The sequence below is a fragment of the Notechis scutatus genome, chromosome 6 (assembly GCF_049901735.1).
Source record: "Notechis scutatus isolate UNSWTSFEM ecotype Mainland chromosome 6, rNotScu1.2, whole genome shotgun sequence".
In the NCBI taxonomy this organism is placed as follows: domain Eukaryota; kingdom Metazoa; phylum Chordata; class Lepidosauria; order Squamata; family Elapidae; genus Notechis; species Notechis scutatus.
In genome coordinates, this window is record NC_142014.1 from 75,505,252 (window position 1) to 75,649,430 (window position 144,179).

The window sequence follows — 144,179 nt, forward strand, 5'->3', positions numbered from 1 at the left end:
TACAAGAGACGGATGGGGAGGATATTGTGTGGTTTGCTGACCGAGGCAAGAACTGTGAATACCCTTGAGGTGTACCACTGCTTTTGTCCTGCAGGTTGTTGTTTACACAACCTCTGGCTACACCAGGTTTTCATAAAGCCATTAAGAATGGACTCTTTTAGTGTGCTTTTAAGGATCTAATATATTCCAGCATGAAAAAAGTTAACAATATGTGTAATTGGGCTGTTCTTGTAGTGTTGTGGTGTTTATTTCACCTGGCTTTATTCATTGGCATCCATCTTATGATGGTTTTCTGGTCAGCTCGGCATTGGTTTTGTATTGGAACAGCATAAAAGCTTAATAAATAAGCCAATAAATGATATAGAGACAGGAAAGATAATTCGACTCTCATGCCTGCTTGCAGCAAAACTCGCTCAACAACTGCCTTGCTTAGCAACAGAAATTTTGGGCTCCATTGTGTCAGAATAACAGAGTGGGAAGGAACCTTGAAGGTCTTCTAGTCCCACCCCCTGGTCAAGCAGAAAATCCTATATACCATTTCAGCAGTTGTGGATGCTCCAATTCTTTCTTCCTCTCCTCCATTCCCTTCCCTTCCCTTCCCTTCCCTTCCCTTCCCTTCATCCTTCCTCTCCTCTCCTGTCCTCTCCCCTCCATTCCATTCCATTCCATTCTTTCTTCCTCTCCTCCCTTCCCTTCCCTTCCCTTCCCTTCCCTTCCCTTCATCCTTCCTCTCCTCTCCTGTCCTCTCCCCTCCATTCCATTCCATTCTTTCTTCCTCTCCTCCCTTCCCTTCCCTTCCCTTCATCCTTCCCTCTCCTCTCCTGTCCTCTCCCCTCCATTCCATTCCATTCCATTCCATTCTTCCTTCCTTCTTTCCTTCCTCTCCTCTCCTCTCCTCTCCTCTCCTCTCCTCTCCCCTCCACCCTTCCATTCCATTCCATTCCATTCCATTCTATTCCATTCTTCCTTTCTTTCTTTCCTCTCCTTTCTCCTCCTTTCCCTCCCTTTCATTCCATCCTTCCTCTCCTCTCCTCTCCTCTCCCCTCCATCCCATCCCATTCTTTTGTATTTGGTTTAGTTGAGGACTACTGTAATGCAGAAATGAAACCCAATGATTTTTGGGGGAAAGTAGGAATCGAGAAGAAACCGAATTATGTTTGAAGTTTCAGTTTGCATGCAGGTTTTTCCTTTCTTTATGAAGCAGCTTTAAACATTGTGATTGTTTTCAATTTGAAACGGTATGGTTAAGTTTACCATTTTCCCCTCCTAGCATGAAATTCTACCGCAAATGAAGATGAAACTCCAGATATGTTGATTTGCAGAGCCCCATCATTTCTACATAATGCATTTGTTCAACAAATCAGCCATTATTTCCATTTCTTTTTGTTATCGTTGGCCAGCTTTTCTGCCGCCTTAGAAATGGTTAGATATGCTATCATCAAGAATATCCCACTGCCTTCGGATGCCTTCAGAAATCTTTGAAAACAGATTTAGGCTTTATAATATGTACATGCGAAGTAATATTCAATTACCGGAGAGATTTATCATGGCAAAAGTTAAGGTTAATTAACATTTCTCCTTTCAGTCCACACATACATTTCCAGATCACACAAAAAAAGAAAACTGATACCAATTAAGTTAATTTGACTTGTATCCAGTTTCAAATGAATTATTTATAATTGATTTAAGAAAAGATGGAAGTCTCAAAGATCATCCAAATGGCAATAAATTTTACTCTTCTAACAAGCTTCCAACACCCTGTGGTTTTTAAGCCTCTTTGTTTTAATTGAAACTTAAAGTGCTTCAATTACACATTATAATTAAAAAGTTTCTGGATCGAATGATCAATCTTTGAAAATGGAATGGAGCCAGGATCAAATAAAAAATGAAAGGGTGGGGTAATCTCCATGTGTCCTCTGAAATTTCTTTGTAGATAAAAAGGTACGTTTGTTTTACATATACCAAATTGCAATTCCTTAAGCGATAAGCCAGCTTTTCTTCTAAGGGACAAGTTGGATAAGTTTCAGTAATGTGTGAGAATGGGCATATTTAAACCTGAGAATATGCCAGTTATTATTTTGTGCATTTTCTTTATCCCTTACAGCTAATGATTTTTCTGATCTCAGATTTCCTCATTCTATGACAATTCTAAATGATTGTCCCGAAGCTGCTTTGATTCCAAAAGCAACAGGAATTTCTTGGTATTTCTATTTGAAAAGAAGAGGAAGAGGAGGAGGTGGGAGGGGAGGAGGAGGAGGAGGAGAGGGAGAGGAAGAAGAAAGAGGAAGAAAGGAGGAGGAGGAGGAGGAGGAGGGAGGAGGAGGAGGAGGAGGAGGAGGAGGAGGAGGAGGAAAAGAGTAAAAGGAAAAAGAAGGAGGAGGAGGAGGAGGAGGAAGAGGAGAGGAGGACGAAGAGGAGGAGGAGGAGAAGGAGAAGAAGAAGAAGAAGAAGAAGAAGAAGAAGAAGAAGAAGAAGAAGAAGAAGAAGAAGAAGAAGAAGAAGAAGAAGAAGAAGAAGAAGAAGAAGAAGAAGAAGAAGAAGAAGAAGAAGAAGAAGAAAGAAGAAGAAGAAGAAGAAGAAGAAGAAGAAGAAGAAGAAGAAGAAGAAGCTTATTGGTTGAGAAGCGAAACATTTTCAAGGAGGAGGAGGAGGAAAAGAGTAAAAGGAAAAGGAAGGAGGAGGAGGAGGAGGAAGAGGAGGAGGAGGAGGAGGAAGAGGAGGAGGAAGAGGAGGAAGAAGAGGAAGAGGAAACAAAAACAGTGAAACATTTTCAAAGCGAAAAACCAAGGAAGTTTTTTTGGAGGAAAGAAATGCCTTTGGAACTACTATGACCTGGATGATTGAGACAATCTCCATAGACAATTCTAGATGGTGATGCACAAGGAATACTTCATTAAGGACAACTCATGCTAATTGCATTCCACCATTTATCTCGAGGGGGCTCTACGAAGCAGTTCATTTATGAGAGTTGAGCCTGAGAGAGGCATGACTGCTCAGTGGAGCTCATGTTCAAATAAAGACTTGAGCCCAGGTCTCCTGGTCCTTTCCTAATGCTTTAATCAATCAATGAATTGGATCCAGTCATCCAAAACCACTGGTGGGTTGTTTTTCAAAGAAATAAAATAGATTTAATGTATTGATTTTATTTTTAATACACACACACACACACAGAGTGAGAGACAGAGAGACAAGAGAGAGAGAGACAGAGAGAGGCAGAGGCAGACAGACAGGCCGAGTGATTAAGGCCCCATTTAGAAACCAGGAGACCCTGAATTCTAGTTCCACCTTAACCATTAAGCCAATTTTTATGGTTGGGTTAGTCACTCTCTCTCCGCCCAAGCCACCTCACAGGGTTGTTGTTGTGGGGGAAATAGGAGCAGGAAGGCAGATTAGATTTGTTCTCCATCTAGTTTTGTTTATAAAAAAATAATGGCAGGAAATGAACAAACAAACAAATAATAAATAAATAAATATTATCTACAAAGATTAAGAAAGAGATTCTCCATAAAGTTCTCTCCGTTTAGTATTTTTTTCACTTGAGAAGTAAAGAAGACTAATTATTTAACACAAAGAAAAAAAATTTAAGGGTTTTAGAAGCAAGACCCTTTTCAGATGCCCCAATTTTATTTATTTATTTATTTATTTCATTTCCTGCTGCATTTGCAAACTGGAAAGCTTTCAAGAAAGACTGTGAAGATAAGTCAGCATCCTCAGTTGAGGAAGGAGACTGAATTTTGCTCTACTCTTTTCAGTTTATTTCTGGGAATAGAAGAGAATTGTGATCTGTATCATGTTGTCCTTTTCAAGAATAACTTTATTTTAACCTGCCTGCCTGCCTGCCTGCCTGCCTGCCTGCCTGCCTGCCTGCCTGCCTGCCTGCCTGCCTGCCAGCCTGCATATCTATCTATCTATCTATCTATCTATCTATCTATCTATCTATCTATCTATCTATCTATCTATCTATCTATCTATCTATCTATCTATCTATCTATCTATCTATCTATCTCTGCCTGCCTGTCAGCCTTCCTGCCTGCTTGCCTGCCTGCCTATCTTTCCCCCCATCCGTCCATCCATCCATCTACCATATGTATCTATCTATAATCTATCTATCTTCATCATTATCATCATTATCTATTCTCTCTCTCTCTCTCTCTCTCTTTTACAGGATTCAGAGAAGCCAATTGAGCAACAATTCCATGTTAAGTCATAATACACAGTAGTAAACTTTATGGAGTATTGATTATCTGTATGTTCTTGTTAGAGGGGTGTATAGTTATTCACAGGAGCTCATGGGGAAAACGTTAAAACATAAGACATTAGCCTCTCGCTCTCTCTGTTTTCCCAAAATACATATTTAAAGGAACTACAGAAGCTGCAGAAATTTTTCCTGGAGCGAAATCTAAAGTATTTTCAGGAGTTCTTCTTTCTGAGAATAGAGTTCTAATTCAGATAGGTGAGAATGAATACTGGATATCCTTAGTGGATTAATTTCAGTTCAAACAATTATTGCTGCTGTATTAAATAATATTTGTATAACCAACATGCGTTTAGGGTGAAAGAAAACAAAACTAGTTCCAATAATATTAGGTCCTTTGGGTGTAATTAAAACATCTGGAACACCATTGGAACATCATTAGCATTGACCAAATCACCATCGGTCAATTGCAAAAGGCAGCATTGACCACCCTGGGCGGGATGTCGCATCCCTAAGTTCTATACCTGTATTCAAATTGTTTTTGCTTTGTGCAGGTCACCTTCAGGAAGTGAGGGGAGCCGAATGTCAACTCGTAAAGCAGACTGCTCTTGAGTTGCCATAGACAGGAGAGGGGAGAACTAATGGAGAAGCCCAATTGCTATGACCAGAAGCACATTCCACGCATACCTTTCTCCAGATTGTACCCCAGGTTACTAGAGCAAGCCGGAGAGGCGTGTTTTCTACATCCCACAAAAATGGTCTGTTGGAGAATGTGATTTATGACACACCCTATGAGGAGGAGGGAAACAGGGTCATAGGTGGGCAGTAAATTACGTGGGGCAGAGCTGACTGCACTTGGGAAAGTGCCGACATGTTGCTCCTAATAAATAATTGGATTTCTTTTGAAACTTGGCTCGAGGTTCATGAATTAATTAGGGCATCTATAGACACTTGTTAAGGAGCGAGGAGCACAATTCAAATTTATTTCTGAATAAACACACCCTTTGCTCCAAAAATGTATACAGGCACTCCTTGATTTACAACAGTTTGTTTAGTGATGGTTCGAAGTTACAAAGGGACTGAAAAAAGTGACCATTTTTCACAGTTAAGTTCATTGCAGCATTCCCATGGTCACATGATCAAAATTCAGATGGTTGGCAACCAACTCATATTTATGACGTTTGCAGTGTCCCCAGGGGTCACGTGATCCCCTTTTGCGACCTTCTGACAAGCGAAGTCAATGGGGGAACCAGATTCACTTAACAACTGTGTGACTAACTCAGGGGTCCTGTGGCTCTGGAGCCACATGCGGCTCTTTTGGCCCTCTTCTGTGGCTCCCTATCGGCTGATCCCACCATTGGCTGACCCCATCCCTGTCACTCCTCGCCTGGCCTGAGAAGGTAAGGGTGACAGTGGGGGATGGAGACTTGCCCCATATTCCAGAGCAGGAGGTGACTGGGTGGGAGTGAGTGACATAGAGTTGGCCACGCCCACCCAGTCACACCGGTTGTTAAATTATTGGTGCTTGGTGTTTTCTTTCCTGTGGGAAACGGGTCCAAGTGGCTCTTTGAGTGTTTAAGGTTGCAGACCCCTGGGCTAACTTAACACCTACTGTGATTCACTTAACAACTGTGGCAAGAAAGGTCGTAAAACGGGGCAAAACTCACATAACAAATGTCTCACTTAGCAACAGAAATGTTGGGCTCAATTGTGATTGTTAAGTCAAGGAATTATACCTGTACACATATATTTGCTGTTAAATTTTAACCCGTTTTCTCTCTCTCTCTCTCTCTCTCTCTCTCTCTCTCTCTCTGTGTGTGTGTGTGTGTGTGTGTATCTCTCTGGAAAATCCTAACCCTTCTTCTCCAGTTAATGTTCTTGCAGTAAGAGGCTTAGATTTTTTTTTCTTTTTAAAAAAAGTATTTACATGATTTCCACCTAACCAACCCTCTCAAATAGATTTAATATAAACTGCCAAGACACGAAGTGCAAAAACATGGCCAGGGATCAAGATTCAAAGGGCTAATATCCACAGGGGGGAAAAAAAATCATTAGATTTTTATATTGCATTTAAACAAGGGGACAAATAGACCCCTTCAAAACACGTTGGGAGTGGCAAGGATGTGAAAGGCAAAGAGGGAAGAAACCATGGCGTAATTCTTTTATTCTTTTATAATCGAAAATGAGAGGTGCATTAATTTTTTAAATGGGCTATTTCAAAATCTTTTTTTTTTTTAATTTTCCCTCCTTGCAAAAGACAATAAGGCAAAATGCGGTGTCAAATGTTAACTGTTCTTCAGCACAGAGAGAGAGAAAGAGAGGTTTTAAGAGAATTCATTACAGGGTGAATGGAAAAATGTTGGAAGGTAAATTAAATCTCTTACAATTTAGGAATCGGGGGCGATTGTGAGCGAGTGAGTGAGCAAGGGGTGTCTGTGTGTAGAAGGTGGAGTGTCATACATGACACGTGTAATAAGGGCAAAGTTTTAATTTTTTAATGTATTGATTTATTTATTCATTGCACAGGTAGTTCTTGACTTACAACAGTCCGTTTGGTGACCGAAGTGATAACGGTACTGAAAAAAGTGACTTGGGACAATGTTAAGCCTGAATTTGGTTAGGTGGTGGATTCATATGAATTCAGTTTGACACACTTGAGACTGGAAGGGGGAAGAACTGAGGTGGATGGAGTTCCAGCCAAAACAACATAGCTGTTCTGTCCTAGACCTCCCCAAAAAGCACTAAGTCAATTCTAAATCTCTCGTGACTGTGGGGATGCTGCAACAGTCGTAAGTGTGAAAAACAGTCATAAGTCACTTTTTTCAGTGCCATTGTAACTTTGAATAGTCACTCCACCCAAGCAAAGTACCAGCAAAGGAGGAAAAAAAAAACCTCCAGAGAAGTTCTTGAGACAGGAAGCCTAGTCCTGCCAAGAATCTAATAAAGGTTAACGGAGAGGCAGTTTCTGTAAGCAACACCAGAATGTTTCCTTCCTGCCTTCCTTACAGGATTAGGCCAGTAATTTCTTCTCACAACCGGTTCTCCGAACTGCTTAGAATGTTAACTGGTTCTAGCGAATAGATGCGAACTGGTAGAATCCCACCCCTGCTTACCATCGATCCGAGGAATTCCAGAAGGGAATCAATGTTGAAAGGTTGTACATGGCATTTCTCTCCATACAGGTGCCTGAACATTAATGAGCTGTTGGGAGTTGAGCCAGTTTCTCAGCTGACCCTTGGGGTAATTATGGCTCGTAAAAGCTGCCCACAAAAAAAAAAAAAAGACATGCGTGGGGCATATGCTGGGTTGTAATTAAAGCCACAAGCCTTCATGTTAGCAAGGAGACCAGCTGCACAAAGCATTTCAAACCCCTCTCATGCCTTGAATTAAAAATAGACACACAGAGAGGGAGAATTGTGAATCTTACATTATGCCTTTATTGGTCTGACAGTCTGGGAGAATGGGGTTGTTTTTTGTGGGTTTTTTTTCTTTTCATTATCTCAAAAATCAGAGATTTGGCGGTCAGTGTTATCGTGACCCAAATGTTACAGAAAACATTTTCTAGGGAGGGGAGAAATATAAATATATAGACATAGGAAGAGAAGGATAATTACCAATTAAGAATCGTGGCCATCAGCATGGAATGCCGATATGGGTCAAGACAGAGCATTTGTAAATCTATTGCATGGCGTTGCAACATTCAATATGAAAAAGACCAGCTTATGAAAATAGGAATACCAGCCAGTTTTAGAATTAATAATGAAAATATTGAAGGATCAATCATCAACCATCAATGGTAAGGAACAAGCAGCCAAGAAATACACAGCAGATTAGCACTTGGTTGAACAGCCACGAAAGCCTTAGAAAATACATTCAGATGCCATGATGTCTCTATAGCTAACATGCAAGCAATAATATTCCTTGTGCCTCTTTATGGAAGTGAAAGTTTGAAGAAGCAGGACAGGAAGAATATTGATGCCTTTGAAGGTTTTCTATTTCTGTTTCTATTCTATTCTATTCTATTCTATTCTATTCTATTCTATTCTATTCTATTCTATTCTATTCTATTCTATTCTATTCTATTCTATTCTATTCTATTCTGTTCCAATTAAAGATTCTATATTTCTATTTCCTATTTCCTATTTCTATATCTATATTTCTGTTTCTTATTCTATTCTATTCTATTCTATTCTATTCTATTCTATTCTATTCTATTCTATTCTATTCTATTCTATTCTATTCTGTTCCAATTAAAGATTCTATATTTCTATTTCCTATTTCTATTTCTATATCTATTTCTGTTTCTTATTCTATTCTATTCTATTCTATTCTATTCTATTCTATTCTATTCTATTCTATTCTATTCTATTCTATTCTATTCTATTCTATTCTATTCTATTCCATTCCATTCCATTCCATTCCATTCCATTCCATTCAGAGGTGGCATTCAGCAGGTTCTGACCAGTTCTGGAGAACCGATAGTGGAAATTTTGAGTAGTTTGGAGAATCGGCAACACCCACCAAGCCACGCCCACAGAACTGGTAGTAAAAAATTTTGAATCCCACCACTGATTCCATTCCATTCCATTCCATCCATTCCAAATAAAGATTCTATATTTCTATTCTATTCTATTCTATTCTGTTCTATTCTGTTCTGTTCTGTTCTGTTCTGTTCTGTTCTGTTCTGTTCTGTTCTGTTCTGTTCCGTTCCGTTCCATTCCATTACAAATAAAGATTCTATTCTATTCTATTCTATTCTACTCTATTCTATTCTATTCTACTCTACTCTATTCTACTCTACTCTACTCTACTCTACTCTACTCTACTCTACTCTACTCTACTCCATTCCATTCCATTCCATTCTCTCTCTAAAGTCCAGCATACCTATTATGATGCATAATATTTTAAAATTTCCTAGACTACCTATGAGAACATAACAGTATTGTCTGAACTGGCCAGGTTCTCCTGAATGCTTCAGGAAGCCCGGTGTTTTAGTAGCTCATAGCATTTAAGTTTTTTTTTTTTCAAAGACCTTAGGAGAGACATGAAGATTACACCAACTTTCAGAATTAATTTAGTTTGTCTTCCTAAAAGTTGCTCGTGTCAAGAAATTCCTCTAAACTTGTCTCAAGTTTAGATTTGAAAATTTTTTGAAAGGCGGGGTGGGGTGGGCGAATGAGCTAACATGGACCTTCTCCAGCATATAGCATGCATGCATCAGGGTCCCATACCCCATTCTTGCCACATTTACATGCTAGGGCTAGTATACCAACATTTTCCCAGTGTCATATTGATGGATTGGAACAATGTTGTTTTATTCTGACTTGCATTGTTTACTCTATTCTTTGATTCTTTGATTGTGATGCATTGTGGAAAGATGGCTGCAAAGAACCAAACAGACAGACACCTCTAAATGTAAAAGTTAGGGGGAGACTAGATTTGCCACAGTTATCAGTGTACAATTTTACTCGTTTTATATTCTAATTCTCCCAGCCAAAAAAAGGACACTTAATTCAGTTTTTTACAACTACTTGAACTGTGTACATATTATGGAGGATGGAGGAGGAGAAGAAGAAGAAGAAGAAGAAGAAGAAGAAGAAGAAGAAGAAGAAGAAGAAGAAGAAGAAGAAGAAGAAGAAGAAGAAGAAGAAGAAGAGGAGGAGGAGGAGGAGGAGGAGGAGGAGGAGGAGGAGGAGGAGGAGGAGGAGGAGGAGGAGGAGGAGGAGGAGGAGGAGGAGGAGGAGGAGGAGGAGGAGGAGGAGGAGGAGGAGGAAATGATGATGATGATGGCAATCATATCCTCAGGGATAGTATGTAGATATATTTTCGGTCTCCCTAAAAATTTCTATATGGTTAGGCAGCATCATACATATTGAACTCTACAATCAACGCAATGAAATATACTTCACAGATTTGATTACTATGAATTGATTTATCTCCAAGATATGAATAAAGAAACTAAATGGCAGCTTCTGTGCAAAGAATTTCATTTAAGAGTCATTGAATTGAAAAGCTCAAGCCAACTCAATGTTGCCAACTTCCTAGCACGGAGCAGAAAATCTACCTGACAGTTGCCATGGGAACACAAACAGGAAGAGCTAACCACGGGGCTATAAATCCACAGAGCAAACTCCCTTAATTGGACGGCCTTTAACCCTCACATTTTTCTCATTGCTGTGGAGCTTATTTCTAAAGAGATTATTAAATTCCTTGATTGACTTATGAGGGATGCTTCCCACTATATTATCATGCACTTGTTTCCTCATTTTTTTAAATGTCTACTTCCGAAATTTACAAAGCCTGGCAGAGCTGGTAAAAGTTAATGTAGATGTTTCAGTGAAAAATTCAAAAGATCGACTCAAAACCAGTTCCAGGATGTTGCATTCAGGAGAAAGGGAAAAGTGGGGGTGGGAGAGAGGGTGAGAAGAGAAGAGAAGAGAAGAGAAGAGAAGAGAGAGAGAGGGAAAGAAGAGAAAGAGAGGGGCGAGAAAGAGAGACAGAGAGAAGAGAGGGAAAGAGAAGAGAAAAAGAGAGAGAAAGAGTGTTAGAGAGATGGTGGGAGGGAGGAAGAGAAGAGAAAGAGAGGGAAAAGAAAAAGAGAGAAAGAAAAAGAGAGAGAGAAAAAAAGAGAAAGAAGAGAGAGGGAAAAAGAAAGAGAGAACACACAGAGAGAAAGACAAGTGAAAGAGAAAGAGAAAAAGAGAGAGTGTGTGAGAGAGAGAAGGGGGAGGAAGAGAAGAGAAAGAGAGAGAGAAGAGAAAGTGAGAGAGGGAGGGAGAGAAGAGAAAGAGAGAAAGAGAAGAGGAAAAAAGAGACACACAGAGAAGAAAGAGACAGAAAAGAGAAAGAGACAGGGGGAGAGAAAGAGAAAGAGAAGAGAAAGTGAGAGAGGAAGAGTGAGAGTGAGAGATGGTGGAAGGGAGAGAGAGAAGAGAAAGAGAGAGGCGGGAGGAGGAAAGTCAGAAAAAAGGGGTTGCAGTGGAGAGCAGCAGATTCCATCTCCAAGAGCTGAAAAGGGTTAAAAGAGATCAGAGACTTCACTAGTCATCTCCTCAAATTTATTTTATTTATTCATTTTATTTATTTTTACTTGTCAATTGCTCACAAGATAATAGGTATAAGTAAAAACATAGTTATGAATACATGGATACATATAAGAAAAATAAAAGAAACAATAGGATAGGGACAGTAGGCACGTTAGTGCGCTTATGCATGCCCCCTAAGACCTCTTAGGAAAGTGGGGAGGTCAATAGTAGACAGTCTAAGGTTAAAGTTTTTGGGGTTTGGGGAAGAAACCACAGAGTCAAGTAGAGTATTCCAGACATTGACCACTCTGTTGCTCAAGTCGTATTTCTTGCAATCAAGTTTGGTGCGATTAGCCTTGAGTTTGTATCTATTGTGTGCTCTTGTATTGTTATGGTTGAAGCTGAAGTATTCATTGACTGGTAGGACATTGCAATGTATGATTTTATATACTATACTTAGATCAGACTGAAGGCGGCGTAGTTCTAGTTTTTCTAGGTCTAGAATTTCGAGTCTGGTGGCATAAGGTATTCTGCAACGAGTAGAGGAGTGGAGAACTCTTCTTGTGAAATATTTCTGGACTTTCTCAACTGTGTTAGTATCAGATATGTAATGTGGGTTCCAGACTGATGAGCTGTATTCAAGTATTGGTCTAGCAAATGTTTTGTATGCCTCGAAGCTTTGAAAGGGAGAATAAAACCAGAAATCTAAAGACGTGAAGTTTGGGCTCCATTAAATTGCTGTTTCATATCTGGATTGGTACCAAAAAAGAAAAGAAAAAAAAGTGGGGGAAGAAATAATAATGGGAATATCTTCCTCTTCCTTGGCAGGCATTAGCTGACAACTACAGGTAGTCCTTGACTTACAACCATCTCTTCAGTGACCATTATTAGTTACAACAGCGGTGAAAAAAAGTAACTTATGATCATTTTTCACACTTACGACCCACTGCAGCATTCCCGTGGTCACGTGATCGAAATTCAGATGCTTGGCAACTGGTTCATATTTACGACGGTTGGGTGTGTCCCGTGATCCCCTTTTGTGAATGTCAGTGGGGAAGCCAGATTCACTTAAGAACTGTAGTCCTAACTTCACAACCTCCATGACTCACTTAATGAATGTGGCGACAAAGGTCGTAAAATGGGCCAAGATTCAGCTAATGAATGTTTCACTTAGCAATAGAAATTTGCTGTACAAACTGTGGTTATAAGTTGAGGAATACCCGCAGCGGTGGGATTCCAAATTGTTTGCTACCGGTTCTGTGGGTGTGGCTTGGCAGGTTTGGTGTGATAAGTGTGGAGTGGTGGGCGTGGCAGGGGAAGGATATTGTAAAATCTCCATTCCCTCCCCACCCCACTAACCTGCTTTCCAGCTCCGTTCTCCTGTGCAGGGCAACCAAAGAAGACCCAGCCAATCAGCTGGGACTCAATGGGAGGCAGAGAATAGGTGGGGGCGGGGCCAGTCAGAGGTGGGATTTGCTGGTTCTCCGAACTACTCAAAATGTCCACTACCAGTTCTCCAGAACCTGTCAAAACCGACTGAATATTACCTCTGACTACCCGTATTTAGGTATGTGTGCTCCAACTCCCAGAATTCTCATTTATAGCCGGGGTAGTAGTTATTCAGGTTGTAAAATTCTGGAGTTTGAAGTCTACATACCTGGAAATCATCAGCGCTGGGAAATGTTCTTCAGTATTATACATCATATGTAGGAAAGCACTTGTGTGTTGCTGAACTCCTGCCAAATCTTGGTCTCTTGCTCTAGGTACTTCTTACTACCTCAGTCCTTCTATTGTACAAGGCAAAACCGAACCAAGACAACAATAACAACAAAAGCCCTTTCACATTTTGACGAAAGATGCTTGTTTCAAAACACAAAGCAAAGGAAAGGAAAAGGAAAAAAAGGAAAAGACACAAAGCGGTCTGAACTTGGTTGTTTGCTTGCAGACATTTCATTACTGACAAGGTAACACCACCATGCTACTGAGTGTCAGTGCTCTGTATTTATAAGTGCTAGCTTGCCCTCCCAGTGTTAGTGGAATTATAGTTTCTCCTTCGTAGTTGCCTGATTAGGGTATTGTTTTCTATTTGATTGCCTCCTTAACAGTGCCTTGATTAAGATATTGTTTTCTGCTTGATTGTTTGTCTGGTATTAATCCCTGTTTATCTGGATGTTGGCTGCTGGTTAGGATGTTTTCTGTTTTTTTTTTTTTTTGTTTGTTTCCTTCTTAGTTTTTTATTGTCTCTTTTGAAAGACATGTAAATTTGTCCAAGTACCAAACTTCCAGGATTTCCCTAGATTAAGATTAGATTAAGATCACCTTTATTCTCATTTATTACTGTGAGTAAACTGGCACACATTAAAAATGAAATTCTGTTGCCTATTGTCAAAAGAAAATATATATCTACACAGACACACAGACACTTGTGTGTGTGTGTGTGTATATCACTGTCCATTTTGAATACATAGCAGAAAGAGGAAACTTGAGAGTTCACAAGGTTGATACTATATGGAACAAAACTGTGGCTGAATCTGGATGTCCTGCTTTGGATACCACGAAGCCCCTTCCTACAAGGTAACGAGGAAAAGAAGTTGTGAAGAGGATGTGTAGTGTCCCAAAATAATCCTACGGACCCTGCTCAAGCATCGCTTATATGCTATGTCCTGGATAAAAGGAACTACCAATACTCTTTTCTGCTGTCCTCACCACTCTTTACACTACCTTCCTGTCCGAAGCAGTAATGCTTCCAAACTAGACAATATGATAGGATGCTCTCAATTATCCCTCTATAGAAAGTGGAAAGGAAGATGTACATTTCTCATGTGACACAGAAAATGCAGGTGGTGCTGTGCCTGCTTCACCAGTGTCTCATTGTTGAGCGACCAAGCTAGCCTACTTGTCAGCTGCACAACCAGAAACTTGAAGCTGCTAACCACCTCCACGGGTGAATACACAGAGGTGTGTGGCTGTGCTGGCCTTTTCTGAAATCAACAGAGTTTAGTTTAGTTTAGAGTTTTTGGATTCAGCTCGGCCTAGCATCCTCACAACCAGAAACTTGAAGCTGCTAACCACCTCCACAGGTGAATAATTGATACACAGAGGTGTGTGGCTGTGCTGGCCTTTTCTGAAATCAACAGAGTTTAGTTTAGTTTAGAGTTTTGGATTCAGCTCGGCCTAGCATCCTCACAACCAGAAACTTGAAGCTGCTAACCACCTCCATGGGTGAATAATTGATACACAGAGGTGTGTGGCTGTGCTGGCCTTTTCTGAAATCAACAGAGTCTAGTTTAGTTTAGAGTTTTTGGATTCAGCTCGGCCTAGCATTCTCACAGTTTCCCAGTGTGAAACCCTGTGCTAAGTGTACTCCTTTCTGTTGGAAAAAAAAAGATTTTTGGAAATTGTAATGCTCCAAGCAGACCACAAGATGGTGATGGTCTTCTCCAAATAGGCTTTTATCTGGCAGAATCTCAAAAGAGACTGCTGAGGGCATTTCAATTTATTAAGGATCACAAGCTAAAAAAAATCAACAGAAATAATAACCTCAAACCTGGCTTGAAGAATAGATAAAGTCCAGAAGTATAGAGAATTCACTAATTTGTTGTGAGAAATAAAATAATAATTAAGAATAAAGTTAGTACCAGGTAGGGAGAAGGAGAAAAGAGAAAAGGGAAGGGGAGAAAGGAAGAGGAAAAAGAAAGAAAGAAAGAAAGAAAGAAAGAAAGAAAGAAAGAAAGAAAGAAAGAAAGAAAGAAAGAAAGAAAGAAAGAAAGAAAGAGGGCAGGAGGGAGGGAGGGAGGGAGAGAAAGAAAGAGAGATAGAGAGAGAAAGGAAGGAAGGAAGGAAGGAAGGAAGGAAGGAAGGAAGGAAGGAAGGAAGGAAGGAAGGAAGGAAGGAAGGAAGGAAGGAAGAAAGGAAGGAAAGTTCTTGATAATCCTGTCCTTGCTCCAGCTCCTGCCCAACCTAGCAGTTTGAAAGCATGCAAATGCAAGTAGATAAATAGGTACCACTTTGGTGGGAAGATAACAGCATTCCATGATGTCATGCTGGCCACATGACCACAGAAATGTCTTCAGACAGCGCTTGCTCAATGGCCTTGAAACTTAGATGAGTGCTTTCCCCTAAAACCAGCACTGACTAGCAGAATAAAATCTGCAGGGAACTCCCTTTTCAACATTTGCAAGGCAGCTTATGCCTGTAAACATCCCATCCCTTCTTGGCTACCATGTTATAAACATCGCATTAAAGTAGGAAAAGTTTAATTAGCCACACAATCCGTTTCTTCTTTCAAGGCCACTGTTTGGGATTCGAGAGAACAATGAGGAAACCTTTCTGAGAGAGAAAAAGCCATTCAGGCAGCCAAGGTTTTGCGCAACTGAGCGACAAAGGCGGAACGCATGCATTAAAATTCCCTCTTTAAAATGAAAATAAAATCTTTGGGGGCAGAACTTTGCTTAACATCAAAACAAGGTCCTTATAGAGGGAGAGATTTTTAAAAAGTGACAATAGAGCTGTTTGGGAGATTGGGGACAATGACAACAATAAAATAAAAGTATTAATATTCCATACAAGCGCAGGCATGTACACATACTCAATACCTCTTACTCCCCCCCCCCCTTTATTGGTCGCTTTCAATTCAGTCAAAAGAAATGGCTTCGGAGCTCTTTTCAAAGGAGAAGAGCATTGTAGCAAATATTCATGGATGGAATGCTGTCTGTTCCATCTATGAGAGATCTAACCTAGAATTAAGAACTAGGGAGACATTTCCTGAACAATTAACCAGTGGAATGGATGGCCTTCAGAAGTTGCGGGTACTCCATCCCTGGACGTTTTTAAGAAGAGACTGGGCAGCTATTGGTTTGGAGCGGCATAGGGTCTCCTGCTTGTGCAGGGAGTTGGACTAGAAGACCTCCAAGATCCCTTCCAGCCAGAGGTGGGTATTCAGCCGATTCTGACCAGTTCTGGAGAACCGGTAGCAGAAATTTTGAGTAGTTCGGAGAACTGGCAAATGCCACCTCTGACTGGCCCTGCCCACATCTATTCTCTGCCTCCCGAGTCCCAGCTGATTGGCTGGGTCTTCTTTGGTTGGCCTGTACAGGAGAACGGAGCTGGAAAGCAGGTTAGTGGGGTGGGGAGGGAATGGGGATTTTACAGTATCCTTCCCCTACCACGCCCACCAAGCCACGTCTCGCCCACCAAGCCACACCACACCCACCAAGCTACTCCACACCCACCAAACCATGCCCACCGAACCGGTAGTAAAATATTTTTGAATTCCACCCCTAGTCTAAAAATGTTTCCGTGGTCATGTGGCTGGCATGACTTTACACCAAGGGGCATGGAACACCGTTACCTTCCCACCAATGACCTGGGACAAGGCAGGAAGGTCACACAGCCAGCTGAGAGTTCAAATTTCCCATTAATGCTCCTAATTTCCCCTTAAATGCTTCCACGTTCTTGGCAAGTCCCAGAACAAAGCATGTGTGCATGTCAGATTATTCATGACCTGGAATAGAGCTTCGTAACAAGGTCAGCCAATGAGAGCTGAGTTGGGGGCTGAAACTTTAAGAGAGTATCAGGCGTGGGCGTGGGCGTGGTTTATCTCTGTTCTGTGCTCAGCTCTAAAGTGAAAGAGAAACTAACTTGCTTGCTTGTCTGCTGAAGTTGAGTTGCTGTTCTGTTCTGAACCTGTAACATGTCTGCTTCTCTTTCAATTTGCTCCATGTTGGAGAAATCTATACCTGGTATTGTAAAATTAACTTAATATGTTTATAAAGAAGTTAAATGAAGCCTCAGCCAACTGTGTTTACTTTTCTGGTGCTGAATTTGCACTACAATACTCTGAACAGTGCACACACACACACACACACACACACACACACACTCACATGGAAACCTCTTGCTTCACCCAGTCCAGCAAAACAAAGAAACAGGGAAAGGAGTCCACAAACCAAGAAACAAACAATGAGTCCATGAAGTCATGAAGAAGGCACCTAGTTCACAAGTAAGGAAGAAGCAAGCAGTCCTGCAAACTCCAAATGTCTGTAGCAGCACACCAAACTCTACTAATTCAGCATTTGTTCCTGACAAACGCCCCTCCCCACAGTGTCTCCTTAAATCCCAGTCCCCAGGTGTGCCTTGTGAAGAGGGATGGAGCCAGGGGTGGAATTCAAATTTTTAACAACTGGTTCTGTGGGTGTGGCTAAGTTGGTGGGCGTGGCTTGGTGGTCATGTTATTGGTTGGGCATGGCCAACTCAATATCACTCACATCGAGGCACGCATCTCCTCGCCTGGCCTCTCGTGACTGTGGGGATGGTGCAACAGTCGTAAGTGTGAAAAACGGTCATAAGTCACTTTTTTTCAGTGCCATTGTAACTTTGAATGGTCACTCCACACAAGCAAAGTACCAGCAAAGGAGGGGGAAAAAAAACCTCAAGAGAAGTTCCTGAGACAGGAAGTCCAGTCCTGCCAAGAATGTAATAAGGGTTAACGGAGAGGCAGTTTCTGTAAGCAACACCAGAATGTTTCCTTCCTGCCGTCCTTACAGGATTAGGCCAGTAATTTCTTCTAACAACTGGTTCTCCGAACTGCTTAGAATGTTAACAACTGGTTCTAGTGAATAGGTGTGAACTGGTAGAATCCAACCCCTGGGTGGGGCGCTCTCCTCCCAAGTTGTCGGGTTGGCCTGTGCTGTTCCCACCTTCTCTCCACTCTCCATGCTAGGGGATCAGGAGGGGGCCATCCTTGCTCATCGTCTGAACTCTGTCGCTCCTAATGTCCACTGCTTGCTCTCTCTCAGTCATCCTGCCCTCATTCCTCCCTGCTAACAAACTGTCCCAATCCTGAGAGGCTCTACACTGACTCTACCTGCTCCACCCCACATTCCCCCGAAGCCAATGAGGCTGCCCCCTCGATCTTTGTCCGCTCCAGTTCCAGCTCATCTTCCTCTGCAGATTCAGGCTCTGACCGGAGTATAACAGTGGTGCCTATTTATCTATTTGCATGTTTCAAACTGCTAGGTAAGCAGGAGCTGTGGCAAGGACTGGACGCTCACCCCATCATGTGGTGCTTGGGTCTCAAACCAGCTGACAAGTTCAGTGTATTTAACCACAGAGTCATGGTGGCTCCTATGGAAGTAGGAGAAGCCAACAAGTCTGCAGAATGCTGGAGAAAGTTGTGTACAAGTGCCAGATAGGAAATTCAACTTTAATATACATTTTCTGCATTGCATTTTCTCTCTGTGTGTCATTGTTGTTGATGTTGTTTTTCTGGAGAAGGAAGAATTCATTTCAAACATTAAAACACTTGATGGTTTGAGCCATTGACTCAATTCTAAGCCAAAAGGGTCCTTGAAAAATGCTCAGACAAAGCAGGCTAGAAAATGGAGGGACGCATATTCATTTCGACAAAAGTGAGCGGTGCTGACACAATTTGCTCAGCCAAAGTGAAGAGGCCGACTGATTAGATTGATGAAAGCAACATCTGAGTGGTCCAGAATTGTTTTGAGACGTTGCTATGGAAAAGGGCTTTTAAGAGCTCTTCTCCAGGGATGCTGCCCAAAGAACTTATAAGCAATGATTTGGCTTTCAGATTCGTGTGGATGACCCGAGGTGGCTCCTGCAGCTTTGCCAAAACTGTCCTCTCTGGATGCATTTTTAACCAGTTCTGCAGAAACAGAACAACAAGTTGGCAAGGACCTTGGAAGTCTTCTAGTGATAGTCCAACCTCCTGCTCAAGTAGGCGGCCCTATATCTGTGATGGCGAACCTATGGCACTTCTGGTTTCTGGAGTGCACGTGTGCACTGGCCAGCTGGTCTTTGCAGCCACTGGAGCACCAGAAAATGCCCCCAAAATGTCCCCAAACCAGGCTATTTTTTGGGCCATTTTGGAGCTGTTTTGGGGGCGTTTTGGGGCCAATTTTGGGGTGTTTTGGGGCCTTTTGGAGGCATTTTGAGCCATTTTGGGGCCATTTTGGGGCTGTTTTGGGGTGATTTGGGGCCATTTTGGGGGTGTTTGGGGCCATTTGGGGCCATTTTTGGAGTTCTTTGGGGCTGTTTGGGGGGCATTTTGGGGCCGTTTTGGGGCTGTTTTGGGGCCATTTGGGGGGTTTGGGGGGCCATTTTGGGGGCATTTTTGGAGCGTTTTGGGGAACATTTTTAGGTTATTTTCCAGTTTCCAGTCTGTTTTCAGGCTCAAAATGCCCCCCAAATGGCCTGAAAACAGCCTGAAAACAACCTGAAAACACTCCCCAAACAGGCAAAAACGGGCAAAAAAAACCCTGCATGGGTGCACCGGCCAGCTGGTCTTCAGGTTTCCGGTGCTTCAGCATGTGCACATGCATGCATGCGCATGCATGCATGCTCTGGTTTGGACACTCTGTGCCGAAAAGGTTTGCCATCACTGCCCTATACCATTCCAGACTATTGACTGTCCAGTCTCTTCTTAAAATCCTCCCGTGTTGGAGCAACCGCAACTTCTGAAGGCCGGCCATTCCACTGGTCAATTGTTCCCACGGTCAGGAAATTTCTCCTTAGTTCTAGGTCAGGGTTGTCAAACTCAAGGCCCCTGGACCGGATCTGCCCCATGATGTGCTTGGATCTGGCCTGTGGGCCCATCCTGGAAAAATGCAAGGGACTGGCCCACGTCGCTTCGGCCCAGTCTACCCATTGTGAAGAGGAAACATGCCAGCAGTTTTGGGGAGCGGCCTGCCATTCCCACCCAGTCAGTCACGCCCAGTGAGTAGTATCAAGCTGGCCATGCCCACCCTGTCAGCCATGCTCGCCTGGTCCCCCGAGGTCAACCATAGCCCCGATGAAGCCCTCAACGAAATTGTGTTTGACACCCTTGTTTCTAGGTTGCTTCTCTTCTCGATCAGTTTCCATCCGTTGTTTCTTATCCTGCTTTATGGTGCGTGGAAGAATAGGTTGTTCCCCCTCTTCTTTGGGGCAGTTCCTCAAATCCTAAAACACTGCTATCATGTCCCCCCAGTTCTTACTTTCACTAGGCTAGACTTACCCAATTCTTGCAGTGGTGGGATTCATCTTTTTTTTACTACCGGTTCTGTAGGCATGGCTTGGTGGTCATGCAATGGCTTGGTGGATGTGGCTTGGTGGGCATGGCAGCGGAAGGATACTGCAAAATCTCTATTCCCACCCGACTCCAGGGGAAGATTACTGTAAAATCCCCATTGTTTCCCCACCCCATTAACCTGCTTTCCAGCTCCGTTCTCCTATGAAGGGCAACAAAAGAAAACCCCGCCAATCAGCTGGGACTCGGGAGGCAGAGAAGAGATGGGGGCAGGGCCAGTCAGAGGTGGGATTTGGAACTACTCAAAATTTCCATTACCGGTTCTCCAGAACTGGTCAGAACCTGCTGAATACCAACCTCTGAATTCTTGTAACCATTCTTCATTTTCTAGCATCCAGCGCCTTAATAATCTTTGTTGCTCCTTTCTGCACTCTTTCTGAATGTGCCTAAAACAGAGAAGCAGCCACAAAATTATTCCCTTTATATATCTCTTCTCCCCCTTCATCTATCTATCTATCTATCTATCTCCTCCTCCTCCTCTTTTTCCTCCTCCTCCTTCTCCTCGGACCCATGGACTCAAATACGAACTGGAAACCCTTCCTTCTTTTCCAGACAAACTTTGATTTTCTAACATTTCTTGTGAATTTCAATTCATCTGGATCTCTTCCATGTTACTTCACTAGTTTTGGGAATGTCTGAAGTTATCTACTTGAGCTAATCAATCACTATCGACAGGCTAAGTAATTACATTTACAAGCTTAGACACCATAACCTGCAGCCACTCGCTTAAGCTGTTATGAGCTTCCTAAACCGCTTTGTTACTGATCACCATATCTATGACTTAAGTCAGATATGCTGATATCTGCTAGAGACTTGCCAAAATGTCGGCAAATAGGATGAAGTTTTCTCCTTGCCTCCAATTCCTAAGAGCTTATATCAACAGTCAAGGACCAAAAAGTCATTAATAGCACTGTATTATCTTTTTTTTTAGTCTTTATCAAGCCGGCCTTCTTTTGATTTGGGATGTGACATCTTTGACAGAAAATCTCTAACTGGGGACTTCGAGAGAAAACAACCAAACAAAAAAACCTACCACGTTTTGAGTGAGCTTAGAAAGCTTTCGATTTTGATATTCAGCTTGATACTGAGAAATCAAGATTTCACTGGAGCCCTTGTGGCTTTGCTGCTAAAGAACGCAAGTAAATATTAGATGGGATATCTGACAAGGTTAAAATCATGGCAACTGGACCGAAGTTTAATTAAAACTGAGATGTTTCGTTATTCATCCAAGCAACTTCTTCAGTCAAAGACAATTTTGGGAGTCAGAGAGTCGTTGGAAAGAACCAACTCTTGCCATACTGACTGCAGGGGTTTCCCCCAAAATGAAAAGCAACATGTAAATGGAAGTTCAATCATCCATGACAAAAGTATATGAAAAGATTAAATCATGGCAACAGGACCAACGTCTATTAAATAAATATTTAATTGTTATTAAAGTTCATTTACATGTTGCTTTTCATATATATATATATATATATATATATATATATATATATATATATATATATATATATATGTGTGTGTGTGTGTGTGTGTGTGTATGTGTGTGTGTGTGTGTGTGTGTGTTCAGGTCTTTTCCCGTATAAGATTAAGAGTATCTTGGCGACGTTTCGGCGAGGTCCCACTGCCATCCTCAGGCTGGTGCTTTCAGCTTCGTGCCAGTGCAAGCAGTGTGTGATCGGAGCTGCCATCTCTCTATAAATACTGGTGGTGGGGGCTGGTGTGCTGGGTTGGTTGGCTGTGCTGCTGCCTCTTGATTGGTTGATGGAGTTGATGTTGGTATAATGGGCTGTGTGATGGCCTTGTGAGTTTTGTTGTGGAGATATCCTGGATCTTGTGCTGTAATCTGCTGGGTCGTTTGTTTTGTAGTGATCTTTTTTCCATTAGCCTCTCGTGTTTTAACGGCTTGGGTAATGGGTTGTGTGATGGGCTTGTGAGTTCTTTTGTTGTGGTATCCTGGGTCCTGCGTTGTAATCTCCTGGGTCGTTTGTGTTTTGATCTCTTTTCCATTAGCCTCCTGTGTAGTAACGGCTTGGGTAATGGGTTGTGTGATGACCTTGTGAGATTTATTGCTGTGGTATCCTTGGTCTTGTACTGTGACATCCTGGGTTATTTGCTGTGTTGCAACTTCTTGAGTTCTTGTGGTGTAATTTCCTGAGTTTTCTGATGTGATGTCCTGAGCGGGTGGCTGTAATGTAGCATTCTGAGTTTTGGTCTGGTTTCGAGTTTGGGGTCTGGGTCTGTGTTCTTGGCATGTGTCATTTTGTTTGGTTTTGAGGTCGGGGCGTGTGACAGCTGGCGAAGCAGGCGTGGTCTGTTTTCTGGATGGTGGTTGTCCTTCGTTTATAGGATGGGGTTGGGCCTAGGTCTGATGAGGGGGATTGGCGGTGGTGTCCCATGTGGTTTTGGGTCTGGTGTTGGTTTTCGTGGCTGGGACTCTTTGTTGGTGAGGGCTAGCTTCCAGATGTCTGGTAGGCGGGAGGTATCGTCCCACCTATTCATATATATATATTTTCTGAGGTTTTCGCGGGTATTTGTATGTGGATCTTTGGTTATTCGGGTTTTATCCCACGTAAGATTGGAAGTATCTAGGCGATGTTTCGATGAAGTCTCATTCATCATCTTCAGGCTTGTGTCTTTGGCTTTGTGCTTCTCGGCACAAAGCTCACATTAGCTCACATTCTCGCAAACTCACATTACTCTGAGAAGCACAAAGCCGAAGACACAAGCCTGAAGATGTTGAATGAGACTTCATCGAAACGTCGCCTAGATACTTCCAATTTTATGTGGGATAAAACCCGAATAACCAAAGATCCATATATATATATATACCAGAAGCCTGATGATGGCAGATGAGATTGTGCCAAAACGTTGCTACAACTTTAAAAGCACAACTACAATGACGTGGGAAAATACCCGAACAAAGCTGAATAACATACATGTAAGTACCCGTGAAAACTTAAGAAAAAAAAAACACACACACACACACACACACAAATGCACATATATGGCATTTTATACTTCATTATGCATTTTTTTTAAAGGCTAAAGCAATGCAGCTTTATTTTGCAAGAGAAATCTCTCTGTCTCACAGGTTTCAGCTAGATTTTCGGTGCAAGGAAACTTGGCAAGGTCCCTTCTAAACTGTGTGGGAAGGAATTGCATACATGGAGAAGCTAATTTTGGGAACAGAACACTCTGTTGCTCTGCAGTTTCCAGATAGCTGGTGAAGAAATGACGTTCATGAACTGATGAAAGTATTTATGCAGTGATACCTGCTTGAAGAACCCATAATCCTTATGTTACACAAGAACAAAATAATTAGGGTGAAAAAATCATTCCTGTACATACATCCTCAGAAATAGCACAGCTCCTAATCCCTCCGATAAAATGGATGGAAAGAGATCAAATGTAGTGTTAGAAGAGACCCTTGCCTAAAAATGCCTTGTAATAAAAGATCTTGATTTTATCCCTCTATGCACCCTAGAACTGTGTTGGCTTTTTTATCAGCTGCTGCACACTGCTGGCTCATATTTAAGTGGTTGTCCACTAGGACTGCAGGATCCCTCTCACAGTTACTACTATTGAGCAAGATACCACCTATACTGTACGTGTACATTTGATTTTTCTTGCCTAGAGGTGGAACCTTACTTTTTTCACCACTGAATTTCACTTTAGATAGTGCCCAGTGTTCAAGTCTGTCAAGATCTTTCTGTATCTTAAGCCTATCTTCTGGAGTGTTGGCTATTCCTGCTAGCTTGGTGTCATTCTAGAATTAATTAACAGCCCAGACCACATATAAGCCATGCTGGACGTCTGCTGGACCATGACCTATTTTAAATACAAAGAAGATTTCTGCCGACAAAAACAAGGCTGTGACATGTGTTCAGGCTGTGTCCCCCATAGTGGCCAATCTTTTCATGGAAGAGGTAGAAACCAAACTAAATTCCTAAACTCTTTTATAGGAATTCCACCCACTCTTTTATAGGAATTCTACCCACTTGCTGCTGTAAGTATGTGGATGATTTTGGGGTGAAAATTAAAACACAGGAAGTAGGAGCCTTCACCAATCCCATCAACTCTGCGAACACAGATATATTAAATTCACATGGGAAGATGTTAAGGAAAACAGCCTGGCTTTCCTGGATTGTGCAGGGCACATTAAAAAAGGCACTGAAACGCAGGTAGTCCTTGACTTATGACCACAACTCAGCCCAAAATCTCTGTTGCTAAGTGAATCCTTTGTTAAGTGAACTTTGCCCCATTTTACAACCTTTCTTACCACAGTTGTTAAGTGAATTTCTGTTAGCTGGCTGAGGAACTCTGGGAGTTGAAGTCCACAAGTCTTAAAGTGGCCAAGGTTGGAGACCCCTGCATTAGCGCACAACATGGGAGTTACCCGAACCTTACATTGCTGGGCTGAAGGCTTGCCTAACCAGTAAAGAGGAAAAAGAAAAAAGAAGTATTTGAAGGGCAAATATTTGAGGGGCTGCCACAGCGAGGAGGGGGTCAAGCTATTTTCCAAAGCACCTGAAGGCCAGACGAAGAATAATGGATGGAAACTGAACAAGGAGAGATTCAACCTGGAAATAAGGAAAAACTTTCTGAAAGTGAGTGCAATCAACCCATGGAACAGCTTTGCCTTCAGAAGTTGTGGGAGCTTCATCACTGGAGGCTTTCAAGAAGAGACTGGGCTGCCATTTATCAGAAATGGTATTAGAGTCTCCTGCTTGGATGGGGGGGTTGGACTAGATGACCTACAAGGTCCCCTCCAACTAAGTAAATTCAGTAAGTAAAACACATCAAGGAAGCCCTCAGAACTTGTTGCTGTTCCAACTGGGTCTTCCTCAAATCCAGAAAAAGATTCAACAGGAGCTCTTCCATAACAGACAAAGAAGAGAACAACAATGAAGTCATCATTTCAGAAAACCACAAATGTGTTTTTAAGAGCTTTACCTGCATGGACTAATTTATCTCCTTCATTTTTCCCCCCTCTGTCTACCTGCCTGCCTTCCTCCCTCTTCTGAAGACTTTGTAAAATCTGACCTCAGCAGAATCTTCCCAACATCTGAAGCAGATGATTGGAAAGCTCATAAATGCAAAAAAAATAGTTGAACCAGCAGCAAAGTTGATGGAGTTCGCGTTAGAACGCTATTTGTATTTCTCCATTTTTCCCCCCACTAACAATTTCCAAAGCGAAAAAGCACTTCCAATATTGAGTGTGCTGCTAATTGGACCTGAAATTGACACGGCAAGAGAGATCAAAGATCTTTCTTTCTGCTGTGTCCTTCTCCTTCTGTAGCTAACAAATCGAAAAAAAATGCCATCATCCAGCTCTAATAAACAAGAGAAATCACCCTTTCCAAGCCAGAATCACTGACAAACACCCCTTGTAGGCTATTTTACTGGGAGGGTAAATATTTCTGGTCAGTCGTGAATAGCAAAAAATGCCATTAGTGTACATTGTCTCACCCTGTTTAACAAAGCAACCTTAATTAAGAACTCCAGAAGGATGCCTACGGGCTAGCTAAATATGGAGAATTATAGATAGGTTTGAAATGATTATGGACAAATGCAATTTTTAAACATGTAATACTCTCTCCCGAGGAACAAGCCACGTTGTTAAAGAGCCAATTAAATTACAAGCTGGGGTTTTCTCTCTCCCCTATTTTAAAAGTGAACGTTTAGTTCTTAAAGTCTGTCTTGAAAGAGATGTCAAATTAACAATAAGAAAACCGCAAGATTCATTTCATATTCTGCTCCCTGCTCTAAATAGCACTTAGAGCTCAATTTTGAGTTCCTTTTTCTTAATAAAATAAAAATGAGGCTTTTCATTTCCAAGGAAGTTTTGTCTGCTTAAATAGCATTGTGCAAAGGAAGAGAAATGTGTTAGGCTTTCTAAACAAATATTTAAACACTTCAAAAGTGCTAACCTAAAAGTCCCCCCCCCCTTTAATACTGTATTTTTTCCTTTAGTAGACATTAGAATCTTCATAGCGAATAGGAAAACAAAGCAATGAAAAAAAGCATAAATTGACATCTCCCACTGTTTTTTTTCTTCAATATAGCAAAATCTGGTTCTATTGCAGTTTTATCTAATGTATTTTTTTTATTCCAGAAGGATCTCCATAAGTAACGGCCATGAGTGGTTTATTGTCCACAGGCAAAACATGAAAACATTTACCTCAGTATTGGTTAAACTTGGTTTTTTTAACCTGCTATCATAAAAATTGAGGAAAAAGATGTTTAAAGAAAGGGAATCACAGGTAGTCCTTGACTTACAACAGTTTGTTTAGTGACCGTCTGAAGTTACGGCATTGACAAAAATGACTTATGACCATTTTGACTGTTGCAACATCCCCGTTGTCACATGATCAAAATTCAAATGCTTGGCAATGGATTCATACTTATGACCATTGCAGTGTCACGTGATCCCCTTTTGAGACCTTCCGATGAGCAAAGTCAATGGGGAAGCCAGGTTCACTTAACAACCGTATTACTAACTTAATAACTGCAGTGATTCACTTAACAACAGTGGCCAGAAAGGTCATAAATGGGGCAAAACTCACTTGACAACTGTCTTGCTTAGCAACAGAAATTTAGGGTCAGTTGTGGTCATATGTTGAGGATCAGTGGTGGTATTCTATCAGTTCGGCCTGGTTCGAGTGAACCAGTAGCAAAAAATGCTGCCGTTCAGCTGAACCGGTATTTTTTTTCTTCCCGACAATCAGCTGTTCCAACGATCAGCTGTGCTGGGATCCCCCTCACTTTCTTACTGCTTCACCCAGGAGGCTTCCTTGAGGCCCAGGAGGCAAAAATGGGCACGGGGGTGTGTGTTTGCTGCACAGCCCCTTCCCTATGCTCTGTTTTTTGCCTCCTGGGCCTCAGGGAAGCCTCCTGGGAGCCCATTTTTTTGGGAGGGAGAGGAACAAAATAATAATAATCAGGAATTCAGTGGACAGATTTCAAACCTTCAGATCGTTTGTGGAGGATTTATTCACATGTTTTTCCGTTATAGAAAATCTACCTCAGATTTTTGGTTATAAGACTTCACCTCACTGGCCCAGCAGATTTATGCCTGCTGATATGGGGAAAAGTTTAATTTTGTATAAACATGGGTTTAATTTTGTGTAAACATGGATAGGAACAGCTAACACTGCAGCTTTTCTTCAGGAATGGAACAGAGAGAGAGAGACCAAGGGTGTCCACAGGGGATGGACATAAAAAGCGAGTGGTGTTTTGATCGCCCCAATGGCTGCCATCTTGAATTTTACCACACCTTGTGGACCTTCCTCAAAACAACATCAATGTAGGGGTAGAGTCCAGAGAGTAATCAGCCTGGAATCCTTACATACCCATCAGAATGGCCGAAAAATCTTCTTCAGGTTGTAGGTCACCTGAATCCTGGGCCGTGAGGAGACCATCAAAGCCATCTCCATGGTTTGCCTTGAACAGCCTTTGGTGGCAACTTTGCTCTCATCCTTTCTGGTGTGTTTCCTTTTCTCCACACTCATGAATTTGGATGCCTACGAATTAGCATCCTTATGCTGCCATTTGACAGCCTGTGCCACATGGCAAAGCTGCTGCCACTTTCCTTTTGTTCCTTTGTTCTCTGCCACCCCCTCTAATTGTGTTATAATTACAAGAATCAGAGGGGAAAGTCAAGGCTTCAGGAAAATTCTCTTCTCCCCTCTCCTCTCTGCCCTACTTAACATTTTCTTTCCTGTCACCCTGGCAGAGTGGGTTATTAAGAAAAAGGAAACCATATAAATCCAGAGGAGCTAAATAGATGCAAGTTTGAAAAGGCACTCCTCCGTAAAAAATGAACAAATAGTCCCACAAAATAGTCCATTCTCCATAAGCCACTAAAAGCATGGTAGAAAGAAATGTATTAAATCAAAACAAGCTAGGAATCATCGTCAAAATCTGTTTCCCCAAAAATATGACCTACCCTGAAAGTAGGTCCTAGCTTGATTTTTACACATGCGCCCAATATAAATCCTAGCCCCAAAATAAGCCCTAATTAAAATCCCACCCACTCCAGAATACACGGGTAAAAATTAAGCTATGGTGGGGATGGTGTGGGGGTGGAGCTGCCCTACTACTTACCTTTGGACTGTTGTATCCAGGCCTCGCACATCCCAACACCTGCCTTGCTAGCCCATTTCTTCTGCAGCCAGCAAGGCTGGCAAGGCTTTCCTCTGAAGGCCTCTGTAGCTGAGAACAAAGCTCCGGATCGATCGGTCAGTCAGAGGTGGTATTTGCCGATTTTCCAAACTACTCAAATTTTCCTCTACTGGTTCTCCATAAGTGGTCAAAACCTGCTGAAAACCACCTCTGGTGCAATCCCAAAACATTTGGAGCAACACTTGAACACCATTGGCATTGACAAAATCACTATCGGTCAATTTCAAAAGGCAGTTTTACTGATAAACACCATCAAAAATCCACATCTACCTATTTGGGGTCCTTGGGAATAATGACTCAATGGACGGATAAAAATGCAAAATTCCAGTCTAAATATCAGGCTGACGGTGTGATGAACCATAAAAAAAATCAAATGCCAAACAGGAGGTTATTACAAACTAAGACCACATTAACAAAGAGTACTTTAAGTACATATCTAATTTTCTCATCGTGCTTTCGGATATTTGTGCTGTTCCTGGGGAGTTTGCCCAAGAAAGAACCCCACTGACTTTGTCCCTTCCTTCCCACACGCTAACCGCTTTGGTCTCTCGCTCACGTTGTTTTAAGAGTTTTGCAAAAAAAAAAAAAAACCAATCCCTTCCCATCCTGGAAATAAATTGCTTACAATTTTTCAGAGCTGCGGAAGGGGGAATTTCCTTTTGGTTCTGTGGTAGTTCATGGGATATATCCCAACACACAATAATATATATATATATATAAATAAATGTATCGGGGAAAGGATTATTCTGATGTGGAAGAATTGGGTTCTGGAACTGTCCAGCTTGCTGAACGGCACGATAGTTATTTAGTGAAAGCATGAAAAAACATATGAGTTTGGTAACAAAATAGTTAAATCTACACTTCACACTTGGCCTGGTTATTTGATTAACATGACATTGAAACTCCCATTGTTGAATTTATATAAAATGCCAGGTTATAAAGACCTAAACTGAGCTTTGCTGTGTTGGCACCGTGATTAGAATGCCATATTCCACTACGTATTCAAAATGGACAGTGATACACACATACATACATACATACATATATACATACATACATGTGTGTGTGTGGTGTAGGTTTATGTATGTATATGTATATAGTATGTGTATTTGTGTGTTGTGTATGTGTTTGGGTAGATATATATTTTCTCTTGAGAGCAGGCAACAGGATTTCATTTTTAATGTGGGCTGGTATGTTTGCATTAAAAAAAATGACAATAAAGTTATCTTATCTATCTTTATTCTCACTGTCAGGAGTTCGATCCTCATCGACTCAAGGTTGACTCAGCCTTCCATCCTTCCAAGATTGGTAAAATGAGGACCCAGATTGCTGGGGGCAATAGGCTGACTTTGTAAACTGGTTAGAGAGGGCTGTAAATCACTGTGAAGTGGTATATACATCTAAATGCTATTGTGATGATAGATAGATGATAGATAGAGATAGATAGATAGATAGATAGATAGATAGATAGATAGATAGATAGAAGATAGGTAGATAGATAGATAGATAGATAGATAGATAGATAGATAGATAGATAGATAGATAGATGATAGCTGGATGGATGGGTGGGTGGGTGGATGGATGGATAGATAGATAGATAGATAGATAGATAGATAGATAGATAGATAGATAGAAGATAGATAGATGATAGATGGATGGGTGGATGATGGGTGGGTGGATGGATGGATGGATAGATAGATAGGTAGGTAGGTAGGTAGGTAGGTAGATAGATAGATAGATAGATAGATAGATAGATAGATAGGTAGATAGGTAGATAGGTAGATAGGTAGATAGGTAGATAGGTAGATAGGTAGATAGATAGATAGATAGATAGATAGATAGATAGATAGATAGATAGATAGATAGATAGATAGATAGAACCGTAGTAGCTCAGTGGTTAGAATGCAGTATTGCAGGATAATTCTGCTGACTGCCAGTGGTTTGATACTGACTGGCTCAGGGTTGACTCTGCCTTCCATCCTTCCAAGGTTGGTAAAATGTGGACCCAGATTGTTGGGATCTAACAGGCTAACTCTGTAAACTGTTTAGAGAGGGCTGTAAAGCAGTATGATGCAGCATATAAATCTAAATGCTATTGCTCTGTTGTGTGAATGAAGCTGCTTGTCAGACCTGCCAGGTCAACCAGGCAGGAAACAGGACTAGGTGAACTAATTCTACTTAACTGTAAGGCTACATGAATAGAATCTTATAAATCTGAAAGTAAAGGTTTCCCAATGTTTATCTGTGTCCCTTGGGCCTATTTTGCAAACCCTTGCAAATTAGTTCATCCCAAAGCAGAATAAAACCTTTGTACTTTTTTTTTTTTTGCAAGAGTTTAAGATGGGAAGAGATTTTTTTTTTTTTTTTTTAAAAAAGAGGCAACAGGATAAAGTAACTTTGGCAGGTAATCAGTTGGAAAGGATAATGAAAAGAAAATTTTTTTTAAATTATTATGGCATTGATATTATGAAAGATTTAGACCAAACTGAGGTGGGTTTCCAGAAATCAGTGAAAGCAGAGTTGTTCCAGAATCCTTTTGACAATGGAATGTTTTTATCTACAGATAGCCCTTGACTTATGACTACAATTGAGTCCAAAAATTTATGTTGCTAAGCAAGACAATTGTTGAGTTTTGCCCCATTTTATAACCTTTCTTGCCGCACTTGTTAAGTGAAAGCACTGCAGTTGTTAAGTTAGTACCACGCTTGTAAAATGAATCTAGCCCACCCATTGATTTTGCTTCTCAGGAGATCCACAAAAGAGGATCACCTGACCCAGGGACCCTGCAACCGTCATAAATATGAATCATTTGTCAAGCACCAGAATTTTGCTCTCATGGGGATGCTTGCAATGGTTGTAAGTGTGGAAAACAGCCATAAGTCACTTTTTTTCAGTGCTGTTTTTTTTTTCAATACACAACTTTGAACAGTCACTAAATGAACTTTTGTAAGTCAAGGACTACTTATATGTGGCTTTAAAAGTTTTGCTATCAGTATTGTGGAAGGGCTGTTTACCCTGAATGTAACAGGATAAAGAGCAGATATTAAAGCAAAGGTGAGATAAGAGAGGCTTGAGCCCAGACCAAGAAAGTAACTTTTTAACTCACCAATTGTCCAGTGATGGCTCTAGCTCAGGAGTGTCAAACTCAATTTCATTGAGGGCCGTATCAGGGTTGTGGTTGCCCTCAGATAACAGATAACAGATAACCAGAGTTAGAAGGGACCTTGTAGGTCATCTAGTCCAACCCTCTGCCCAAGCAGGAAACCATACACAATTTCTGACAGATGGGAGTCCAATATCTTCTTGAATGTCTCAAGTGATGACGCTCCTACAACTGTAATTGATTGTTCTCACTATCAGAAAATTTCTCCTTATTTCCAGGTTGAATCTCTCCTTGGTCAGTTTCCATCCATTATTCTTTGTCTGGCCTACAGGTGCCTTGCTTGACCCCTTCCTCCTCTCTGTGGCAGCCCCTCAACTATTGGAAGACTGCTATTCTGTCTCCCCTGCTCTTTCTCTTTACTAGATTAGCCAGGCCCAGTTCCTGCAACCGTTCTTCATATGCTTTAGCCTCCAGTCCCCTAATCATCCTGGTTGCTCTTATTTATTTATTTATTTATTTATTTGATTTGCCAATTGTTTACAAGATAATAAGTATAAGCGTATACATAGTTGTGAATACATGAAATGGGTACATATAAGAAAAATAAAAGAATAAGAGAAACAATAGGACAGGGACGGTAGGCACGTTGGTGCGCTTATGCACCAACTCTTCTCTGTACTTTTTCTAGAGTCTCAACATCTTTTTTACAGTGTGGTGACCAAAACTGGATGCAGTACTCTAGGTGTGGTCTTTACTAAGGCTTTATAGAGTGGTATTAGTACCTCACTTGATCTTGACTATATCCCTGTGTTAATGCAATTTAGGATTGCATTAGGTTTTTTGATGCCACTCCCCAAACTGCTGGCATGTTTCCTTTTCACATTGGGTAGACTGGGCCAAAGCGACATGGGCTGGCCTCTTATATTTTCCAGGACAGCCCCACAGGCTGAATCTAACCACATCATGATCCAGCCTGCGGGCCTTATGGTTGACACCCCTGCTCTAGCTGGTTCTTCTATATTCTGAGCTGGCATCTGCTTGAAGGTGATGGAGAACCAAAGCAATGAGACACTAGCTCTGTCTTCAAGGAACAATAATTCCTCTCCATCCTCCATTCTTAAGAAGACTCCTAAGTGAGGCATCATATGCAGAATAACAAAGTTGGAAGGCCCCTTGGAGGTCTTCTAGTCCAACCCCCTGCTTAGGCAGGAAACCCTACACCATTTCAGACAAATGGTTATCCAATCTCTTCTTAAAAACTACCAGTGTTGGAGCATTCACAACTTCTGGAGGCAAATTGTTCCACTGATTAATTGTTCTCACTATAAGAAAATGTCTCCTTAGTTCTAGGTTGCTTCTCTCCTTGATTCCTTGTCTCTACCCATTGCTTCTTGTCCTGCCCTCAGGTGCTTTGGAGAATAGCTTGTCTCCCTCTTCTTTGGGGCAGCTTCTCAAATATTCAAACACTGCTATCATGTCACCCCCTCGTCCTTTTAATTAAACTAGACATAGCCAATCTGAGCAACCGTTCTTTATATGTTTTATCGTCCAGTCCCCTAATCATCTTTGTTGTTCTTCTCTGGATTCTTTCTAGAGTCTCAACATCTTTTTTTTTTTTTTTGGTATCGTGGCAACCCACACTGAATGTTGCATGTTCAAGTATGGTTTTACCAAGGCATTCTAAAGCGGTAAGAAGTGACAAAAAAGGATCTCCAGCAGCGTTAGATAACAACATGTTTATAAATCAATTACCTCCCCCATTTAGGCCAGGGCCCCTCATCTGCAGGCATCGCAAATAGTTTGTAAGGGACAAAATGACATTTATCACATTCTGATGGAAAGACGGTTGGCTCGGGAAAACAGCAATCAATTTGTGCATATGAAACGGATCGCCCTAAATGAAATGACAGGCGTGCAGAGGCCAAGTCACAGGCTGTTCAGACTTCCTCTGGCATGTAAACAATGCAAAGGATGAAATAGGGTCCTTCTTTTCTTCAGTCTCAGGCCTTATCTGTTCCAGATCAACAATTCCAGGAGATGTCACCTGGATGACAGAGGTGGGGGCCATGGTGAGGAAATGCTTGGGGCTGTGACAGCTTTCGAGTAATCACATTTGCTATGGCTAACAGCAACAGGGGAACCAGGTAGAGGCTGTCAAAACACCCAAGACATGGGCTTGCAGGCTATACCTTGAAAGAGAATTGAGTGAGGACAAGGATCATGGTGATATGAGTTCCTGTTAGAAGACACCCTGACAAGAATTACCACACTGAAAGGGGGAGGGGGCAGAGCAGAGGTGGTATTCAGCCAGGAAGAACAAACAGCAGGAAGAACCTGGGAGGTGGAGTTATGTTAGTCATCAGCCTAGAGTCATTACGTTCCCACAAAACAGTCTAAGGTCAACCCTGTCAGCATTTAAAGCTCTAAATTAGTGGTTCCCAACCTTTTTTTCACCCCGCACCCCTAAAGAAATTTAACTCGAACCTTGCACCCTCTGAAATTTAGACTTTAGGAACTACTGAATGCATTAAATATATGGTAGGATTGAATCTTTTCAGCTATGTATGTAACAGCCACTAAATAACGATACTTAACTCTAAAATGAAAACAAAGTTAATCCATTGCATAATAAATAAAAATGCCAACATATAGCCAATATCCTATTATTTACCTGGACTTTTCTCGCACCCCCTAGAATATCGTCTCGCACCCCCAGGGGTGCGAGACCCCCTGCTCTAAATGGAAATGATCCTTGGCTCCATTGGTTGTTTCTCTCACCATGTACAAACTAGACTGTATTGTTTCACTGTGTCATATAATATATGTGGGTATAGCAGAGGTTCTGACCCGTTCTGGAGAACCAGTAGCGGAAACTTTGAGTTGTTTGGAGAACCAGCAAATCCCACCTCTGACTGCCCCTGCCCACATCTATTCTCTGCCTCCTAAGTCCCAGCTGGATCTTCTTTTATTGCCCTGTGCAGGAGAACAGAGCTGGAAAGCAGGTTCGTGGGGTGGGGAGGGAATGGGGATTTTGCAGTATAGCCTTCCCCTGGAGTGGGATCGAAATGGGGATTTTACAGTATCCTTCCCTTTGCCATGCCCACCAAGCCACACCCACCAAGCCATGCCCACAGAACCGGTAGCAAAAAAAAATGAATACCACCACTGGGGCAAAGGCTTGCTGAAGGAGTGAGGTTGATGGAATTAATTGCAACATGATGGGGATGACAAGATTGCTAAACGAGAATGGGTATGTGTGTTTATGTGTGTGTGTGTATATATGTGTATGTGAATATGTATTTGTTGTTATTGTTAGTTGCAAAGTTGTGTCCACCCATCGTGACTCCATGGACAACGTTCCTCCAGGCCTTCCTGTCCTCAACCATCCTCTGGAGTCCATTTAAGTTCACACTGACTGCTTCAGTGACGCCATCCAGCCACCTCATTCTCTGCCTTACATTCCAAGTTCCTATGGAGTATTTTTCTACTTGCATGCAAAAATGCAAGTAGAAAAATAGGGACCACTTTGATGGGAAGGTAACAGTGTTCCGTGCGCCTTCGGTGTTTAATCATGCTGGCCACATGACCACAGAGATGTCTTTAGACAGCGCTGGCTCTTGGCTTTGTAAAGGAGATGAGAACTGGCCCCTAGAGCCAGAAACTACTAGCACGGATGTGCAAGGGGATCCTTTACCTTTAATGGAGTATAGATCTTTACAGCATCGGGCTTTCCTTTCACAGATACATCCACAGCTGAGTGTCCTTTCGGGTTAGACCCAGTTGCTTCATTCTTTCTGGCACTACTAATACTAGCCCTCTGCTCTTCCCCAGTAGCACGTTGGGTGTCAGCCTTGGAAGCCATATTACTTGGAAGCGTCTAGGCTGCCACATTTAGTGCCTGGGAATTTGGGAGAGGGGATTTCTTAGTGAGCAGAAGATCAGACTCAACAACATTCTTTCTTAGAAGTCAAGGACAAGTCACCCTGCACCTGGAGAGGAGTGCCTGGAGGAATGGCTCCAGTTGGGATGACATTGGATTGGGCCATGTGATGGACTGGTGGATGCAGGGGATGGATTTTAGATTTCTATTGGAGAAGGGAAAACCTGGAACTCTTAGGTTTGAGTTTCCCCCAGATGTGCCAATACAATAACTCTAATAAAATGGAACTTTGAGAAAATGCTGGTCTTGGAGTTTATTGGTTTGGAGTTTTATTAGTTGGAACACTAACATCGGACAACTTCCAACCTGAGGGGCTCATCTTCCAGCGTCATATCTTTTTGTCTTTTGGTACTGTCCATGGGGTTTTTATGGCAAAGATTTTGGAGTGGGTTGCCATTCCCTTCTCCAGTGGATCACATTTTGTCAGAACTCTCTGCTATGACCTCTCTATCTTGGGTGGCCCTGCATGGCATAGCTCATAGTTTCATTGAGTTACAAGCCCCTTCACCACAACAAAGCAGTGATACATAACGAGGCAGTGAGCCGTGGTGGCACAGTGGTTAGAGTGTAGTACTGCAGGCTACTTTGGCTGACTGCCAGCTGCCAGCAGTTCGGCAGTTCGATTCTCACCAGGCTCAAGGTTGACTCAGCCTTCCATCCTTTCGAGGTGGATAAAATGAGGACCCAGATTGTTGGGGTCAATATGCTGACTCTGTAAACCACCTAGAGAGGGCTGTAAAGCACTGTGAAGTGATATATAAATCTAAGTGCTATTGCTATATGTATATGAAAATTATTGGGTAAAATAATTTTTCATATACATTCTGGAGAAATAGAAGAAAGGGCAACATTGCACAAATTTTGTGGTTAGCCTTGACTGCCATTCCTGTGAGGTTCTGGTTAATTATGCATACATACCCTAGCAACCATTTTGCGAGAGTGTGCGCAACACACTTTTTATATTCCAAATCTTCCCCCAATATAATCCCAAAATATAACTCTATTTTAGGAATAAAGTAACATCCATGCAGTCACATGAAGAAACTAGCGCTTTCTCAACAGCCTAAATTGTACCATCTAAACCAGTGTTCCTCAACTTTGGTGTCTTTAAGATCGGTGGACTTCAACTCCCAGAATTCTCCAGCCTCAATTGTATGTTGTAAATCAAGGACTACCCTGCTGTTCGTCACAGTACCAGGCTTCTAACAAGTCAAGTACATCCTTTCACTTGCCCTGCCTTGAGATCTTTCCCTAATATAGTCACCCCATCTTCTGTTCTTTGGCTGTTCTTGAATCAGTAGCATGAGTAGGCAGCCTAATGGCTGGAGAATTCTGGGAATTGAAGTCCACCGATCTTAAAGTTGCCAAGGTGGAGGAACACTGGGGTAGAAGCTCTCCCAAGGCCCTTCTGGCCCTATGCCTCTATGATTCTGGCCCAAGAAGTATCTGCCATTTTCACAAGCTCACCAATTGGAGTGAATTCCAAGACTGGGAAAAGTTTCTTTAGTACTGAATGACGAATTCTGGAAGTTGTAGTCCATGCATCCTATCAAGTTTGAGAAACATTGATCAAAATTGTTTGGTAAGTTAAAACAATTAATTAGTGGAAGGACTTACCTCCAGGGGTTGTGGATGCTCCAACATTTGAGGGTTTTAAGAAGAGATTGGACAAACATTTATGTGAAATGGTGTAGGGTTTTCTCCTGATCAGGGGCCTGGACTAGAAGACCTCCAAGGTCCCTTCCGATTCTGTTATTGTTTTTCTGGTGGTGGCTATAAGCTTAGAGAACCATCATGTTTTCTTGCCAACAATCAGCCTCATTCAAGATGGAGAGACAGAGCTGTATCCTAAACCCCCATGATGACAAAACCTGTCATTTTTAAGGCTGAATTCAACACAACTGTTTCCAGCTTGGAGTTTTCTAGTAGGTCTGGGAAGTACTTCAAATGCTTTTAGAGCCTGTGGGGATACTGATGTAACACCTGTTGGCAACTCCTTAAAGCAGCTCTTATCCTATGTGTAAGCTTCACACAGTTATCTGTTTGGCCTCGGAGTCGGAACAGCATGCTGAAATAAACAACTCTTAAGTCTTCTCCACCAAAGAACTGGATTTATCACCGAGTTGGAAAACGTCCACAGGAAAGATCTAAAATAATTCTTCAGAACGTGAAACAAAACTGGTTAAATCATTCATGAGAGGTGCCAGTCCAGCTTCTACATAAAAGCTCCAGAGATGTAGAAGCTACAACTCCACAGGTAGGTTGTAGATCTTATTTGCAGTCTAAATGAAATACAGATAGTTGCAACTTCTATCTATTATTTCTAACTAGCTGATAACCCAGCATTGATCGGGTATTTATTTATCCCAATCCTGTATTAGACAGGAAAATCCTGTAGTCGGGACTCACTCTGTTGTACTGCCTCTTGTGCAGTGTCGTAAGTCTTCTATTCCTCTCCTCAGGAGTTTCTTGTCTATGCTGATGTTTCATTTTTTTGATTGCACTTGGCCAATCGCCTGACGTTTCCTTGGTGGGATGAGAGGGAGCTCCCTTGTGGAGTACTGGAGTACTGTGAAGTCATTAACATGGCAAGTCCACTGTGCTGTACGGTAGAAGCCATTTTAAGGCACACATTTTAAGGCATACAGTAGAAGCCATTTTAAGGGATATTAGGGGTATCTTACCCCCACAGTATTGGTTTCTAGAGGGTAAGTCACACACACACACACACACACACACACACACACACACACACACACACACACAAAAGATACTTTTGAAACTGTGGAAAAGAACTCTTATCTATGATAGCCTTGGATAACTCTGAATGCTGAAATCCAATTTAAGATCATTATTCTTTTCCCCAGACTGAATATCTCAAGTTCCTTCTGCCTGTCCTGTGCTGATACAGCACGTCTTCAAATTGTGGGATCCAATTTGGATCAGTCCCAAGGATCAGAAGTTTTGTCTTCCAAGCTTTTGGACTCATGCTTGAAGCTCATCTTCATGGAACTTCTCTCTGGAAATCCCCTGAAGATGGGCTCCAGCACGAGTCCATAAGTTTGGAAGGCAAGAACCTCTGGTCCTGGGGACTGATCCAGATTGGGTCAGATCAGAACAGAATAGAAAAGCAGAATTGGGAGGGACCTTGGAGGTCTTCCAGTCCAATCTCCTACTCAGGCTGGAAACTATAGGCCTATACCAGTGGTGTCAAACTCAATTTCATTGAAGGCTGCATCATCAGGACTGTGGTTGACCTTGGAGGCTGGGCGGGCATGGATGACTGGGTGGGCATGGCCAACTTAATGCCACTCCCCAAACTGCTGACATGTTTCCTCTTTGCACTGGGTAGACCGGTCTGAAGCCACACTGGCCCGATGTTTCCTCTTTGCATTGGATAGACTCATGGATGAAACCCCTCCCCTGGAGTTTCACAGGGGTTCAGGAGAGCCCCTAGCTAAGATTCTGTGCAGTTTGGAGAACCCCCAAATCCTGGCTGGTCCCGCCCACCCCACCCCTCCCAGGAGTCCCCATGTGGCCTTTTTGGAGGCAGGTGAGAGCAGGGTGTGCATGGAGGCTTGGGGAGGGTGAAAAACAAGCCTCCGGTAAGGCCAGAAATGGGCCCATTTCCAGATTCCAGACAGCTTCCGGAGCCTGGGGAGGCCATTTTCTCCCTCCTGAAGGCTCAAGGAAAGTCTCCGGAGCCCGGGGGGGGGCACAAACGCCTCCCCTAGTGGCGCAGGAGGCCAACTAAGCCACACCCACCCAGCAACCAAGCAGAGAACCCATTGCTAAAATTTTTGAAGCCCACCGCTGGGTAGACTGGGCGGAAGCAATGCGGGCTGGCTCCTTACATTTTCCAGGGTGGCCCCGTGGGCTGCATCCAACCACATCTCGGGCTGGATCCAGCCTGTGGGCCTTGAGTTTGACACGCCTGGCCTATACCATTTCAGACAACTAGTTGCCCAGTCTCTTCTTAAAAGCTTCCAGTGTTGGAGCATTCACAACTTCTGGAAGCAAATTGTTCCACTGATTCATTGTTCTCACTCCTTATGTTCTATTGCTTGTGTTTGCCCGTTATGTTGGATTGTTATCCCAGTTGTGATTTCCCTCACCTGTACAATACAATTCCTGCAAACAATGCCTTCCTCCTTCCACAAAGGTCAACGTTTTCTTGTTTTGAAAGAATCAGGAATGAAGAGAATCAAGGCTGAAACCATCAATTCACTAGTAGGAATATAGATTAGATTTTTTAAAAAAAGTTTTCTTGAGAGCAGTGTGGAAGGAATACTCTCCTTTGGAGAGAAAAAAAACGGGATTTACCGTTTGGAAGGTGCAGGCCTTTGTAATAATAAAATGAATAAAATTACTTTTGAAGCAAGCATTAAAACCCCTTGCTTAGAAAAGCTTGAATATATATATATATATATATATATATATATATATATATATATATATATATATATATATATATATATATATTGAGAGTGCTTGCTTGTAAACACTAGATATTTGCATTCATTCCTTCTTCTTCTTTTTCTAAAGGATTTGAGCAGGGTTTTATTCTGTTGTATTTAAGATAGAACAGGATTAAACATAAAGTAACTCCCGGCTATGGATTGCAAAGGATTCTAAAATCCAGTTTACCATTCTGCCAAATCCTTCTCTAGGAATAACTTTACATATCAAAATGCCAGAATAAATTCCTTTAACTTTTTTCAAAGGGCTACAAAAGGAGATTTCTGAAACACGCTGCTGCTATCTCTTTCCCTCTTAAATTAACCTGCACCCCTCAAAACTTTTTGTGAGGAATCAAAAAAGTAAGAAGACACCACAAAGCTTTCTGGGTGCTATTCAAGACAGTGGGAAAATTTTGATGAGATTTTATAAACGGAGCTTTACAATAGATTAGAATGAGCTTATCTGGTCATGTTTCATAAAATATTCTTCTCTTAGGATTCAATCTGGGTTGGTTACTGGAACCAGAGATTTAGTCTTCCAAGTTTTTGGCTTTGCATCCTCGGGAAACCTCTCTCTCACCAGAATCTGTGCTGTTCTATGCGTAGCATTTTTTGTGGTGCCTGATTGTGTGTGGCTTTTTAGTTGTTGACTGGAGTGTTGATGGTCAGCTATTAAGTCTTTGGCTGTTTCCTTGTGCTGCCAAGTCCTCAGCTTCTGAGAACCTGATAAGCTAGTGGTAAATCAGCACTCCTGTCGACTAACAAGGGTTCCATTTCTCAGGCTGTTTTTGTACCTGCTTGGCCGACAATCTTAGTAGCTGAAAAATTGAATGTATGTCTTTGTTCAATGAGTTTTGAGTTTCATCGTCTGATCGCTCCTTAATTCTTCTCTTAATTTCATCTGAAAGATAGTGAATTATCTTGTAGAAGGTAGTAAAAACAACGTGAATGCAGGTAGTTCTCAACTTACCATGACAACCGGGACCAGAATTTCGGTTGCCAATGGTGATCACATGCTCCCAGGATGCTGCAACCTTTATAAATACTGTACACGCTTGGTGACTAAGCCCCTGGACTTTGATCATATGGCTGTGGGAACATTGGGATGGTCGTAAGTGTGAAGACTGGTTGTAAATAATTGTTTTCAGAGCCGTAACTTTGAACAGTCACTAAACAAATGATCTTAAGCCGAGGACTAGCTGTAGCCTTATATTTAAAATTGGCAACATTAAAATATGGGGATTTCATATCTTCAGGCTGGCTGAGGAATTTAGGGAGCTTGAGAAATGCTGCTTTTACAGGATCCCACAACAGGTTTTATCACAAGATATTCTATCCAGAGGATTGTCATGTTTTGGTCTGGATTTTATCCTGACAAGTTTGAATTTCCGCAAGTTGTTTCCAAAACCTTAAAGCAGAAGCATCACTTCAAAGCCCTCCCTTTCCATCTCTCCCTCCCACTCCTTCTCCCTCTCCCTCCTCCTCTCCCGCTTCCCCTCCCTCTCCCCCTCTCTCTCTCTCCATCTATGGCCTGAAGAATATCTTCCAAAGATCAAGCATGTTTGGAAATAGGCTGGCTCTCCTAACTTATCTCCTCAGTCCAAACTCCAATTGCTCACCTAAGTTCCTACTCTCGTCTGATTGGCCACCCCTCTTACTAACCACTTCAAGCAAAACTATTTCTGAAGTACCCATTAATCTATTCAAAATGAAATTACCACTTTGGAAACAGTATTGAAGACAAACTGAAAGGTGAACTGGCAATTTAATTTGATTTTTCAAAACAATGCACTTACTGCTCTTCAGGTGGATAGGAAGCAATAACAATAGGATAACAATAGAAAAGCAATTTTTTTTTCTAATGCTGAGAGCATTCATGGAGGAGGGACCAGAAGAAAGATATAGAAATATTTATATCTGCCTTTGCACATTTCCTTTGGCACATCATAATTATGCTTGTATAACACAGAAGAAAACAAATAGAAAAAAAAAATACCAGGAAGGTTTTATCAAACTTTCTTACAGTTTCTGGATATATGTAGGTTAAAATATCATAGGTGGCAAAATTCTAAGTCGACTGGTGTTTCTCTATAAGAGAACATCAATTCAAACAATCATTTGGAATTTGTAGAACAGCAGGAAGAACCTGAGAGGTGGAGTCATGTGAGTCATCAACCTAGAGTCATTACGTTCCCACAAAACAGCCTAAGGTCAACCCTGTAGGACTTGCCAGCACTTAAAGCCCTAAATGGAAATGATCCTTGGCTCTATTGGTTGTTTCTCTCACCATGTACAAGCATACATCCAAACTAGACTGTATTGTTTCACCGTGTCATATAATATATGTGGGTATGTATGTATGTATGTATGTATGTATGTATGTATGTGTTTCTTTTGTCATGTTTATGTAGTATATATTAGAGGCGGAGACCCTTTGAGAGCTGTATGCAATGAAATTTCATTTTAATGGACATTGATTAGTGTACATTCAAAGTGGCAATAAAGCGATTCTAAGTCTAAAGGTATAATTTTATTAGAAGCTAAGTGTGCTTGAAGTAATGCATAGCCAGAACTGAGAATCGTGCATGCCAAAATTTCTAAGTTCAGTTTCCCCCCTCCTTTAACTGCCTCCCATTGCTGACCTCCCCCCCCCCCCAAGACAATCAGGTTCAAGCAAGATAACAGATAACAGGCGATCAGAGTTGGAAGGCACCTTGTAGGTCATCTAGTCCAACCCCCTGCCCAAGCAGAAGACCCTACACCATTTCTGACAGATGGGAGTCTAATCTCTTCTTGAAAGCTTCCAGTGATGAAGCTCCCACCACTTCTGAGAGCAAGATGTTTTCAAAACAATCACTTCAAGCATAGGCAGGCATGCAGTTGCCTTCTTCTCCCAGTCGGGTGATCTTGAAGCAGTGTCTCAGGGAAATACAGAACTTACTTTCACTTTCCCCCAAGCATTTCCTCCTCCCATCCACCCTCCCTGGAGTTCATGGTGCATTGTCACCACATGATAATGAAGCACACAAGCAAATGTAAGGTGGCAGTGGCCTGATTATCTTTTAGGAGTTTAGTTAGTTTATCCATCTCGGCACATTCTTATTGATTATCCTGTTTTCTGAAGGGGTCGTAGGCAATTTCCAATTCTGAGCCAAACTTATTCTAGCTGCCGTTATAATATGCAGAATCAAGTGTTGGTGCTTCTTTTCCATATTTGGTTCTAACATGCCTAATAAAAAACTTTCCAGTTTGAATTTTACTTTCTTCTTTTGTTATTTCCTCTATCCAAATTCAAATTTTTTTTGCCAAAATTTTTGTGCATGAGGGCAAGACCACCACATGTGGAAATAAGTTCCCTGATTGTAATTACATTTCCAACATGGGATATCTGGTACGACTGGCTAAAGAAAAGGTGATATCTGATGACCTGGTAACATTTTGAAAATAAGGCTGACGTGTAAATAAATGTAAATAAACTATATGTATGCATACATAGAGTGTAAAATGACTAAGGAGTTATTATGACAATGTATAACACGTGATCAGAAGGAAAGTACAAGTGTATCTGTTGCTCAAACAATGCTATAAAATGTATATACATGTTTTTAATTTTAAAAAGATTGAATAAATATATTATTTAAATAGAACATAAGGTGGCAGCTGATAAACCCCTTTCATGCCTTTGATTATTATCTCCTGCCAATTTAGTGCTGACCGTTAGTTGACTAGATTCTGATGCATAGGCATGAGCAATAAATCATCTTCACTGGACTTAATGTGTGGTCCCAATTGTTCATGCCTGACAGAATCCAATAAAAGCCTTTTTTTTTTTCAGAGGATTGCAACCTACTAATATGGGAATAATGCAATCAAATGACTAAGCACAGGTAGTCCTCAACAGTTCATTTTGTGACTGTTCAAAGTTTACAATGGCGCGGAAAAAAGCGATCCAAAGCTTTGTTCTCAGCTACAGAGGCCTTCAGGAAAGCCTTGCCAGCCTTGTTGACTGCAGAAGAATTGGCCCGGAAAGGCAGGTGTCGGGGTGTGCGAGGCCTGGCTACAACTGTCCAAAGGTAAGTAGTACGGCAGCTCCACCCCCCACCCATCCCTACCCTAGCTTAATTTTTACCTGTGCACTCTGGGCAGGGTCTTAATTAGGGCTTGTTTTGGGGGTAGGACTTACATTGGGCGCACGTGTAAAAATCAAGCTAGGACTTGCTTTCAGGGTAGGTCGTATTTTTGGGGAAACAGGGTATTTCTGAACTCCAAGCAACATTGCAAAATGCTTACACACTGGAGCTTATTTACTGCATTTATACAGTTGAACCGAATGAAAACTTTTCCTCTCTAGGCAGAGTGTAACAGCAAAAGACAACCAAATAAAAAGAACATGTTTGAATTAAACCCCAACAATGATTAAAAGGCAACTCAGCTCGTACTGTGAGCCTAGTCCAGAACAGACTTCTCTTCTTTTAAAGTAATCCATTAATATTTGTTGCCCACAGCGTCTCTTGTCAGTATTATATTTAAGTATCTTTGAGCTGTGGGGGATCAATTAACCTTGGAATAATATACTTACAGCAGCAGGAATGCCACGGTTTGAAAAGGCTTTCCTCCGCCTTTTCTATCCCAAAACCAGAATGTAGAATTTTAGAATCACAATGCTTACAAAATACTTGATAATTAATGGGTAACTAGCATGCTCTTCCAGGGCTTATTAAGCTAATCAAACCATCTTCCTGCTACCTTAGACTCATTCTAATCAAATTGCTTGATTGGTACCTTGGGCTGGTTCTCGGCCCCTCTTTTTGTGTGCCTCACCTGCTCTGCCAATGCAAAACCAACGCAGCGTTGGCCTAACAAATACACTCTGCCTCGTTTTATTGGTTTATTGGTTTCCTGGATTTTAAACTTGGTTTCTTGGTTTTTTGTAATGCTGAATCGTAAACTAGGGTCGGGTGATTTTGGAGGTTTTAGAAGGTGCCCCCAAATGCATATAGCTCCTGTCTGCAGATCTTGAATGGAATGGAATGGAATGGAATGGAATAGAATAGAATGGAATGGAATGGAATGGAATGGAATAGAATAGAATAGAATAGAATAGAATAGAATAGAATAGAATAGAATAGAATAGAATAGAATGGTCATTGCGGAGCAGCTCCTCCACCTGGGTGCACTGGCCTGCTGTGGAGGAACTGTTTTGGGATGACCAAAGAGCCAGTCCTGTGACTACGACAGCTCTGGAATTTGGGGCCGACTTTCCCACCACTTAAATAATTTTGTTGCAATTAAAACTTTAAAGATTTTGTTATGATTAGATACGCATTTGTGATTTTGATATAATTAAATAAGCATTTATAATTTTGTTACATTAAATAGTTGCATTTCACATTAATAAAATGGAAGTTCTCTGATCATTATTTTACAAATGTATTTATCTTTTTTTTTTTAAAAAAATCATATTAGTGGTCCGTGGGATTTAAAATTATGAGTTTGGTGGTCCCTGAGATCCAAAAGGTTGGCGACTCCTGGACTAGATGACCTCCAAGGTCCCTTCCAACTCTGCCATTCTGTTAAAAAGTTGCAACCTTCTGTTTGAAAGGTGTTGTGTTTTTTTTAAATGGGAATTAAATTATTTCACTTTATTTCCCGGCTGCAGGGCAAACGCGCCCTTCCTTCTTCGGCTCTTGCCATCTGCTTCACAAACAAACTAAAAAAAGGGATCATGGGAATATATCAAGAATAAAATAAAATAAATAAAATAAACAAATAAAAGTGCCGGGATGTGGTAGCATTTCCCCCCCATTTTTCTGTCGCCTCCTTGTCCAAGTATAGCTGGGAACCACCCCCCGCCATTGTTCTCCTGTCAGAGCCAAAGTTCCTGCAACCAAAGTGAACAGTCGGCGTTGCAATCTGCTTCTGCCATCCACAGGGCTGGTTAATCAGCCCCTTTTATGCTTCAAAGAGCTGTGCTGATGTGCCTCTTAAATTTTTAGCACCAACGCACCTGCCGTCTGGCACCGTGCAATTAACCCAGTTGTTCTCCGAGGCCAAAAAACGCGGCGCTAAGTCTGTCTTGCGTGGGGCGAAGTGGGGGGGGGGAGGGAGGACATTTGTGGAGGGGCCTGGCTTTTAAGAGACCAGCCGGGGTTTTTCATATATTTAGCCCCTTTGGCGGCGGGGGTGAGGCTTTTGATGGCTGCCACATACGCAGGCATTAATTTGTGCATTTCTTCACAGGACAAAGGAAAAATGGCTTCACCTCTACAATAGTCACAACTTCCTGCTGGGAGAACACGGAAGGGGTAGGGGGTTGAAAAGAAGGTAGCCTGTTTTTTCCTTCCTCCTCCAAAGTTTAAATAACCCTCCTGGCACAATGTTCTGTTGGAAGAAATATCCTTCTGGGTTCAGTTCCAAGAGGGGAAGGAAGGCACTAGAAGCATGGAAGCCGCTTGGAAAGATGGTTTATTGATGAACAGGATGGGTTCCTGGGCAGAAAAAAAAGGGGAGAGATGCTGAGACACCCTGGGTTTTATGTCCTCTTGTTGGGCTTTGAATTTTGAGCTTGTGTTCTGATTGGTTGTCAGACTCCCATGGGGCCCTGCAGGGGCAACTCGGTAGGCTGTCCTGAGTCCCAGGCTTGGTTGAGCCTTGAGGGATGATAACGTCATGAAAAGGGCTTTGGGCAATTCCTATTATGGCTCTGTCTGAAGGAGAAATAGTGGGATAGTGGGAAAAATAGCACCACCACTCGATGGACTCGCAACTGGCTGGCAAACCATACTCAACGAGTAGTCCTTAATGTGTCTAAGTCAGGGGTGGGCAACTATGGCCCTTTTATGAATTAGGGACTTCAACTCCCAGAATTCCTGAGCAAGCTTGCTCAGGAATTCTGGGAGTTGAAGTCCATAATTCATAAAAGGGCCATAGCTGCCACCCCTGGTCTAAGTCTACATGGAGGGAAGTAAGCAGTGGGGTGCCACAAGATTCTGTCTTAGGCCCAGTACTCTTCCATATCTGTCTACTATTGACCCAGCACATTGGTTCACTCTAATGTTTGGACAAGGCCAAAAGTATTCTGGTGATGCCACTTGATTGATTGATTTAGCACATGGCATACATGGCCGGAGATTGGAGGGGTGCAGTGGCCTAGAGTTTGTAGCTCTCACCTCAAAATCAGGAGGCTGTGAGTTTGATCCTAGGTAGGGGCTGATATTTCTCCCACTGGGCACAATGATTATATATCTGCTGAACAAAACTGCATTGGTGACAGGAAAGGCATCTGGTCAGTAAACACTCTGCTCGCTCCATTCAGTTGCCCAGACTCCACCCTGCAACGGATTATGGAGTCATTAAAAGAAGATGATGATACGTGGCTAGAGAGTCTACAATGTTTACACATCATAGAAGTTCTGACAGCTGCCAATTGCTAATCCCTTTTTTGGCACACCACAGGTGGATGAATTAGCTTCAGCACAAGCTGGCCAGCAATATTCCTCTACTTATTTTTCACCAATCGCATCCCAACAGGTCCAGCACTGGCTCCTGCTCCCCACACAAAATGCAGCTAGCTTTTCTCATCAACAAAATGGTGTTACCTATTTATCTACTCGCAGATGGCATCTTCTTGAATTGCTAGGAAGGCAGGAGCGAGGGGACAAGTGTCAGGAGCTGAACCGAATGTTTAACTCTTAGATTCATTTTAAAAGAAAACAAATATTCATATTTAAATGTGTTTCTTTTTCAGTCTGGGTGAAATGTTAACATAGGTTGCAAATCCATGTATGGTGTGCCGTAGGCTAAATAAATAAATATAAGCCATTTAGAGTCAGCTCTAGGCGAGATGGGTGGAAGACAAGTTTAATAAATAAATGAATATATTTAGCCAATTTGTACTGCACACCAGTAGATTTAAAGCTGCCTTCCAAGCATTGCGCCTCATTTTAATTCAGCCTCTTGAATGGATCTAAACCTCACCAGATGCTCCCAAATGTGAGTCAAATGCTGGCTTTCCTTAGACCAGACGCCTCACAATTGCTGCTGTGCTCAACAGATGTGTTGAGTCACTGGACATTTTCTTTGCATGCTTTTCCCTTCTTCAAAATAAATAAATAAATAAAATTCAAGGAGAAAAAAACACCCCCCTTGCTTCCTGTCTCCAATTCTGACATTTTGAGTTATCACCTGGGAAAGCTGAAGACTTGATCTGACGCCAATGTCACAGCTTTCCATTTTTACATGAAAGCATCGATTACCACCCATTGACAGCTTATTCCAAAATGGAGACACCAACTGACAGGCCCTAATAGATTTGTTAGTCCAAGCAGGGACATAGACAGTTCTCTCTTTCCTTCCCCCTCTCTGCTTCTCTTTCTCTCTGTCTCTCTCTCTCCTTCCCTCCCTCCCTCCCTCTCCTATTTTGTTTCCTTATTCTAGTCTGTCAAGATCCAGATGGATCTTGACAGACTAGAACACTGGGCCATATCTAATAAAATGAAATTCAATATAGAGAAAAATAAAGTCCTACACTTAGGCAAGAAAAACCAAAAGGACACATATAGATTGGGTAAAACCAGGCTCAATAGCAGTAACTGTGAGAGGGATCTTGGAGTCTTAGTGGACAACCAGCTAAATATGAGCCAGGAGTGTGCAGAAGCAGCCAAAAAATCCTAAGTTGTATTAATAGAGGGATACAATCAAGATCAATAGAGGGATACAGTCAAGATCAAGTAGTAATACCACTCTATAAAGCCTTAGTAAGACCACGCCTAGAGTACTGCATTCAGTTTTGTTCACCACATTATAAAAAAGATGTTGAGACTCTTGAAAAAGTACAGAGAAGAGCAACCAGGATGATTAGGGGACTGGAGGCTAAAACATACAACGAACAGTTGCAGGAACTGGGCTTGGCTACTCTAGTAAAGAGAAGGACCAGGGGAGACATAATAGTGGTCTTCCAATATTTGAGGGGCTGCCACAGGGAGGAGGGGGTCAAGCCATTTTCTAAAGCACCTGTAGGCCAGACAAAGAATAATGGATGGAAACTGAACAAGGAGAGATTTAACCTGGAAACAAGGAGAAACTTTCTGACAGTGAGAACAATCAACCAATGGAACAGCTTGCCCTCGGAAGTTGTGGGAGTGCTATCACTGGAGGCTTTCAAGAAGAGGTTGGACTGCCATTTGTCTGAAATGGGGTAGGGTCTCCTGCTTCAGCAGGGGGTTAGATTAGAAGACCTCTAAGGTATTTTCCAACTGTGTTGTTGTTTTATTCTGTTGATTATTAATTTCACTCATCTACAAAACCTGGATAATATCAGATAGATGCTACCATCAGCTAAGTCAATAATTTTTCTTTTGCATTAAATTCAGTACCTGATAAAGGGCATTCAATTGTTTCCAGCCCACACATAAGAAAGGAAGGTCCCATTTAAAATGTAGTTCAATATTTGAAATGAGCAGCTGGCATGATTTTTTTTTATCCAGGCAATAATGAATCCGATAAAATATAATTTAAGGAGATTATTCAGTGTTTGGTCTTTCTCCACATACTTCCATATACCAATGTTCTTCAAAACAATGGGGAAAATAATTGCATTGATAAAAGTTGCAATGAAAAGAACCATTCTCGGTATAATGAAAAGCGAATGGTTTGCATTCCACTAAAGCAAATACATGTTTAATTGGCCCTTTCCTTATAAGGCAGAAAGCTAAACAAATTTGGATCCAGAAGAGAAAGGCAGCAGATAGAACAAAGATGAGGAAGAATAAGGGGGAAAATATAATTGATATCCATAAAAGAAACGGAAGCATTGGTAGGGCTTAATGGCCATCGCTTTATAATTAACTATAGAGGATAAATTTTGTTAATGTACCTCTTAAAAGAAATAACTTCCATTCTGTCTGTTCAGGCGATGATCTTGTTCAATAGGTTTTAAAAACAATTAGCAGTGAAATGAACAAACTTCATAATCAACTGTTGATCTGCAGAGTAAAATAGTAGAGAGAATATACGAACCTCTTCCTATCACCTGGGATAAGTGTAAAGCACTGTGAAGCAATATATAAGTCTAAGTGTTAGTGCTATTACTAAACAGTGTGTTTTCTTTCTTTTTTAATGGGGCCGTGATGACTCAGTGGTTAAAGTTGTTGAGCTTGTCAAAGCTGACAGTCCAGGCTCAAGAATCAAGTGCCATGCAATGGAGTGAGATCCCACTAGTTGCCCTGGCTCTTGCCCACCTAGCAGTGTAAAAGCGTGCAAATATGTGATGACCCTGGGCATGGCACAAAGGCAACACAGTCAAATAAGCCATAAGACTCCCTTTATTATCTCCAACATTGCCCCCAATGTCCAGGTTATCTTTGGCTGGAGAAAAACTCTCCCAGGAACAGCCTTTAACTGTAGAAAATTCAGTCCAAAACAAGGTACACACAAACTGTAACCAAAAGTCCAAACAAACCAAACTGAAGTAATTAACTTGACAGAGCAGGAGAAGGAATTTCAAAATTGAAAGCAAGGCAAAACTCACACAGCTGGGAAGATGCCAGGAACACAAATAAGCCATGATGATACAAAATAAATTCATGTTTGCTCCCAACAACTTGCTGTGCACAGTTTCCTCTTTTATACACTGTGTTCCCAGCTGTAGCTAATGAAGGGAATCAGGGCCCCTTCCTCCCCTGTAAGCTACACAACTCATGTTGCTCCCTTCTCTGTTCCTCCCTGCATGCCCTAGGATGAAGAGGAGGTGGAGCTGGGTCTTTCTCTGAATTCCCTCTCCCTTGCTCTACCTCTCCCCTGCTCTGCCCAGCTGGACTTTGCCCTTCCCCAGTTTCTTCCCCAGCCAATGGAGCCGCACTCCCACTACCTGTCTGCTGTTCAGCTTCCTCCTCTGAGTCAGATTCCGACAGGGGCATGACAAAATGTGAGTAGAAAAATAAGTACCACTTTAGTGGGAACGTAACAGTGTTTCAAGCACCTCGACCATGGAAATGTCTGTGTACGATGCTGGGTCCCTTGGCCCAGAAATGGAGAAGAGCAGTGCCCCCTACAGACGGACACAAAATAGACAGGGGGAAACTTTTATCTTTTACCTTTAAGGTTCTAGAAGGCAGTATTTTCAACCCTTACAGAGGGGCTGTAAAGCACTATGAAGTGATATATAAGTCTAAGTGCTATTGCTATCTGAATTTATTTATTTTTTTGTAAATTTTATTTGAGTTTTCACAAAAAGAAACACAATTAAAACATCTTTTTTGAAAGCAGCATAATCCCGGGTTATATTTCTTCGTGTAGACACAAATTCAGGTTCATGCTCATTTTTATATTCTATTCCATATCTTATTACAATTTTACATTTTCTACATAGCTTCTCCCCTCTTTTAATTTCCTCAATTTTATTGTATTTATTTCATCTCAATTCAAATCATTATATTTATATTTTTTGTCTGTCCTGTTTCAATTGTCTATTATCTTTTCTCATTAAACAAAATTTCTCCTGTAGTTACTGATTGGAGTATGACGTCTTTATATCTTTCCCCTAAAGTTATAACACTCAATATAACACATAGCTTCCATTTGGGTTCTGTTTGGTACATTCTTAAACTACACACAGTATTCTTAAAATAAAAGAAAAAATTATAAATGTATATAATTAAAACAACATTCCATTCCAATTCAATTCTATCATTAATATTAATATTCATTAAAGTCTTAAGATTTTTCATGTTACTTTTCAATTAAATATCATACTTCTATGGGAACAATTATAAACTTTCCATAATCAATTCCCACCCTCTTCACTTATATTTTATAAAACATTGACTAATTAAAGTGTTCCCATTCCTTCCTAATTCAATTTTCTCATTTATTTTATTTCATTTACTTTGTTCACCAACATTTCACTAAGTTACACTAACCATTCTATCCCTCATTCTAATCATATGTTGTTTCCAATTTTCTAAAATTATTTCTATTTCAAATATAACAACACAATCTCATGTACCTTTACAGAATCCCCCTTTCAATTAGATTTTCACCCATTATCTCTAAATAGGTCCTGTTTCTTTATATCTTGCTCCGGACCTTTGTAACTTCTTTTCCTTTCCTTCTTCCCTCTCTTCTTCTCCCTCCCCTTTTTACCCCTTTGTCTCTCTACCTCTCCTTCCCTCTTCTGTATTCCCCTTTTCTGTTGCTTTCCAGTATTATACTTATTTTTCAAATTATTTTTCTTTTCTTTGGTTGTTTTTTTAAGTCTTAAATTCTCCATCTTCTTTTTTCCCCCCTTTCCTTTTTCTTCCCCACATAGAGTTACTTGTTCATTAAAGATGGCTTCTTCTTTGTCGCAGTCTTCTTGTTTTGCAGTCTTTTCTTGTTGTTTCTCATAGTTCCAAATCTCCATTTCTAAGAATTGAAAAAATGAAGCCAAAGGAACCCTTCCCTTCTTGTGCATCTTCTTTGTACTTTTAAAGTTCCATTTTCAATTCATCCAAGAGTAATGCCATTGTAGAAATGTTTAAACAACCACCCGATTGATTTTAGTCATTCAAATATAATAGCCAAAAATCCAAGAGTCACCAAGTAATCCAAATACACACAAACTGTTTCTTTTTGCTCTTTCTTTTTTATCCCCCACGTTCTCTTCCTGGGGTTACTATTTAGTTACAAAGTTTCAGTTAAAATGTATCTTTTAGAAGTCTTGTTGAAATTTTACTTTAGATTCTTTTAAAGTCCAGGCAGTCTCCTCCCTCTGCCAGATCCTGCCCTTATTCTTTTTCTCTCCCTTCCTGCTTATAGAAGAAAAATATTTTAATGTCCAGAAATCTTTATTGTCCCTTTGGCATTTAGTTATATTTTCAGCTTAATTGCCTATTGATGCCAAAGCGGATTTTTCCAATTTCTTATTCTTAATTGTCATTATAAGGAAGGAGAGAGAAGAAAAAAAAAAGCCAAACCTTTCCCTTTTCACTTTCTTTCGCTGCTTCCGACTCTTCTTTGGGAGCGATGTTATTTCTTGTAAAATTTAAATTCCAGGGTACCTTGGTTATTGCTTTTTCAACTTAGCCCAGCCAGCCAAAACTTTCACTTCTTATCTTCCTCCTGCACGTTCTTTTCCGGTTGAGTACTTCTTTGAGGTGGCCATTTCTGACCACCCCTACTACCGCCTTCGGGAAAGGGAGTTTGACCAGCTGAGGAGGAGTGATGCGGCTCCCCTCGAACCTGCTGGCAGTCTCCCCCTTCTTCACCACCTCTACGGGGTGGCTTAGCCCCAAAATCAGCCGGCGAGCCCAGGCAGAAACCACGCACGATTGTGAATTCCTGTCTGTCACCGAAGCCCTTCAAACCGGAAGTCTATTGCTATCTGAATCTTGATCATGGAGATGCTGAAATGGTTGTAAATGTAAAAAAAATGGTTGTAAGTCATTTTTTCACATTGTATCTTTGTATAGTCACTAAATGAATGGTAATAAGTCGAGGTTTGACTAGTTTGGAGAAAAGAAAGACCAGGGGTGACATGATAGCAGTATTTCAGTATTTGAGGGGCTGCCCCAAAGAAGAGGGAGTCAACCTACAAAGCTCCTGAAGGTAGGACAAGAAACAATGGATAAAAAAACTAATCAAGGAGAGAAGCAACCTGGAATTAAGGAGAAACTTCTTAACAGTGAGAACAATTAACCAGTGGAACAGCTTGCCACAAGAAGTTGTGGGTGATCCAACACTGGAGGTTTTGAAGAAGAGACTGGACAGCCACCTAGACACCAGGTAAAGGTTTGAGTCCTGTTTGAGCTGGACTAGAAGACCTCCAAGGTCCCTTCCACCTGTATAGGTTCCATGGAATAAACTCACAATGCTTTTGAACTCAATCCTGGTTTCCTGTATCTGGCAGTCTGCAGTCCTAAATCAACTGATTCAAAGAAGGAAGGAAGATAATGATGGTTTACTGCTCCCCAACAAGCTAACACATTCATTTTACATGAAAAAAGAATGCCTGTGTTTTTAAATTGGAGAGGGGATTAAAGCTAAACCACTCTCCCTTGAGTAGTGTTGGTTAAAAAAAAATGCAGTTAAACAAGGAAAAGATGTGTATGTACTCCGGGTCGGTTCTTCCATTCTCCAATTATCTCCTAGCAATTCACATTCTCATCCATTTTTATTTTTTATTTTTGCCGCAGATGGCTGATCATGAGATGTACCAGCGTAAAAGGTCAGACAGCTTTAGCTTTGGATCTCAGCAGAGTTGGGCCTGAAATTAAAACAGGAGTAAATTATTGCTGTTAGGAAAGCAAAATGTGTGCAAAATTATCTCACTTCCATTCCATTGTCCTCGGTTCCTTTGTGAGTGGAAGCTAATTCTCCCTTTGGTGAATTACTGTTTCCCTTAAAACCTGCATTCAGTAATAATCAGAAAGTGTTTCAATACACCAGGCATTAAAAATCCCCCTGCAAATTTTTCTCCCCCTTTGGCATATTGGCTGAAACATTTATCAGACTGACAGATATGGATATAATATATAGATTTCCAAGGAAACAAACAAGGGACGCTCATAAATATAGCTCTGAGCCAGTTGGAGGTCTTGCAGATCTGCCAATGGGAAAGATAAGTTTTGATATACTTGTGAAAGGAATTGATGTCTTCTTTTGCCTAGCTGATTTGACAAAGGCTTCCAGCTTTTATGTCTAATGTTCCTGCTCGACTCTGCAAACGAAAGGCGGCTGGGGAAAAAAGCAGGGAAATATGATCAACAGCATCTGTTTCGCCCGAGCGTAAAGATGGCTCGGAAGTAAGAGCGAGCGTGGAAAAATGCAGGGGAAACATGGCTACAAATAAGGATGACAAAGTGAGATCAGAAAGGGCCCATCAATGAAAAAACTGTTCTACTAGCAAAGGGGATTTTTTTATTTTTGTCAATTGCTTACAAGATAATAGATATAAGTAAAAACATAGTTATGAATACGTGGATACATATAAGAAAGATAAAAAATATATAAAAGAAACAATAGGACAGGGATGGTAGGCACGATTGGTGCGCTTATGCACGCCCCCTACAGACCTCTTAGGAAAAGGGTGAGGTCAATAGTAGCCAGTCTAAGGTTAAAGTTTTTGGGGTTTGGGGAAGAAACCACAGAGTTAGGTAGAGTATTCCAGACATTGACCACTCTGTTGCTGAAGTCGTATTTTCTGCAGTCAAGTTTGGTGCGATTAACCGTGAGTTTGTGTCTATTGTTTGGTCTTGTGTTGTTATGGTTGAAGCTGAAGTATTCATTGACAGGTAGGACATTGCAATGTATGATTTTATATACTAGACTTAGATCAGACCGAAGGCGGTGTAGTTCTAGTTTTTCTAGGTCTAGAATTTCGAGTCTGGTGGCATAAGGTATTCTGCAACGAGTAGAGGAGTGGAGAACTCTTCTTGTGAAATATTTCTGGATTTTCTCAACTGTGTTAATATCTGATACGTAATGTGGGTTCCAGACTGATGAGCTGTATGCGAGTATTGGTCTAGCAAATGTTTTGTATGCTTTAGTTATTAGTGTAATATTACCAGAGAAAAAGCTACGTAAGATTAGGTTAACAACTCTTAATGCCTTTTTGGCTATGTAGTTACAGTGGACTCTAACGCTTAGGTCATTAGAGATGAGTACTCCAAGATCCTTGACAGAGTTTGGATAATCAAATATAAGATAAGACAGAAATAAACATCTACAGTGGAAAAAAATTGGGATTAATGGCTACTTGTTCCAAATTTCCTCCTTCTGTTTGGAATCTGCTATGGTGTGGTTGGAAGGTTGCCTAATTCAGATTAACAGAGTTGGAAGGGACCTGGTAGGTCATTTAGTCCAACCCACTGCCCAAGCAGGAGATCCTACACCACCTCTGATAAATGGCAGTCCAATTTCTTCTTGAAAGCCTCCAGTGATGAAGCTCCCATAACTTCCAAAGGCAAAGCCGTTCTATCAGTATATTGTTCTCACTGTCAGAAAATTTCTCCTTATTTCTAGGTGGAATCTCTCTCCTTGATCAGGTTCCATCCATTATTCCTTGTCTGGCCTTTGGGTGCTTTGGAAAATAGCTTACTCTCTGTGACAGCCCTGAGGTTTCCATGGAGGATCTTCTTCCAACTTTGAGTGAGATGTTATTTATTTAGATATTTATTTCATTAAGAAAAATTATACAGCCTCCCAACTCACACACGGTGAGTTCAGGTGGCTTACAGAAGTAAAACCCCAAATAGAAAATTCAAGAGGCCCTCACACCTCCTTGATGATCACTGTCAAGCAAACCACGATCAGCTGGCAAATCCTTGGCTCCAGGTCCTTTCAAAAGAGTACAACAGTGGAGGGCCAGTCTTATTTCTGCAGGGATGATATTCCACAGGGAAGGAGCCACCACAGGGAAGGTCCTTCTTCTTGGTCTCACCAGACGGACTTCCTTAAGGGAGGGGACAGTTCTCACTGTCAGAAAATTTCTTCTAGGTTGCATATCTAACAAGCTTCCAACTCATGACTTCTTGTCCTGCCCTCTGATGCTTTGGAAACTTTCTAGGGTCTCAACATCATTTTTGTATCAGTTTCAGATAATCAGAGTTGGAAGGGACCTTGTAGGTCATCTTGTCCACCACCACCACCTACGCAGGAGACCCTACACAATTTCTGACAAATGGCAGTCCAATCTCTTCTTGAAAGCCTCAAGTGATGATGCTCCCACAACTTCTGAGGGCAAGCTGTGTATCATGCTGACCAGAACTGTATGCGCTATTCCAAGTGTGGCCTCACTAGTCCAGTATAAAGTGGTTTTACCACTTCTCATGGTCTTGATATCATCCCTAGAGATTTAACAGAAGCACAAGAAGTTAGGAGTCTACCAAACCATGAAAGACACCACCAATGCTCAAAACAACAGTTATGGGTTTCCAAATGGTCATTTTGCCCAGATAGGTCAAGATTTTGATCATCTCGTTGCTCTCACCATTCTGAAGTCAGTAATTTAATTTTAATTCAAGGTATTCAATTCAGTAAAATGAAGCCAGTAGCCTTGTTACTTTCAGATTCTGGAGAGATACAGCTATTTAATTTACATAACCAAGGTAATTAATCCACTAACTCTGTGAAAACTTCACTGTTTTTTTCCCCCCTCTCTTCCTCTTTGGAAAAGCAAAGTATGAAAACAATTTCCTTGTGGATTTATTTTTTTTTGTCAGTCTGAATGAAAACATTATTTAAAAAAAAATATGATAATTTTAACCCAGCACTTTACAGTCATATGGAAAATCTGACCTCTTTCCATATTCCAATGATCAAATCTGGTGGAGAAAAAGATTCTTTTTCAATGCAGCAATGATGCTCATGTTCCTGTTATATTTGTGGGCTCCCAGAGGGTTTGGAGGCTAAACCATAAGATGAAGGATTGTAGGCAACTAGGTATGTCTATCTTAATGAAGAGGTGGATAGGGTGATATGATAGCTGTCTTCCAGTGCTCGAGGGGTGGCCATGGAGAAGAGGGGATCAACTTATTCTCCAAAACATCTGAAAGCAGGACAAAAAGTAATGAGTTGACAATCATTAAAGAGAAATCCAACCTAAAACTAGAATTAGAATTATTTTATTGGCCAAGTGTGATTGGACACACAAGGAATTTTTCTTGGTGCATATGCTCTCAGTGTATATAAAAGAAAAGATATATTTGTCAAGAGTCAAGAATCATAAGATACAATTCTTAATAATAGTCATAGGGTACAATAAGCAATCGAATCATATTAGGAAACAGTCAATATAAATCATTAGGATTAAAGCAATAAGGTAGTCATACAGTCACAAGTGGGAGGGGATGGGTGATAAGGAGTGATGAGAAGATTAATGGTAATAGTAGTGCAGACTTTGTAAATAGTTGAACAGTGTTGAGGGAATTATTTCTTTAGCAGAGTGATGGCGTTTGGGAAAAAACTCTCCTTGTTTCTAGTTGTTCTGGTGTGCAGTGCTCTATAGCGTCGTTTTGAGGGAAGGAGTTGAAACAGTTTATGTCTGGGTTGTGAGGGGTCTGTAAATATTTTCCAAATGCAAAACACAAGCAGAGAAGAGGAGTTTCAGCTTCAGTTTTAGTTTCACAGCAACAAGCAGCTTTAGTATAGAACAGATGAGCTAAGCCATGTCCAGGGTCCTTGCTGTCTCCTTCTTGCTCACACAGCAAATACTGTTTCAGTTTCCAAACAGCCCTCAACTCTCTCACACACTGACAGGACACTAGCCAGATGAATACCGATGGATGCTGGTAGGCAGAGGCAGAATCCCCGCCCCCTGATTTTCCTCCCCCCAAAATAAGCCCGATCACATAGTTTCAGAGCGAAGCACAGGTATCGAGTTAGTATCATATAAAAATATGGCAAGCTTGATATATATAAGTATAGCTAACACACTGAGGAAAGACCTCGACACACACTTCTGATTAAGCTTCAGGTCCTATATTGAGAAAAAGGCCCTTTGAAACGGAGGGATAGAAGTTTGGTTGCTAGGCAACCATCACAAAGTGTTAAGGTAACACAGGTTTTCCTTCTAAATGCAGAAATGCTAATTAGTGTGCTTGCTTAACTGATAATGAAGAGAGTTATCCAAGGTCCATCAAAGCTTGGAGGGAAATGTTTTCTTTTCTTTCTTTCTTTCTCTTTTCTTTCTTTCTTTCTTTCTTTCTTTCTTTCTTTCTTTCTTTCTTTCTTTCTTTCTTTCTTTCTTTCTTTCTTTTTTTCTCTCTCTTTCTTCTCTTTCTTTCTTTCTTTCTTTCTTTCTTTCTTTCTTTCTTTCTTTCTTTCTTTCTTTCTTTCTTTCTTTCTTTCTTTTTTAATAATACATACCGAGCCAGAAGTGATACTCTTTCAGGGGAAAAACCCACCAAATTTCGTCTTATGAAATGAAAGAGCTTTAAGTCAGTCTAGTTAATTGCTGGTGATTAATCTCCATGGAAAAAAGGATGACCTTCCAGCATAGTCTAATTAAAAAAAAAAAAGATTCTGGGTATTGACAGCTTCAAGATATGAGAATTTTTGTTCTGTGTAGATATTTCTACTATTAGAGAATGTAAAGGTCGAGGAACAGACAATGGCTAAAAATCAGGCCTGGGTTTTTTAGAATCAGAGGCTCAAAGTAGTCAGGATAGGCTTGTGATGAGGTGAGTGAAACCCTACCCTTTTGTATAGAGTGCAGAGAAGGGCAACAAAGACGATTACGGGACTAGAGGCTAAGAGACATAAAGAATGGTGGCTGGAATTGAGTACATCTAGTCTAATGAAAAGAAGGACTAAGGGTGACATGATAGCAGTTTTCCAATATCTCAGGGGCTGCCCCAAAGAAGAGGGAGTCAAGCTATTCTCCAAAGCACCTGAGGGCAGGACAAGAAGCAATAGATGGAAACTAATTAAGGAGACAAGCAGCCTAGAACTCAGGAGAAATTTCCTGATAGTGAAAGCAGAAGGACTGGCTTCCAGAAGTTGTCAATGTTCCAACACTGGAAGTTTTTAAGAAGAGATTGGACAACCATTTGTTTGGAATGCTATAGTTTCCTGCCTGAGCAGATACAGATAGTCAGAGTTGGAAGGGACCTTGTAGGTCATCCTGTCCAACCCCCTCCCCCCCAAACAGGAGACCCTACACCATTTCTGACAAATGGCAGTCCAATCTCTTCTTGAAAGTCTCAACTGATGGTACTCCCACAACTTCCGAGGGCAAGCTGTTCCATTTGTTGACTGTTCTCACTGTCAGAAAGTTTCTCCTTGTTTCCAGGTTAAATCTCTCCTTGTTCAGTTTCCATCCATTATTCCTTGTCTGGCCTACAGGAGCTTTAGAAAATAGCTTGACCCCTTCATCCTCTCTGTGGCAGCCCCTCAAATATTGGAAGACCGCTATCATGTCTCCCCTGGTCCTTCTCTTCATTAGCCTAGCCAAGCCCAGTTCCTGCAACCGTTCGTTGTGTTTTAGCCTCTAGTCCTCTAATCATCCTGGTTGCTCTTCTCTGTACTTTTTCTGGAGCCTCAACATCTTTTTTATAATGTGGTGACCAAAACTGGATGCAGTACTCTAGGTGTGGTCTTACTAAGGCTTTACAGAGTGGTATTAGTACTTCCCTGGATTTTGACTGTATCCCTCTGTTAATACAATTTAGAATTGCATTAGCTTTTTTGGCTGCTGCTGCACACTGCTGGCTCATATTTAGCTGGTTGTCCACTAAGACTCCAAGATCCCTCTCCCAGTTACAGCTATTGAGCCTGGTTTCACCCAGTCTATATGTGTCCTTTTGATTTTTCTTGCCTAAGTGTAGGACTTTACTTTTCTCTATACTGAATTTCATTTTATTAGATATGGCCCAGTGTTCTAGTCTGTCAAGATCCATCTGGATCTCGAGCCTATCTTCTTGGGTGTTAGCTATTCCTGCCAGCTTCGTATCATCTGCAAATTTGGTAAGTTCCCCTTCTATTCCCTCATCTAAGTCGTTAATGAAGTTATTGAGGAGTACTGGGCCTAAGACGGAACCTTGTGGCACCCCACTGCTTACTTCCCTCCATGTAGACTAAGACCCATTAAGGACTACTCGTTGAGTACGGTTTGCCAGCCAGTTGCGAATCCATCTAGTGGTGGTGCTATCTATTCCACTTTTTTTCTAGCTTACTAAGAAGTAGGTTGTGGTCTACTTTATCGAATGCCTTGCAGGGTGGTTGCACCTACAAGATCCCTTTCTATTCTATTCTATTCTATTCTATTCTATTCTATTCTATTCTATTCTATTCTATTCTATTCTATTCTATTCTATTCTATTCTATTTAAGAAAATCTACATGGATGCTCATCATGAGATTACTCATGGTGACTCCAAGCAGTTTAAATGAAAACCTCATCATGCTGACTGGGGAATTGTGGATGCTGAAGTCGAGACATCTTAAAGTCACCATGGTTGGGAGACAATGCACTAAGGCAAGGGTCTTCAAACTTGGCAAGTTTAAGACTTGTGGACTTCAACTCCCAGAATTCTTGAGCTAACATGACTGGATGAGGAATTCTGGGAGTTGAAATCCACGAGTCTTAAAGCTGTCAAGTTTGAGGGCCCCTGCACTAAGGGCTACATTGGTCTTGCCAAGCCTTGGCATAGAGTTCTGTAATAGAGAGGATTTTTTTTTCCAGATGCTCTAGATCTTCCACTCTTTTTCTTGGAAGACTAAATTGGCCAAATGGAATGACTAACTAGGTTTATATGTTCTTTGGGCCAGGTAGCCAGGAGGAGTTAGTTGAATGTTCTGAATAAATAGGCCTAAATAAAATTTTATCCACTGGGATTTAATGGAATGAGTCCATTAAGAAAAGATAGTGGAATAGCGCCAATTAATCCTCTTTTTTTTGTCCTAAAATGTTCTACAATATGCTATTCCCTGCGGTGACCCAGTTAAGTAAAATGTGAGAAGAAATTCAGTTTGTTCCTTTGGGGGATCCTGGAGAAATCAACCATAAGTTTAAGAAGCAGTTTTAATTCAACATGTTCTTCATCTAAAGTTTGAGCGAAAGTTTTAACCAGTTTTTGGGTCTTCTTTCAAGTCTGCATTTCAAAATGGTTATTGCTGCTTTCCTTAGATAAGTTGTATTTTATTTATTTTTATTGCATTTGCAGAATAGATCTACTGCCTGAGGTCTAATGGACTCTACCTGATTTATAGATATTGAAGTAATAGTAATAATTAATGCATTACATTGATTCATTTAAGCTACCAGAGGAAGGATATAACAATTGTATTAAAAAAAATAGCATTCCAACTAATTTAGAGAAGTGCTACTGCTATCAACAACAGCAATTTAGTGAGATTTATTGAGAGCCAGTTTGGTCTAGCAATTAAGTCACCAGGCTAGAAAGCAGGAGATTGTGAGTTCAAGTTCCGCCTTAGCCATAAAAGCCGGCTGGGTTAGACAAGATGACCTCCAAGGTCCCTTCCAACTCTGTTACTGTTAGAAGGAGTCAAATCCTGGTGCTTAACCTGGTAATAATCTTGATAATCTTGACAACCTTAATTTCTCTGCATTTCTCATCGTAGGGACTAGTGGTGGGATTCAAAGCATTTTACTACTGGTTCTATGGGTGTGGCTTGGTGGATGTGGTGTGGCTTGGTGGGCGTGACAGGGGAAGGTTACTGCAAAATCCCCATTCCTTCCCCACCCCACTAACCTGCTTTCCAGCTCCGTTGTCCTGTGCAGGGCAACCAAAGAAGACCCAGCCAATCAGCTGGGACACAATGGGAGGCGGAGAATAGATGGGGGAGGGGCCAGTCAGAGGTGGGATTTGCCGGTTCTCCGAACGACTCAAAATTTCCGCTACTCGTTTTCCAGAACTGGTCAGGACCTACTGAATACCACCTCTAATGGGGATTGTGAATTCATTGCTTAAGAAATCTGACAAAATATTCCAGAATATTATTCATTTGTACGCATTTATATTCCACAGTACTATTCATTTGTACACTATTTTTGCACACTTTTCTTCCAATCATAGCCAAATGTATTGTTGTATATGTTTCTCTAGCATGTGTAATTTCCAGGCACAGGTAAAACACACACAGATTCACATACACACACACACACACACACACACACACACACACACAGAGTTCCTTCAGCCCCAGAAGTGGGAAAAAATTGTAAGGATTGCAACAGCTCTTATGTACATAGGACAAATAGGCAGAATGTTAGCACAGCACATCAATGAACACCAATGAGCAATCAGAGGACACGATGAAAACTCCTTAATTTCACAACACAAGGACAGATGCAACCATAATTTCAACTGGGGAACTGTGAGCATCGTAGAACAAGCCAAGTCCCAAAACACCAGATAATTCCTAGAATTCAGACAAATCAGCCATCAACAGACACATAGAGGTAAACAACCTCTACACAGCATTCAAAAGAGGCAATCAAAAATCCCAAAGTGAAATTAAAAAACCAAAAACATCTCCTCCCTATATAATCACACCCATATAAGCAGAAATTAATGCCAAGGTTAACACTACACCGATAATCAAGTAAACAATAACCCAATCAAGGAGCTACCAATTCAGACAAACAACCACCAATAACAGTCCCACCAATGCTGACAGGACAAACCACTAGTATATAAAAATAAGAGCAAACACCACTCCCTTTTAGTACTGATGATGTTACCTAGTTTGGTATTGAAATGTGTGTAAGAAAACCACCAGGCGTAGAGAGCCCCACAGAGTTCCTTTTTTATATTCAGAGGTCTAAATATTCCAGTGGACTAAATTATGTGTTTATCCAAAGCCTCTAGCTTCATTCTGTGACATTTAAGCTAGGCCTGTCCTTAAATGTGAACTTTCACAAATGCCAATTCTGCCATTTAGTCCCCGACTGAAATAAATAAATAAATACAAAATCATAGGAAGGAGAAAACCAGAAGTCTGTTTCAACGGCATTCTTGTTAAATTCCCAGAATCAATACACCGAGCATAGTACCCTTGGAGCAATTAGTAAAATGTGTTTTTCTCAGTCTTAAAAAAAAAACAACGGACAAAGTTATTTAAAAAAAAGATCACAAGGGCTTCATTCAAAGGCTTTGACATGATTAAAAGCCTGTATGGAAATTTTAATTGTGGGTCTAAATATAAGCTGCAAAATAAGGAGCGTACCGATTTTCCTTCGGTAGTTGAAAGTCGGAGATAATGTGCTGTTTGCCATATTATTGTTACTATTCAATACAGCAGAAGGAGAAAAAAAAGGCCAACAACTGCAGAATGTTGTGGAATTGACAGCCTAGTCATTTAAAACTACAGGTTGTCACAAGGATGACAATGGCTTTGAGAGCATAGCACAACCCATGCCGAGAAGTTTTCCAGTGGTTCGGGCAGAGGGAAATGTTAACCCTTTCCTGACCTGGCTTCTGTTTTACAGCATCAGCCCACATTAGATTAACAGAGTTGGAAGGGACCTTGTAGGTCATCTAGTCCAACCCCTGCCCAAGCAGGAGACCCTACACCATTCCTGACAAATGGCAGTCCAATCTCTTCTTGAAAGCCTCCAGTGATGAAGCTCCCACAACTTCTGAAGGCAAAGCTGTTCCATTGATTGATTGTTCTTGCTGTCAGAAAATTTCTTCATATTTCTAGGTTGAATCTCTCCTTGTTCAGTTTCCATTCTTTTTATTTCATGCTACGTATAATTAGCATTTCAGAATTCAGGGTGATTAACGGTGGAGAGTTTAAGAAGTCCATTTGGAAATTCTCCATGGCATTTAATGGCCTTTCTTTAGAGTCATGTTTTTCAATAACTTGCATTTCTGATATTAGTTTGGTGGTAAGTACAGAGAAGGGACGTGGTGGCTCAGTGGCTAAGATGCTGAGCTTGTTGATCAGAAAGATCAGCAGTTCAGTGGTTCGAATCCCTAGCGCCGCGTAATGGAGTGAGCTCCCGTTACTTGTCCCAGCTTCTGCCAACCTAGCAGTTTGAAGCACATAAAAAAATGCAAGTAGGAAAATAGGGACAGCTTTGGTGGGAAGGTAACAGCGTTCTGTGCTCCTTCGACGTTTAGTCATGCCGGCCACAGAGACCACGGAGACGTCTTTGGACAGCGCTGGCTCTTCATTTTTGTAACAGAGATGAGCACCGCCCCCTAGAGCTGGAAACGAGTAGTACGCATGTGTATGGGAATCTTTATTTTTACCTTTAGGTACAGAGAGGGGGTGTGTGTCAGAAAAATTGCCAAGCTTTAAGCTTTCTACTTGCAACAAAAATGAGATTTAATGTGGAGAAAAGCAAGGCTTTACACCTGGGCAGGAAAAAGCAAAGGTGCAAGTACAGATTAGGCAAAACCTGGCTCACAAATAGTAACTGTGAGAGGGATCTTGGGAGTCCTAGTGGATGATCACTTATACAGGAGTCAGCAGTGTGCAGCAGCAGCCAAAAAAAGCTAACACAATCCTTGGTTGTACAAACAGAGGCGCAGAATCAAAATCATGTGAAGTATTAGTACTGCTTTATAAAGTCTTGATAAGGCCACATCTGGAATATTTATTTATTTTAATTTTTATTTTTATTTATTTTGATTTGTCAATTGTTTACAAGATAATAAGTATAAATGTATACATAGTTGTGAATACATGAAATGGTTACATATAAGAAAAATAAAAGAATAGGAGAAACAATAGGACAGGGACGGTAGGCACGTTGGTGCGCTTATGCACGCCCCCTACAGACCTCTTAGGAAAGGGGTGAGGTCAATAGTAGACAGTCTAAGGTTAAAGTTTTTGGGGTTTGGGGAAGAAACTACAGAGTCGGGTAGAGTATTCCAGACATTGACCACTCTATTGCTGAAGTCGTATTTCCTGCAATCAAGTTTGGTGCGGTTTACTTTGAGTTTGTATCTATTGTGTGCTCTTGTGTTGTTATGGTTGAAGCTGAAGTATTCATTGACAGGTAGGACATTGCAATGTATGATTTTGTATACCATGCTTAAGTCAGACCGAAGACGGCGTAATTCAAGGTTTTCTAGTTCTAGAATTTCAAGTCTGGTGGCATAAGGTATTCTACAGCGAGTAGAGGAGTGGAGAACTCTTCTTGTGAAATATTTCTGGACTTTCTCAATTGTGCTAATATCAGATATGTAGTGAGGATTCCAGACTGATGAACTGTATTCGAGTATTGGTCTAGCAAATGTTTTGTATGCTCTGGTTAGTAGTGTGATATTACCAGAGAAAAAGCTACGTAGGATTAGGTTAACAACTCTTAATGCCTTTTTGGCTATGTAGTTGCAGTGTGCTCTAGCACTTAGATCATTAGAGGTGAGTATTCCAAGGTCCTTTACAGAGCTTGGGTCATCAACAAGATCTTGACTATTCAGCTTGTATTTTATTTTCTGATTTTTTTTGCCAATATGTAAGACAGAGCATTTATTTGTTGAGATTTGAAGTTGCCATTTGTTTGACCATTCGGATACATAGTCAAGATCTTTTGAAGGGTAGCAGTATTGTCTGTGGTATTGAACAGCTTTACGTCATCAGCGAAGAGAACGCAATTGCTCTTAATATGATCACAGAGGTCGTTTATGTAGAGTATGAAGAGAGTTGGTCCTAGAACACTGCCTTGGGGAACACCACTATTGACAGGTACTGGATTTGATAGGACGCTCCCGATTTTGACCATTTGTTGTCTGTTTGACAGGAATGCTTCTATCCAGTTATTCAGTTGTCCAGAGATACCATAGGATTTTATTTTTAGGAGTAGTTTGTCGTGTACCACTGAATCAAAGGCTTTACAGAAGTCTATGTAGATTGCGTCTATTGTTTTGCCCTGGTCGAGTTGTGTCGTCCATATGTTTTTGCAGTGTAAGAGTTGCAGATTACAGGATAGTTTTTTCCTGAAACCAAATTGTTTATTGGAGAGTAGGTTATTTGTCTCTAAGTGAAGGATGATGGATTGGTTAATAATTGATTCCATGACTTTACAGGTGACGCAGCATAAGGAGATTGGCCTGTAGTTTTCAACTAGGCTTGGGTCTCCCTTTTTGAAGATGGGGATGACTGTGGCTTGTGACCATAGGTTAGGCAAGGAGCTGGTTCTGAAAGATTTTTCAAAGATTATGCTTAGAGGTTTGGCTATGGCAGAGGATAGCTTTCTTAAGAAGTAGGCACATATTCCGTCCGGTCCAATAGATAGAGATGGTTTTAGGTTGCGTATTGCTTTTTCAACATTGTCTTCTGTGAAATCGATATGTATTAGATCATTGTTGTTATCTGTGGTACGGCTAGGAAATATTGGGCATGATCCATTGCTGTTTACAAATACTGAGCTGAAGAATGTGTTAAAGATGTTGGCTTTAATGGTGTAAACGTTGCAGTCTTTACCATCAGGTCCTATCAAGGGAGGGATGGACCTTGAGTCTTTTAGTTTGTTGTTTACAAAATTGTAAAAAGCGCGGGTGGAATTGGTGCTTAGAAGGTTTTCCTCTTGTTTAATGTGATAATTGGTGCATTCGGTCTTTATCTGGTGGCATAGATTTTTGTATCGGTTTTTGAAATTGGCAACGTGACCAGATTTGTTTTTCCGCCAGAGTGATCTCTTTTTGGATTGAAGTTTCCTTATTGATATGGGTAATCTGCTTTTTTGTTTTGTTTTGGGAGTTGTTGTTGGTACATATAGTTTGATGACTCTTTTGACTTCAAGTAAAAATATGTTATAATGGTCTTCAACAGTATTGCATCCAGTGAATAGAGATTGCCAATCAAGGGATGAGAGATCGTTGTCTATAAGAGTCCTAGTGGATGATCACTTATACAGGAGTCAGCAGTGTGCAGCAGCCAAAAAGCTAACACAATCCTTGGTTGTACAAACAGAGGCGCAGAATCAAAATCATGTGAAATATTAGTACTGCTTTATAAAGTCTTGATAAGGCTACACATCTGGAATACTTCTTCCAGTTTTGCTCACCACATTACCAAAAAACAAAACGTTGAGACTTTGGAAAAAGTGCAAAGAAGAGCAACTAAAATGATGAAAGGCCTGGAGACTAAGACATATGAAGAACAGTTTCAGGAACTGGGTATATCTAATCTAGAGAAAAGAAGGACTAGGGAATGACAAGATAGCAGTATTCCAGTATTTGAGTGGTTGCCATGAGGAGGATGGGGTCAACTTATTTTCCAAAGCACCTGTAGAAAGGCCAAGAAGCAACGAATGGAAACTAATCAAGGAGAGAAGCAACCTGGAATTAAGGAGAAACTTCCAAACAGTGAGGACAATTAACCAATGGAATAGCTTACTTCCAGAAACTTCCATATAAGCTTTTAATCATGGAGCACTATGTCCAGGGCCACATGTGACCTGTGGATCATAGATTGGGCATGCTTGCTCTAATGCCTCATTTATGCATGTACATGTACATTGCAATACTCCCATTCTGTTTGATCTGTTCCTTTCAAATAAGTTGTAATCTTTGGTGCACACTCTGAGTTTGCTTGTTTTCTTGCAAACATTTCATTACCCTAACTACCCTGTTTTCCCGAAAAATACAACCTACCCCAAAAGTAAGTCCTAGCTTGATTTTTACACATGAGGACAATATAAGCCCTACCCCAAAAAATAAGCCCTAATTAAGATCCTGCCCACTCCAGAGTGTACAGGAACAAATTAAGCTAAGGTGGGGATGGGGTGGTGGTGGAGTTGCCCTGACTACTTACCTTTGGACAGTTGTAGCCAGGCCTCGCACACCCTGACACCTGCCTTGCTGGCCCATTTCTTTGCAGCCAGCAAGGGTGGCAAGGCTTTCCCAAAGGCCTCTGTAACTGATAACAAAGCGAGCTCCATTATCAGCTGCAGAGGCCTTCAGGAAAGCCTTGCTGGCTGCAGAAGAAGAAGTTCCTGAAGGCCTCTGACAGCGAAAAGGAGGCTGGGGTGATGCATGCAAGTGAGGTTAGTCAGTGGATGACATCCCCTGAAAATAAGACCTTTTTTGGTGGCCAAAAAAAATATAAGACAGGGTTTTATTTGTGGGGAATAATGATGATAATAATAATAATAATAATAATAATAATAATAATAATAATAATAATAATAATAATAATAATAATAATAATAATAATAATAATATTACAGATCATCCTTTGGAACACAACACGCCAGATATCACAGTTGTCAAAAACCGAAGCAGACAATTTATTGATATCACTGTACCAGGAGACGCCAGAGTCAAAGAAAAAAACTGGAAAAAATCATGAAATTGATCCCCTGAAAATAAGACCTGATGCCTCTTTTGGTAGCAAAATATATATATAAAAAAACAGGGTCTTATTTTTGGGGAAATACGATAGTAACATCATCAGTGTTGATCATGTTACCTTGTTAAGGTAATGGAATTTCTGCAGGAAATGCACTAAGCTCAGAGATCACCAAGGACCCCTCCATTTCAATCCTGAGCTACAAATACTCTCCTTTATAATGATGGGCTGTCTGCTAAAATGAAGCAAGGTTGTGCCATACACTTGGAAGGCTGGGAAGCCTATAATTGTGGAGTCTCTCTGGCAAGAACAAAGAATGCTTATTCCCAGAGAATATGCAGGTGTAGCACTTGTAGCAATTCCAGGGGGAAAAAAGGGACGCAGTAAGAAAAAAGGGGATGCGGTGGCTCAGTGACTAAGCTGCTGAGCTTGTCGAAGGTCGGCAGTTCGATGGTTCGAATCCCTAGTGCCGCATAACAGAGTGAGCTCCCGTTCCTTGTCCCAGCTTCTGCCAACCTAGCAGTTCGAAAGCACGTAAAAAAATGCAAGTCAAAAAATAGGGACCCCTTTGGTGGGAAGGGAACAGTGTTCCGTGCGCGTTCAGTCCTGTCGGCCACATGACCACGGAGACATCTTCGGACAGCGCTGGCTCCTCGGTTTTGTAATGGAGATGAGCGCTGCCCCCTAGAGGCAGGAACGACTAACAGGTATGTGCGAGGGGAACCTTTACCTTTACCTTAATAGTAAGAAAGAGTGATAATAGAAAGAATAGAATAGAATAGAATAGAATAGAATAGAATAGAATAGAATAGAATAGAATAGAATAGAATAGAATAGGAATAGAATAACAGAGTTGAAAGGAACATTGGCGGTCTTCTAGTCCAATCCTCTGCTTAGGCAGGAAACCTTACACCTCTTCAGACAAATGGTTATCCAATCTCTTCTTCTAAAGAGTTAGACAATCAGCTAAATGTTATGAATGTAGAATGTGCAAATAGAATGTCTATTAGATCAGTGGTCCCCAACCTTTTTTATGCCATGGCCCGGTACCGGCATCAGCTATGGCGCGCCATCTTGTTTGATGAGAAAAGTGCTTCCGGTGAGCTTTCTACCCGGAAAAGCTCACCGGAAGCACTTTTTCATCAAAAAGATGGCGGCGCCCAGCAAACCAGCGGCCCGGTAGGATTTGTTCCACGGACCGGTACCGGTCCGCGGACCGGTGGTTGGGGACCCCTGTATTAGATAACCCCTGGAGCATTCATTGGCCAAGGCTTAGGAATAGGGACAGCTAGAGACCAACAGAACAAATTGTTACATCATGACTAAAATGTTTATTACATGATACTTCTTATTGTCCCCACCTTTCTGTTTTAGTGAAAATGTGTAAACTTTCTTAACCCTTTGTTCTTGGGTTCTTGGAATTTCGACCAAGACCCCTTTCCTTTGGAGCGCTCCAATAAAAGGAAAACCAAAACCTCTACCTCATGTCTGGTGTCCTTCATTGTCCTCAGCACCAGGTTCAGACCTGAACCCTAACCCTAACCCTAACCCAACAATAAGTGGCTGTCTATTGTGCTTTGTGCTGTAGCCATCCGTCATGTCCCAAAGGTGCTTTTTTCTGGAGGCAACTGGACTCCCTTGTTTTTTTTTTCTTTTGAAGACATTTAGCTTCTTATCCAAGAAGCTTCTTTAGCTTAGATGAGAAGTGAAACATCTTCAAAAAAAGAGAGAGAAAAAAACAAGGAAGTCCAGTTGCCTCCTGAAAAAGCACCTTTGGGACAACCATGACCTAGAGGACTGTGAATCTCTATAGATATCCACCCGTCAAGTTTCAGGGATGCCTCTCACATTATATTGGTCTTCATGAGTTAGGAACTTGAGTCCAAGCAGTGGATTTTCCATACCCTGAGCATTGACTGAGAAACCCTTGAGACAGTGGTGGGATTCAATTTTTTTTACTACCGGTTCTATGGGCGTGGCTTGGTGGGCATGGCAGGGGAAGGATGCTGCAAAATCCCCATTCCCTCCCCACCCCACTAACCTGCTTTCCAGCCCCGTTCTCCTGTACAGGGCAACCAAAGGAGACCCAGCCAATCAGCTGGGACTCAGGAGGCAGAGAATAGATGGGGTTGGCAGGGCCAGTCGGAGGTGGGATTGGCCGTTTCTCCGAACTACTCAAAATTTCCGCTACCGGTTCTCTAGAACCGGTCAGAACCTGCTGAATACCCACCTCTGCCTTGAAATATTGAGTGGCACTACTTCCTGGCCTGGTGATCAGAGGTGGTATTCAGCAGGTTCTGACCAGTTCTGGAGAACCAGTAACAGAAATTTTGAATAGTTCGGAGAACTATCATCTCTGACTGGAGATTTTACAGTATCCTTCCCCTGCCATGCCCCCACCAAGCCATGCCCACAGAACCAGTTGTAAAAAAATTTGAATCCCACCACTGCTGGTGATGATAAGATTCCTGCAAAACTCTGAATCTCCTGCAGGTTTTCTGCTTCTCACTTTGTGTTCTGCTTTCTTGGCTCTGGTCATTGGCTGCAAATTTGGTTTTGGAGTTTTGCCTGCTGTCTCCTTTTGTTCTCCTTCAGCTTCCTCCAGTGAGACGGGCACGGCACCTGCCAAATATTTTCTTCTGTTTCTATGACAGATCCCTTCTCAAGAGTCCTTTGTGAGGAGCGGTTAGGCCCTTTGTCATAAAATCCAAACCCTTCTTAGTGAACTCAACTATAGACATATTAACTGGCTTTCGGGATCCTTCTTGCTCTATATGGATTTCAACTAGAAAAGCTGATGAAGAAAATTACTAGCTTTCCTGTTCCTTTACCTCCATTCCCATGGCTTCATCAGATCTGGAGATACAGGTCATAACAGAATAGCAGAGTTGAAAGGGACCTTATAGATCATCTAGTCCAACCCCCCCGCCCAAGCAGGAGATCCTACACCATTTCTGACAAAACGGCAGTACCAACTCTTCTTGAAAGCCTCCAGTGATGAAGCTCCAACAACTTCTGAAGGCAACTTCTGTTCCATGGGTTGATTGCTCTCGCTGTCAAGAAAATTTCTCCTTGTTTCCAGGTTGAATCTTATGACCACAAATGAGATCAAGATTTCTGTTGATAAGTGTGACAGTTGTTAAGCAAGGTCTGTTCTATTTTATAATCTTCCTTTTGCCATACTTATTAAGTGAATCTGTCAGCCTCCAAGATTCCTTCTTTTGCTTATCTTTCCGGCTGCCATAGAAACGGGGGGTGGGGGGGTGAGGGAAGAGTAATTGGACTTCACGGGGGAAAGAGTGCTGGAAGTTTAAGTTGGTGAAATGTAAAAGTTGGGATGTTTTCTTGATTATGTGTTCTTGCATACTGCGCAGATGTAGCTTCTTATCTGTCTTAGGTCAAGATCAACCGTCTTGGCATACCAGATGTGTGAAACACCACCTGAAGATGCCCCACATGACATTATACATATAGAGCACTGCACACCAGAACAACTAGACACAAGAACAGTTTTTCCCCGAAAGCCATCACTCTGCTAAACAAATAATTCCCTCAACACTGTCCAACTATTTACTAAGTCTGCACTACTATTACTATTAATCTTCTCATCACTCCTTATCACCCATCCCCTCCCACTTGTGACTGTATGACTGTAACCTTATTGCTTTTATCCTAACCATTTATATTGACTCTTTCCTAGTATGATTTGATTGCTTTATTGTACCCTATGACTACTCTTAAGTGTTGTACCTTATGATTCTTGACTCTTGATGAATGTATCTTTTCTTTTATGTACACTGAGAGCATTTGCACCAAGACAAATTCCTTGTGTGTCCAATCACACTTGGCCAATAAAGAATTCTATTCTATTCTATTCTATTCTATTCTATTCTATTCTATTCTATTCTATTCTATTCTATTCTATTCTATTCTATTCTATTCTATTCTATTCTATTCCATTCCATTCCATTCCATTCCATTCTCTATTCTATTCCATTCCATTCTATTCTATTCTATTCTATTCTGTTCTGTTCTGTTCTGTTCTGTTCTAGTCTAGTCTAGTCTAGTCTAGTCTAGTCTAGTCTAGTCTATTCCATTCTATTCCATTCCATTCCATTCTCTATTCTATTCTATTCTATTCTATTCTATTCTATTCTATTCTATTCTATTCTATTCTATTCTATTCTATTCTATTCTATTCTATTCTATTCTATTCTATTCTATTCCATTCCATTCCATTCCATTCCATTCTAGTCTAGTCTAGTCTAGTCTAGTCTAGTCTAGTCTAGTCTAGTCTAATCTAGTCTAGTCTAGTCTAGTCTAGTCTAGTCTATACACACCTCAGATTGGATGGCCAGTTTGAACTGTTGGGGGTAGGAACATGGGATAACTTTCTGTATGTGATTTTTCATGCCTATTGCCTCAGAGCTTGCATTTCTTCTGATGCCACCACTTCAATTTTCAGTAAACGTCCTTTTCTCTATAACAGTGGAGTTTAAGGTTTTCTTTCTTGGATTTTGAATGGAGCTTCACCCGACAGAATCCCTGCAGTTGTTGTCAACACGGGTGTTAAGTTTATTCTGGTTCCCCCATTGATTTCCCTCGTCAGCAGGTCGCCAAAGGGGATTAGGTGGCCCTGGGGGACATTGCAACCATCATAAATATCAGACAGTGGCCAAGCTTCTGGGTGATCCTGTGACCATGGGGATGCTACAACCGTTGTGAGCAGAGGTGGGCTGCACTTTTGTTGACAAGAGGTTCTCTGGTTGTGAGTGTGCGCTTCGCTTGCACGTGCCTGTCAACTCAGAAATATTTCTCTGGTCTTTTAATGTTGCCAGCAGAAAGGGAGTGGGGGAAGTAGTGCATTCCTTAAATGCTTTCATAGATAATTGCTAGGCAACCGAAGCTTCTGGCGCGCAAGATTATTCCTGGAGAGCATGATTGATGATGTATCCCATTGGAGAATACACATCCAGGGGGTGGGAGGAAGACCAGGATCAAGGGAGAAATGAATGATGTGTCTCAGAGTCGGCTACTGTTCTGACCCAACCTGGTTCCAAAAGAGTAAACACAAGACAAAGACAGCAGCCCCCACCTTTTAAGGTTTAATCCACAAATTCTGTTTCTTCACAGATAAAAGACTGCTTCCAACTAATTAGCTCGGACAAGAAAGAGCCTTGCCAAGTTGTTTGTCAAGGCTACCAAAAATCCAGAGATAAGAACTAGTTTCCAAGAGTTTTCAAATACTAACTATGATGTCCACGAGGCCGAGTCTAAGAGCGTCTTTGCCTTCTGCAAACAATGCTTCTTCAAACCTGGCTTTTATCCTCTTGAGGGAGGGGCCATTACCTTGCAGCCTTACTCCTGAGTTGCCTGGGCTGCTGCAGCTGCTCTTTCCTGCGATCAATCCTGCATGCACAGGCTCCTCAGGAACCTCCTCATCACTGCTGCCAGCCCCCACAATCTCTGAAGACATCAGTCCACTCCCTGATGGTTCTGGCCCCTCATCTGAGTCCTCACTCTCCTCCACCGTCTGCACCTGCTGCCAGCTAACCACAACAGCTATACCCAGGTAGCACTGGCATGTTCACTCCAAATAAATCTTCTTTAAACTTTGAGAGATGCAGCTAGTGGATACCAGAGCCCTGACAGTGCTGCTTTGGGGCTGAAATACTAGTTTCAAACAGGCAGTTAATTGACTCAGGCAGCTCCGGTGTGTACAGCAGGGCTGCCTGGAGCTCACCTGGGAAGCCTGGGCAGGGACAAAGTTAATTATTTAGGGAAAGCATAGCATAAGGGCAGGTGAACGAGCACAGCCAGAGATCATAGCTGTTATGAACTAACAAAAACTATTTAATAAAACTTATCAACCTCATGATAAGCAGGCTTGTAATCCTGCACCTTTGATTGGCTCTTGGATAGCGAACAGGGATTGGTCCTTACGGAGCAACCTGATTGGCTATTAGTTTAACATCTCTCATTGGGCAAAAGTTAAGCATTTGGACACAAGTCATTGGTTAACGGGTCAGCAGCCAGCTCTATAAGAGGGCTGCTGCTGCCCAAGGGTTTTCGCTCTGTTCTTAATCCTTAATAAAGAGTTTAAGTTCACTAGTTCTCTGACTCGTCTCCGTTCCTTGCACCCATGCCCAGAATATAACAATAGCAAGGGGTTTGCCCAAACCTCGCTGACCATCCAGCAGCCCAGCATTGGTTGTGAGTGTGAAAACCAGTTATAAATCACCTTTTTCAGTCATAATGTTGGGAAAGATGGAGGGCAATAGAAGAAGGAGACGGCAGAGAATGAGGTGGCTGGATGGAGTCACTGAAGCAGTTGGCGTGAGCTTAAATGGACTCCGGAGGATGGTAGAGGACAGGAAGGCCTGGAGGAACGTTGTCCATGGGGTCGTGATGGGTCGGACACAGAGGTGGTATTCAACAGGTTCTGACCAGTTCTGGAGAACCGGTAGCGGAAATTTTGAGTAGTTCGGAGAACTGGCAAATCCCACCTCTGACTGGCCCCGCCCCCATCTATTCTCTGCCTCCCATTGAGTCCCAGCTGATCGGCTGGGTTTCTTTGATTGCCCTGCACAGGAGAACAGAGCTGGAAAGCAGGTTAGTGGGGTGGGGAGGGAATGGGATTTTGCAATAACTTTCCCCAGGAGTGGGGAGGGAATGGGCATTTTGCAGTATGCTTCTCCGCTTGACTTCGCAACTAACAACAAAAACCTTGAATGGTCATAAATGAATGATTGTAAGTAGTGGATTACCTTTCAAGGACTCTTCAAGGATCATCATATTCATCAAATAATTCAATGCCAACTAATTCTCCGATCTCAATTGGAAAAATTAATGAAGAAAATTACTAATTTCTCAGTATCTATATCTCCATTCCCATGGCTTTATAAGATATGGAGATGTTTTCAAAGACCCTTCAGGCTACAACGTTCATCCTTAAATGAATCAAGTAGAAAGAAGGGTTGTCGTTGGCTAAGAATAGTCCCAGAAACCTCTCCATCATGTCTTAGATACTGGCTACTGATAGACAGCTTCTTTCTAATCACACATAATGAGCAATCAACGGTGCTTAGGAAATTGGCGAGAGCCATTAACTGTCAATTAGCAGCAAGAAACAGAGGTCTCATTCGCCCTCCTTTATTTTTCCTTTCTCTTCCATCCTCCTTGCCAAACTGAAACCTGGGCTGCTACTAGCAAGTGGGGAAATCCTCTATCCAGGGGTGGGATTCTACCAGTTTGCACCTATTCCCTAGAACCGATTGTTAACATTCTAAGCAGTTCGGAGAACCGGTTGTTAGAAGAAATTACTGGACTAATCCTGTAAGGAAGGCAGGAAAAAAACATTCTGGTGTTGCTTACATAAACTGTTTCTCTGTTAACCCTTATTACATTCTTGGCAGGACTAGACTTCCTGTCTCAGGAACTTCTCTGGAGTTTTTTTCCCCTCCTTTGCTGGTACTTTGCTTGTGTGGAGGGACCATTCAAAGTTACAATGGCACTGAAAAATGTGACTTATGACCATTTTTCACACTTACGACTGTTGCAGCATCCCCACAGTCATGAGAGGCCAGGTGAGGAGATACGTGCCTCGATGTGAGTGATATTGAGTTGGCCACACCCAGCCAGTCACATGACCACCAAGCCACGCCCACCAATTAAGCCACGCCCACAGAACCAGTTGTTAAAAAATTTGAATCCCACCTCTGCCTCTACCCACAATTGCTGCTGGCACACAGAGGGAAGCTGTCACCAAACGGTTGACCAAAAGACATTCCAGCAAAAATTTGGAGGATTTGAAGTTTTCTTTGGGTGATAACTTCTGTGAAATTTCAGATCGAGGCAGAAGAATGTAAATGCTCACTGGACACAGCTTTGAATCCTCTTGATTCCTCTAAATGTCTATGGAGATTCTCTGTCCTCCAGGTCATGGTTGTCCCAAAGGTGCTTTTTTTTCCAAGAGGCAACTGGACTGTCTTGATTTTTCTTTGAAGACGTTTCGCTTCTCGTCGAAGAAACCTCTTCGTCTAATTTTCTGACAGCGAGAGCAGTCGACCAAAGGAACAGAAGTCGCCTTCAGAATTTGTGGGAGCTTCATCACTAGAAGCTTTCCATCTGTCAGAAATGGTGGAGGACTGTAAGGTCTCCTGCTTGGGTGAGGGGTTGGACTAGATGACCTACAAGGTCCCTTCCAACTGTGTTAATCTGTAATCCGTGGCTGGATGGGGCCTCTTGAAAAAGCCCCTTTAGGACTTGATCCCTGTTATGTTCAGAGGCAGTCTAGACAAAGGTGAAAAAGAGGACTACATATTTTGCCTCTACATATTTGCCTACACAGACAAGCCTGGCAGGCAGATAGAGGATATGGATATATCAGGAAATATATACTCCCTAATTGTTCCTCTCTCTTATTGTCTCACTTTCAATGATTTTTATCTCGTGCTCTCTTTGAAGACCTTCGCTATAACACTTCACCATCCCTTTGCCTTCGTCAAATAATCCTTTAAAAAAAATACCATGGAAACCAGTAAATATGCCTCATTAAACTTTCCTTGAGTGAAGAATAAAACAAAATAAGCATTTTTAAAAAAATCTGGAGGAAATGAGCATAACAAGGGGGGGGTCCTGTCCCCCCCCCCACCACGATGGAATTGATTCGTATTAATTTTCCTCACTAAACGAAAATAACGGGTTGGGAGGCAGGAATTCTGGGGGTCTTTTTCTTCTATTGTTTCTTAAAACACACTCTGTTGATTGTAATGATAGCGATCCTCCATTGTTAGTGACCCCCGGTTTACCTCAGAGAAATCTCTGTGTGGGAGAAGGAATGGAAAAGGTTGACAATCTGAAGACGCTCACGAGTCTGCGAAATCAAAGAATGCAGATTATTTTCCTCCTCTTATTTCTTTATATGTGGGGTTTGTTTTTTGTGGGGTGCGTATGTCATACGTGGCATATTGTATCATACCCCGCGTTCTATACCTTGAGCTTAACCCATAACAGAACAGAATGAAGAAAGGGTGCAAGGTTTCCACGTTTCTGTAGCGAACAGTGCTTTTTTAGAACAGAAGTAGAAATTGTTGGCAGTTCTAATGATGTTACTTGAGCCTTTTGTTTATATATATTTATACTCCCACCTCCACTCTGACTGTCAAAGTGGATCCTGGGTGCTACATTGCTCTGCAATGGAGAAACAGGCAACAGAGTGGCCGGCATGAGGGAAGGAGGAGGAGCAGGGAGAAGAAAGAAGGAAAGCAGCCCCCTCCTTCCTTCGGGCTGGCAGCTCCATTGCCCATTTCTCCATTGCAGCGCCTAGGATCCACTTTGATAGCGGTGTGTGTGTGTGTGTAATTTAACAACCTGTTCACTTGAACTGGTATGAACCAGCTGAATCCCCTCACTGTATGATCCTCACTCTGTCAAAGACCTGGGAGGACTCCTCTCAAACGATCGAAGACCCAGAGCTCACTGTAACAACATTGCCAAAAAGGCATTAAGATTTCTTAACCTTATTTTGCAAAGCTTCTTTTCTGGTAACATTGAATTACTAACTAGGGCATACAAAACCTTTGCCAGACCAATTCTCGAATATAGCTCGTCCACACAATATATCGGACATTAACATGATTGAGCAGGTTCAGGGGTATTTCTTGAGAAGAGTTCTCCACTCCTTCACTCACAATAGAATTCAACTATGCCTCCAGGCTCGAAATTTTGGGCTTAGACAATCTGGAACTGTACTGTCTGCAGTCCAATCTAAGTATAATACACAAAATTGTCTGCAACAATGTCTTACCTATAAACAACTTTTTCAGCTTCAACCATAATATGAGCAAACAACCAATACAAACTCAAGGTAAACCACTCCAAACTTGATGGCAGAAAATACGACTTCAGCCACAGAATGGTCAACGCCTGGAACGCCCTGCCCGACTCCATTGTTACAGCCTCAACCCCTCACAGCTTCAACCTCAAACTGTCTACCGTGGACCTCACCCCATTCCTAAGAGGTCCTTAAAGGGGGCGTGCATAAGCGCACCGGTGTGCCTCCCGTCCCTGTCACCATTTATCTGTATTTACTTCCTTTGTTCTTGTTTATGTTCATACTTATACTTGTTATCTTGTACATGTTTGACGAACAAATAAAACAAATAAAATAAATAATAAATAAACTCTTTCAAGCTGGGGGGTCCTTCTTAGACAGAGTTGCCGATCGCCCACAAAATAAGTTTTTCCCCCTTTTATTTATTTATTTATTTTGTTTGTCAAGCATGTATGTGAAAACAAGTATAAGTATGAAAATAACATATAAACATATAAGTATAAACAGGTACAAGTATATACATCATAAATGAGTACGAATAAATGGATAAATGGGAATAGTAGGACAGGGATGGTAAGCATGCTGGTGCACTTATGCATGCCACCTTACAGACCTCTTAGGTTTGCCACCTTTTGTGATGACCCAGGGCATGGCACAAAGACAACGCAGTCAGATAATCAATAAGACTCCCTTTATTATCTCCAACTTTGCCCCCAATGTCCAGGTTACTTTCTGGCTGGAGAAAAACTCTCCCAGGAACAGCCTTTGACTGCAGGGAATTAAGTCCAAAACAGGGTAAACACAAACTGTAACTTAAAGCCAAACAAGCCAAACTGAAGTAATTAGTTTGGCAGGGCAGGAGCAAGAATTTCAGACTTGAAAGCACGGCAAAACTCACACAGTTGGGAAGATGCCAGGAACACAGATAAGCCACGACAACACAAGGTAAAGTCATGTTTGCTCCCAGCAGCCTGCCACATGCAGCTTGCCTTTCTTATCAACTGTCTTCCCAGCTGTGCCTAATGAAGGGAATCAGGGCCCTTTCCTCCCCCGTAAGCCACGCAACCCACATTGCTCTCTTCTCCCTTCTTCTCTGCATGCCCTAGAATAAAGAGGGGGTGGGCCTGGGTCTTCCTCTGAATTCCCTCTCCCCTTATTCTATCTCTCCTCTGCTCTGCCCTGCCGGACTTTGCCCTTCCCCAGTTTCCTCCACAGCCAATGGAGCCACACTCACACTCCCTGTCAGCTGTTTGGCTTCCTCCTCAGATTCAGACTCCGACAGGGGCATGACACCTTTTGACACCTCGCTGTGCTCCAAATGAGTGCACAACCCTGGATTTGCATGGACAATAGTTAGTGGAGATTTCTAGCTTGCCTGGCATTAATTTTGCACCCTTAACTAAGACAAGGGAGTTCAAAGGGAACATGCCACACAGGTTTGACCTCTGGTCTTCTGAGCTGCTGCATAATCTTTAAAAAAATAAAATAAAATAAAACCCCAACAAGCTCTCTGGAGAAAAAAAAAGGCTATTGATTCAGTCGAGTTAGTATTTTGCACAGTGAAACCCGCTTTAACAAACATTGGGATCAATATAGAACTCAATTAAACCAGTCTTCATTTTTTTCCCCCTAGCGGGCTGCCTGTTGTAAATTCATGGACCTTTGCAACACAACTAAGGACCACGGTTTGCAAGGACGGTCTTCCCAAAAACCGTGGAGGAAGAATTGTTTCGGCTCATTTCTGTGATCCTTTTTCCCCTCCATACATTCATTAAACATGTGGAGGGATTTTTTATTGTTATGTTGCTCAGCCTAAAACTTGTACAGTCGTTTTCATGCAGACACAATACTGCTTCTCTCTCTCTCTCTCTCTCTCTCTCTCTCTCTCTCTCTCTCTCTCTCTCTCTCTCTCTCTCTCTCTCTCATGAAATGGGGGTTACCACTTGTGAATTCAATCCTGATTTACATTGGGCAATAAGCCAGGATATTTAAAAAAAAAATGCAGCCAGAAAGCAAACAAACAAATGTAATTTGGCTTTCCAGCTTACCCAAAATTTCAATCTTACTTGCATATGGATAGAATGGAATGGAATGGAATGGAATGGAATAGAATAGAATAGAATAGAATAGAATAGAATAGAATAGAATAGAATAGAATAGAATAGAATAGCAGAGTTGGAAGGGACATTGGAGGTCTTCTAGTCCAACCCCCTGCTTAGGCAGGAAACCCTATAGCATTTCAGACAAATGGTCATCCAATCTCTTCTTTAAAAAATCCAGTGTTGCAACTTCTGGAGGCAAGTTGTTCTGCTGATGAATTGTTTTAACTGTTAGGAAATTTCTCTTTAGTTCTAGGTTGCTTCTCTCCTTGGTTAGTTTCCACCCATTGCTTCTTGTCCTGCCCTCAGGTGCTTTGGAGGAGAGCTTGATTCCCTCTTCTTTGGGGCAGCCCCTTAGGTATTGAAAACCTGCTATCATGTCATCCCTAGTCCTTCTTTTCATTGGACTAGACATACCCAGTTTCAGCAACCATTCTTTATATGTTCTTCTGTCTTCTAATCATCTTTGTTGCTCTTCTCTGCACTCTTTCTAGAGTCTCAACATTTTTTTTTACATCATGGCGACCAAAACTGGATGTGGTATTCGAAGTGTGGCCTTATCAAGGCATTATAAAGTGGTATTCAAGTTTTAAATGCTATTCTTCCAACTTTTCTTAGTTGTCCTCTCCCTGAACTCTGGTGGTAAATGATAATGGTTCGTCCAAAGGTAAATACTAATTTTTTTTCTATTTTGATAGCTGGGGCTGTTACCTAAATATTCATTCCCTTTCTTTGTGGATTTAAAATATGCCCAGAGATAAAACCAAAATCCAAGAAATGCCAGAATAAAACTCCACAAATAATCCAGCCCTGCCCACATTTTGGGATACAGAAGAGAAAATGTGTAAGGTTGAATTATGGAGTTCTTGGTTGTTTTCCTGAAGCCATTTTATTATCCAACTCATCAATGCTAGAAGGCAATGGGGTTTGCTCTCTCTGTTTATAAAAAGTGGCTTGTCCTGCCAAAGTTGGTGGGAAAGTTCTTTGTAATTCCTTGATTGGGATATTGTTTTCTACTTACCATTAATCTCTACCTATCTGGATCTTGATTGTTGGTTAGGAGTTGCTGTGGGTTGTTAGCTTTTTTATTTTTTTGTTTTGAATGGTATGTAGATATTGTTTATCTCTATGTGCCTGTTGATGGAGGATTTATCTGAGTGCCAGGCTTTCAGGAATTCTCTAGCATTTTTGGACTTAGCTTGGTCTGGGATGCTCATGGCTTCCCCGTTGAAACTATGGTGTAGTCAGGTGTGGGATTCTACCTGTTGTAGAGCGGCGGTAATAACCTGAGGCAGACTCGGAACCTGAGGCAAACTCGGAGCGAACGTCAACTGTAACTTTATTACAAGAATAAAGGGTTGCCGCGGCTGCCGTGCTAACAGGGCAGTCAGCTGGCGGCAACAGCTGATGCCGTTTGACAGATCCTTTTATAGCCGGCTGTCAAACGGCATCAACCAATAGGAGCGGTCCGTGTTCCCGCTAGAAGCGTGGACCGGAGTGAAGACTGCAGGTTAGTCTATTGAACGCTACACTCCTTTACCTTAGCATGGAGCATGTGTAGTCTTTAAGGTAGGCCGGGCGCCTGCGCAGGCGGCTGGATTGTCTCAGTTCTGGTGGAGCTGCTGCGGGAAAGAAGTCCTCCGCTTGCTGGGCTGCTTCTGGAGTTGAAGGAACTGGAGTCTCGCGACTCTGGGCGAGGGACCGGCGGCAGTCCAGGTAGGATTGCTCACTTGTAGTGTCTCAGGGAAGTCTCTGCGTGTGTCGGCTGATCTTTTTCGCTTGGCATGTAACAAAGGTCGTCTGTAACCACGTTTCAACGTCTTCTAAGTTGGTCGATGTGTCAGCACCAGATGCGACCGTCTTGCAGCAGGACCCTGTAAGACTCAGGACCTGTTACTGCCACAATTCGTCCTGGCACCCATAAGGGGTGACCCACGTAGCTGCGGGCATAGACCAGGTCATGTTGAGCGAACTCCCTTGTCTGGCTATCTGACCCTAGGGGGTGACTGGGGCATAGTGAGGATGGAGCCTGTCTAGGGTGGTTCTCAGGCATCTGCCCATGAGGAGCTCAGCTGGAGACTTGTTAGTAGTGGCACAGGGGGTTGTGTGTTGGTCCAAGAGATACCTAGAAAGCTTAGAGTGCCATTCTATAGGGCCAAACCTTTCCAGGGCCTCCTTAACTGACCTGACTGCCCTTTCAGCCATGCCATTGCTAGCAGGATGAAAAGGAAGCTGTAAGGGAGTGCCTTATCCCTAGGTTGGCTAAGAAAACCTCAAACTCACAGGAAGTAAACTGGGGGCCGTTATCAGACACAATGGTGTCAGGGAGGCCATGGGTAGAGAATACCCTCGTTAGAGCCTTTGTAACAGCTTGTGAAGTTGTGGTGGACATTAAGGTCAGGTCTATCCATTTTGAGAAGGAATCCACCATTACCAGGCATGTACGCCCCTGAACAGGGCCAGCTAGATCAATATGCAACCGGGACCAAGGGGCCCCAGAATCCACCTGCCTGGAGTAGATGTGGGTGGAGCAGGCCTGGTAGCCTGGCATGGCTGACAAGCATTCACCCAACTAGTGATTTGAGCATCCATGCCTGGCCACCATACGTAACTGCGAGCCAAAGCCTTCATCCTAACAATGCCAGGATGGCCTTCATGCAGGACCTCTAAGACTGAGTCCTGCAACTTGGAAGGGATAACTACCCTAGTTCCCCACAGTAAACAGCCTTGCAAAGATGGTAGTTCTTGCTGGCGAGTCTTGAAGGGCAGGAATTCGGGGGCATATGGAATTGCTGGCCACTCCCTTCCCACCCAGTCCAGAACTTGGGCGATTACCTTGTCCCTTGAGGAGTTGGCAGCAATGTCAAGGGCAGTGATGGGAAGTTTGAGATCATTGATCTCGAAAATAGCATTAATTGGTGCAGGATCTTCCACAGGAACAGACAGAGGGCAGCGACTGAGAGCGTCAGCGTGGCATAGGGTTTTGCCAGGACGATGAACCAGCGTATAGGAATAGGCAGCCAGAAATAAAGTCCACCTGGTCATTCTTGGAGACAAAATCTGAGGTGTTTGTTTTTCACCAGACAAAAGGCCTAACAGAGGCTTGTGATCCGTGATCAATTCGAAATGGTGTCCATATAGGAACTCATGGAATTTTTTGACAGAAGCAACTGCAGCCAAAGCCTCCTCGTCAATTTGGCTGTAATTGCGCTCGGCTGAGGAAAAGGTCCTGGAGAAAAAGGCAATGGGTGCCTCAGAACCGTTAGGCAGTCTATGACTTAAAACAGCCCCTATGCCGAAAGGAGAAGCGTCTGCAGCTAGAACTAAAGGCAACTGTCGATTGAATTGTATTAGTACCGCATTGGATGTAAGTAATGATTTGACAGCGTGGAAGGCATGATATAGATATAGATATAGATATAGAGATATAGATACCCCACTACAACTAAAGGCAAGTAACCTTTAAAATTTTTGAATTGTATTAAAAACTTGCCTTTTCCGAGGACTGGGGTGGTTCTGCCTTGGTAGTCGCGTAGGGTCAAGTGGCAGTCGAGGAGCTTCTTCTTTGTCAGTCTGGGAAGTAGCTTTTTTAGGGTGCCCCAGGAGATGATGGACAGTGCTGAGCCTGTGTCAACTTCCATCCTGCAAAGTTTACCTTCTATGGAAACAAAAACACTAATTTTGTTAGAGCCTTTGTTTGTCTGGTTGGCGTGATAGCAGGTATAACAGTCTTCAACTTGCCTTTGGAAAAATTGGGGTTGTCTGAGGCTTTTGGGAAAATGTCTTCCCTGCTTGGCAGACCCTGGCTAAATGGCCCTTCCTTTGGCATTTCAGACAAATGGCATTCCTGAACTTGCAGGATGCCCTGAGGTGGTTTCCCCAAAGCTTAGGCAAATGGACTGATGCCAGGGAGGTAGAATGGGGTTTGGCCTGATTTCCCCTTGACTGTTCTTTTGCTGCCTGAGGCGATTTACATCGCTAGCCCCATCAGAGCCTTCTTCTAAGGATGCCTCCTCGTAATGGATGGCTGAGCTACTCTGGCTAATTGGATTCCCCTGAATTTCTGCTGCTGAAAATGCAGATAGTTCAGCAGCTTGAGATTCTTCAATAGCTATTGTCAGGGTTAAGTCACGTTTAGCCAATAGATGCCTTTGTAGCCTTAAATCCCTGACTCCACAAACTATTTGGTCTAATAGCATGTCCTCTAGATAGTCTCTAAACCCACAATGCAAAGTGGCTGTCCTTAGGGCAGCCATGTATTCACTAATAGCTTCTCCCTCAGCTTGAATTCACCTTCTGAAAGCATGTCTTCTGGCAATTTGGGAAGGCTTAGGGGAATAGTAGTTGGAAAGAATTTCCTGCAATTCCTCCCAAGGAACAGTCCTGACAGAACGTGGAGCCACCAATGCTGTGGCAGTGTCAAATACTACGGCTCCGCAAAAACTTAAAAAGTAGGACTTTTTCCTATGGGCAGTAGCATCAGCAAGGTCTATAGCGTCTAGAAAGCAGTCAAATCGGTTTCTGTAGGATTCCCATGTCTCAGCCGTCGGTCTGAAAGGCGGGAATGCAGGGTTCGAAGTCATCTCGCTTCGGCAGTGCCGTCTCTTCTGCAGGGAAGTTGAATTTCGCGTTCGTGAATAGCTATGACAATCAGCTCGTAGTGGCTTCGGCTCTTTTTGTAGTGACTGAGCTCAGTGATTCTTTGCCCGGCTGCCTCTTATTGGTATCCCGCCCTCGTCGCCAGTGTTGTAGAGCGGCGGTAATAACCTGAGGCAGACTCAGAGCGAACGTCAACTGTAACTTTATTACAAGAACAAAGGGTTGCTGCGGTTGCCGTGCTAACAGGGCAGTCAGCTGGCGGCAACAGCTGATGCCGTTTGACAGCTCCTTTTATAGCCGGCTGTCAAACGGCATCAACCAATAGGAGCGGTCCGCGTTCCCGCTAGAGGCGCGGACCAGAGTGAAGACTGCGGGTTAGTCTATTGAACGCTACACTACCGGTTCTCTCTGGCTCTGTAGAACCGCTAGCTCTGAAGAGCAGCAGACAAAGAACCAGTTCTATGTCTGCTGCTGTTTTGGCCCACCTGCCTGCCTGCCTCTTACCTGACCTTTACTTCCTGCTTTTTCAACCTCAGCTGCTTTGTGCGGCATAGCTGCGGTTGAAAAAGCAGGAAAAAGGTGGGTAAAATGAGGACCCAAATTGTTGGGGGCAATAGACTGACTCTGTAAACCTCTTAGAGAGGGCTGTAAATCAGGGGTCCCCAACCACTGGGCCGCGGACCGGTACCGGTCCGTGGAGCACTCTGTACCGGGCCGCAAAGAAAAGAAAATTAAAAAAAATGGCGGCTTTCTTCGCCTTCGGTGAATGCTGCTGGGATCAGGGATCAAGGACACAAATGAAAGAAGGGGAGGGAGGAAGCAACCAAAGCCTGTCCTGCTCTCTGGCTCAGCGGCTTCGGTTTCCTCCTGCCTCGTTCCTCTCTCAATCGCTCTCTCGCTCCTCCACCAGCCCAGGAAGAAACTGCTTCAAAGAAGCCGGGGGTGTGTGGCTTTTCCTGTTGCCGCAGCTCCTCCGAAGCACCCGTTCACCCCCCCCCGCCCGCCGCGCGCGTTCAATCCAGTGCTCCGTTCTGCCTGCCTGCCTGCCTTCGTTTCTGGTTGATTCGGAGAAGCTTCGGCTGATAAAAAGAGGCGAATAGTTATTATTCTCAGCCGAAGCTGCTCCCAAACAACCAGAAAGCAAGGCAGGCAGGCAGGCAGGCAGAATGGAGCACTGGGGGCAATAGACTTCTTTGAAGGCTTCTTTGAAGCAGTTTCTTCCTGGGCTGGATGTTAGAGGTCCATCATAGCTCTAAATGATCCCTAAACAAGGACTACAGGAGCTTCCTAGGGAAAACACACTGACTAAATGCTCCTCATTCAATTCCTGTTTTCACCAAACAGAGATAAGAGAAACATCTGCATGAAATTTTGTAGCTACACAGCTGGGCAAGACCTAGAACTAGAGAGACTGCAGTCAGGTGTCTTTAATGCTAGTTGTAGGGTAAACATAAAGTTTTGGAAATGGAAAATAGAATCTCCCCCCCCCCCCCCCGCCGGTCCTTGAAAAAGTGTTTCTGCTTGAAACTGGTCCCTGGTACAAAAAAGGTTGGGGACCACTGCTGTAAATCACTGTAAAGTGGTATTTAAGTCATAAATTGCTATTTCCTTCCTTCCTTCCTTCCTTCCTTCCTTCCTTCCTTCCTTCCTTCCTTCCTTCCTTCCTTCTCTTCCCAGTGGTTAGAATGCAGTATTGCAAGTTAATTCACTGCTCACTGCCAGCAGTTCGATTCTGACCGGCTCAAGATTGACTCAGCCTTCCGTCCTTCCAAGGTGGGTAAAATGAGGACCCATATTGTTGGGGGCAAGAGGCTGACTCTGTAAACCACTTAAAGAGGGCTGTAAAGCACTATAAAGCAGTATATAAATCTAAGTGCTATTGCTGTTGCTATTAAGCTAACAACTGCAAGTGATTTACTGAACAGCCGTGGCAAGAAAGGTGGTAAAACAGGGGCAAAATTCATTTAATAACTATCTCGCTTAACCAAAAGAAATTTGGGGGCTCAAATTTGTGGCCGTAACTCAAGGACCACCCGTGTTTAAAGATTCTGAGCCTCTCTTGCTCACAGAAACATAGCCCAGCTATGTAGCAAATCTGCAAAAAAAAAAAAAAAACAACTCAACTACATTTTAATATTTTTGCTGACTTCTGCTGACCCCACCACACAGCACAACAGAGATTATCTTCTTCTTGATAAGACTACAAGCTGAAAACCTGGTGTTGTTGCTCTTGTTGAAAATCTGCAACTCCTGAAAAATGTGACAGTATCTATGGAAACATCCCTATCTACCCACACACTGTTTGCACTGACAGCATCGTATTTATAGGCTGGGGGTGTGCTGCAGCTACTTATGAAATCCATAAGCCGTAGGTTTAGAGGCTAAACTACTGCCATAAATCTAGAGATTTGTCCTTGCTCCAAATTGGCTGGGTGATTCGTTCTGATCAGCTCTTGATGCAATTGGGCTTTCTGATATTGTACATCATAATAAGGCCTCCTTGTGAAATAATCAGACTAAAGGCAATGTTTCCTGCACTCGGTCTGAAAACATATAAATAACAATTAGGAAGCAATCGGCGATTGAGGCCATCGCCCCGCTAAAAATTGTCCAAGAACTTGCAAATTCTTGAAACTTAGCACTACCTAAAGTTACTTTAAAAGCCAGATTTCGTCTGAGCAATTTGATGGTGGTTTCTCTCAACAGCAAGCATTTTAAGTACAGGATAGTCAATCTTTTATTTTCCTAAGGTAAAATATGTTTTATTTTATTTCTTCTCTAGAAGACAGAGGGGAAGGTGGCCCAGATGTGTCTTCATACCTTTGTGCTGAAGAAATACCCACAAACTATAAGAGAACAGGTATAAAAAAATGTATTTTCAAAAATATTCTCCTGATGTACAAATTTTCTTTTCTCTTCTCCTTTCCTCTCTTCTCCCTTCTTCCCCACCTCCCCCCCCTCTCTCTCTTCTCCCCTCCCTCCCTTCCCCTTCTCCCCCTCCCTTCTCTCTCTCTCTCTCTCTCCTCTCCTCTCCTCTCACTTCCCGCCCCTTCCCCTTCCCCTAATCTCTCCTCTCCCCTCTTCTCTCTCCTTCCCTTCCTCTCCTTCCCTTCCCTTCTCCTCCCCTCACCTCGCCCTCCACACCACTCTATCAGGAACCCAAGCTGCTATGTAGCGTTTGACTCAAACCACCAGAACTGAGACCATCTCCAGCCTCCTTAAACCACCAAGCCACCACGTCTCTCCTTGACTCTTGGTGATGCCATATGTCACCTTCTTGACTTGGGTTGCAGTACTCCTAATAGTCACCCAACCAAGCAGGTCCGACCCACCTTAAATTCTGAGATCAGCTCAGATCTGTCATCTGCTACCCCCTGACTTGGCTGTGACGCTAAAACATACAGATTGACAGAGTTGGAAGGGACCTTGCAGGTCATCTAGTCCAACCCCCCCTCCAAGTGGGAGACCCTACACCATTTCTGATAGATGAGAGTCCAATCTCTTCTTGAAGGTCTCAAGTGGTGGCGCTCCCACAACTTCCATGGACAACTTCTGTTCCATTGGTTGATTGTTCTCACTGTCAGAAAGTTTCTCCCTATTTCCAGGTTGAATCTCTCCTTGGTCAGTTTCCATCCATTATTCCTTGTCAGGCCTTCAAGTGCTTTAGAAAATAGCTTGACCCCCTTCCTCCTCTCTGTGGCAGCCCTTGAAATATTGGAAGATTGCTATCATGTCTCCCCTGGTCCTTCTCTTCATTAGACCAGCCATGTCCAGTTCCTGCAATTGTTCTTTGTATGTTTTAGCCTCCAGTCCTCTAATCATCGGGGTTGCTCTTCTCTGTACTTTTTCTAGAGTCTCAACATCTTTTTTATAATGTGGTGAACAAAACTGGATGCAGTACTCTAGGTGTGGTCTTACTAAGGCTTTATAGAGTGGTATTAGTACCTCCCTTGATCTCGATTGTATCCCTCTGTTAATGCAACATAGGATTGCATTAGCTTTTTTGGCTGCTGCTGCACACTGCTGGCTCATATTTAGCTGGTTGTCCACTAAGACTCCAAGATCCTTCTCACGGTTACTGCTATTGAGCCTGGTTTCACCCAGTCTATGTGTGTCCTTTTGGTTTTTCTTGCCTAAGTGTAGGACTTTATTTTTCTCTACATTGAACTGCATTTTGTTAAATAGGGTCCAGTGTTGCCATCTGCAGAATTCCAGGAGCCACATTTCAAGGCTTCAGGGAAGCATGAGTTGAAGAGAAGTTGACCTCCAAGTTTTCAGAGGTTTCGAAGGAGGATTAAATTGGAATATTCTTGTGTGTTTTTTTCTAAGCTGCCCAGGATTATCAGGATGGGATGACATAGGCGGGTCCCAAGTAAAACAATTAATCCCAAGGCTCCTTTGTGGGAAAGCAATGGTAATTATACCAATTCTGAGACTCTAGGACAGACAATGTCCCAATTGCAGAAATGTGCTTCAACTCCTTGCACAATCACCAAAGCTTTAATTGTCTCTGTCTACCGAAAGAATATCTCTGCTTAGGTCCACTGCCCACACATCTGGCTGAACAGCTTACATTTTAATTATCAAATTATGCAGACCTTACCCAGGGAAGTCTGTTTTCTATCTACCATTTAAGTGTCACTAAGAAGCATCTTCTTGCTTCAAAAGTACTCGAGAAGGACATGGTTTTCAGCAACCTTGTGCTCCTTTCTCTCTTTTTTTTAAATTTCTTTTGTGTTTGCACCACACAATAATCCCCCAACAAAAGAAACCATCAGGAGCAGGAGGAGTGAAATGGCTCTGTGTTAAAAAAAAAATACGTTGCATTAAAATCAAAGGAATCAATCCATCTGCATGGTTTCAGACTGAAGAATGTCCCCCCCAATGGTTAATGTGGTAAATAGATGGTGTGTTTGCACCAGCTAACTCACCCACAAAATAACCCGACCACACTATTAGCACAAAACCAGCTCAGGATCTCCTGCAATTATAGGCAATAATCATCTTCTTTTAATGACCCAATAATCCCTTGCATGGTGGAGTCTGGACAACTGAATGGAGCTGAGTGTTTACTGGCCGGATGCCACTCCTGTTGCCAATGCGGAGTTTTTCTCAGCCAATAACATTCTCATTGTGCCCAGAGAGAGAACTATCTGCCCCTGCCCAGGATCGAACTCACAGCCTCCTGATTGTGAGGCGAGAGCTCCACCTTTAGGCCACCACATCACTCAATTATAGGCGATAATTCTCTAACTAAACCGCTTAAGTGAGCCTGCTTTTTCATTAGATGTATACGGATAGTCTTCGACTTAACGATCACAACTGAGCCCAAATCTTCTGTTGCTAAACGAGACAGTGGTTCAATGAGCCTGGCCCATTTTACCACCATTTTTTTTGCCACAGTTGTTAAGTGCAGCTGTAACACAGTTATTGAGTGAATCGGGCTTGACTTTGCTTGTCAGAAGGTTGCAAAAGGGGATCGTGTCACCCCGGGACACTGCAACCGTCATAAATATGAGCAAGTTGCCAAGCGTCCAAATTTTCATCACGTGACCATGGGGAGGCTTGCAAGGGTCGTAGCTGTGAAAAGTGGTCATAAGTCCCTTTTTTTCAGGGCTATTGTAACTTAGGACCATCACCAAAAGGATTAGTTTAGGACTACTTGTATATTGATATGATATGAATAGGAGCCAGCAGTGTGCAGCAGCAGCCAAAAATGCCAATGCAATCCTAAGTTGCATTAACAGAAGGATACAATCGAGATCAATGGTGGTACTAATACCTTTCTATGAAGCCTTAGTAAGACCTAGAGTCCTGCATCAAGCTTTGTTCACCACATATAAAAAAGATGTTGAGACTCTCGAAAAAGTACACAGAAGAGCAACCAGGATGATTAGGGGACTGGAGGCTAAAACATATGAAGAACGGTTACAGGAACTGGGCATGGCTAGTCTAGGGAAGAGAAGGACCAGGGGAGACAGGAGAGCACCGTTACAATATTTGAGGGGCTGCCACGGAGAGAAGGGAGTCAAGCTATTTTTCTAAAGCACCTATAGGCCAGACAAGGAATAATGGATGGAAACTGAATAAGGAGAGATTCAACCTGGAAATAGGGAGAAACTTTCTGACAGTGAGATCAATCAATCAATGGAACAGAAGTTGCCCACGGAAGTTGTGGGAGCGCCATCACTTGAGACTTTCAAGAAGAGATTGGACTCCCATCTGTCAGAAATGGTGTAGGGTCTCCCGCTTGGGCGGGGGATTGGACTAGATGACCTGCAAGGTCCCTTCCAACTCTGATTATCTGTTATCTGTTATTGTTTAGGACTACTTGTATATTGCATCTCCTCTGAGGTATGGTATTTATCACCATTTCTTAGTCGAGGGAGCCTGTGTTGTCCTAGGACTCTTCCATGGTCAGCTGGCCAGCATGGCTGTACACCAAAGGCACACAGAACACTGTTACTTTCCCATAAAAAGTGGTACCTATTTATCTACTTGCATTTGCCTGCTTTCGAACTACTGGATGGGCAGGACCTGGGGCAAATAATGGGAGCTCACCCCATCACACAGTGCTGGAGTCTTGAACCTGAGCTGTCAACAAAAGAGTTGGGTCTTTCCAATGACCCTTGGACACTCTGCCTACCCAAATTTCCACTTTGACTGAAGAAGTTACTCTGGATGAGTAACGAAGCACCTCCGTTTTAATTAATCTTTGGTCCGGTTGCCATGATTTAAACTTTTCAGATACTCAGTGTCTTTAACCAATGAGCCATCGTTCTCCCATTGTCTGTCCATTAGTTGTAAGTAAATGAAGGGTTTGATTGGATTGGATTTTAACTGTGTCATCCTTTGGTTTGGGCCTGAGGTTGTATAGAAGCTTAGTTTATAATGATTGTTGCCTGTCTCCCTCCCTCCCTCTCTGTCTCTCTCTGTCTCTCTGTCTTTCTCTATCTCTCTGTGTGTGTGTCTGTCTGTTTGTCTGTCTCTCTGTCTCTTTCTCTCTTTCCCTCTCTCTCTCTCTCTCTCTCTCTCTCTCTCTCTCTCTCTCTCTCTCTCTCTCTCTCTCTCTTTGTGTCTGTCTTTCTTGGTCTCTCTGTCTCTCTCCCTCTTTCTCTCTGCCTGCCTGCCTGTCTCTCTTTCTCTCTGTCTCTCTCTCTCTCTCTCTCATACAGAAAGAGATAGAGGGATGTGGCAATGATAGAGAAAGAGACGGAAGGATGTGAGGTTGTGTAGATGACCTACAATGTCCCTTCCAACTCTTATTCTGTTCTGTTCTGAGTGCAAGTTGAAGAAACACCTTTGGCCAAAGGTCTTTCGCAAGCGATCATTTATCAGCAGGGAGAGAAAAGCAACGTTACTTTTGGACAAGCAACTGGCTACGGGTGCAGCTACAATAGATGACAGCATGAAAGTGCACATTTTCTGCTCTGAAAGCTCAGCCGTCAGGCAAAGAGGCAGGAAGACAACCGGCAATTAGCACAACAGACAAGGTACTTTGGACGCCACCCTACGGCTTCTAGTGGCTTGGCTGAGAGGGTACAAGGAGGTGAAACAAAAAAATGGCATGGGGAGAAAAGGGAAGGAAGAGAGGGAAGGAGGGAGGGAGGAAGGGAGGGAGGAAGGAATCAGGGAAAGAGTCAGGGGGAGAGAGAGAGAAGAAAGAAAGAAAGAAAGAAAGAAAGAAAGAAAGAAAGAAAGAAAGAAAGAAAGAAAGAAAGAAAGAAAGAAGGAAGGAAGGAAGGAAGGAAGGAAGGAAGGAAGGAAGGAAGGAAGGAAGGAAGGAAGGAAGGAAGGAAGGAGGCAGAGGTGGTATTCACAAGGTTCTGACCAGTTCTGGAGAACCGGTAGCGGAAATTTTGAGTAGTTGGAGAACCAGCAAATACCACCTCTGACTGGTCCTGCCCCCATTTATTCTCTGCTTCCCAAGTCCCAGCTGATTGGCTGGGTCTTCTTTTGCTGCCCTGCAAAGGAGAATGGAGCTGGAAAGCAGGTTACTGGAGTGGGGAAGGAATGGGGATTTTGCAGTAACCTTCCCCCAGGAGTGGGGAGGGAATGGAGAAACAGTATCCTTCCCCTGCCATGCATGCCCACCAAGCCACACCATGCCCACCAAACCATGCCAGACCCACCAAGACACGCCCACAGAACTGGTAGTAAAAAAAATTGAATCCCACCACTGTTGAAAATATGATAACTATAAATATATGGAATGAAGGAACGTTCCACCAATGTTTCAATTCTTAAGACCACACCTGGAATATTGCATCCAGTTTTGGTTACCATGATATTTAAAAAAAAGATGTTGAGACTCTAGAAAGATTGGAGAAAAGAGCAACAAAGATGATTAGGAGACTGAAGGCTAAAATATATGAACGGTTGCAGGATTTGGGTATGTCTAGCTGGTCTAATGAAAAGAAAAGTTAGGGGTGACATGATAGCAGTCTTCCAATATTTGAGGGACTGCCACAAAGGAGATGGGGTCAGTCTGTTCTCCAAAGCACATGTAGGAAAGACAAGAAGCAACGGATGGAAACTAATCAAGGAGAGAAGTAACTTAGAACTAAGGAGAAATTCCTGACAGTGAGAACAATTACTCAGCGGAACAACTTGTCTCCAGAAGTTGTGAATGCTCCAACACTGGAGGTTTTTAAGAAGAGATTGGACAACCGTTTGTCTGAAATGGTATAGCATTTCCTGCTTGAGCAAGGGGCTGGACTAGAAGACCTCTAAGGTCCCCTCCAATTCTATTACTCTGTTTCAAAGATATTTTTTATTTTATTTTATACAAAAAATCCATCTTCCATTGAAACAGTATGTCATCTGGGTAAAAATATCTTGTGCAATAACAATTATAATTTACACATATTCATTGCTTAGTATTAATAATCTATTCTTACTTAATACTAATATACATAATATATCGAATTCTTATAATATTCCCCATCTTAACATTTTTAATTCTTTCTGCATGTTTACTATTTTTCACTAGTCTTCTTTAATTTCTAACTTCCATATTTATTTTCCAGCCATTGATAATAAAATAATTCCCACGTCATATCGTGTTCAGTTTGTTCCTTCTCTTTAATTGTAGTTTTAGTCTATTCACTTCTGCACATTCTAATATTTTCCTAATCACATTCTGTTCAGTCAGAATCTCTTCACTTTTCCAATTTTGGGCAAATACAATTCTAGCTGCAGTTAATACATGAATAATTAAATATTACATTCTCTTTACTATAAGTTTCAGGTATAATCCCCAGTAGAAATATTTCAGGTTTTAAATCAATATGTTGCTGTATCATCTTTTCCAACCACGTATGTATTTCTGTCCAATACATTTTAGCTTCTACACATGTCCACCACATATGATAATATTCTGTTAAGTCTGAGTTCTCAGAATCAGAGCAATTGATCTTTGGATTATTAATGAAGTAAACATTGGTTTCTTCCAAGAACACACAACCCTTTCTGCTAGAAGTGGCCAGTCCAAGGGCTTTGCTCCTCAAACTCACTCAGCCTCAAGCCAAAAATGAAATTTCACTCCTTTTAAATTTAATTAAAATATAGTTAATAGGATTACACTCCTGTCATGTATTTCAAGAATTTCTCGCTGCTAGGACATGAAACATTACAAGTTGGTAATTTTTCAGTACCTCTGCAAAGCACAGCCAGGATATTCAGAGACTTCATTTGTCCTTTGTAACCACAAACCATAGTTTCTGAATAGGTAAAGGTTCCCCTCACACATACATGCTAGTAATTTCTGGCTCTAGAGGCGGTGCTCATCTCCATTACAAAGCCAAAGACGTCCGAAGACGTCTCCGTGGTCCTTTGGCCAGCATGACCAAACGCTGAAGGCACACAGAATGCTGTGACCTTCCCACCAAAGTGGTCCCTATTTTTCTACTGAAGCATTCCTGGCAAACAGACAACAAATGGTCAAAATTGGGAGCGTCCTATCAAATTCTGTACCTGTCAATAGTGGTGTCCCCCAAGGCAGTGTTCTAGGACCAACTCTCTTCATACTCTACATAAATGACCTCTGTGATCATATTAAGAGCAATTGTGTTCTTTTCGCTGATGATGTAAAGCTGTTCAATACCACAGACAATACTGCTACCCTACAAAAAGATCTTGACTATGTATCAGAATGGTCAAACAAATGGCAACTTCAAATCTCAACAAATAAATGCTCTGTCTTACATATTGGCAAAAAAAATCAGAAAATAAAATACAAGCTGAATAGTCAAGATCTTGTTGATGACCCAAGCTCTGTAAAGGACCTTGGAATACTCACCTCTAATGATCTAAGTGCTAGAGCCCACTGCAACTACATAGCCAAAAAGGCATTAAGAGTTGTTAACCTAATCCTACATAGCTTTTTCTCTGGTAATATCACACTACTAACCAGAGCATACAAAACATTTGCTAGACCAATACTCGAATACAGTTCATCAGTCTGGAACCCACATTACGTATCTGATATTAGCACAATTGAGAAAGTCCAGAAATATTTCACAAGAAGAGTTCTCCACTCCTCTACTCGTTGTAGAATACCTTATGCCACCAGACTTGAAATTCTAGAACTAGAAAACCTTGAATTACGCCATCTTCGGTCTGATTTAAGCATGGTATATAAAATCATACATTGCAATGTCCTACTTGTCAATGAATACTTCAGCTTCAACCATAACAACACAAGAGCACACAATAGATACAAACTCAAAGTTAACCGCACCAAACTTGATTGCAGGAAATACGACTTCAGCAATAGAGTGGTCAATGTCTGGAATACTCTACCCGACTCTGTAGTTTCTTCCCCAAACCCCAAAAACTTTAACCTTAGACTGTCTACTATTGACCTCACCCCTTTCCTAAGAGGTCTGTAGGGGGCGTGCATAAGCGCACCAACGTGCCTACCGTCCCTGTCCTATTGTTTCTCTTATTCTTCTTTTATTTTTCTTATATGTACCCATTTCATGTATTCACAACTATGTATACACTTATACTTATTATCTTGTAAACAATTGGCAAATCAAATAAATAAATAAATAAATAAATAAATAAATTTTTACATGCTTTCAGACTGCTAGGTTGGCAGAAGCTAGGACAAGTAACAGGAGCTCACTCCATTATGCAGTTCTAGGGATTTGAACCACCAAACTGACGACCTTTCTGATCAACAAGCTCAGCATCTTAGCCACTGAGCCACCACATCCCTTATAATAGGTAAGGATGTCTAAAAGTCAACACCATTGTGACTTTTTTTGCCCCTGTTTTAGCCTACAGACAATCGGGATTGGAAGGTTCACCTTTCTGGTTTATATGAGTTTATAAATCTTTGTCCTATCCTTTGAATTAAATCTTTCCAGTCTGTGATATTTTTGAGAATATTCCCAAGGTAGCAAATGCTATATTATTTTTGTGATCTGAGGATGAGGGATGGTTTGAGCTCTCCAACACAAAACATTGGTTACCACAATAGATGATAAAATATCTGTATAACATAACAACATCTTGACGTCCCTTTCAGCAGTTTTCAATACCCGTATCAATCTTGAGTCATAAAAAAAGGACAAAATCAATAAGATGATGATAGGCTATACAAAATTGTGGGTTTGTCCTTTTTCCTTTTTTGGGTTGGGTGCAGAAGAAAAACACAGAAGGGCCAAGCAATGTGCAAAAGGCTAGAGATGGATTTTGGAGGCGGAGAAAATTTGAGAAATAATTTTTCCCCATTAGATTTTCAAATGCAACATTTGCTTTTTAGAGAAATTGATGGATCTTGAAGTATGGATGAATTTATGCAGTCATTAACAGTAAAAGCATTGTTTCTAAGTGGCATTTCTATTAAAGACTCTATTAGCTTCTTAGTACTTTGGGATTGAATATTCTAAATTTGAAGAAAATTAATGAAATATATTCTTTGGAAAGAATATTCTGTGGGTGTGCTTTTAACCTCTAACACTCTGTCCAGGCTGGCTGGGGATCTGTTGATGGGATCTGTTGTTCAGCACCTTTGCAACATCACAGGTTGTTAACTCCTTTGCTAAACCTTTGTTTCTTTAACCAGTGGATTTCTGAAATATTAATTGATTGGTACAATTCATAGGCTGCCAGACTTATAATGATTCTGGAAGGCTTACAATTAAAACATCTTTAAAATGTACAAAAGGGGAAAAGAAGCCAGGAACGAATAGAATAGAATAGAATAGAATAGAATAGAATAGAATAGAACAGGAGTAGAGTAGAGTAGAGTAGAGTAGAGTAGAGTAGAGTAGAGTAGAGTAGAGTAAGTAGAGTAGAATAGAATAGGATAGAATAGAATAGAATAGAATAGAATAGAATAGAATAGAATAGAAGTACAGTAGAGTAGAACAGGAATAGAGGTTGGGTGGGGGGGGGGGAACATGGGCCAGTCCTGGAGTCTGGGGAAGGCTCTGACGAGGGCTCTGTGTCGGAGGCGGAGATGGGGCCAGGGCCGTCTGACAGTTATCAGCTGCCTTCAGAGTCGGAGATCAGTGGGGCAGAAGAGCAGCTGGAGCCTGTTCCCAATGTGCACATGCACAGAGCTGCCAGGAGAAGGGACCAGCTAAGGAACAAGGATCGACTTGGGAGTAAAGCCACAGATGGATGGTGAATGGCCCCTCCCATAGGGAAATGAAGAGAAGTGAAAGGGAGTGGGGTTTTGCAGGAGACAATTCGTTCAGTTCATTAGGGTGAAGATCTGTTCCTGACTTCTTTCCAAGTAATTGCTGCTACAGTGTGGCATTTGGAAGATATCAGCCTGGCAACTCTCCAAGCTTGATAAAGGTCTGCAGTTGTAAAAAATCTCATGAAAGACTGTTTGCCAGGACTTTGTTAGAGAGAAATTCACTTTAACCTAAATAAAAGGGGTTTTTATCGGGACGAGGAGTCGACTTCATGATCTTGGGAAGTTTAGGTCAGAACAAACCACGAAATACCTATATTGATGTCTTTAGTGAAATGCACCCAGTTTAAGTCAGCATAATGGCTGTTCCACTTCCTTCCTTGGATAAGTACAAAGTCATCTTGTTAAAATTACAATTAGAGCCTTGGCGGATATATCAGAGGGTCTCCTTGTAATGGCATATCAGAGTGCCTTGCATTTCAAAGAGCGATCCTGCAGTGCTTTGAAGGCTGCCCATCTCTTCATTCTTCCTTTCTTTGCATCCTTTGCAAGTGGCGAAAGGAATTCTTCCCTGCTTTTGGGGCTCTCTATCGATAGATAGAACGTGCACATGTTCAAACAGCCTTTGATCCGCCATCCAGACAGATTCTATGTCAAGGTTTTTTCCAACTGTGTTCTGTAGAACCCTAAGGTTTTGTGGGGATTTGATGGGGTTAGCCAAGACACCAAGGGGATGTGCACACAAACACGGCCAATTTTCTATCAATACAGCTTTGCCTCTTGATCGGAGGTTTTGAGAATGTACTAAAAAAAAAAAAAAAAAAAAGAACAAGACCAGAAAAGTTTGGAAAAAAAAACTCTTAAAAGCTGTGTAACTCTTGATCTTGGCACTTCTGGGTACAAGAGACCAGTCCCTCACTGCAACCTGCTAGCTTGAATGAATGAGGTGTGGAAGAGAACAAAGGTTTGGATTCAAACTTTCTTTTGATGCTTGAATCTCTCTTCTCTCTCTGTGTGTGTGTGTGTCTTGATATATGTTTTATTTTAATTCATAAACATTTTGAATACAGTGTATTCAGAGGTGGTATTCAGCAGGTTCTGACCAGTTCTAGAGAACCAGTAGCGGAAATTTTGAGTAGTTCAGAGAACCAGCAAATACCACCTCTGACTGGCTCCACCCTCATCTATTCTCTGCCTCCCATTGAGTCCCAGCTGATTGGCTGGGTCTTCTTTGGTTGCCCTGCACAGGAGAACGGAACTGGAAAGCTGGTTAGTGGGACAGGGAGGGAATGGGGATTTTGCAGTAACCTTCCCCTGTCACTCCCACCAAGCCACACCTGCCAAGCCAAGCCGCAACCACCAAGCCACGGCCACAGAACTGGTGGTAAAAATAAATTTGAATCCCACCACTGAGTGTATTGGCAGGGCATATCATTTACGAAAAACCAAAGGAAAAAACAAACAGAAATATCAACATATGTACTAGTAACAATAATGATAGTGTAACAAAATAATTTTAACTAAATTTCTTTGTATTAGCCTATTTGTAGTTCTGTTAGGTATATTAACTGGTTTATAATGACTCTTTGTATTTCTTTCTTACATAACAATAATCTTTCTTCACCTAATTTCTACTATTTCTAATTTCTCTTCACCAGGAGACTGGGAGTTCTAGTCCCGCATTAGGCATGAAATCCCACTGAGTGACTTTGGGCCAATCACCAGGAGACTGGGAGTTCTAGTCCCGCCTTAGGCATGAAATCCCACTGAGTGACTTTGGGCCAATCACCAGGAGACTGGGAGTTCTAGTCCCGCCTTAGGCATGAAATCCCACTGAGTGACTTTGGGCCAATCACCAGGAGACTGGGAGTTCTAGTCCCGCCTTAGGCATGAAATCCCACTGAGTGACTTTGGGCCAATCACCAGGAGACTGGGAGTTCTAGTCCCGCCTTAGGCATGAAATCCCACTGAGTGACTTAGGGTCAATCACCAGGAGACTGGGAGTTCTAGTCCCGCCTTAGGCATGAAATCCCACTGAGTGACTTTGGGCCAATCACTAGGAGACTGGGAGTTCTAGTCCCGCCTTAGGCATGAAATCCCACTGAGTGACTTTGGGCCAATCACCAGGAGACTGGGAGTTCTAGTCCTGCCTTAGGCATGAAATCCCACTGAGTGAATTTGGGCCAATCACCAGGAGACTGGGAGTTCTAGTCCCGCCTTAGGCATGAAATCCCACTGAGTGACTTTGGGCCGATCACCAGGAGACTGGGAGTTCTAGTCCCGCCTTAGGCATGAAATCCCACTGAGTGACTTAGGGCCGATCACCAGGAGACTGGGAGTTCTAGTCCCGCCTTAGGCATGAAATCCCACTGAGTGACTTAGGGCCGATCACCAGGAGACTGGGAGTTCTAGTCCCGCCTTAGGCATGAAATCCCACTGAGTGACTTTGGGCCAATCACCAGGAGACTGGGAGTTCTAGTCCCGCCTTAGGCATGAAATCCCACTGAGTGACTTAGGGTCAATCACCAGGAGACTGGGAGTTCTAGTCCCGCCTTAGGCATGAAATCCCACTGAGTGACTTTGGGCCAATCACTAGGAGACTGGGAGTTCTAGTCCCGCCTTAGGCATGAAATCCCACTGAGTGAATTTGGGCCAATCACCAGGAGACTGGGAGTTCTAGTCCTGCCTTAGGCATGAAATCCCACTGAGTGAATTTGGGCCAATCACCAGGAGACTGGGAGTTCTAGTCCCGCCTTAGGCATGAAATCCCACTGAGTGAATTTGGGCCAATCACCAGGAGACTGGGAGTTCTAGTCCCGCCTTAGGCATGAAATCCCACTGAGTGACTTTGGGCCAATCACCAGGAGACTGGGAGTTCTAGTCCCGCCTTAGGCATGAAATCCCACTGAGTGACTTAGGGCCAATCACCAGGAGACTGGGAGTTCTAGTCCCGCCTTAGGCATGAAATCCCACTGAGTGAATTTGGGCCAATCACCAGGAGACTGGGAGTTCTAGTCCTGCCTTAGGCATGAAATCCTACTGAGTGACTTAGGGCCAATCACCAGGAGACTGGGAGTTCTAGTCCCGCCTTAGGCATGAAATCCCACTGAGTGACTTAGGGCCAATCACCAGGAGACTGGGAGTTCTAGTCCTTCCTTAGGCATGAAATCCCACTGAGTGACTTAGGGCCGATCACCAGGAGACTGGGAGTTCTAGTCCCGCCTTAGGCATGAAATCCCACTGAGTGACTTAGGGCCGATCACCAGGAGACTGGGAGTTCTAGTCCCGCCTTAGGCATGAAATCCCACTGAGTGACTTTGGGCCAATCACCAGGAGACTGGGAGTTCTAGTCCCGCCTTAGGCATGAAATCCCACTGAGTGACTTAGGGCCGATCACCAGGAGACTGGGAGTTCTAGTCCCGCCTTAGGCATGAAATCCCACTGAGTGACTTAGGGTCGATCACCAGGAGACTGGGAGTTCTAGTCCCGCCTTAGGCATGAAATCCCACTGAGTGACTTAGGGTCGATCACCAGGAGACTGGGAGTTCTAGTCCCGCCTTAGGCATGAAATCCCACTGAGTGACTTTGGGCCAATCACCAGGAGACTGGGAGTTCTAGTCCCGCCTTAGGCATGAAATCCCACTGAGTGACTTAGGGTCAATCACCAGGAGACTGGGAGTTCTAGTCCCGCCTTAGGCATGAAATCCCACTGAGTGACTTAGGGTCAATCACCAGGAGACTGGGAGTTCTAGTCCCGCCTTAGGCATGAAATCCCACTGAGTGAATTTGGGCCAATCACCAGGAGACTGGGAGTTCTAGTCCCGCCTTAGGCATGAAATCCCACTGAGTGAATTTGGGCCAATCACCAGGAGACTGGGAGTTCTAGTCCCGCCTTAGGCATGAAATCCCACTGAGTGACTTAGGGTCAATCACCAGGAGACTGGGAGTTCTAGTCCCGCCTTAGGCATGAAATCCTACTGAGTGACTTAGGGTCAATCACCAGGAGACTGGGAGTTCTAGTCCTGCCTTAGGCATGAAATCCCACTGAGTGACTTAGGGTCAATCACCAGGAGACTGGGAGTTCTAGTCCCGCCTTAGGCATGAAATCCCACTGAGTGACTTTGGGCCAATCACTAGGAGACTGGGAGTTCTAGTCCTGCCTTAGGCATGAAATCCTACTGAGTGACTTTGGGCCAATCACCAGGAGACTGGGAGTTCTAGTCCCGCCTTAGGCATGAAATCCCACTGAGTGACTATGGGCCATTTACTCTCTCTCAGCCCAGCCCACTCCACAGGGTTGTTGTTGGGGGGGACAAAGGGGACAAGGAATGCCAACATTACATATGTTCCCCTCCTCCTTGAGTTACTTATAAAGTAATAAAGACAGGATTAAAAAAATCTAATAAATAAAATGTAAATATAATACTATGAGTGTGCTTTGTATTTTGAGTTTTCCCTATGTATTGGGCCTCTGGCTTCACAGAGTTCGAAGCAAGTGAGAACAAAATGATGCCAAAAGCCGGGGGGGGGGGGGGAAGAGAGGGGGGGTTGAACATTTTGTCTTCAGGATCTTTGAAAAGAAAAATGACAGATTCTCTATTCTAATAATGTTTGATTGACATCTATTCCTTTTCTGATGCTGAACCAAACAGATTTTGGAATGCAGAGTGCAAATCCAGCAGGAAGGAGAGGGAGAGAGAAAGAGAGGGAGGGAGGGAGGGAGGGAGGGAGGGAGGGAGGGAAGGAGGGGAGGGAGGGAGGGAGAGAGAGGAGGGGGGAGGAAAGATAAATAGATAGGTGGTAGATAGGTAGTAGGGATGGATGATAGAGAGAGAGATGATAGATTGAGAGATAGATGGGGAGATAGATAGTAGTGGTGGATGATAGATAGATAGATGATAGAGATGGATGGATGGATGGATGGATAGATAGATAGATAGATAGATAGATAGATAGATAGATAGATAGATAGATAGATAGATAGATAGATAGATAGATACATACATAGGTAGAGATAGAAGATAGATAGATAGATAGATAGATAGATGATAGATAGATAGATAGATAGATAGATAGATAGATAGATAGATAGATAGATAGATAGATAGATAGATAGATAGATAGATAGATAGATAGATATGTGTGTGTGTGTGTGAGAGAGAGAGAGAGAAATAGCAGCAAGGGCTGGTGGGAAAATGATTGGCAATGTTGATAAAGGAACAAAATAAATAACTGCAAATGAAATTTAATTGGAAGCATATACATGGCTGCCCCTCTTATGCCCAACCCTGGGCGGTTCCCAATTGAGAAACTTAGCAGTGTGGCTCTCCAAAGGGATCCATATTGCTTTCAGAGGACATGTGTGTGCGCCACACTCATTTCGGCCCGCCCACCTGTCACAGTGCTGCTGCGCGAGGCATCAACCTGTCCACTGAGTCACACCATCTGTGAAATAGTTGCTTTTGGAGCCACACACAGCTGGTTAGTGGGCCGTTCAAGCTGACAGCAAGAATGCCGGTCTGGCTACACATGAGCGAACCGAGAAGCATGTTGCTTGAATGTTTTCACTTGTATGTCAGGGAAACAAGCGCAGGGCAGCTTTGAAAGCAAGCCAACAAAGCTGCAGTGTGTTTTGTTGTGCGGCACGGTTAGAACCTGGGGCTAAAAAAACCAAGAAAAAAGGAAGTGTGCCGTCGGAAGGCAATTTTGCTCCTTTTTCCAAACTGGAAATCTTCAGCGTCGAGGCAACAGGTTAAATGTTCCAACCCATAAATGTTTACCTTCTAGTGAAGTTTTAGAGGTCAGCTGAAGCCAACGAGCGGATGGGCAGGACACTGGACAAAAATGCAATAGGTAGACAAAATTGGGAGGGAAAAGGAAGAAAGACACAACGAGAGAAGGAAAGGATTTATGTGCAGATAAGTGCAAAATGAGCAAACTGTGGGATTGCAGTGTTCCAGTATTTGAGGGGCTGCCACAAAGAGGAGGGGGTCAATTTATTTTCCCAAGTGCCAGAAGGCACAACAAGAAACAATGGATGGAAACTAATCAAAGAGAGAAGCAACCTAGAATTAAGGAGAAACTGCCTAACAGTGAGGACAATTAACCAGTGGAATAGCTTGCCTTCAGAAGTTGTGGGTGACTGGACATCTTTTAGAAGAGACTGGACAACTCTTTGTCTGAAATGGTACAGGGTCTCCTGCTTGAGCAGTGGGCTGGACTAGAAGACCTCCCAGGTCCGTTCCAATTCCAATATTCTGTTAAACATAGCATCACTAGCTCGATACCCGTGCTTCACTATGAAACTATGTGGTCGGGCTTAGTTTTTGGGGAGTAAAATAAGGAGAAAAAATTCTGCCTCTGCCTACCAGCATCCATCGGTATTCATCTGGCTAGCATCCTGTCACTGTGTGAGAGTTGGGGGCTGTTTGGAAAGTGAAACAGTATTTGCTGTGTGAGCAAGAAGGAGACAGCAAGAAGCCTGGGCGTGGCTTAGCTCAACTGTTCTGTACTAAAACTGCTTGGTGCTGTGAAACTAAAACTGGAACTGAAACTCCTCTCCTCTGCTTGTGTTTTGCATTTGGAACAGATTTCTTTTCAGGTGGGGAGGGGGAATAGAACTCCTTAGCATCAGAGCATGTTAATAATAATAATAATAATAATATATGAAATAATAATGCTCTGGGGGTCATTTTAAAAAATCATTTCTTAGTGAGCACCTAGAAGCCAAGAGGAACATACATGGCAAATTTCAAGTTTGTAGGCTTTACGGTTCTAGAGATTTTGTGATGATACATGAGTGGCATTTCACTTTTATATATATAGATTAAACATAACAAGTTCAAACGTCACCTAGTTACAGAAATACTGGTCACAACAGAGGTGGTTAGTCAAGGGGATTGGACTAGAAGACCTCCCAGGTCCCTTCCACCCCTATGATTTTGTGACAACCTGCACGTCCAGCTCTATTCTGATTGATTGATTAATAAGCCATGCAAAGCCCACATTGTTTATAACAAGCACAAAGTCCACAACTTACAAACAGTAAGTTCATTTAGGGACCATTCAAAGTGACAATAGCACTGAAAAAAAATGACTTATGACCATTTTTCACACTTATGACATTTGCCACATTCCCTTGGTCATGTGAGCCACATCCAGGTGCTTGACAACCGGTTCATATTTATTACCGTTGTAGGATCCCGTTGTAGGATCCCATTGTAGGATCCCGTAGGGATCATTTGTTCCCCTTTTGCAACCTTCTGACAAGCAAAGTCATTGGGGGAGCCAGATTCGCTTAACAACCCTGTTATGGTTCGCTTAACAACTGCAATGGTTCGCTTAACAACGGTGGCAAGAAAGGCTGTAAAACGGGGCAAAGCTCACTGAACAAATGTTTCACTTAGCAACCTAAAGTCTTCATTTTAGAAAAGGCTTGAATCTGAGTTGCCTTGAAGATGGAGGTTGATCCGGGGTCAAAGTAGCCATCTATTTCAAATCTGAACAGTCCTCCCTCAACAGAGGGGGAGGGATACGACCAAAAATCCCAGCAACCGGTTCTCTGCCTGGTTGCTAGGTGGATGTAGCCATGGTGGGTGTGGCCTACCGGAACTTCCGGTTCAGCTGTTTTTCACCTTCCCCAGAGTCCGGAGGCTTTCCTTGGGCCTCTGGGAGGGTGAAAATGGTCTCCCCCAGGCTCCCAAGGCCTCCAGATGTTGGAAAAAGGCCAGTTTCCGGACTTCCGGAAATTCCAGGTTGGCCTGTTATTCGCTCTCCCGGAGCCCCAGAGCGGATCCTACACTTACCAGCATTCAAAATGGGCTGTGTGGATACTCCTGGGAGGGGCAGGGTGGGGTGGAGTGGGCGTGGCCAGCCAGTCGGTTCCACTGCTGGTTCAATGAACCAGATGTAAATTTAACACCCGGTTCACCTGAACCGGGCCAAACTGGCTGAATCCCACCCCTGGATACGACACCGCAGATCTCCTGTTTACACAGTCCTTTCAGCAGTTCCGAGGAGGTTTCATTCCCGTGTTTACTATTCAGGTTGACCCCAAGGGCAGAGATAAACCTCCAAGTGCCCTCAATGACTCTCAGGGGGAATACCAACGACCAGATGACTGCAAGGAATACTAATCCTTCCATTCTTCACCATTTAGTCAGAACTGAAGAAGCTTCTCGGATGAGAAGTGAAACGTCTTCAAGGCAAAACAAAGAAAGTCCAGTTGCCTTTTGTAAAAGCACCTTTTGGCTTACTAGGATTAGAACTTGATTGGTTGATGATGTACTGTCGAGTCAGTGTCAATTCTTAGCGACCACATAAATAGATTTTCTCCATGGTGATCTGTCCCTATCTTGAGCCTTCGGGTCTTTTAATCTCGCACCCAACACAACCCATAATTGAGTTCATCTCATTTGTTGCTGGTTGTCTTCTTCTCTTTCCTCCCACGCTTCTTCCCAGCATCCCATCTTTCCCTAGAAATCTAGGTCTTTGCATATATGTGTCCAAAGCAGCATAATGTGGGCCCAACAGTAGGAATATATATAGTATAAAAATATGCATACATTAGAAGTGTGCATAAAACTGGATTCTCCCCCCACCTCCTGCTGAATTCATAAACAAGACACTTGACTGAGACTTGCAGTCCCTAAATTGTGGCATGAAGAGAATGGACAGATGCAAATTTTGTGGAAATGCAATTGACAGAATCAATCACCCCTAGAAGACAGCTGACAAATGGCAGTGGGCACCTGATCCTCGGATCCCCTTCCCCCCCCCCAAAAAAAAAGGGGGAGGAGAGCCGATGAATGATTCATACCGTAACTCACAGAGCCTTCCAGTAGAATATTGGCGAAGGACAAATCCATTCTAAATCAAAACGTTGAACATCAAGAATCCCGCAGCAGCTGCTCAGACTAACATATTTTTGTTTTAAAAAGGCATAAGCTTTTCTGGTCCGATCTGATGGAAGGAACTGTACTTCATGAAATCAGATACTTTTTAATGAAGTAGGTTGGTCTGAAAAAGCATTACTAGACTCTTCCTGATTTTTGAATAACAGGACAGGACAGAGTTCTGTTATTCCAAATATTTGAATAACAGAATAATGGGGTTGGAAGGAACCTCGGAGCAGTGGCGGGTTGCAAATTTCTTAACCACCAGTTCTCTGGCTGGGTAGGCGTGGCCGGTTGGTCATGTGACTGGGTAGGTGACGTCACTCATCACAACCAGCCCCACCTGCCAGCCACGCACCTCAAAGGAAGAGATAGGATTCAGCCAGTTGGGGCTAATCCCACCACTGGCTGGCCCCGCCCCTGCTCGTTTTTCAGCTGGGTTTTTGGCCATTTTTCAAGCTGTTTTTCAGGCCATTTTTGAGCTATTTTGGGGGGCATTTTCAGGCTGTTTTGGGGCCATTTTCAGCCTGTGTTCAGGCCGTTTTTGAAACATTTTGGGGGCCATTTTCAGACTGTTTTTCAGGCTGTTTTTGAGCCATTTCTTGGGCCATTTTCAGGCTGTTTTTCTGGCCATTTAAGGCTGCTTTTTGGGCTGTTTTCAGACCATTTTTCAGGCCATTTTGGGGGCAGTTTTTGGCTGATTTTCAGCCCAGAAAATGGCCAAAAAATGGCCTGAAAATAGCCTAAAAACGGCCCAACAATGGACTGAAAACAGCCTGAAAAATGGCCTGAAGATGGCCCAGTAAATGGTCTGAAAAACATCCTGAAAACAGCTTAAAACAACAGGCCCAAAAACAGGCGGACGTGGAGCCAGTCAGTGGTGGGATTTGCCAGTTCCCTGAAATTTACCTAATCTTAACTATTGGTTCGAGAGAACCAGTGCGAACTGGCAGCATCCCACCTCTACCTTGGAGGTCTTCTAAGTCCAATCTCTTGCTGAAGAAGGAAACCATATACCGTTTTGAATAGTTGTCCAATCTCTCCTTAAAAACCTCCAGTGATGGAGCATCCCCAACTTCTGAGGGCAAGCCATTCCACTGGTGGATTGTTTTCCCTGTCAAGAAATTTCCTCTTAATTCCAGGTTGCTTCTCTCCTCGATTAGTTTCCATCCGTTGTGTGGATTTCTCTTTAAGGAGCTTCTTGTCCTGCCTTCTCATGCTTTGGAAAATAAGTTGACCCCCTTCTCCCTGTAATAAAAGCCCCCCAAGCACCAGAAGACAGTGATCATCTTACCCCTAATCATTTCCAAATTTCCTTCTGAGTCATTGATCTCATGGTGTCCACAGAAGCTTCCTCTGTTCTTTGAAATAATGAAAGCCAGGTTCATGCAATATCATGATGCACCTACAAAAAAAAAAAAATGGAGTTTACATCATGATGGTCCAACATCAGTTTCATCCCTCATCCCATCCCAAAGGCCCAGGAATGTTTGTAAAATCTCTGATCATTAGAATGGGTTGTTTTTTTTTCCTGACATTCAAAGAGAATTTGCCTTCCTGGAAGTTAAATCTAGTCTCTCATGTCCTACACTCCAAAACAAGAAAGAACAGTTTCTTGACCTGATTATATAATGTGAAAGACAGGATCTTCAGCCAATGTTATTTCTAAAGAAGACTTGGTCCATAAGAATTAGTCTGACACTTTTAATCTTTTCTTTAAAACATTTCAAAAGCAATTTTTTTTTCCCCAAAGCTGAATGAGACCTGGGTTGGGTGAGAAATGAGAGAGATGGCTTCAAGCGCTTGGTTTCTAAGAACATTTGGCTAAATGGTGAATATTAAGGGATAATCTTCCATTTTAAATTATGGTAACGGTACTTGGCTCAATAGTAGTAACTGTGAAAGGGATCTCAAAGTCCTAGTAGACAATCACTTAAATATGAGCCAGCTGTGCGCTGCAGCGGCCAAAAAAGCCAACACAGCTTTAGGCTGCATTAACAGAGCGATAGAATCAAGATCACGTGAAGTGTTAATAGCATTTTATAATGCCATAGTATTAGCTTGGAATCCTGCATCCAGTTTTGGTCACCACGATATAAAAAAAGATGTTGAGACTCTGGAAAGAGTGCAGAGAAGAGCAACAAAGATGATTAGGGGACTGGAGGCTAAAATATAGAAAGAAGGGTAGCTGGAATTGGATATGTCTAGTTTAGTAAAAAGAAGGACTAAGGGTGACATGACAGCAGTCTTCCAATATCCAAGGGGCTGCCCAAAAGAAGAAGGGGTCAAGCTATTCTCCAAAGCACCTGAAGGCAGGACAAGAAGCAATAAGGATGGAAACTAATCAAGGTGAGAAGCAACCTAGAACTAAGGAGAGATTTCCTCACAGTGAGAACAATCAGTCAGTGGAACAACTTGCCTCCAGTAGGTGTGGGTGCTCCATCACTGGAATTTTTTAAAGAAGAGATTGGACAGCCATTTTGTCTGAAATGGTGTAGGGTCTCGTGCTTGAGCGGTGGATTGGACTAGATGACCTCTGAGGCCCCTTCCAACTCTGTTAGGTTGAAAATTTGGTTGGGAGGAAATGGACCAAGACAGTTCCTCCTAAAAAAAATCACAGAGTATATCTTTCATGAGGTGAGTAATCTGCTTTGGTTTGAAGATTACTATAAAATATGTGAGGTGTTTTTTTTCTACAGGACAATCTGGTCTACCCATATATCATGGGATGGAACATACTGCTTCTGCTTTCGCCTTTCAGCCCCAATCCAAGAGTCTTTCACGACAAACTATTTTGTATTAAATTTATATTTACCGACAAAGAAATAAAGAGAGACTTTATCCCAGGGTTCGAATCCCAGAAGGGTATGGCTAGCTGATGAGAGTTAAATAGCTTGAAATAGATCTATACTAGTAAGGTAAAGATTCCCCTCGCACCAGTAGTGGGATTCAATTTTTTTTACTATCGGTTCTGTGGGCGTGGCTTGGTGGGCGTGGCAGGAGAAGGATACTGCAAAATCTCCAGTCAGAGGTAGGATTTGCTGGTTCTCCAAACTATTCAAAATTTCCACTCCTGTTTCTCCATAACGGGTCAGAACCTTTGCCTTGCACGTACGTGCTAGTCATTTCTGGCTCTAGGGGGCAGTGCTCATCTCCGTTACAAAGCCGAAGACATCTCCGTGGTCATGTGGCCAGCATGACTAAACATTGTTAGGGATATACACCCTAGCAGAACCTGCACGGCAGTCAGGCAGGCAGGCAAATATATGAGTCAAACATTTTTGTAGCTTACACTCAGTAAAACAGATACAATGTGCTAGTTAAATAGTTTATTCCAGTAAGATTTATAGCATAGTCAAACAGTCCATATATCATACACTAGTTCAGTCCATCCGGGGATTAATCAGTTGCAAAGTCCAGTGTCGAAAAAGAGGTCATTAAACTTACTAATATCAGTCCAGTAATAAATCTCTTCACAGTAGAGATATGAGGAAGTAAAACCTCCTTTCTTCCTTCAGCAACAGCAAAGAACACGCAATTAACAATCCATCATCGTCAGCAAGCAATCCAGTAAGCCAGCAATCAATCAAGTTCTCTTGCTCCCTCTTATGGCGATTTACAGCCGCACCCAAAATTACATGCTTTACAGTTAAAGTGACACACACATAAACTCACTATCATAGTTTATATATATTATTTTACCCAAAACACGTTAGGTAACCTATGTTATTCCTAACAAACATTGAAGGCACACGGAACACTGTTACCTTCCCACCAAAGTGGTATCTATTTTTCTACTTGCCTTTTTACATGCTTTCGAACTGCTAGGTTGGCAGAAGCTGGGACAGGGATTCGAACTGCTGAACTGCCGAGCTTTCTGATCGACAAGCTCAGCGTCTTCGCCATCTGCGTTTTATGATCTATACTAGTCTCCCTTTATTTCTTTGTCGGTAAATATAAATTAAACTATCAATAGGTGAGGTGGTGGAAGCACTTGGCTGAAGCGAAGGAGGCCCAGTAAGAAGGGTAAAGAGACATTCCAGTTTAGTCCATTGAAGAAGGAAAAAAATTGAGTTCAACCCTTTAGGTTTATACCTGCCAAGTTTCCCAAGAGAAGGCAGTCGGTCTAGTGAGATTCTTGTCAACCGGTGATCAACAATAAAAAACAAAAACAGAATTATCTGACCCTTCTCACAGCCGTTCTGTTGCTCGCGCCTGACAAGGTGAGGAAACGGCTTTGAAGAAACTCAGCGTGTTTTTCCTGGTTTTTTGGAGCTTGACATCAAGGAGGCTGTGCCACTGTAAGCATGCTAAACTTTTTAAAAAAAAAGTTAGGGGAAAGTTAGTTGAGACCTTTCAAGCACTGACTGTATTTTACCCGCTAAATGGAAGTCCTATCACCGCCTCTCACTGCAGACTTTTCTGAGGGGTGGGAGGGCTAAGAGCAGCCAGACTGAGTTCCTGCTGGTATTCGTCCTATCATTAATGCACTTAAAGCAGAATTCTCTGGCTGAACTTATTTTTAATCCCTATTTTTAGCTGCTCTCTACTTCTGGCGAACTTTTGTTACTAAAGAGGAAAATATGTTGTGCTCCCAACACACACACACACACACACACACACACACACTATTCACCAACAGCAACGGCAATTTTAACCATCATTATGAAGAGGAGAAGGCTCTCTCTTTCTCTCTCTCTCCCTCTCTCTCTCTCTCTCACACACACACACTCCATCATGCTCTCTCTTTCTCTCTCTCATTCTTCATCTCTCTCCCCATCTCTTTCTTTTTCTCTCTCTCTCACACACACTCTCCATCTCTCTCTGTCTCTCTCTCTCTCTCTCCATCTCTTTCTCTCTCTCATTCTCCAACTCTCTCTCTCCATCTCTTTCTCTCACACAAACACACACTCCATCTCTCTCTCTCTTTCTCTCATTCTCCATCTCTCTCTCTCCATCTCTTTCTCTCTCACACACACACTTCATCTCTGTGTGTGTGTGTCTCTCCATCTTTCTATCTCTCTCTCACACACACACTCACACTCCATCTCTCAGTCTCTTTCTCTCATTCTCCAACTCTCTATTTCCATCTCTTTCTCTCTCTCTCTGTCTCTCTCTCTCACATACACATTCCATCTCTCTCTCTTTCTCTCATTCTCCATCTCTCTCTCTCCATCTCTTTCTCTCTCTCTCACACACACATACTCCATCTCTGTGTCTCTCTCTCCATCTCTTTCTCTCTCACACACACACACACAAACACACTCCATCTCTCTCTCTCTCATTCTCCATCTCTCTCTCTTTCCATCTCTCTCTCTCTCTCTTTCCATCTCTCTCTCTCCTCCTGTGTGAAGATATTCAACAGAGAAAGAGATTGGCAAATTCTCCATTGGTGCCCTGTGTTCTTCACAGATGAAAGCAGGTTCACACTGAGCACATGTGACAGATGTGACAGGGTCTGGAGACGCCGTGGAGAACATTCTGCTGCCTGCAACATCGTCCAGCATGACCAGTTTGGCAGTGGGTCAGTAATGGTGTGGTGTGTCATTTCTTTAGGGGGCCGCACAGCCCTCCATGTGCTCGGCAGAGGTAGCCTGACTGCCATTAGGTACCGAGATGAGATCCTCAGACCCCTTGTGAGACCATATGCTGGTGCGGTTGGCCCTGGGTTCCTTCTAATGCACGACAATGCTAGACCTCATGTGGCCGGAGTGTGTCAGCAGGTCCTGCAAGATGAAGGCATTGATGCTATGGACTGGCCCGCCCGTTCCCCAGACCTGAATCCAACTGAGCACATCTGGGACATCATGTCTCGCTCCATCCACCAACGCCACATTGCATCACAAACTGTCCAGGAGTTGGGGGATGCTTTAGTCCAGGTGTGGGAGGAGATCCCTCAGGAGACCATCTGCCACCTCATCAGGAGCATGCCCAGGCGTTGTAGGGAGGTCATACAGGCACGTAGAGGCCACACACACTACTGAGTCTCATTTTGACTTGTTTTAAGGACATTACATCAAAGTTGGATCAGCCTGTAGTGTTTTTTTTTTTCACTTTAATTTTGAGTGTAACTCCAAATCCAGACCTCTATGGGTTGCTAAATTTGATTTCCATTGATAATTTTTGTGTGATTTTGTTGTCAACACATTCAACTATGTAATGAACAAAGTATTTAATAAGAATATTTCATTCATTCAGATCTAGGATGTCTTATTTTTGTGTTCCCTTTATTTTTTTTCAGCAGTGTATATAAAGCTGAGTTATATATAAAAAGCTTCAGTATTATTATCATTATTATCTTCTTCCCCATCTTTAGGCCTTATGCCCAAATAAGTTTTCCTCTCTTTTTTAATAAACTTATCCAGTTTGGTTTTTGTTTGTTTGTTTCTTCTTTGACCTCCATCTGTTTCTTTTCGCTTCCATTCTTTCTCTGCGCTGTGCTTTAAATACTTAAGATCAAAAACCACCCTATAATACCCCACTCTACAGCTTCCTCAACCCCAATTTTGCAACTTAAATCTTTGTGATTTGAAGGTGAGAGAGTCTGATGGGTAAATTGGATGAAACTTATAGAAACAGGCTGACATTAATATCTCAAATCAGATAAGTTAAAGCAATTAAACGCCTGTGTACCGTATGAGATGTTTGATGGCTTAGCCTATAGGGCGGCCTTACCTCCTCAATTATTTTATGATTCACTGCACTGTATGAATGCCGAAAAATGAATAAATTCGGAAAGCAAATGAAGTGACTTGAGCAGCTCCAACCTTTAAATAACATTGGGCTTTCCCCTCCTTGGACCCAATTTAACTATACTCGTTTTGGTTTTATACTTTTAATTTAATTAGATTTATTTAATTTTGTGAACTTTTTATGCTACTCAATTCCAGCTAACATGTCATGACTGACTGACTATGTGCCCTATGCCATCTAAGTCAATGTTGGTGGTGACCTTATAGATACAGACAGTGTCAACTCATGAGTTGCCAATAGAAAGGGAGTGGGGGGGAGCAGCAGCTTGGAAATCGAAAGTACATTCCGTAAATAGTTTTTCAAAGATAATAACTAAGTGAATGAAGTTTCTGCCGTGCAAAATTCCAACTGGAGAACATGACTGATGACTCTTGGCTATGGATGTGTCCCGTTGGAGAATATGAATTACGATACATCCAGAGGGTGGGGGGAAAAACACAGGGTCAAGGGTGACAATGAATGATGTGTCTCAGAGTCGGCTACACCTAGCAGTGCCGGACATATTAACTCCCAATAAATCCTTTTGAAGTTTTGGAAGTTTGGCTTGAGACTCATGATTTAAATGGGGGTAATTGCCAGAATCCTGACAGCTAGCCAACTCTGAGACACATAATTCATTGTCACCCTTGACCCTGGTTTCCCCCCACCCCCTGGGTGTATCATAATTCATATTCTCCAATGGGACCTAAGTGAGACATTTGGAAAGAGAATTTTTGCCTCATTTTATGACCTTTCTTGCCACAGTTGTTAAGTGAATAACTGCAGGGGTTAAGTTAGTAGCACGGTCCTGACAGACAGTCCTCGACGTACTATCACAATTGAGCTCAAAATTTCTGTTGCTAACTAAGACTGTTGTTAAGTGAGTTTTGTCCCATTTTGCCACCTTTCCGGTCACTGTTGTTAAGTGAATCACTGAGTTGTTAAGTTAGTAACACAGTTGTTAAGTAAATCTGGCTTCCTCGTTGACTCGGCTTGTCTGAAAGTAACAAAGGGGGAATCACACAACCCCAGGACACTGCAACCATCATAAATATGAGCCAGTTGCCAAGTATCCAAATTTTGATTGCATGAGCATGGGGATATGGCAATGTCATAAGTGTGAAAAACGGTCATAACAGTGAAAGACGGTCATTAGTCACTTTTTTCAGTGCTGTTCTAACTTTGAACGCTCACTAAACAAACGAACGAATGAATGAATGAATGAATGAATGAATGAATTCTTTATTGGCCAAGTGTGATTAGACACAGAAGGAATTTGTCTTGGTGCAAGTGCTCTCAGTGTGCATAAAGAGAAAAGATACACTCGTCAAGAATCATAAGGTACAACACTTAATGGTTATAAGTCAAGGACTATCTGTAGATGTTTTCAGGATGTTTTTGGCCTGTTTTCATAGATAATAATGGAAGGAAAAATGGTTTTCATATGGGAAGAGATAAATAGGAAGGCTTTGAGAAGGAAGTGGTTGAAACAAAAGTGCTTTTTCCAAAAAGCAACTGCACTTTCTGGGTTTTTTTCCCCCTTTGAAAACATTTCGCTTCTCATCGAAGAAGCTTCTTCAGTTTTAACTAACTGGTGGAGAACGGAAGGATTTATATTCCTTGCTGACATCTGGTTGTTAGCTCTCTGAGAGTCATTGAGGCCACTTATCTGTATCCTCAGAATCACACGAATCGGAGTGCAAACGTGTGTGGGAACTTCTTGGCATTTCTGAAAGGAATATAAATCCTTCCATTCCTCGCCAGTCAGCTAGAGCTGAAGAAGCTTCTTGCATGAGAAGCGAAACGTTTTCAAAGGAAAAAATGAAAACAAAAAGTCCAGTTGCCTTTTGGAATTTGCTCACAGATGTTTCATTACCCAACTAGGTAACATCATCAGTGCAGGGAGGGTGTTACTTAGGTAATGAAATGGTTGCACGCAAACAAGAAGTTCAGAGAGACCAAGGACTCCACACTTCAACCCTGAGTTATATGCAGTGGTGCAATTCAACCGGTGTAACAACCGGTTCAGTGATTGTGCACTTTGCGTGTGTGCACACCATTTAAAAAAAAAACCCATTTTCAGCTATAATACTTATATTCTACTGCAGCCCCGGTGAGTAAAATGGCTGAAGCACAGCAAAACCACTCTGCCGCGCACATCAGCAGTGCTCCAAAACAAGGAAATAAAGCACAGGAAAGAGCAGGGACAGGTAGGTGGGGCCAAATAATCACTGGAACAACCAGTTCGCTCGAACCGATCTGAACCGGTAGAATCCCACCCCTGGTGATACATATTCTCTTCTATCAGTCCTTCCAAAGTACCCACCATTTCTGTAATCAACTCTTATCTATTTTGCTGATAATGATCCTTTTCTTCCCTTTGTCTTTGTTTCCCAACCCCATGGACCTCCAAAGGGAGATACTGTAGGCCTTCCCATGAAATACAAAAACATCAAAAGGCAAGACAAGAAACAATGGATGGGAACTGAGGAGACCAAGGAGAGAAGCAATCTAGAACTAAGGAGGAATTTCCTAACGGGGAGAGCTATCAACCCATGGAATAACTTGCCTTCAGAAGTTGTGGGTGCTCCATCACTGGAGGTTTTCAAGAAGAGACCGGACATCCCAAAGGTGTTTTTTCAAGAGGCAACTGGACTTTCTTGTTTTGTTTTTTTTTCTTTTGAAGATGTTTTGCTTCTCATGCAAGAAGCTTCTTCAGCTCTGACAGGATAGCGGGGAATGGAAGGATTCATATTCCTTGCAGACAGAACTGGTCATTTGCATCCTTTCAGAGGGTCATTGAGGCCACTTGGAGGTTTATCTGTATCCTCAGGGTCACCTGAGTAGTGCTCCTGGTTCCTGTAGTCTGCAATTTTTCCCTCTGGAAATCCATTCCTGCTCCCACACCATTCCAAGGGTGTCCATCCCAAATTGTATAGCTAAAAGTCTGTAGAGATTCTCAGTCATCCAAATCATGGTTGTCCCATTTCAGGAGGCAACTGGACTTTCTTGTTTTTTCTTTTCTTTTGAAGATGTTTTAAAGGAACTTCTTGGATGAGAAGCGAAACGTCTTCCAAAGAAAAAATGGTTAGGGTCTGAAATGGTATAAGTTCTCAAGCAGGGGTTCGGCTAGAAGACCTCCAAGGTCCCTTCCAACTCTATTAGTCTATGTCACTCTATGTTAAAGGAATCCATCATCCCTGACTTCATAATCTCCATCACGGGGCAGAAGACAGTTTGACCAGAAGCAAGTTGGATATCTTCTGGATGTAACAATATAGTCAGCTCAGTTGTGTTCATAAATAGTCATCATGCACTGCTCAAATCCTTAACAGATCCCTTAACAACAAGGCAAGTTAAAATGTGTGTGTGTGTGTGTGTTTGTGCACCCAACAATCAGGCATTATTGGATGATAATGACAAGCAATGATCCTAGACTTCTTTATTTTTTATTATACTGTTCACAGCAGTCAAACTGGAATGATGTAATGAGAGACTGCAGGGGGAATGTATCTGGCATACGCTTTAACAATAGTGATCTAAATTTTTGCTTTTGTTTGTTGTGCTTCTCCACTCAGGCAAAGTCCTTCATCTTAAACACACATGCACGCACGCACACAGGCACACAGACACAGACACAGAAGTTTCTGTTTGAAAAGAGAGATGTCAGGCATATGTTTGGTGAGAAGAAACAGCTGCAGCTGCTGTGGCTCAGAAACAGTTGTGTTATATATCGGTTATTCCAAAATTCAACAACTGATAATTTTTTTTTTGCCCTAAAAGCCTGAGTGAAAGAGTGGATCAAAGAATTCAATATTAACAATAATAATAATAACAATAATAATAACAATGATAATGATACAGTCGTTCACCCATTTTTTTCTTTCAGGGGAAAATTATATGTTAGTGTTAAAAGAAATATCCATCTGGTTCAGTTCCAATCTGGGAGAGAGGCACTGGAGACAAAATAGAGGCTGGAGGCTGACTGGAAAGATGGTTTAATGATGAAGCAGAACCACATATTTGTGGTTCTGGTGCAGCTGACCATATGGAGTTGAGAGTGAGGGGTATTTATACCTTCTCTTGGGCTTTGCACTTGAGCTTCCTGTTCCTGTGCAAGAACATGTATTTATTGGCTGTTGTAGGGGTTATGTAGGGGTCATAGCTGGATCAATAGGTTGTCTGAGCTAAGTTTGGTTGAAGTTTCTGAGGATGATGCAATAATTAATGGTTTTTCCCTGTTTTGGCTCTTGAGTGAGGACTATCTTCTTATTTATTTATTTATTTATTTGATTTGCCAATTGTTTACAAGATAATAAGTATAAATGTATACATAGTTGTGAATACATGAAATGGGTACATATTAGAAAAATAAAAGAATAAGAGAAACAATAGGACAGGGACGGTAGGCACGTTGGTGCGCTTATGCACGCCCCCTACAGGCCTCTTAGGAAAGGGTGAGGTCAATAGTAGACAGTCTAAGGTTAAAGTTTTTGGGGTTTGGGGAAGAAACTACAGAGTCGGGTAGAGTATTCCAGACATTGACCACTCTATTGCTGAAGTCGTATTTCCTGCAATCAAGTTTGGTGCGGTTTACTTTGAGTTTGTATCTATTGCGTGCTCTTGTGTTGTTATGGTTGAAGCTGAAGTATTCATTGACAGGTAGGACATTGCAATGTATGATTTTATATACCATGCTTAAGTCAGACCGAAGACGGTGTAATTCAAGGTTTTCAAGTTCTAGAATTTCAAGTCTGGTGGCATAAGGTATTCTACAACGAGTAGAGGAGTGGAGAACTCTTCTTGTGAAATATTTCTGGACTTTCTCAATTGTGCTAATATCAGATACGTAGTGTGGGTTCCAGACTGATGAACTGTATTCGAGTATTGGTCTAGCAAATGTTTTGTATGCTCTGGTTAGTAGTGTGATATTACCAGAGGAAAAGCTACGTAGGATTAGGTTAACAACTCTTAATGCCTTTTTGGCTATGTAGTTGCAGTGGGCTCTAGCACTTAGATCATTAGAGGTGAGTATTCCAAGGTCCTTTACAGAGCTTGGGTCATCAACAAGATCTTGACTATTCAGCTTGTATTTTATTTTCTGATTTTTTTGCCAATATATAAGACAGAGCATTTATTTGTTGAGATTTGAAGTTGCCATTTGTTTGACCACTCTGATACATAGTCAAGATCTTTTGTAGGGTAGCAGTATTGTCTGTGGTATTGAACAGCTTTACATCATCAGCGAAGAGAACGTAATTGCTCTTAATATGATCACAGAGGTCATTTATGTAGAGTATGAAGAGTTGGTCCTAGAACACTGCCTTGGGGAACACCACTATTGACAGGTACTGGATTTGATAGTACGCTCCCGATTTTGACCATTTGTTGTCTGTTTGACTTATGAATAAAGCTACCTAGTTACTTGGCTTCTTTCAATGAGTTCTTTATCTCTTAAGTGCTGACATCTGCTGTGGGTTATTAAGGAAGGTGGGGACTGCTTTGCAAGAGCATGTTTCTCCATTTCTCATCCAGGGAAATATAATATTCTGCCTTTTTAATATTTCTCAAAATATTTCATTCTTCTAGGAAGGGGGTGGCTTCCCACATTAGTCCAAATTGCTTGCATAAAATGACAGTGTCAGTGTTCCGATGAAACTCTCCATTTCATTCCGCCTTCAGAAACAAAGTTTATCAAAGTCAGAATTTATTGAAGAAGTCATATTGGCACATTTTGGAAAACCCAAATCTGAAAGTTCTGGGTTTTCCCTTCCCAATTGAAAATTCAAAACCCATCCCCTGCACCCATGAGTCCATCACGTGGTCCAATCAACCATCGTCCCAACTGGAGACATTCCTCCATCCATTCCTCTCCTGGTGCAGGGTAACATGTCCTTGACTCTATGAGAAGAATGTTGTTGAGTCTAATCTTCCATCTCTCTATGAAATCCCCTTCCCATTTTCCCAGGCACTAAATGTGGCACCCTCAAAGCTTCTAAATAAAATATTAGTTCATTTGTTTGTTTGTTTGTCAAACATGTACAAGATAACAAGTATAAGTATGAACATAAACAAGAACAAAGGGAGTAAATCAGGGGTGGGATTCAAAATTTTTAATAACCGGTTCTGTGGGCATGGCTTAGATGGTGGGTGTGGCTTGGTTGTCATGTGACTCGGTGGACATGGCCATGTTATTGGCTGGGTGTGGCTCAATATCACTCACATCGAGGCTCACATCTCCTCCCCTGGCCTCTCATGACTGTGGGGATGCTGCAACAGTCGTAAGTGTGAAAAATGGTCATAAGTCACTTTTTTCAGTGCCATCGTAACTTTGAATGGTCACTCCACACAAGCAAAGTACCAGCAAAGGAGGGGGAAAAAACTCCAGATAAGTTCCTGAGACAGGAAGTCTAGTCCTGCCAAGAATGTAATAAGGGTTAACGGAGAGGCAGTTTCTGTAAGCAACACCAGAATGTTTCCTTCCTGCCTTCTGTACAGGATTAGGCCAGTAATTTCTTCTAACAACCGGTTCTCCGAATTGCTTAGAATGTTAACAACCGGTTCTAGAGAATAGGTGCGAACTGGTAGAATCCTACCTTTGGAGTAAATACAGATAAATGGGGACAGTAAGACAGGGACGGTAGGCATGCTGGTGCGCTTATGTTACTTAGTTTACTTTATTGTCACTGCACCTCGTACAACAAAATCAAACACCATCTTCAGTGCACATCATGACCATGATCATGAAAATAAACACAAAAACACATCCTTCACTCTCCACACATTGAACCAAAAAACCCCAACACCACACAACACTGCACTATACAGCAAAATTCAAGATGTTTTTCAGCCTATTTGTCTTTATTTTTATTATTCTGTACCATCTGCCAGATGGTAATAGTTGAAACAAAGGGTTCTCAGGATGAGATAGATCTTTGAGAAAGTTTTGAACTTTCTTAAGACAGCAGGAGCTATAAAGCTCTATTATGCACACCCCCTTTAAGGACCTCTTAAGAACAGGGTGAACTCCATGGTAGATAATTTGAGGTTGAAGCTGCAAGGTGTTGAGGCTGTGACAACGGAGTCAGGTAGTCAACGCATTCCAGGTGTTGACCACTCTGTTGCTGAAATCGTATTTTCTGCAATCGAGTGGTTTATCTTGAGTTTGTATCGGTTGTTTGCCCATGTGTTATTGTGGTTGAAGCTGAAGAAGTTGTTGACAGACAAGATGTTATAGCAGACAATTTTGTGTACCATGCTTAGATCGGACCGCAGGCGGTGCAGTTCTAGATTGTCCAGGCCCAAAATTTCAAGCCTGGAGGCATAGTTGAATTCTATTGTGAGTAGAGGAGTGGAGGACTCTTCTCAAGAAATAACTCTGAACTCGCTCAATCGTGTTAGTGTCTGATATACAGTGCGGGTTCCAGGCAGATGAGCTGTATTCAAGAATTGGTCTGGCAAAGGTTTTGTATGCCCTAATTAGCAAGTCAATGTTGCCGGAGAAGAAACTTTGCAAAATAAGGTCAACAATGCTTAATGCCTTTTTGGCAATGCTGTTACAGTGAGCTCTGGGGCTTAGATCATTGGCTTCCAAGGCTGACAGACAGGGTGTATATAAGGGAGGCAGGGACAGCTCCAACAGATCATTTTGACAGAAATAAGGAACACGTTCTGCAGCAATGTTCTTCATAGATAGATAGGTTCTCTGCCAACACTTGCCAAAGTCAAGAGGATGTTGTGTCACAGCCACCCAAGTGCCCACAGCATCTCCCTTTGGAGCAACAGTTGAAGAGAGTCTGAGAAACAGAGTTTTTTAAAAAGTCACTTGAGTCTTATTCTCAGAATTGAAGGAAGGAGACATCTTGACTTCTGAGAATCAATAAAATCTTCAACGAAGGGAAACATTGGTCCAGCCTTAATAATAGATTTTAAAACATAACTTTTGAATTTGGGATTTGAGGATTAGATTGCGCTGGATTAGAGAAATGTGGTAGATTTTTAAAGATAAGAGATTGGACCAGATGTAATAACAGAGAAGAATAGACTAGACTAGACTAGACTAGACTAGACTAGACTAGACTAGACTAGGCTAGACTAGACTAGGCTAGGCTAGGCTAGGCTAGACTAGACTAGGAATAGAGAATAGAGAATAGAGAATAGAGAATAGAGAATAGAGAATAGAGAATAGAGAATAGAGAATAGAGAATAGAATAGAATAGAATAGAATAGAATAGAATAGAGAATAGAATGGAATGGAATGGAATGGAATGGAATGGAATGGAATGGAATGGAATGGAATGGAATGGAATGGAATGGAATAGAGAATAGAGAATAGAGAATAGACTAGACTAGACTAGACTAGACTAGACTAGACTAGACTAGACTAGAGTAGAATAGAATAGAATAGAATAGAATAGAATAGAATAGAATAGAATAGAATAGAATAGAATAGAATAGATTAGGAATAAAGAATAGAGAATAGAATAAAATAGAGGATAGAATAGGAATACAGAATAAAATAGGAATAGGAATAAGAATATAGAATAGAATAGAATAGAGAATAGAGAATAGAGAATAGAATGGAATGGAATGGAATGGAATGGAATGGAATAGAATAGAATAGAATAGAATAGAATAGAATAGAATAGAATAGAATAGAATAGAATAGAATAGAATAGAATAGAATAGAATAGAACAGGAATAGGAACAGGAACAGGAACAGGAACAGGAACAGGAATAGGAATAGGAATAGGAATAGGAATAGGAATAGGAATAAGAATAGAATAGAATAAGAATAGAGAATAAATAGAATAGGAATAGGAATAGAGAATGGAATAGAATAGAATAGAATAGAATAGAATAGAATAGAATAGAATAGAATAGAGAATAGGGAATAGAATAGGAATAGGAATAGGAACAGGAATAGAATAGGAACAGAAATAGAATAGAATAGGAATAGAGAATAGAATTGAATAGGAATAGAGAATAGAATAGAATGGAAAAGGAAAAGAAAAAAAAGGAATAGAATGGCAATGGAATGGAACGGAACAGAATAGGAATAGGAATAGGAATAGGTATAGAATAACAGAGTTCCAAGGGACCTTGAAGATCTTCTAGTCCAACCCCCTGTTCAGGCAGGAAACCATATACCATTTCAGACAAATAGTTATCCAATCGAAGAGAAAAAGAAGATTTAAAACTTCCAGTGTTGGAGCATGTATAATTTCTGGAGACTCAAAATCAACTTTTGAATTTGGGATTTGAGTGTTAGAATGGGCTGAGTTAGAGAAATGTGGTAGCTTTTCAAAGATAAGGGATTGGCCCAGCCGTAATAACAGAGAAAAACCAACTTTTGAATTTGGGATTTGAGGATTAGATTGGGTGATATGTGGTAGCTTTTATAAATATAAGGTTTTATATATATAGTCCTTGACCACAATTGAACCCAAAATTTTGATTGTGAAGCAAGACACTTGTTATGTGACTTGAATTCCACTTTATGACTGTTTTTGCCCCGGTCATTAAGCAAATCACTGTGGTTGTTAAGTGAATCATGCAGTTGTTAAGCGAATCTGACTTCCCTCATTGACTTTTGCTTGTTGGAAGCTGCTGGGAAAGTTACAAATGGTGATCATGAGATGCTGGGACAGTGCAACTGTCATAAGTACATGCCAGTTGCTAAGCGACCAAATTTTGATCACATGACCACGGGGGATACTACAACGGTTTGAAAAGTTTGAAAACTGGTCATAGGTGACTTTTTCTAGTGCTAGTCACTAAATGAATGGCTGTAAGTCAAGGACTGCCTGTATTTCACAATTTAATATCTGCTAAAGTGAAAAGAAGAATAATTTATGAATATTAGGATTTTACATTGTTGATTGTTAGGATTTTATGACATTGGTATTATCCTCCTAATAATAATATAATAATAATTAATAATTAATAATTAATAATTAATAATAATAATAACAACAACAACAACAACAACAACAACAACTATTCCACAAACTGTCTCTAAATTTAGTTTGTTGTATAGTTATTTTTTCTGGACTAAAAGAAAGTCAGAGGTCATCCTTTATATAAATTGGGTTATATTTTTTCTATCCCTTACAGTTTGTGTCGTTACTCCCTTTCCCTTTTATGTTAAAATGTATTTTAATCTTGAAATCTAATAAATATTTAATTAAAAATAATAACCCCCTTGTATGTTTACAAGTTTTTTTCATTCTACTCAAAACTATCTAAGATCATGGTTGCCCATGAGAGATAAGTGGTATCAAGTACATTATAATTTTATGGTGAACCTATATATGTTGTCTTACCAAGGGAGGGAGGGAGGAAACAGATGGGGAGGGAGGGAGGAATAAAGGAAGGAAGGAATGGTAAGGGAGAGAGGAAAAATGGAAGAAAGGAAGGAGGGAAAAAGAGATGCACAGGAGGAAAGAAAGAAGGAAGGACAGAAACCAAAAGAGAAATAAGGGAGGGAAGGAGGAAAACAGGAAGAAAGGAATGAGAGAAAAAGATGCAATTGAGGAAAGAAAGAAAGAAGGAAGGATGGAAAGGTAAGGGAGGGAGAGGGAGGAAAAAGGAAGGAAGGAAGGAAGGAAGGAAGGAAGGAAGGAAGGAAGGAAGGAAGGAAGGAAGGAAGGAAGGAAGGAAGGAAGGAAGGAAAAAGAGATGTGAGGGAAGAAAGAAGGAAGGAAAGGGAAGGGAAGGAGGGAAGAAGGAAGAAAGGAAAGAGAGAGAAGAGAGGGTGGGATGGAGGAAAGATGGGAGGGAGGGAAGGAGGAAAAATGAAAGAGAAAGAGGTGAAGAAAGAAAAATGAAGATAGAGAAAGGAAGGGGAGGAAGGAAGGAAGGAAGGAAGGAAGGAAGGAAAGAAGGAAGGAAGAAAGGGAGAAGAAAATAGAAGCAAGGGAGGGAGAGAAGGAAGAAACAAGAATAGAGGAGGGAGAAGAGCTTTCTGCTTTGGTTGTGCTTTGCTTTGTGTCTACTCTTATTTTCTTGACTTTCATCCAGAGGCAAAAATAAAACATTTACGTTAAAAATACGGCCTGGGTCTGTTTCAATAGCATTTTTTTAATCCCCAAGCAATCTGGTTCTGGTTGTTTTTTCTTTTCTTTTTAGAACCTGGAGCAATATTAGCCACAATGAGCCTATGCAATTTCTTTGAAAAGGCCGGCAAATTCATCGCGGGAGGCAGATTTTTCCCTTGTTGCTTACCAAACCTCTGAAGTGAAAATGGCTGCTTTCGCAAGGCGGCAGAACAAGTAGGAAATGACCTATATGGCGGGATACGTTGACAGGCACAGTGGGGGGGTTTTCATTACACCTCCGGATTTGACTGGCACAGGCAGCTCTCTCTCACCTCTGCCGAGCACTCGGAATTGAATCTGTAAATGTTAATCAATATTTCAGGTCTATTAAATAAAGAAAGGCATTGTGGAAATCAAAGCACTAATGGCTGGCGTGGGGCTGAGCGAAAAACTCTCTGCCTGCTGGAAATCTTGTCAGGCGCCCAAAGAGCAAATATTTTAATAAAACAATTATCTTGATCATATCAAACCCACTCTGTTGTGAGTACACCGTTGCGGCCAAGTTTTTATTTCTTCTTATTATTGTTGTGATGCCTCTTGCAAAACAAAAAAACAAGGAAGGCATTTCAAAGAAGACGGTAGGGAGGGTGAACGGAGGCAGGGAAGAAAGAGGTAGGAACTGTGTTGGAGGCAGAATCCGAGGTGTCTCTTGGCAGTGGAGTCTTCTAAAAAAATCATGGTGATTGAATGCCAAGGACAAATTAGAAGGTTTGGGGGCAGGGGGAGGAAGAGAGAAAAATATGTTCCCCTAAGTGGAAAAAATAATGTTCTTGTAGAGCTGGAATGGTAGGGAAACAAGAAGAAATGGGAGCATTCAAACAAAACAAAAAAGCAAGATGGATGGATGGATAGATGGGTAGATAGATGGATGAATGGGTGGATGGATGGTTGGTTGGTTGGTTGGATGGATGGATAGATGAGTGGATGGATGGATGAGTGGGTGGGTGGAAGGATGGGTGGGTGGATGGATAGATAGAAGGGTGGGGTGGATTGATGGGTGGGTGGATAGATGGATGAGTGAGTGGATGGATGGATGGATGGATGGATGGATGGTTGGTTGGTTGGATGGATAGATGAGTGGATGGATGGATGGATGGATGAGTGGGTGGATGGAAGGATGGGTGGGTGGGTGGATGGATAGATAGAAGGGTGGGGTGGATGGATGGGTGGGTGGATAGATGGATGAGTGGGTGGATGGATGGATGGATGGATGGATGCATGGATGGATGGATAGATGGATGGGTGGATGAGTGGGTGGGGGGAAGGATGGATGGATGGATAAATGGGTGGATGGATGGGTGGATGGATGGATGGGTGGGTGGATAGATAGATGGGTGGATGGATGGATGGATGGATGGGTGGGTGGATGAGTGGGTGGGGGAAGGATGGGTGGATGGATAAATGGATGGATGGATGGGTGGGTGGGTGGGTGGATAGATAGAAGGGTGGATGGATGGATGGATGGATGGATGGATGGATGGATGAGTGGGTGGGTGGGTGGATAGATGGTTGGTTGGTTGGATGGATGGATAGATAGATGGATGGATAGATGGATAGGTGGATGGAAGAGTGGGTGGGTAGATGGACGGATGGACAGAAACAGATAGAAACTCAATGAATATTTCCCAGTCATATCTACCTGACACACCAGAGCAGGGAGACAAGAAGAAGGGTCTTCTCCATGGTGGCTCTCTCCCTCTTGCTATTTTTACGGCCAAAATACTTGCAAAAGATGATTTTAGCATACACAATATGTGGAAAAAAGACACTAGCGATAGCACTTAGACTTATATACCGCTCCACAGTGCTTTACAGCCCTCTCTAATAGGTTTACAGAGTCAGCCTCTTGCCCTCAACAATCTGGATCCTCATTTTACTCACCTCGGAAGGACGGAAGGCTGAGTCAACCTGGAGCCTGGTGGGATTTGAACTGACAAATTGCAGGCAGCCGGCAGTCAGCAGAAGTATCCTGTAGTACTGCACTCTAACTACTGTGCCATCACAGCTCATAGCGAGGTGGGCGGGTTTATGGGGTTTCATTTTGGGTTTATGGAGGGTTTTTATTCTTGTAAACCACTTGGAGATACTGAGAATGAGTTGGGTGGGCATATAATTTTTCTTAAATAAAGAAAACCTCCAAGACCTTTGTGGTTTTATACACTTGAAACAGATCTTCTGTCGGTTGTGTTCAGGGGTGGGATTCAAATTTTTAACAACTGGTTCTGTGGGCGTGGCTTAGGTGGTGGGTGTGGCTTGGTGGTCATATGACTGAGTGGACATGGCTTGGTGGTCATGTTATTGGCTGGCTGCGGCCAACTCAATATCACTCACATCGAGGCATGTATCTCCTCCCCTGGCCTCTCATGACTGTGGGGATGCTGCAACAGTCGTAAGTGTGAAAAATGGTCATAAGTCACTTTTTTCAGTGCCATTGTAACTTTGAATGGTCACTCCACACAAGCAAAGTACCAGTAAAGGAGGGGAAAAAAACTCCAGAGAAGTTCCTGAGACAGGAAGTCTAGTCCTGCCAAGAATGTAATAAAGGTTAACGGAGAGGCAGTTTCTGTAAGCAACACCAGATTGTTTCCTTCCTGCCTTCCTTACAGGATTAGGCCAGTAATTTCTTCTAACAACCGGTTCTGCAAACTGCTTAGAATGTTAATAACCGGTTCTAGCGAATAGGTGCGAACTGGTAGAATACCACCCCTGGTTATGTTCTTTCAAGCTAAGGACTCGTCAACTTTGGAGCCTTTTCTCAGGAGGAAATTGTCCAAAGTGATCCATCACTGCAGGTTTTTAAGAAGAGGTTGGACAGCCATTTGTCTGGATTGGTATAATGTCTCCTGCTTGGGCAAGAGGCTGGAGTAGAATACCTTCAAGGGTCTCTTCCCACTTTGTTATTCTCTTGTCATTTTGGTTGCCGTATTCTTCACCCCCCCCTCCCCCCAGCTCTGTTGTATCTCTTATCAAATAGGTCAGCCAAAATGGAGGCAGAATTTCATTTTGTGAAATTCCGTCATTACAGAGGGTGTTTAAATGCCTTAAAACATTGCATATGCATCCTCACATCCTGTACACACGGTTTAATCGCTATCAGTTATCAAAGCTGCTCGGCTCAGCCCTTTCTTTCACTCTTCGTACAGTGCAAAAGTAGGTGAGATTTTGGTGGTTCCTTTTTTTTCTTTTTTGTCACAAATTTATTCTTGAAATTTCCCAAAGGAGAGGAAAGTTACAAAAATGGGACAGACGTGCGGTTTCAAATGAATCATATAGCAGCAAGATATGGGGTGGATTGTTGCGGTTAACACAAGAAGGCAATAAATGCATGCAGATATTTTACAAAGAATCTCGCAGTCCAGGAAAGGAACAACAAAAATAAAAGGAAGGTGGAAATGGAAGCTCACTGTGTTCTCTGCAGAAAGCAGCAGAGACCTTGGGGAAAAAAATCTCCAAAAAAGTCTGCAGGAAAATCCCTCCCCACCTCCCCATTTTCCTACTGATTGATCATTCTTTATTTGGGATCGCAGGATACCGTCTCCAGCTCTGTTCTTGGCGGGGCGGGGGAGAGAGAGACTTTTGGCTTCATGCAAGGAAAACAGCAGAAGCAGGAGAAGTCTTTCTTTTTCTCCCCCAAACTCTGCCAGAAATGAATCTTTGTGAGACTTGTTATGCCGGCGCAGCCTCTTGGAGCAGGAGGCCTTGCAGGGTCCCAAAGACTCATTTCTGGCGGAGTTTGGGGGAGAGAAAGAAAGACTTTTGCTGCTTTCCTTGTGTGCAGCCAAAGGCAGAAGAAGAAAGAAGCGGAAAGAAGCAGTCAGGCGAGGCGCGTGGGGCTAGTTCCCCCCTCCGCCCTTTCCCCCCTCCCCTCACTACCTCGTGTTGTTCGCAATGTCCTCCCCATCTCTTCTCTGCCTCCCATTGAGTCCCAGCTGACTGGCTGGGTCTTCTTTGGTTGCCCTGCACAGGAGCTGGAAAGCAGGTTAGTGGGGTGGGGAAGGAATGGAGCTTTTGCAGTATCCTTTTCCCCCGCCATGCCCACCAAGCCACGGCCACCAAGTCAAGTCACACCCACCAAGTCATGCCCACAGAACCGGTAGTAAAAAAAAATCTTTGAATTGGGATTCAAACTGGAAAAACGGTCATAAGTCACTTTTTTCAGGGCCCTTGTAACTTTGAATAGTCACTACCTGTATAATAATAAAGTAGAATACAAGCTGTTCGGGTAATCATAACCATCACTACTTAAGATACCTTAACAGAACTGCATCAGGTAAAAAAGAAAAATAGACAGAAATCCTTGTCCCTGAGGAATTTACCACTTAAATCATGACATTGAAACAGACTTGCAAGGAATCGTAATGAAATGACTAGAAATGGAGTTATAAATATGCAACAGAGTGGTGTGGGGGAGGGGGGAAATTTCCCCTTAAATACTAAGGAAATCCTGTGAGACAAAAAAGAATGGCTGAATCCATTGGATATGCTTTCTCCCACAAGCAATTTCATTAAAGAAAAAAGCTCCATTTCCCTCTAACCCTCAATCTGGTTTATGAAGATATTTTGCAAAGAATAGGAATTTCTTAGCGAAGTATGCAACTTTATTCCAGTCGAGCCAGTCAAAATAGGTAGGTGAGGTATAGAAAGACAGCTTGGTCTAGTGGTGAAGGCACCAGGCTGGACAGAAAGAGATGGTGAGTTCAAATCCTGATGCAGCCATGAAAGTCGGTTGGGTGAATTTGAGTCAAACACCAGGAGATGAGTTCTAGTTCCACTTTAGGCCTGAAAGCTGGGTGATTTGGGGCCAATCTCCAGGAGACAGTTGATGTTTCAATCTTTTTTATTTATTTATTTGGTGTGAACAAAATCCAGTTTTGGCGTGAATTTTGAGGTTGAGACTTTGGAAAAAGTGCAGAGAAGAGCAACTAAAACATACAAAGAACAGCTGCAGGAATGATGTATGACTAGTCTAGAGAAAATGAGGACTGGGGGTGGCATGATAGCAGCATTCCAGTATTTGAGGGGCTGCCACAAAGAAGAGGGGGTTCAATTTATTTTCCAAAGCACCAGAAGGCAGGACAAGAAGCAACGGATGGAAACTAATCAAGAAGAGAAGCAACCTGGAATTTAGGAGAAACTTCCTAACAGTGAGGACAATTAACCAGTGGAACAGCTTGCCTCCAGAAGTTGCGGGTGCTTCAAAGTGGTGCTATTCCAATTTTTTTAATACCAGTTCTGTGGGTGTGGTTTGGTGGGCATGGTGTGGCTTGGTGGGCGTGGCTTGGTGGGCGTGGCCGGGGAAGGACACTATCAAATCCCCATTCCCTCCCCACCCCACCCCACTAACCTGCTTTCCAGATCCATTCTCCCGCGCAGGACAACCAAAGAAGATCCAGACGATCAGCTGGGACTTGGGAGGCAGAGAATAGATGGGGGCGGGGCCAGTCAGAGGTGGAATTTGCCGGCTCTCCAAACTACTCAAAATTTCTGCTACTGGTTCTCCAGAACTGGTCAGAACCGGCTGAATCCTACCTCTGGTGCTTCAACACCGGAGGTTTTGAAGAAGAAACTGGACAGCCACTTGTCTGAAATGGAGTAGGGTCTCTCCTGCTTGAGCAAGACCTCTCCAGCTCGATTCTGATTGGCCCCAGAGCGATATAGATCCCATCTAGTGGCTGGTCTAACTGTGTTACCAGAGTGATTAGGGATTTCTTGGTTTTTGTACTGAGGTTTGATCTTTGTGAGCCATCCATCAATATCAATTTTCTTAATAAATAAATAACCTTCACACTCTCCCGTACCAAATGGGGTCCCTTCCGTTCAGCTTTTGGGGAGTTGTTACAGTGAGGGATCGATAAACAGAGAGTCCCATAATTTCCACAATTTCTTTGCCACATTCTGTTGGGTTAACGAGAATAAAAAGCCAAATTCTCCCCCACACGGTGCTTTCCACACTCACCACCAAACACTGCAGAAATTGGTGCCAGAGACTCAGCAAAGGGTATAATCCTTCCTTTTAAAAGTGCTGAATTTTTAATTTTAATCTGCAATTAAAGCACACCATGATTAATCTGCCAATTAAATCTTGCAGCTTAAGTCAGAATGCATTTTTTGATTGTAGGGGAGCACGGGGAAAGTTGGCACCATCCCTCCAGCTCTCCAGAATACACACGCTCTCTGGGGAGATCCAAAATATTCAGCGCTGCTGGATATCACAAATTCAGTTTGAAAGACCAGTTTGTCCTCCTAGGCTGGGAAAAGAAAGAAAGAAAGAAGAAAAGAAAAAACATGCCATATTCTGAAAACCACCCCCTTTCTGTGTTTCTGTTTTTGGGAGGGAGAAATACAGAAATTCCATTTGTTCCCAACAGCTTGTCTGCGGCTTAACATTTAGGCAGTTCACATCCAGACATTAATTAATGAAAGGAAGGCCAGGAACAAATGGTGAGAATAATTTCTTCTAACTGAACATAAATAACAAGATGGGCCAGGCTCATTCCACAATGAAGGAACATTTTGGTGGAAACTCAAATCAAATTGCCAGTGAATCATTCTAGAACAAGTTGAATTTGTCACTGAATAACATCCACATGAAAAAAGAATAGTGCATTTAAAAAAAAAAAAAAAGGACAGAGAAGATGTCGATGTTCTTCCTTTAAAAAATGCTGGATGTTCCTGTTCTTCCTTAAAAACAACATCTATGGAAACTCTCAATCCATCCAGGTCATGGTTGTCCCAAAGGTGGTTTTTCAAGAGGCAACGAGACTTTCTGGTTTTCCTCTGTAGACGTTTAGCTTCTCATCCAAGAAGCTTCTTCAGCTCTGACAGGATAGTGGGGAATGGAAGGATTGACAGCTGGTCATTTGCATTCTTTTTAGAGAGTCGTTGAGGCAACTGTGTTTTCTTAGGTCACAGTGGTGCAAATGGGTGTGGAGCCTTCTTGGAATTGCTGACTGTTGCTTTTTTGGCAGGGGAGAGGGGAAGGCGGCAGAGCCGGGGAGAAGAGCAGGAGGAGAAGGAAGAAAAGAGAGAGAGAGAAAGAGAAAGAGAGACGGAGGGAGGGAGAATAACAGAGTAGGAAGGGATCTTGGAGGTCTTCTAATTCAACCTCTTACCCAGGCAGGAGACCCTACATCGTTTCAGACAAATGATTGTCCAATCTCTTCTTAAAAACCTCCAGTGTCGGGAGTTCTGGAGGCAAGTCGTTCCACTGATTAATTGTTCTGTCAGAAGTTCCTCCTTAGTTCTAGGTTGCTTCTCTCCTTGACTAGTTTCCATTTGTTGCTTCTTGTCCTGCCTTTAGGTGCTTTGGATAATAGGTTGACTCTCCCTCTTCTTTGTGGCAGCCCCTTAGATGTGGGAACACAACACAAGTCTTGTCCTTTCATTCGAATACAGTTGAAACAAGTTGGGACAATGTTGAAATAGTTTTCTAGTGAAATTTGCAAAGACTTGACTATTTTTAGTAGCATTCAGATGATAATCAGGCCTCCTTGGGTCAGATTCTCCAGAAGCGCTGTTCCACTGATTAATTGTTCTAACTGTCAATTAATTGTTTTAGTTTAGAAGTTATTGTTGGGAAGCCCACAAAACCTGAAGCCAACTTTGGCAAGATACTTTATTTACAGATCATGGTTTTGTTTGTTTGGCTAAGTCTGTAGAATGTCTGTGTTGAGTTGACTCTAATGATATTTAAATCCATCACACATTTCAGTTACAGAATTTAGATACTGGTACATACCAATACAGAATTGTGGATCTCCAATAACCACTTTTTTATTAGTTATTACTAAGTGAGGCAAAAAAAAGCGCCACTTGCTAACCAGCAACAACAACCTAAGCTACTTCTTGATCCTATTTCTGAGTGTAAAATTATGAAAGCTTAGGGTTGTCATGGTGATTTGGGGGGTAAGTCCAGATTATTAATGCTTAGACATAAAAACTTCAGTTCCCCTGCAAATCAGCCATCATATATATTAGAAAAATCTCCCATGAATTATCTTGCAATTCTCTTCTTCATCCCCTTTCTGTAAAATGTTTTGCTATTAAAGTAAAGCATATTCCCCAAGGAGGCCTTGAATATATTGACTGAAATAGTGAGGGAAGGAGGAAGGGTTGCAGTATTGTCAACCCCAAAGAAAGTCAGACTCTATTTATAAAACATTATTTTGTTCAGGAGAGCCCATGAAGCAAGCCGGCTCTGAATTTTATAATATTCTTAAAGCAAGGATAGTCCATAATGCTCTCCTGTCATTTGAATACATCCTCTGAACCTCAATCTTCTTATGAACAAAGGTCAGTGTGTCTAAAGAAGTTGTAGAAATCAAGCTGTTTTCTTTATTTTGAAAAACATGGAAAAAAACTAGGAAGATTATGACCGAGATTGGTCTCATAGTTAAGGCATCAAGCTAGAAACCAGAAGTTTGAGACCTACCAACCTGAGCAGACAATATGGATAAGGACTACTGGAGAGGGTCTACCCATGGCCAATACCATAGCCAACTCATCACAGCCAACTCGCCATGGCTAATTCACCATGGCCAAATTGCTGTGGGACAACTCACTGCAGCCAACTCATCATGGTCAAGTAGCCATAGCCAACTTGCTATGGCCAACTCACCACAGTCAACTCACCATGGCCAACTCACTGTGGGACAAGACTTACATAATATAGAAAAAATGGTGGAACAGAATCATTAAAGAAAGGATGCAAAAGGAAGGACAACATGAAATGAGAATGACAAAGATTAAAATCATTTTAAAATTATTTTTAATATTTACCTTGAATTGTTGAATTGTCCTGTAATGAGGTATTCCATGGCATGTTGGCTGTGGTGAGTTAGCAGCAACAAGTTGTTCATGGGTAGTTGTCCCATTCAGCACTGGAGAAATACAGAGCTGTAGACTATCTTGGGAAGTCTAAAGAATGTTAGAGAGACATCTTCAAAGAAAAAACAAGGAAGTCCAGTTGCTTCCTGAAAAAGCACCTTGGGGACAACCATGACCTGGATGATTGAGAATCTTCATAGACATTTAGCGATACACTTTGGGATGAACCCCCTTTGAACGGTGTGGGAGTAGGAATGGATTTCCAGAGGAAAAAAATTGCAGACTTCAGGAACCATTTGCACCACTCAGGTGACCCTGAGGACACAGATAAACCTCCAAGTGGCCTCAACGATTCTCTAAAAGGACGCAAATGACCAGCTGTCTGCAAGGAATATCAACCCTTCCATTCTTCTCTATCCTGTCAGAGTTGAAGAAGCTTCAACTTTTGCTCCCAATAATCAGCAAGACCAATTTTATAAGAAGTTACACAATAAAATAATTGAATTGGAATATGATAAGATATGCATCTTTAGAGACTTTAATGCAATTGTAAACACAGAACTGGACTATAAAACACAGAAAACAAATAAGAAAAATAGACAAATATTACCCAAAACTTTTTTTAAGATGGTGGAGGAGCTGAGTATCAAAGATATATGGAGAGAATTGAATAGAAAAAATAGACAATTTACATTTTACGCAAATAGACATCTATCATGGTCAAGAATAGATATGATTTGGATGTCAACAGATTTAATACCTAATATTCAGGAAGCAAATATTGACACAAACATTTGGGCCGATCACAACCCAATAAGGATTAACTGGAAGGGACAGAAGAAAAGACTAAGATGGACTTTGAATAATTTGATCTTGAAAGAAAAAGAATTTATTAATAACCTGGAAAAAGAATTGGTTTTCTTCTTTAAAGAAAATAAAACAGGAGAAACCTCATTGCAAAATATGTGGGATACTACGAAAACATATGTGTGTGATTATAACCTATAAAAGAAGAAGGAACATTAAAAAGAGACAAACACAACAAATTTTAGAACAAGAACATAAGAAATTGGAGAAGGACTTACAAAGATATCCATAGCACAAAACTATCAAAAATCAAATGGATATAATTAAACACAAAATTGGACTAATGGAAAAAGAAGAACTGGCACAAAAGATTTGAGGGGCTAAACAGAATTATTTTGAAAACGCAAATAGAGTTGAAGGAGCTTCTTGGATGAGAAGCCAAATGTCTTCAAAGAAAAAAACAGAAAGTCCAGTTGCCTCCTGAAAAAGCACCTTGGGGACAACCAAGACCTGGATGACTAAAAATCTCTACAGACTTAAAAACTGAGGTTGACTCAAAGAAGAATTTACAGAAGCAAAATGCACCTTTTGTATTGGGGTCACTTTTAGGCACCCTGTAACCAGTCTCACTGTTTCTTTTAAGGGCACGCCCACCTGTTTGGAATGTTTCGTTCTATACTAAACACAGCTGGCGTATTCTCCAACAGAGTAACATTAGACCAGGAGTGTCAAACTCAATTTCATTGAGGGCTGCATGAGTGTTGTGATTGATTTCAGGGAGTGGAGGCAAGTGGCCGTAGGTGTGGTGGGAATGGTCAGCTCGACATCCTGCAGCCCTCTGACAGTGAAAATGGAGCTCAGGAGGGTCCTCCCTCTGTTTTCACTGGCAGAGGCACTGCAGGCCAGTCCTTCACTGTTTCAAGGGTTGTCCTGTAGCTGAGGTGGTATTCAGCAGGTTCTGACCAGTTCTGGAGAATTGGTAGCGGAAATTTTGTGTAATTCAGAGAACCAGCAAATCCCACCTCTGACTGGACCTTGGCCCCATCAAGGGGCAGAACATTTTGCCAAACACCTCCCTCCTCCTACTTTTCCCCACAACAACAACCATCTGAGGTTGTTTGGCTGAGAGAAAATGACTGGTCCTAAGCCACCCAGATGGCTTTTATGACTAAGGCAGGACTAGAATTCACTGTCTCTCAGTGATTGGTTCAAAGTCACCCACCCAGTTTCATGCCTAAGGCGGGACTAGAATTTACTGTCTCCTGATGATTGGCCCAAAGTCACCCACCCAGTTTCATGCCTAAGGCGGGACTAGAATTTACGGTCTCCTGATGATTGGCCCAAAGTCACCCACCCAGTTTCATGCCTAAGGCAGGACTAGAATTCACTGTCTCTCAGTGATTGGTTCAAAGTCACCCACCCAGTTTCATGCCTAAGGCGGACTAGAATTTACGGTCTCCTGATGATTGGCCCAAAGTCACCCACCCAGTTTCATGCCTAAGGCAGGACTAGAATTCACTGTCTCTCAGTGATTGGTTCAAAGTCACCCACCCAGTTTCATGCCTAAGGCGGGACTAGAATTTACGGTCTCCTGATGATTGGCCCAAAGTCACCCACCCAGTTTCATGCCTAAGGCAGGACTAGAATTCACTGTCTCTCAGTGATTGGTTCAAAGTCACCCACCCAGTTTCATGCCTAAGGCGGGACTAGAATTTACGGTCTCCTGATGATTGGCCCAAAGTCACCCACCCAGTTTCATGCCTAAGGCAGGACTAGAATTCACTGTCTCTCAGTGATTGGTTCAAAGTCACCCACCCAGTTTCATGCCTAAGGCGGGACTAGAATTTACGGTCTCCTGATGATTGGCCCAAAGTTACCCAGCCAACTTTCATAGTAAAGGAGGGACTACAACTCATCATTCCCTAGTGATTGCCCCTAAATCACCTAGCTGGCTTTCATGGCCAAGGTAGGACTCGAACTCATGGTCTCCTGCCTTCTAGATCAAATTCCAAGTCCCAGCAAAGTGAAACATATTATGGCTCTGAATCATCATCTGGTTTCCACAACCTTCTGAAGGCAGCTCTCAACACACTGAATTTGAAACATTCACACTCTATGTTAGTTTGACCTTAGTTATTTTTAAAAAATTGTCATTATTTCCATCTGGTTTATATTAATTCTTGCTCTGTTGTGCTTATTACCTGTAAAAGAATACCTTGTTCCTGCTGCTTTAATATGAATTTTACTTTTGTAATTTTCAAACATTTGCAAGCCACTGGGGGAAAACACAGTGTTTTGAAGGGCAGCATAGTTAACAAAATGAAATTCAATGTAGAGAAAAGTAAAGTCTTACACTTAGGCAAGAAAAACCAAAAGTACACATATAGATTGGGAGAAACCAGGCTTAATAGCAATAGCTGTGAGAGGGATCTTGGAATCTTAGTGGACAACCAATTAAATATGAGGCAACAATATGTGGCGGCAGCCAAAAAAGCCAATGCAATGCTAAGTTGCATTAACAGAGGGATTCAATCGATATCAAGGGAGGTACTAATACCACCCTATAAAGCCTTAGTAAGACCATGCCTAGAATACTGCATCCAGTTTTGATCACCACACTATAAAAAGATGTTGAGACTCTAGAACAAGGGTTTTCAAACTTGGCAAGTTTAAGACTTGTGGACTTCAACTTCCATAATTCCTGAGCTAACATGACTGGAGGAGGAATTCTGGGAGTTGAAGTCCACAAGTCTTAAAGATGTCAAGTTGGAAGACCCTTGCTCTAGAAAGAGTGCAGAGAAGAGCAATCAGGATGATTAGGAGACCAGGCACTAAAACATACGATGAATGGTTGCAGGAACTGGGCATGGCTAATCTAGTGAAGAGAAGGACTGGGGAGAAAGGATAGCAGACTTCCAATATTTGAGGGGCTGCCACAGAAAGGAAGGGGTCAAGCTGTTTTCCAAAGCACCCGAAGGCCAGACAAGGAATAATGGATGGAAACTGACCAAGGAGAGATTCAACCTGGAAATAAGGAGGAATTTCCTTGAGAGTGAGAACAATCAACCAGTGGAACAGAAGTTGCCTTCAGAAGTAGTGGGAGCTCCATCACTGGAAGCTTTCAAGAAAAGACTGGACTACATCTGTCAAAAGTGGTGTAGGGTTTGCTTGGAGGTGGGGTGGGGTGTTGGACTAGATGACCTACAAGATCCCTTCCAACTCTGTTAATCTGCATCTGTAACGAATTCAAATTACAAATCCTGCAGGTACATCAGTACATTATCTGAGTAAGTCATTTGTCCTTGTTCCAACTCCATACGTTTGGAGTGCACACCCGAACAATGCCACTGAAAAATTCCTAGTGTGTCTTTGGCCTGTTTCCTGCTAATTCCTTAAATAAGTTGGATCCCCATTTTCTTTGCTTTAACCTGTAAGGAGTCCTCATTTATTGATTGAAAATTCGGACCAGTAACTCTATTGCTAAACAAAGTGGGCACTATGTAGAAAATCATCCCATCAACCCCACCCTTTGGAATGCTCACCTTAGTTCTGGGATAATTAACAAAAAGGGAATTAATGTCTGTATTTACATTCATCAGAGAGGACGTCCCTTCCTTTCTTTCCCTATTTCCCCTTCTATCTTTTTTCATTTGTATTCTATATTAGGATAATCTCAATAAAATTAACAAAAGAAGGCCAAGAAACCCCTTGAGCCTTGTTAGATGTTGCAGAATTGTTCATGTTCAAATCTATTTTCCTACTGAAATTTCATAGCCCTTCAGGATTTATCTAGCAATAATGTTTGCTCTGTTACTCACACAAAGTGAATGAAAAAAAAAAGTGAAACTGTACTGATTTCTTAAAAATACACATCAAACTGATTCAGAAATAGGGTAAACTGTATTAAAGAGCAAGAAAGTGAGAAATTGAAATTAGCAAATCCACTCCCATGGTAGTGATTAGTTCAAGAGAGAGGTCATTAAATCAGGCTGGTCATTAACTCAAGAGGAAATATTAAAGTCTCTTGACTTTAATATTCCAAACTCTCCAATGGCTTTAATTAGCATTCACCCAGGAGGCTGTGAGTTCTATCCTAGGTAGAGGCAGATATTTATCTCTCTGGGAACACTGGGAATATATCTGCTGAATAAAACTCCTCATTGGCAACAGGAAGGAAGGGTATCTGGGCAGTAAACACTCAGTTCCATTCAGTTGAGAGAGACTCCAGGGAAGGGAACAGAAGAGAAGGAGAAGGGTTGTTAATAGAGGAGGAGGAGGAGAAGAGGAAGGAGGAGGAGAAAAAAGAGAAGAAGAAGGAGAAGAGGAAGAAGAGGAGGAGGAGGAGGAGGAGGAGGAGAAGAAGAGAAGAGGAGGAAAAGAAGAAGAAGAAGAAAGAAGAGAAGAAGAAGAGAAGAAGAGAAGAAGAAGAAGAAGAAGAAGAAGAAGAAGAAGAAGAAGAAGAAGAAGACTGGGAATCACCCAACTACCCAGTTCTCTCTTCTGAATGTTTCAGGTGTGTTTCCCACCTTGTTTCTTTCAGCTACAGATAATTCCATGTGATGGGGGAAACCCAGCAGTTTAAACATTTACTGTAGAAACTCTCTGGGTGATATACAAAATTAATTTCCAGAAAAAGCAAGGGATGGGATTAATTGACAGGGGGACAAAGTTGAACAAAATATAAAGTTGACTTAATTTATTTTGTCCAAATTTGTTAGCTTATTTTTGTCTAAAAATGCTAGAGAATTCTTGGAAATTCATACAAAACAGCTATCTTCAGGTACATAGAGGATAACAATGTCTACATGCCTTTGAAAAAAGACAACCCAAAAGCTAAAAAGGAAACAAAAAGACCAAAACAGCAATTAACAATTAGACAGACAAGCGGAGATTAACACCAAGATTAATACTAGGTGAACAACCAAGCTGTAAACAACACCCCAATCAAAGAACTACCAATTCAAGGCAAACTATCAGTAAACAACAATCTAATCAAGTAACCATCAAGACCACTCCCACCAACACTGACAAGGTAAGCCTCTATTATATAAAGAGACAAACCCCCACCCCCTTCTAACACTGATGACGTTACCTAGTTGGGTAGGTAAGAAAACAACCAAAGGCCCCAGAGTTCAACCATGAGCTACAAATATTCTCAGATCCCACAGCTGAATCTAAATCCAGTTGCATTCATAAAATATCCTCTGTGCTTCCCATACATTTAACAAGTTATCTCTATTGCGTTGAGCTGCAGTAGTGCAGTGGTTAAAAGGCAGTACTGCAGAGCTAACTCATTGCTTGCTCCAGGAGTTTGATCCTGACTGGCTCAAAGTTGACTCAGCCTTCCATCTTTCCAAGATGGGTAAAATGTGGAGCCAGATTGTTTGAGGCAAGAGGCTGACTCTGTAAACTGCTTAGAGGGGGCTGTATAGCACTGTGAAGTGATATATACAGTAAGTCTAAGTGTGTGATGAGCCAGGGTGGAGTACATAATAAACACAGTCACAGAAAATTGGTGAAGCCCCTTTTATTCCTTCACTTTGTTTCCAAGCTCTAAATATCCTTGACTAAAGACAAAAAACTCCCACACAAACAGTTACAAGAAGGAGGAAAAAAGCAATACAAACCAGGCAAGATAAGGGCTGGAGGACGTCCATAGATAACAGAACACACACTGGGAAGGACACCAAACTCAGAAAGGAACCATAAACTGGAAATATTTCCATGCTTTGTTTCCAGCATTCCTCCATACGCATGTCCGGCTTCTTATTCAGTTGTCACAGCTGCAGCCCATGAAGAGGATCATGGCCCTCTCCTCCCAAGTAGACCATGTCTCTCCCTTATCCTCTCCTCCCTGCATGCCCTAGGATGCAGAGGGAATGGGCCTGGGTCCTCCTCTGACTGCCCAGTGGGCCTCTGCCCTTCCCCAGCCTCCTCCACAACCTCCGAAGCCACACTTCCACTCCCTGTCAGCTGTTCCTCCTCTCCCTCAGAGTCAGTCTCCACCAGGGGCGTGACAAAGTGCTACTGTTATGAACAATCCCACTTTGGTGGCCAGTTTGGAGAGCATAACACCAGACATGACCCTGCAAGGAAAAATCACAAAACTGCATCTCATATCTTGGCCATGTCATGTGGGGAAATTCACTGGAGAAACCAGTTATGTTGGGAAGAGTTAGCGGTAAAAGGAAAGCCATCCAGGAAAGAACATGGTGACTGGACACCATCAAAGCTGATACCAACCATAGCACAGAACAACTCAAAGAAGCAGTGCAGGAATTCTTTCCAAGAATTGGATACGACTCAATGGATCATATCATTATCACGTACTTCTGGATCCATCTTCCAAGCAGCGATAGAGGACGGATGCTGCAATAACACATAACTACAACTATTTCACCTGAGTTTGATCTCGGTATCAAATTTCTCTGTGTCATCTCATATATGTGGGTATATACATAATTATTTAACAGTTTGTCCTCAACTTACAACAGTTCATTCAATGACCATTCGAAGTTACAACATCGTTGAAAAAAGTGACTTAGTGACTGTTTGTCATACGTACAACCATAGCAGTGTCCGATGGACATGTGATCAAAAGTCAGAGAGCACTAGCAATAGCACTTAGATTTATATACTTCTTCACAGTGCTTCACAGCCCTCTCTAAGCGGTTTACAGAGTCAGCCTCTTGCCCCCAACAATCTGGGTCCTCATTGTACCCACCTCAGAAGGATGGAAGGCTGAGTCGACCTTGAGCCTGGTGGGATTTGAACTGACAAATTTCAGGCAGCCAGCAGTCAGCAGAAGTAGCCTGTAGTACTGCACTCTAACCACTGCGCCACCGAGGCTCACTAAATGAGTACTTGGTTGTAAGCCATCTAGGGTCACCAGTAGGGGAGATGAATGGCATGTAAATTTAATAAATAAATGGGGTGTTTTGCAGCTGGCTGTACCTCCCAATGGAGCCACTTTAGCCAACAAATAGGAACCAGAGTCAATTATTTATGGTTATCATCCAAACCGAACTGCAAATGTACTCAAAATTATGGCTGGAAATCCTAGCCTGGATGCAAGCTAGTTTGATTGGAACAGGAATCACCAGACATCCATTAAGAATTCACACATATGGTTTGTTGAAAACATTATCATATTTTCTCTTTCCAGTTTTTTTTTTTTGTGTGGGGGTGGAGTTCTCTCAGCAGAAATGGACTCATTTAAGAACTACTTTGCTTACCAACAGAAATTTTGGGCTCAATTGTAGTCGTAAGTCAAGGACTATTTCTAGCGCTTCCATGCTTTAAGAGCTCTATCATTAAACCGGTTTCATTACCCGTGTTATCTTAAATCCCCAAACCCAAAAACATTTATGATGGTTGCCATGTCATGTGATCCCCTTTTGCGACCTTCTTAGAAGCAAAGTCCATGGGGAATCCAGATTCATTTAACGACCGTGTCACTCATTTAACACAGGAGGTGATTCACTTAAGAGCTGTGGCAAGAAAGTGGGGCATCATAAAATGGGGCAAAGCTCACTTAACAAATGTCTCACTTAGCAACAGAAATGTTGGGCTCGATTGTGGTTGTAAGTCGAGGACTAGCTGTATTTATTTATTTATTTATTTTGTCGTGGTCATGTAGTGTTTATTGGAGGTGGTGACCCTTTGGAGTGCTGAAGGCGATGAAATTTCATTTTAATGTGTACGTTCAAAGTGACAATAAAGTTATATATAGATGCATTAACAGAGGGATACAATCGAGATCAAGGGAGATACTAATACCACTCTATAAAGCCTTAGTAAGACTACATCTAGAGTACTGCATCCAGTTCTGTTCACCACACTATGAAAAAGATGTTGAGACTCTAGAAAAAGTACAGAGAAGAGCAACCAGGATGATTAGGGGACTGGAGGCTAAAACATATGAAGAACAGTTACATTAACTGGGCCTGGCTAGTCTAGGGAAGAGAAGGACCAGGGAAGACATGATAGCAGTCTTCCAATATTTGAGCGGCTGCCACAGAGAGGAAGGGGTCAAGCTATTCTCCAAAGCACCTGAAGGCCAGACAAGGAACAATGGATGGAAACTGAACAAGGAGAGATTCAATCTGGAAATAAGAAATTTCCTGACAGTGAGAACAATCAACCCATGGAACAGCTTGCCCTTGGAAATTGTGGGAGCACCATCATTTGAGGCTTTCAAGAAGAGACTAGACTCCCATCCGTCAGAAATGGGCAGGTGGTTGGACTAGATGACCTACAAGGCCCCTTCCAACTCTGTTAATCTAATATCTAATATTTGAGGGGCTGCCACGGAGAGGAAGGGGTCAATCTATTTTCCAAAGCACCCGAAGGCCAGACAAGGAATAATGGATGGAAACTGGACAAGGAGAGATTCAACCTGCAAATAAGGAGAAACTTTCTGACAGTGAGAACAATCAACCCATGGAACAGAAGTTGCCTTCAGAAGTTGTGGGAGCGTCATTACTGGAGGCTTTCAAGAAGAGATTGGACTCCCATCTGTCAGAAATGGTGTAGTTTCTCCTGGACAAGATGACCTACAAGGTCCCTTCCAACTCTGATTATCTGTGAAATCTGTTATTCTAAGTTCTAAAATACCTCTTCTGTTTCCCATTCCAGAAGGGGTGAATGTATCCATGGCAAAGAGAATAAATGACTGATATTCGCATATTAATTACAGAGGGGGGATCGCGGTGCTATAAAAATAGCTCATGGCTGTCTGAAATTGCTGACTTCTTTTTCAGCAAAGACAGAGAAACCTGCTAATGAGGAAATGACAAGGGCTGTTTTTACTTCCATCGCCGCTACAAATCCTAGCAGTTTTCAAATTCACATGCCTCCCTGTGCAAGAACCAAGAGGCTCCCATACGGCTCCATGGTACAATTCACCGACGGTGAGGGCTGTTAGGGATAACATTGTTTACCCTAACTGGTTTGGGTAAAAATAATAAATATGGTATCATGGTTTGTTAGTTAAAGTGTGTGTAACTTTGGCAGCAGGAATGTAATTAAGGGTGTGGTTGTAAAAGCACTATATAAGAAGCGAGGCAAATGCAGCTCTCTCCCTCTCTGGCTTACTGATCCCTAATTACTGGATGGGTTGATGACTGCGTTCTTGTAGGAGTGTTGATATTTCTCAACGGAGAGAAGATAAGTTTTGGACAGATTTATTATATGTGTACTGACACTGGCTATTCGACACGGACTTTGCAATTAGAGTATCCTCGACAAGACTTGACTGAAATTGATATATGACTAATGGACCGTTACATTTGACTATGCTATAATTCTTAAATGGAATAAACAATATTTTTGATAGCACAAGCGTATCTGTATTTTTACTGCGTGTTAACGAGAAAACTTATCTCACACATTTATCTGTCTTCCTATCTGACTTCGCTGCACGTTCTGTTTAGTTTGTTTTCCTTAACACCCGTTGGGGAATCCAGGCTTAACAAGGGCAATCCATATTTGATCCATGACAGCCTCACCCTGGCTCACCGAATAAACCCCTTTCCCTGTCTACAATTTTTATACGTTTGCCTCAGTATACGGTTTTCCCACAATTACCGTTCAAATCGCATTGCCAAACAGGGAAATAATAATTTAAAAAAATATTACGAGGATACGATCGGCTTATTTCATCTGAAAAGTGCAAATGAAGTGTATCATTCCCTTCGCGGATCCCGCTGGGAGTCAATTTGGATGCTTCATGCCCCCAGAATCTCCGGTCGGGTCTGAGTGCAAACAGGAATATATTCACTGCTTAGGAGTCACATTTTTTCAGGAAGGAAAAAGAAATATATATTCCAATGTAGGGTCAATATGGCTTGCAATTTCTAAGAATTGGCTCACTGAGTGAGCCAATGGAGTTC